We start from the raw sequence: 144,179 nt of genomic DNA on the forward strand, positions 1-144,179 counted from the left end.
ACATAATATTTTATTATATATGATCAATTATTTAACAAAATTTAGTAGCTCAACAAGTACGTACGGAGATATTAAACAAATATATCTAATTTTATCTATCTGATGGTACTTATTGGTCGGTATTCTGCAGTCATTTAAATATCTCGAATATTTTAAATGTATTAAATTAACAATTTCTAAACGTTCATAACTTCCCTATAAATATTTAACAGAAGGATTTAAATCAATATTTTATTGTATACTCGATTTGAATTTGTAAGAATTTCCCTCCTTGAAGATACTACATACTTCATTATCTACGTTACTTCTGATGTACAAGAAGCTATCACATCTCTTTGCGTTCTATTTAAATAGATTCTATATATTCAATATCTTATATACGGTAAAGAATTAATCAAATTAAATAAAGTAAAATGTCTGCATTTGTCGGTTCATAAATAGATTTTCAGTTCAACGTAAACTCGAGTTCTTTCGAAATACGTCTACACGAGAATTAAATCATCTTAAAAATATTTGTTGTATGACATCATTGGCATGAATTGATGCGAATTAAGGTCCTTTATTGTAAGAATGATCCACATTTTGTTTGAGTTTGACTGTGGTTTAAAAATAGATATGAAGCGCTTTGTTGAGGAACGAATCATCGCCATGACTCAATGTTTTATAATTTATAAGAAAACCGAGCTATTAGTTAAATCGAATTTAGACTGTGTGAAACAGTGAGTGGAATACAAACTTATTTGAAGCCTAACTCGTTTTACTTCTGTAACTAGAATTGATTCGACAGACGCTATTGGAATGTAGTAATTTTATTCATGAAGGAAACATTTACAGTTTTCCTTATTAAATTGGAGTTGCACAAGGGGAACGCTTATTGGTTGGGTTGGATTCGTTTACGGAATATTATAATTAATATCAAAGCATTCGTATTTATGTAAATGACATCCAGACATCCGGTCAATGTGTACGCGCGGGCGATGTGTCATTGTCGCCTTATCTTGCAATTATAAACGGTTATATTTATACTGAGTAATCGAGTTTGTTTGCTGCCACACTGCCAAGTGCAGTTTCGCTTTCACTTTGTTTGGGAGTGGTCTTATCTCATGCGGTACTTATCGAAATTAATTAATACGGTTCATTATTAAATAAACTGGTTATAAACCAAAGCGTAAAAGTTTTGTAAAATGGGCAATATTAAATGTAAAAGAGTTAAAATAACTCAAAGTGAGCCTGTGGCTGAGGAGACGAATAATGAAAGGATTAGAACACTAAAAACTGACGTTTCTGATGTGAATTCAAGCAAGGTTGCTCAGGATGAATCTCGAAATAGTATAGACGAGAACAAAGAAAAAGACCACGACAATGCAAGCAGCGCCTCTACTGTTGAAGTTCTTGATGATAAGTGAAGTGTTTTAAAAATGTGGATGTGTTCAAAAAATCTATTCAGCAATTTTAAAGACCCAAAGATTATTTTAATTAATTTTTTTGCACACATTTTCGAACGCAATCTATTTTGTTAGTGCAAATTTGTTATTTCCAAAAATAAAACATATTTCGTTTTTCCAAAGTAACCAAAATCTTCTGTTTGTTCTGATTAGTGCATATCAATTTGAATGTATTATTTAATGCCGATATTGTTGACCTTGCATGCAGTAAATGTGTGTTATTTTACAAAGGCAGAGTGCCATATCAGTTGATAACCTCTTGTAAGCTTGTAATTGTTATAAATAACATGTCATTGTTAAATATGCATACACAAATACAGTATGAGTTTCATTTGGATCTATGAATTTTAATTAAAACAAAAAAAATATTTGTATTATTTATCATTGAAGGACCGCATTCTAATTAGCGCAAGTTATTTCTTAAATGTGAAATGTTAATTGCATCTGTTGTGCATTTTTCATGATAAAAAAAAGCAAAGGGTTTTATTTAATCCAAATTCCAAATTATTAACAGAATAAGTAATTTAAATCACATTTTTAAAAGATTCATACTTAACCTCGACTTAACTTACATGAACGTTAAAAAATAATTACTCTTATTTTCGCTGTTCTGGACCAATTTGCAAAAAAGAAATGAAAAATTATATAGAAATGTAAAATTATATAGTCTGTATTTGTTCATAATATGTAAACCTAACACTAATTTTAATTGGGCAATAATTGCTATTATCATAATTATGTATTATGGATGAAATGTAACGACGAAACTTTAAAAAAAAAATATTCAAACTGAAGTGCATGGAAAATGTGCATGTGCATGTTTTGTCATTAAGGAATAATTTCGGTTAGACACTTTATTTGAAGGGAAAGTCATTTTGATAAAAAAAAAATACTTTTTTTAATTTGAAGTTTTTAAGTCGTTCAAAAACTTTACTACTTTAGTTTTATGACTCGACGTAAACATTTTACTTTTAATACTACTTCGAAAAAAAAAAAAGAATAAAACTTATTTATGATCTAGATCATTCCAAAGCTTCCATTTACAATATGTAATTTAAAATGTAACCGTTAAGACAGTTTGCCAGTTTGACAAAACGCCATTGAATTGAAACTGGTCGAATTTTCAACATAGTCTATACAATGAATTTACGACCATTGTATATGCTAAAAATACATTAAAAGTACGAACCGTCTATAAATTATTACGTAGGTTTATATTAAAAGTACATTATAACATAACTATGTACTTTATAAATACATGTTATGAACACTGATATAAGTACATAAACACACAAAGTTAATTGGAATATTTCCTAGTTATAAATAGCTTAGTCTGAAAACGTATTAAGCCAAAATAGCAATTCGTTTGAATGGCGATCACGGACCTAACTATTAACATAATTTCCTGTTCTATTTTGTGAAAATGTTACAGCGAAACTTGAAATTTGCATTTATATTCACTCACGTATTGTAAGCTAGTTCTAGTAAGCATGTATAAGAAATTATAATTTGCATTATGAAATATGTAAGGAAATAGCTAAGGAATATATGGAAACCGTAAAATTTTATCAAATAAACAGAATGTAAATATGTGCTTAGTATTTTATTTGTTTAAAGATTCTGCGCCGTTAGTTTTCCAATGTACCTACATATGTAATAATAATTAATAATGTTTATTTTTGTGTTTAATAATGTTTATGTTTAGTAGTTTATGAAGTAAATTCACGTCTTTTGATAATCTATGAATCCTCTGCACCTGATTAACCCCTAGATGACCGCTTCCTTAGTATTCTGGTTTGAGAAAAACAATAGTATTGTGAGTTCTACTTCAGCACAACCATTATACGTGATCGTCTTCGGCAAATCCGTGACTTAGTACTTTTTCTCTAGCTCCGGAACAATCCAGGCGAGTCCCGGCAGGTAGCCAGGTGGCAGCCCTGACAAGGACACAATATCTGCATTAAATATAATTGTGCAGTAGGTACCTATTTACTAGTACCGATTGATTATCCCTCGATCAATAACCAATATTTTTGAAGTACGATTTGGATAAAAAACATAATTAATTATATAAAAAATCTATACTAATATTATAAGTTTGAAGAGTTTGTTTGTTTAAACGCGCTAATCTCAGGAACTACTGGTCCGATTTGAAAAGTCTTTCAGTGTTAGATAGCCCTTTTATTGAGGAAGACACATCACGGTAAGACCAAAACGAGTGGTGCACCAATAAATAATGTTTCAAAATTGGTGTTTAAATAGCTCCTTAATATTCTATAATTCAAAAATATTTTCGCTTTCTACGTAAATGTAGTGGGGGTAGCGTTATGCCAAAGTAACTATTCCACGCGGACGAAGTCGCGAGCAAAAGCTAGTAAATAAATAAAATTGGAGTGTCTGTTTGTAATAATAAAATAACCACTTTTTACTAAATGCGTAAGTACCTATACACAGTACATAATATACCAAAATAACTTTATTTTTTATTTTTGTCTGTCTGTCTGTTTGTTCCGGCTAATCTCTGGAACGGCTGGACCGATTTTAAAGGGACTTTCATTGATAGGTATCTGATGATATAAGGAGTAACTTAAGCTTTTACTTTTTTAGACTGGCTTCGCCCCGCGGCGTCTCCCGCGGTACGACAATAACTGCGGGTAACATCGCGGAACTCGGCTAGTAAATACTAAGAAATGTTCTGCGAGATGTTTATTATTTCCTTAGTCTTTAATGACGTCACTGAAGTTCTTTCCGTGTAGATGTGTCATGCCCGGTTGGTTCATGGCATTATAATAATCTAAAATATAATACATTTATGAGACATTTAATGTACGTAATAATACATTAAATGTATCATAAATGTTTTGAAGTCGTCGTGGCCTATCGGATAAGACGTCCGGTGCATTCGTGTTGAGCGATGCACCGGTGTTCGAATCTCAGGCGGATACCAATTTTTCTAATGAAACACGTACTCAATAAATGTTCACGATTGATTTCCACGGTGAAGGAATAACATCTATACTAATAATATTATAAAGAGGAAAGATTTGTTTGTTTATTTGTATTGAATAGGCTCCGAAACTACTGAATCGATTTGAAAAATTCTTTCACTGTTTGAAAGCTACACTATTCCCGAGTGACATAGGCTATAATATTATTTGAAGAAAAATTAGGGATCCTTAGTAAAACTCCAATAATGTAACCCAAGGTGTAAAAAAAATAACCTAAAATATTCTTTACATCGCGTACCCTGCGAAAACTATCGATGATAGAATAAAATACTGTACTACGACTTTGTAGAACACATTATTATTTACAAAAAGTATCGCGACAGCATATTATTATGTCTAACTATTATAGTTATGCCGCAATAAGTAGTTTTTATTTTATTTTAAAAAATAAAACAACGTCAAATATCGTTGAAATTTTTGTTAAAAACCCAAGTGAAGCCGAAGCGGGCCGCTAGTCGTGTAATAAATATGAAACCCGCAAAATTATAATTTGCGTAATTATTGCCACCCCCTGTCTATTTCTGCCATGAAGCAGTAATGCGTTTCGGTTTGAAGGGTGGGGCAGCCGTTGTAACTATACTTGAGACCTTAGAACTTATGTCTCAAAGGTGGGTGACGCATTTACGTTGTGGATGTCTATGGTCTCCAGTAACCACTTAACACCGGATGGGCTGTGAGCTCGTCCACCCATCTAAGCTATAAAATAATAATAATAATAATAAAAAGTGATTTTACGATTTCACGACTAATTTTATTTGAAAAGATCGAATAAATAATTTGATTTGGACTTCGATAATGGCAGCCGCATAGGACTTGGCTACCAATTCAGTAGTACAGAAACTCGCCTAATATTGCGCTTCCAACAACATAATAATATTTCAATTAGAACGCAATAATAACGTACTTAGTACTAGAACAAAGAATATTTTCAATTTTATTATTCATTGCATTAATGTCACAAAGAAAGTGTGTCAACTTCGCTATATTATTATGTACACAGGTGTTCAATGTCTAATGATAATAATTTTGTATTCAACTATAAGAAGTTTAAGAAAGTATGTTGTTCTAGATATGTCAAGAAGTTTGCTCAAATAGCAAGCAATAGTATTTTGTGTAAAAATATTTTCTATTTCAGCAATGAATACAAAATTGATCAACAGTAACTAATATTATCATGTTTTTAGATAAAAATAATAATAACTGCGAACAAATCACGCACCGTCATCCGGTCCCAAATTAGAATTCCCTGTGTTACACGTACCAGAGACTTACATATACCTATACTTATATACGTTTAAATATATACAGATAATCCCTTTTTCCTACCTATTCTATTAACCTCGAGGGGTTATTCTAGATTCAACCGAAATAGTAGGCGAGCTCGCGGGGCTCAAACCGGGACTGTTCCTAATACTGGCCTTAGCAAGAGCAGTGCTTCGCGGAATCTACCACCGGATCGGAAACGCGACCCACTGAGAAGATCCGGCGAGAAACTCAGTAGGCTGTCTATGGGTTAATTTACTCGTCGAACTCTTCGTTGCGAGCGGCAGGTTCGGCGGGATGGTCACCGGTACAGATAATAACCACCTAGACAAGAAGCAAAAAATCTGGTCACACAAATGTTTGCCTGATGAGGGATTCGAACCCACGACCCTTGGCGCAACAGTCAGGGGTGCTAAGTATTGCACCACCGAGTCAGTCAAATGTTTTCAGTGTGCCTATCTCGTTTTATTGGGGACTTTTAATTATTATTTTAATATTTTATTTATTAATGAGGCTCGGTTACGATTTTCTAATAATCTTCAATGTTAACTATTTTAATTTGCAGAAATTCCACGTGACGTTTTATACTATTAAGAGCTGTTTATCCCTCTTTATCGGGTAGCAATGTGTCTTTTGTTTCAAAGAGTGGCACTGGCGGTGATGTAATTGAGAAATTTTGGATTCACTTTAAATGCCTTTGGGCTGGGCGTCGTTAAGGTTCAGCTAACTGTTATGCTTGCCAGCGAAATAGAACTTTTTTTTTAATTTTTATTGTTTAGATGGGTGAACGAGCTCACGGCTCACCTAGTGTTAAGTGGTTACCAACTATAAGTGGCAAACCAACTTGTAGATCGCTTTGTGTTACCGTTATTCGAAGGCATCACAACCTAAGTGTCGCTGCAGACTTTGAGTTGTGAGGTTTAATTGTACTCTATTGTAATAACCACTGTAGTGACTCAAACTGGAAGCGTATTAATGCTTTAGTGTTGATATAGACTTTGTTGGAACGTATGACTGATTCGTAACAGAAATAAGCGGTAATATAATCTATTTATGCGGCCTCAAAATAATATATTCTATTGCTAACAAATTAAACACACCACAATACTTTAATTATTTTCTTTTTTTTATTGCTTATATGTGTGGCAGAGCTCACAGCCCCCCTGGTTGTTAAGTGGTTTCTGGAGCCCATAGACATCTAAAACGTAAATGCGCCACCCACTTTGATATATAAGTTCTAAGGTCTCAAATATAGTTACAACGGCTGCCCCACCCTTCAAACCGAAACGCATTACTGCTTCACGGCTGAAATAGGCGGGGTGGTGATACCTATCCGTGCGGATTCACAAGACGCCTTACCACCAGTAAAAACTAACAATAAAAATTTAAACGGCCATTCTAGATTCTATGCGAACAGCTCGTAGTTCTGGTAAAGCTGCAACATTAATCGATATAATTTTCCATAGAAAACTCGTAGTTTCATTATATTACAGTGACTCTGCAGTTACTATATTACCGACCAAGCCAAGCGTTGCCGTGTGTTACCATAGCGCTGGCGATCAAACAACGCTTATATTATTTAACCTCCATCACTTTGTTCATAACCAATGTTTTGCTGCACACTGGTGGACGACAACTCGCTTTAGTGGTTCTTTAACTGAGGTGCTAGCTAATTTGAGCCTTTTGTTTTCGAGTCAGGGCTGATTTTAGGTGTCAGACGTATCTTGTGCCGCGTTTTTGTTTCTGTAAAACCGCCAGCGTTTCGATTTTCAAACTGGGCCAATGTATGGACAAAACTATTGCGGAGAAAATTCAGAAGTGAGTTGGACATGGGATAGTTAGAAAATTATGGAATTAAAAAAAAAAGAGACGAAATATTTTTATGAAAATTATTTTTTTATAATAGTGTAATAATTATTTGATTATAAATTAATATTATTTACTCCCTTAGTTTTAGGTGGTTTTACCTAATTTTCTTGAAAAAATTCATGAAATATATGATTTTGATTATAGAACAAAGGAAACAGGAAAATGAATTTCAAATCAAGATTTTTTATTTTATTTCTTTTCATTAACATTTTTGGGTAAGTTCAAATTTTATGCGACGGTGGCAGGTTAGCTTAAATGACATTGATTAACATTGGTGTTTTGGATACGAAACATTACGCTACGTTACGAACCTAGCCAGACAAGTGTAATAGTGTCATACTAACTACTAATATTTATTATCTTACTTAAGAAACACTATTTTCTAATTATAACTTAAACCTATACAATGGGAAATCATTGAAAAATGTTATAATGCTTACTAAAGTTGAGAGAACTAAAAAGCGCCTTACGTCATGTTTGCAGCAACGCGGCAGCTCGGTCCAAGAGCGGAAAAATGCCCGTGCAGCCGATAAAGCTGTACTACTTGCCTCCGTCTCCGCCTTGTCGTGCTGTTATGATGACGGCCAGAGTATTGGGATTAGACCTGCACCTTATCACCACTAATATCATGAACGGGGAGCACATGACACCGGAATACCTCAAGGTAATATTTGTGACCATGTTTGACGCAGCCGAATCCCGTAAAACTACAAAAGAAAAACAACAAAAGTACCTTAACAATAAGACAGTATTTTATAGTACACTTCTTCAATGCACGATAGTACTTTTGAGGATAACAAATGGAATATCTTCCCCCGAGGACTTTTTAGTGGGAGCGCAAGGAGTGAAGTTGTGTGATTTGTTTTATATTGTTTAATTAGTGTTTCTTCAGGTTTAAATGTGTAATAACGGTGGTTTATTATCTAAATATACAGGGATCCTACAAAAAGTCCACTGAAAAAAATTCTGTAAATGTAGTGCAAAAAGGCCGAGTGGCATACCCAAATTTATCTTTTGATAATTGCCAAATAGACTATTGTTGTTATAATAAGGTCGATTGGTCTTCAAGGTATCTTACAGATAGGAATAGGTCTACAGTCAATGCCTTACCAAATAGTCTTTAGAAAGTATTAATTGTATTTCCTTAGTGTAACTTTTGTAATAAAATTTTTTTTTTCAATTTCAGATGAATCCTCAGCACACAATCCCGACTATGGATGACAACGGATTCATTCTTTGGGAAAGGTATTTATTTCATCATGAACATCATGTGCGTGTTTTTTACTGATGGTAGGACGTATTGTGAGTCCGCAAGGGTTGGTACCACCACCCTGGCTATTTCTGCCGTGAAACAGTAATGCGTTCCAGTTTGAAGGGTGGGGCAGCCGTTGCTCTGTAAAAACGGAGACCTTAGAACTCATGTCTCAAGGTAGGTGGCGGTATTTACTTTGCAGATGTCTATGGGCTCCGGTAGCCGCTTAACTTAACTAACTTAACTTTCTTAATTGAGCAACTTAAATGGCATTAATACATTCTAATTTTGAAATTATTATTGTTTTCAGTCGAGCTATTCAAACCTATCTGGTCAATGCATACGGTAAAGACGATTCTCTTTATCCCAAGAATCCTCGCCAACGTGCCATTATCGACCAGCGGTTGAATTTTGATCTTGGCACCTTGTACCTGAGATATCTTAATTTATACGTAAGTTATAATAACATTACAATAAGTAATAATTTAGTATTTAGCAATACATAGTCATAAGTCAATTTATAGATAACATACCACTTTATCCCGACTTACCTTCAACAATCGTTGATCCATATCTTCAGTAAAATCAAATTTACGAAGGCAAAGGGGCCAATTCCATACAAATTTGAGTTAACTTTTACGCTATCGAGAACGTTAAAAAACTCTCATTAAGTACATAGGGGTTTTTTTTTAATAGTCATAAATGTATGTATTAAATCTATCTCCATTTTCGTAGTCATGTAAAGTAATTTTTATTTAAAGACACCTATCCTGTTTCGAGGGGAAGCTTACGATCAGGAGAAAGCCGACAAATTCGACGAAGCACTAGGTTGGTTGAACACGTTCCTGGACGGTCGTCCCTTCGTAGCCGGAGAAAACATGACTGTGGCGGATATCACTATTGTTGTCACAATCACTAATATTGATGTAAGTCTAACGATTACTTTGACCTTGAAGGTGCATGCGTTTCAGATGTATGGTTTTGTTCTTAGAAAAGAGACAAACCTGATACATGATTTACATCAATAGACATCAGTAATGGTAGGGGCAGAGGTACGTCAATGCCTTACTATAAATAGTATAGGATACGACAAAGACCTGGTTCGTAAAAGTTAATACGAAACAAACTGTATTAGAATTGAACGGAACCTTTTGATGTTCGACTGTCATATAAGCCCAAACACCATAGACACAACCCGGATTTCTCGCCGGATCTTTTGAGTGGATCGCGAACAAGATCTGGCGGTAGATTTCGCGAAGAACTGCTCTTGCTAGGACTAGTGTTAGCATCTTCTCTCAGGTTGAGTCCGCGAGCTCACCCACCCGTCCGCGCGAATCTGGAATAGCCCCTTAGGCTCCCAGTGAATTGGTTAAAAATAACACCAAGCACCCTACGTTTTTTTTACAATAAAATATATACATTTTTTCACTATTTTCAATTTAAAATTATTAAAATTTATTTTCTATTTTTTAGTTGAATTTTATATAAAGCGTGTTTTTTAGTTTTTTTAAACTATTATTTATTTTCCATTTTTTTGTTGAATTTCAATTTTTTCAATTTTTGTATTCAATTTTTTTTTAATATTGATTTGTCACCGATAAATCTACAGAGTTTTAATGAAATCTGGCCGTTTAAAGTGGGTCAAAATCGCGTCTAAAGGAGTCAGTTACAAACATACAAACATACATACAAGTGAAGTTAATATAAATCGTGTAAACACAAACAATATAGCCAAGGAGAAATGGGGTCTGATGATTTTGATTCGAACGAAAAAAATCGAAAATTCGAACGAAAATGGCTGGACCGATTTGGCTAATTTTGGTCTTGAATTGTTTGTGGAAGTCCAGAGAAGGTTTAAACGGTGGATGAATGTGAAAACGCTTGGAATTAAATAAAAATAACAATTTTGTTTTTCCTTTGATGTGTCCCCCGTCGGACGGATTCCTTTTGTTTGTTTTAAGTTTATTGTATACAAAAGCTTTATGTCTTTTATTTATCGATTGAGGCACTACGAAGTCTGCCGGGTCAGCTAGTATTTGATATATTTAATTTACGATAAATTTAATGCAGTTTAAAAAATATGTTTAATATTAATTGTTAAATAATATATAATTATTGTCAATGCAGGCATTTGGTTACGACTTCAGCACCCACGAAAATATTGCCGAATGGTTCGAGAGAACAAAGAAAATGCTGGAGCCCTACGGCTATGAAGAAATCGACGTGACCGGAGCAAAAATGCTGGCTTCTTTCTTAAAGAAGGAATAATAAAAAAAAAATTAAATATCAGACAAAAGCACATTTATGTATCATTATAAATATAAAAAAAAATATCAAGCTTTAGTTGTCTTATTCGTTTAATACAGACATTTTGTTTCTAATAATATTTTACTTACACCTCAATACGATTATAAACACTTTCGTTATTTTAAGAAAACCAGCTTCCACTGCGTTAGTAAAAAACAAACTGAAGTGTTTAATTCTGGAAAATAGTTCATAATTGCTGTGAAGTGCTTCATCAATTATTAATTAAAGCAAGCACGATGATATGATATTTTTTCAGAACACTGTAATGAAAATAAAACGACAATTATTGCATTATATCTTACGTGAATTTAACTGCGTTCAGAGGCGAGTTTTATATGGAGTTGCACTGTTTGCTATTAAATATCCATCTCTACTATTTTGAATCTCTGGTTTTGTTTGCGTTCCCAAAGCTGGATTTGCAATATACCATCAGGCTCTGAAACTTCCACAGTTTTTTAGTACTAGACTATGCTCAAATATGTTAATTGCCCAAAACACGTCATTACGGATCCTCCCGATCCATTATCGATGCTTTTAGGTACCACAAGCACCGGTCACCGTCCTCGTCGAACCCGTAGCTTGCGACGAAGGGCTCGACGAGCGAATTAACCGATAGTCACAGCCTACTGAGTTTCTCATGTATCTCTTTACATGTATTTTTTGTCATCTTATAAATTAGTGAACGAGCCTACAACTCAACCAGTGTGTAATGGTTTCCGGAGTCCATAGACAGAAGCGCGAATGGAGTCATCCCACATTAGGACACATGAGATCGAGGCCTCAATTCAATAGTGTGAACGGTTGTTTCACTAATCAGATCAGATAATATAAGAAGGGGACATCGTGCTCCTTTGCTAGGGCATGGAGTGGGCCTCGGGGCAATCCCCACAATCCCCATTGCTCGGACATGAACTCCAGGCCTAGGCAGGGATGACACGATGCAGGGGTGAGATAGGGGGAGGTCTGTTCGCAGCGTGCTATCAGTAGCAATTTACATTTATATATACTTATACAACGTATTAGTTGGCTTGAGCCAGGAGTGACCCCCGGCGGCAATAAGCCCCTGGGCCATGCTGTCGCCTGTTGTTTTATTTTTTTCTACATGCTAAACTAACTACTAATCTACAACTACTGAAAACTAACTATAAACTATATAGATCAAGTGGAATGGTCCACCCACGGGTGTGGTGCAATTGGTCTCCATAGGGGGGCAGCCCAACAAGTGGGGGAACGATGACTATGGACAGCTCAGTCCCATGGGGGCACTCATTATGAGCACTCCCATATCACTCCGGTTAAGCCATCTTTCCATAGCAGAGGGTTCCAGTAGCTCCCTTGGTAGCGCCCGACTTCAGGTGGTCTGGCGTACAAGGGAGCTGTATTCTGGAGATGCTCGAGGGGTTCACGTCAGCCCGCTCGTAAAGATTACAAGTACAAAGAGTACAACTCCTCGAGCGACTCCACATCCAGATCCCGGGAGATTAACGTCATTTCTGACGTAACGGCCTGCTCCTACTATTCTGTGAAGAGCCAAATTTTGCTGGACCTGCAACTTCTCCCGCATAATTCGCGGGATGAGGTGACACCAGGCCGCAAATGCGTACGTGATAGGGGAACGGACGTACGTCTTATATATGCCGAACTTAGTCCAGAACCCAGAAGCAAACACCGGCCGGAGGAGGAACCTCGCGTAGCAGCCACCGACCACCAACGCACCAACGCCGAATTGGCGTAGGCGGTCATCCTCAAACTTTGGTCGATATTGACCCGAAGTACCGGACGCTAGATCTAAGCTCGACATTAGCGTCTAGGTGACTGAGCTGTCCCGGGACGACTGTTGTGCGGACCGGACTGAAGAAAATAGCCGCGGTCTTCCCCACGTTGACCGTGACCCTCCATCGGTCCAACCACTGGGGCAGTAAGTCCAATAGTCTCTGCATCCTCGAGGGCCGCAGAAGGGAAGTTAGATGACGCAAAGTAGGCGCTGCCGTCGGCAAACAGCGAAGGCATGGCTGATTAGCTGCCGAAATAGGCATTTTTTTGTATTGGTTAGATAGGTGGACGAGCTCACAGCCCACCTGGAGTTAAATGTTTACTGGAGCCCATAGACATCTACAACGTAAATGCGCCACCCAACTTGAGATATGAGTTCTAAGGCATAGTTAAAACGGCTGCCCCACCCTTCATAGCAAAACGCATTACTGCTTCACGGCAGAAATAGGCAGGGCGGTGGTACCTACCCGGGCAGACTCAAGAGGGCCTATCATCAGTAATTACGAAAATTATAATTTTGTGGGTTTGATTTTTACACATTACACGATGTTATTCCTCCACCGTGGAAGTCAATCGTGAGCATTTGTTAAGTACATATTTTATTAGAAAAATTTGTCCCCGCTTGTGGGATTCGAACACCGATGCATCGCTAGATACGAGTGCAGTGCAGTCTTATCCTTTAGGCCACGAAGACTTCAACGTCGACTATTCTTGAGTAAATCCATCTGTTGCCTTTAGGATTCGAAGGACAGAAAGAGATGGGCTATTGTCTTTCTCCCGGGCCAAAACCTATAATGAATTGCTCATCGTGTATATCGTGTTCGTAATTTCAAATTAGACCATACTCTGTGGCTTTTCAATTAAATTAATTGTATGTTACTTACCTGATAGTTACCTGATAGTTAAGTAGTTTATTCAAGAAAACTTAGATATAAAACTGCTATAATTTTTAATTAGTGTTTAATGATTCCCAAGAGTCTTCGCGCGTGTTGTTGAAGCACGTTCATAGCTTATTATCTTTTTAAAATATACCTGATTCCATTTAAATATGAACGATTTCATGGTCGTAACATCTATATTGTTATTTATTAACAGCTTAGGGTGAGGTTCTTATGGTTCTACTTTTTTTAGTTAAACATTTGAAGTATCTTTAATTTAAAATACTAATGCATTGTTTTACACTAGTTTGACTTTTACACTAGACGTGCAGCCTAACCTAAATATCAGCCCGCTAAGTTTCTCACCGGATCTTCCCAGCGGGTCGCGATTCCGATTTGGTAGTAGACTAATTCGCGAAGTAGCTGCTCTTGAGTTGTTAGGTCTCCCTTGGAGGCGCTCGGGTAGCTATTAGCAAATCCCAACCCCGCTGGCTGAGTCCTTGCTCGCCCACCTGTCCTTGTGAAACTAAAAGGCCTCCAGGCGACCAGTAATTACTCAATCATAAAAAAAACGAATTTAACAACCTATACGGTAATATAGACGTATTTTAAGATTACTCACTGTTTTTTATATTTACCAGTGAATCGGCAGCAGGCCCCAAAAAGCTAGTGGCGCCTATAAAACTGTATTTTCTTCCACCGTCGCCACCATGCAGGGCTGTCATGCTGACAGCGAGTGTCTTGGGAGTTGAACTTGAGTTAATAGCTGTGAACATTTTAGACAATGAACATAAAACACCGGAATACCTTAAGGTAAAGCTGATTAAGTTTAGATTTCCCAAGTCTCTGTACTAAACTTAAGTAGTTTAATGTAATTCATGTCTAATGTAATAACAATAAACGTCATCTTTTTTAGATGAATCCTCAACATACCATACCGACTATGGACGACAATGGATTTATTCTATGGGAAAGGTGAATATGACTTAATAATACGATGAATGATGGATTAACGATGCGATTAAGCGATTCTTTTTTTCTCTGTTTTTCTAAATTTTAAATGAGTTCATGTTTTGAATGAGAAACCAAACCTTAAAATTATAATTTGCGTAATCACTGGTGGTAGGACCTCTTGGGAGTCCGCACGGGTAGGTACCATCACCCCGCCTATTTCCGCCGTGAAGCAGTAATGCGTTTCGGTTCGAAGGGTGGGGTAGCCGTTGTAACTATACTGAGACCTTAGAACTTATATCTTGAGATGGGTGGCGCATTTACGTTGTAGATGTCTATGGGCTCCAGTAACCACTTAACATCAGGTGGGCTGTGAGCTCGTCCATCCATCTAAGCAATAAAAAATAAAAAAACTTGAAGCGAACCTACTTAATAATGTAGCCGCTTAATAATGCAATTTAACTACTGCGTTGAATGAGTTAAAATTTGTGATAAGCCCAAACGAACAGATGTCAGTGCTCGCTGTTTTTGCGGCGAAACAATCATGGGTTTTATTTTAAAGAGTAAAACAAGGATTTTGTAGCACATATGAGATCTCAACCTGTAAAATGGGAGGTGTTATTAAGGCTTTAAGGTCTAACAGCCCCTTAAGGGCATAAACTTGTCTAACCATCTGTAATAGGGTTGAATAAAATTGGCGTATGAATCATTTAAAAATATACTACTACTATTCTTGTTTTTTGCGATTATGAGTAGAACGGCAATTTTTTAGTGACAAAAACAAAATTTGTGTCCACCTTGATTTTCAGTCGAGCCATTCAAGCTTATTTGGTAAATGCGTATGGAAAGAACGATGCGTTGTACCCTAAGAACCCGCGCTTAAGAGCGATAATCGATCAAAGGCTTAACTTTGATCTTGGTACCTTATCAAGAAGATGGATAGATCTATATGTAAGTTTAACTTTACTTTATTTCAATACTAATAGGTTATCTTCTTGTGTGCCAGGAGTATAGTCAAGCCGCCGACTATTTTAAACCTGCAATCGATGACAAAATAAAGTAGTATTAAAAGTAGAATTTAAAAGGTAAGGATTAAAATTATTAGTTAAGGAGAAAAGATCCTGTGGTTGTTAATTGGAAGTCCAAAGAAATAGCAATACGAGTACACCAGCTCATAACACACTAGGTTATGGTGGTATGGTCTCGCCATTCGACGCAGATAACCATTTTCGAAACCGTTAACAACAATCACTGGAAAAGATCTGAAAATTTTGTAACTCACCTGCTTTTGTTCTGTCATACAGTTCTGATACACGGCGAAAATGTTTTATTACTACCGAACAATTATTTTATAGATGCCAATGTTGATAAAAGGGGAACCATTTGACGACGAAAAAGGAGAAAAATTAAATGAGGCCCTGGAATTGCTCAATGTTTTCCTTGAAGGTCATGCTTTCGTGGCAGGAGAGAATATGTCCATTGCTGATCTATCAATTGTCGTTACCATATCTAATTTAGATGTAAGTATTCTAAACAGACAGAAATTAACTATATTTTGTTAGTAAATAACAATGGTAATAACCACATCCAAATAACCTCAGATTCATTCAATCATTGACTGTTTCTTTCATTGTAGGCAGTTGAATATGACCTTAGCTCTTATGATAATGTGAGAAAATGGTTCGAGAGGATGAAGATTGCTCTAAAACCTTACGATTATGAGGACATCGACCAGACCGGCGCCGAGATACTTGCCTCGTTTATAAATAAAGATGATGAATGATCACAAAAACATATCACCACTAATACAAATTTGTCATGTGTGTATCATGGAATAACGAGAATCATCTACTTTGGACTATTTAATTATATCTCAATCATATTATATGCACATTGAAACATTATGTAATGAACATGACTTATTTGAAAATAAAAATACCATTACATCATCATTCAGGCTTTGTTTTTTTTTAATTTATACCTATCCTATTAGGTTTGGGCACTGAAGCGCCTGAATAAGGAGCTCCTGATGGAGGCCTCTATGGTGGCGGCGTGGGCGCCCATGCGTCCACACCCGGTCGAGGTCGAGGGTGAGGCAGGGTGGTTCCGGGATACGATACGTCGCATTTGTGATGCGTCGATGCCCCGGATCGGCCCTCGACTTCCTAATCGCCAGGCGTACTGGTGGTCGCCCGAAATTGCGCAACTCCGCGTGGAGTGCGTTCGGGCGAGGCGCGAGTGCGCCAGGCATCGCCGCCGCCGCCTGCCGCGGCGCAACGATCCGATTGCGTTCGCGGCAGCAGAGGCCCGGCTGCACGGCGCATTCCGCGTCGCGCAGAGGGCATTGCAGCTGGCCATCAGAAGAGCCAAGAACCAACACATGGAGGGTCTCTTGGAGACGCTGGATGAAGATCCGTGGGGGCGGCCCTATCATATGGTACGCAATAAAATGCGCCCATGGGCCCCCCCGATCACGGAGCGTCTCCAGCCTCAGCAGCTGCGGGACATCGTCTCGGTGCTTTTCCCGCAGGAGCGGGAGGGATTTGTCGCTCCCGCTATGGACGCGCCGCCGGACTACGACGGCGAAGTCCCTGCTGAGGTGCCCCATATAACGGGGGCGGAGCTCCGTGTGGCCGTTCGCAAAATGTGCGCGAAGGACACTGCACCCGGCCCGGATGGCGTCCATGGCCGGGTTTGGGCCTTGGCTCTTGGTGCCCTAGGGGACCGACTCTTGATACTTTACAACTCCTGCCTCGAGTCGGGACGGTTTCCTTCATCGTGGAGGACGGGCAGACTCGTGCTGTTGAGAAAAGAGGGGCGCCCGGCGGATACTGCCGCCGGGTACCGTCCCATCGTGTTGCTGGATGAGGTGGGCAAGCTGCTGGAACGCATTCTGGCAGCCCGCATCATCCAGCATCTGGTCGGGGTGGGACCCGATCTGTCGGCGGAGCAGTATGGCTTCCGAGAGGGCCGCTCAACGGTAGACGCGATCATTCGCGTGCGGGCCCTCTCGGAGGAGGCCGTCTCCAGGGGTGGGGTGGCTTTGGCGGTGTCGCTCGATATCGCCAATGCGTTTAACACCCTGCCCTGGTCCGTGATAGGGGGGGCGCTGGAACGACATAGAGTGCCCCCCTACCTTCGCCGGCTGGTGGGTTCCTACTTAGAGGACAGATCGGTCACGTGTACTGGACACGGTGGGATCCTGCACCGGTTCCCGGTCGTGCGCGGTGTTCCACAGGGGTCAGTGCTCGGCCCCCTTTTGTGGAATATCGGGTATGACTGGGTGCTGAGAGGTGCCCTCCTCCCGGGCCTGAGCGTAATCTGTTACGCGGACGACACGTTGGTCGTGGCCCGGGGGGGAGTTTTGCTGAGTCTGCCCGTCTTGCTACGGCTGGGGTGGCGCATGTCGTCGGCAAAGTTAGGAGATTGGGCCTCGACGTGGCGCTCAGTAAATCCGAGGCCATGTGGTTCCACAGGCCCCGGAGAGTGCCACCTGTCGATGCCCATATCGTGGTTGGAGGCGTCCGTATCGGGGTCGGGGTGCAGTTGAAGTACCTCGGCCTCATTCTGGACAGTCGTTGGACCTTCCGTGCTCACTTTCAGAACCTGGTCCCTCGTTTGTTGGGGGTGGCCGGCGCGCTAAGCCGGCTTCTGCCCAACGTCAGGGGGCCTGACCAGGTGACGCGCCGTCTCTATACGGGGGTGGTGCGATCAATGGCCCTATACGGGGCGCCCGTGTGGGGCCAGTCCCTGGCCGTGGGGGTGGCGAAGCTGCTGCAACGGCCGCAACGCACCATCGCGGTCAGGGTCATCCGTGGTTATCGCACCATCTCCTTTGAGGCGGCGTGTGTACTGGCTGGGACGCCGCCTTGGGTTCTGGAAGCGGAGGCGCTCGCCGCTGACTATAAGTGGCGGGCTGAACTTCGTGCCCGGGGCGTGGTGCGTCCCAGCCCCAGTGTGGTCAGAGCGCGGAGGGCCCAATCTCGGCGGTCCGTGCTGGAGTCATGGTCCAGACGGCTGGCTGATCCTTCGGCTGGTCGTAGGACCGTCGAGGCGATTCGCCCGGTCCTTGTGGATTGGGTGAATCGTCACAGAGGACGCCTCACTTTCCGGCTCACGCAGGTGCTCACTGGGCATGGTTGTTTCGGTGAGTTCCTGCACCGAATCACAGCCGAGCCGACGGCAGAGTGCCACCATTGTGGTTGCGACTTGGACACGGCAGAGCATACGCTCGTCGCCTGCCCCGCATGGGAGGGGTGGCGCCGTGTCCTCGTCGCAAAAATAGGAACCGACTTGTCGTTGCCGAGTGTTGTGGCATCGATGCTCGGCGACGACGAGTCGTGGAAGGCGATGCTCGACTTCTGCGAGTGCACCATCTCGCAGAAGGAGGCGGCGGGGCGCGTGAGAGACGCACAATCCCGCCGCCGTCGAGCGGGGGCCAGGGAGGCGGATGTCGCCCAAGCCCTGGCCCTCTAAGTGTTTCGGGTCCCCCTCACATGTCGGTCTGGGGACCGGCGAGGGGGGCCTAAGAAGATGACGTGCAAGCTGCTCTGCACGCGTTTTACGCAAGAGCATCCGGGTGATAGAAGGCTGGCTATCCTCGACCCACGCTGGTTCTGGCCCAGCGGGGTATTCCGTAGGGTAACCCACTCTAACCGGCGCCATCTAGGCGGGCTTCGGACAGTATGTAGACCGAGAGGGCTGGTGGTCGTGGCGCCGACGACCGCCAGTCCGGCGTCCCGAGGGGGAGGGTGATGGGAGAGATGTGCTCCGCACTAAACGCTTCACTTTCCCCCCTTTGCCTTGTCATGAGTTCTGTCTCATGCGAGGTTTGGACGTTGGTTGTTGAGCGACAGGAGGTTTTAGTCAGTTCGACTCTGACATACCCCGCCCAGTATCCCCAGAAAAGGGCGGAAGTCCTGCGATTTCCTCCTGACCAAAAAAAAAAAAAAAAAATCCTATTAGGTTGACATCACAAAGCCTTTTCTGTTTTTGCTTTGGCTAGACAGACGAACTTACCGCTCTTTTGGCTTAAAATGTGGCTACAGATGTTCATTGCCACCACAACCTGAATACAACCCACATTGAGATATAAGGTCAAAGTCCCAATTTACTTTTTTTCCTACCTATGCTGATAGGCTTGAGAGGCTATTTCAGCTTCACGTTGACGTGTAGGTGAGCTCACGGGGCTAAAACCGGGAGTGTTTCTAACATTGGCCCTAGCAAGAGCAGTGCTTCGCAGAATTTACCACCGGAAGGGAAACGCGTCCCACTGAGAAGATCCGACGAGAAACTCAATGGGCTGCCAAATTGACTAACAACTATTTCACGCATCAAAGCGAAGCTATTAAAATAGACAGTATAGTGGAACCCGAGCGTGCACATAATACCACATTACGCATCTAATACCCGATAATTTTATGTCATGTCCTTTGACAACTACATTAAAACACCATTCAGTAATATTTCAAGCAATATATCATGTAAATTTTAATAAAATACTGCAAGTTTATAAAATTTTAACAATACGAAGTGCGTACGAATGATGTCGATCAAATATGGTTTAGTTTAAACAAACAACGTCCGGTCTCACGAGAATCGAACGCGTACATTAAGACATTTCTATAGGACAAAATGCATACAAAGTGCAAGCCAGCCAGCTCAGTTACCAAAACAACACACAACACGATTGTTGCAATCTAGAAAATCCAACAAAACGATCAAACACTTAACGATATTCATAAACAAAAGGGGAACGAAACAGCAATAGTAGAATAGTGGGTCGCTTTGTCGCGTCCCACTAGTTGCTTCTTGGGCTTCGATAGGTATATCACGTAGCGATTGCGAGGAAAATGTGTTTGCTTCTGTGAAGTGTTACGGCTGATGTGTTTTAAATTGAAAATTAACACAGGTGTGGATTTCCGTTCATCAAAATGATCGTCGCTGTTGGTATTTTTATTTTATTTTATATATTTATTTACTGTAACTTTATTTAGTTAGTCGTGTTAGTCGTCCAATGTTTGTTTTAAGGTATCGATGCTTGATTTAAATAGCTTGTTTGAAATTAAATAACGTCTAAACATCTAATTGTTTCTAAAATAATAATTTGATTGAGCTTGGGGCTACACCAAATAATCATCATTATACAATAATTGTACATTTCCCTTGTTACTGGACTGTTTCCTCTGTAATTACAAAAGTATAACAATATTTAAACAATTGTTATGTGAAATTTTATACGCCTTATATGAGCTACGTCTAAAACGCATCATTCATACGTGAATATGCAGGATGTGTTCATTGTTCGATTAAAAACGTTTATATTTTTCCAAGCGAACTCTAGATATCTTGGAAGTAATTTTAAATTATTATTTCGGATTGGTATTGATCAATCTACTCTTCGTGGGTTAGTTGTTTTTCTGTAAAATTCGTTGTAACTTTACCTTCATGTATCCATCCATTTAATCTTGCATCCTCTTTGCAACGAGTGGGACAATGTTGGTCTGCCATCAAAGCAGCCGTAATGATTAAGGGGCTAGTGGAGTTGTTGCTATCACCTGTGAGGAACGTCTGAAGACATCAGTGCCTTCCATGGTACTCTCAACTTAAGCTTGGTGGCCACTACACCAAAATCTGTTGACTCTTGTTGTGATAATTTAATCAGGGTACGACAAAGCTAATGCATCAGAAGCAGCAGTAGCAGAAAAAGTGTAGAACACTGGTACTGGCCATTATAGAAGAGAAGAAATCTGTCCAAAAACCTGAATCACCATCGACATTTCCAAGATATATTTTTTTTGCTTAGATGGGTGGACGAGCTCACAGCCCACCTGGTATTAAGTGGTTACTGGAGCCCATAGACATCTACGACGTAAATGCGCCACCCACCTTGAGATATAAGTTCTAAGGTCTCAAGTATAGTTACAACGGCTGCCCCACCCTTCAAACCGAAACGCATTACTGCTTCGCGGCAGAAATAGGTGGGGTGGTGGTACCTACCCGCGCGTGGATTTTACATACAAACAAGCTCCGAACTTAATTAGATTTGAGTTATAGGTCAACCGAGAAAAAACAGGTGCTAGTGGTTCAATAGTATGTAATGTTCGATAATCTTATCACTATCGAACCTCTAGTTCAAAATCCAAAATGACATCTTGAGCTATGCATATGTTATAATGAGACTCAATGAAACAATGAAATGAAGCATCGTAATTATTTTAACAAAAATTAAATTGTCGTAACACCTAAAGTGTTTTACTGATTTACAGAGGTTCATTTGCCTAGTTGGAATAATTTCAACGGCAGTGTCAGTTCAGTTTCAAACAAATCCTTCATCAGATATGTCAGCAGACGAGACGAGCACACCGAAAAATAATAAAACTTTAGATGTCTCCGATGAAAGTGGACATGAATTAGAAACGGACGTGGATGACATCAAAGAGAAAAAGTTCCTAGACGAAGCCATGAAAGCGATATTAGATCCTCATGCTTTTATTCCAAAAAACCAAGATGAACTCGAAAGTTACAAACTCCAATTAGATGAATTAAACAAATCTAATATAAGTTTAGATTCATTCTTAAGCGAAATGGATAATTTAAGTCTTGAAGTATGCAAAACATCCCAAAAAGCATTGTGGTCTTATGTATCTGATATCAACAATGAAACTAAAAAGAACAAAATGGTGAGAAACGAATGTTGTAATATTGGCCTCGATGGAGAAACTCTCAATTAGTAGTGCTCCGTAATTTATGGTTTCATTAACGTAACTGCGCAAATTACATTTTTAGGTTAGAATAACTGCAGAGGAAGACGAAATTAAGAAACAGTACTGGAATATTTTGAAGACAAAATATTTAAGCGACGATACAATTAAGAATGATCGTAATTACCAGCGTAAAATTAGAATTATAAAAGAACGTGGAACTAACGTACAGATGCCACAAAGCAAGGTGAGCTAATAATAACATTTTATTATTAATGTAACTCGTTAAAAATAAATGTTTATTTACTGCCATAGATTTGCAGACGGAGTCCGACTGGTGTTTAGTAGTTAGTGGAACACACATCACAACGTGAATATCACCCCAAGATATTAATTAGGCCTAAGTCTCAATTATTATTCTAAAACGGCTGTCTCATCTTTCAAACCGCATGACCGCTTCACGGCACAGTATTTAAAGGACTTAAAATTACATTCTGACCAAACGAAGTGTACTGCAAATATATTCATGAAATAAAAATATGTAAAATATTGTACATATTTAAAAATTATTGGCAACCACCCTTTTTGGTGCTAAATTCGTGTGGCAGCCACTTCTGCTTTCCTTTTTTAAATAAAAATAAAAATCGGTTCTCTGTAAAGTCGGTTTACTGACGGTAGTTGAACGTGACAACGTCATAAGAAAATACTGATGGAATGGTTTAATTTTTCAATTATCGTAATTATCGTTGCTATAAACAATTGACACCACATTCACTTTTCACTGAACTTCATACTTGACGAAAACATGTACGTCTCAGAGCGAGGTAACGCTTCATACTTGACGAAAACATGTACGTCTCAGAGCGAGGTAACGCCGCATGAGTACTGTTTTTTCGTGCGTGCAGCCGACTCCATCGAATTATAAGAGATTGTCACGTCAATAAAAATTATATAGTTAATTCGTCATACACTTAGACACAACGGCTAGCTAGTTAGCACGATATACCTACGCATTTATTATACAGTTAAAAATAATCAAACGAGGAATTCTTCATCTTTCACTTCATCTTACAAAATAATAAAATAATACTCATGAATTTAAGGCTAACTTTGATATTTTAGCAAAGAGAAGAAATAGACTTAATGCAAAGAATATGGAGTCGCGTGTCGTTATGTGCTTACAATACTTCATGTAACAATGAAGATTCCATTCGATCCATGAGCGGTTAGTATTGTTCTTCATTTTATTTGTAGTTTCTGTTTGTTCTTTACTGTATTCTGATAATACAAAAAAAAAAAAATATTGTGCATTAGCCAATGATATTTTATATGTAAAAAGAAGCAGCTATGTTTCAAGCGCACGTCAAGTGAAGACTCGAAAACAGGCCAATTGGGACGTTTCGTCTTTAGTCGCGTCTAAACAAATGCAATAATAATATTACAAGTGCAATCGTTCCAATTATAGCTATCTTTTTTACTCACGCGCTTATCCCATATTTTGTACTTTTCATTAATGCTACTTGTCAACATGTGTGTGCACTATATCGGTAGGTATGTAGATATATATGGCGCGATCAGATTTGAAGAGTCAGTTACTATGAAGATAACATATCTGTTGTATAAAAAATCATTGGCCATAACATACATATAATTAAATTTCAGTAAAGGTACCGGAGACGGGGTGTACATTGCATTAATTTTATACGTTTAAATTGTAAAAATAATTTTTCTTTCTTAGCTTCTCTTGCCTAAAAGGGTGAACTTTGGATAGATTTGTATTTATTTTCACATTTTGACTCGATAGGTGGCGCGTTTTATATACTAGACGCTTTTAACATTTTATCGTAGTCTTAGTTGCATTAGATCAGCAGCTACATTTCTTTTCAATCCAGAGTAAAGGACTGAGTAAAAACTTTAAAAGCTAGATTCTTAACAGATAGATAACGGCACGCAACGTAATCATATTAACAAAGTACATACTTAGTGCGAATTTTTTAACTTCTAGATCACGTAAAAGTAGCGTAATGCCTAGAGGCAAACGTAGGGGCGCTGTTCCAACTCCATACAAATTTGAGTTAATGTTTACGTGATCGAGAAATTAAAAAACTCGCAATAAGCATACAGGTAATTCACAAACTTGTACCCACTTACATTTCTATTAAAGTATGTAGTATGTTTGATTGTCTTGTATGAAAATAAAAAAAATATATTTTAGTAGTTGTGGATTAAAGTACCTTTCCAGTTTAATCTCGGAGGTGTTTTGTTCATTTTGCGATCTTTCGAATCTCACACCATCGCGTACTAAGTAATCAAATATTTTTTGTTATGATTTAGAAAGAGTTTAGATAGCATTTTGAAATCATCGTAGCCTATAGGATACGACACCCGGTGCATTCGTATCAAGCGATGCAGCGGTGTTCGAATCCCGCAAGCAGGTGCCAATTTTTGTAATGAAATACGTATTTAACTTGCAAATTATAATTTGCGTAATTACTGGTGGCTGGGCGTCTTGTAAGTCAATCCTAGTAGATACCGTAACTCTGCCTATTTCTACCATGAAGGAGTATGAGTTTCGGTGTGAAGATTGGGGCAGCTGTTATACCGCTAAAACTGAACTTAGAACTGTCTCAAGATGGGTGACGGCATTTACGTTGTGAATTTCAATGGGGCTGTTTACCGATCTGAGTAATGAAAAAATAAATAAAATTTTATTTTTTACGTTTCAGATGTCATTGCAATATTCAAAACGAGTAATGATTCCAAAGAATTGGCATATTACTGGAAAGCTTTTCGCGACATGACAGGCCGAAAGATTCGTCCAATATTTAAAGACTACGTTACGAGAATGAATGCAGTAGCGAAATCTGAGAATTTCAGTGACGCAGGTGAAATGTGGCGACTTTCTTACGATGACGATGATTTCGTTGAAACTGTGAAAAGGATTTGGAATGAAATGAAACCGTTGTATAACCTCATACGCGACTATGTGAGATTAAAGCTGAAATCTTATTATCCTGAGGACATTAAAAGTGATACTAATTGTATACCGGCACATCTATTAGGTATGTTTCGATTTCAATATACATTTCATTGTGCCTGATCAAATTGAATAGCATTTCTCTCGTTTAGTAATAAGCACAAGACAGATATTATTTCTTAGCACCTCCTACCCCGACGTTACCGTGACCGCTACCGTAGACGGGAATAGCGGGGCCGCCGGGGACTAGGGGCCTGGTCTCTCTGTTTAGTAACAGAGAGACCAGGCCAAACATGAATAGTTTCATGGAGGTATTTAGCCTACTGTACCACGCCGGCTAGACGGGTTGGTACAGGGTTTAATTTCGAGTTTTCCTTCTCTTGCACTGATGTCTTGTGCATATTCCTATAGTCGGTTCTTACGACTCCCTGGGACGGATAGTATAGGGGTGGTAACACATTGTATTCTTACTCCGTCACCACACGGACGCGAAGATCGGACGGCCGATGGGGCAGAAAGATCCTCGAGTGGAGACCACGTACTGGCAAAGGCAGTGTGGGACGGCCACCTACTAGATGAACCGATGACCTAGTGAAAATTGCTGGGTCACGTTGGATGCAGGTGGCAACGGACCGGCCGCACTGGACATCAGTTGGCCTATGTTCAGCAGTGGACAGTAGACAGGCTGAGATGATGATGATGGTGATGAGATATTATTTCAATATACAGCATATAAAAAGAACGTGAATATTTTAAGCTTTTTTGCTGATACCCTAGAGATGCTATATCAGCGTTACCCTAGCTTGTAGGTTAACTCTCGGTGCTCCAACCGGCGAGAAACTCAGTGGGCTGAGTCTGTGGGTTAATTTTTTTTTAAGCTATCAGCCTGTTTTAGGAAACCTATGGGCACAAGAATGGCAGGCGATTTATCCAAAAGTCATAGCGTATCCGAAACACTATCGACACAAAACGTTCACTCAAGGTTTGAAATCTAAAGATTTGTTCGACGCCGTTGATTTATTTCATCAATCATTGGGCTTTGACTCCGCAAATGACTCTTATAAGGATATCAGTGATGGCGTTCCTTCAGCCAATTGCCTGCCTTCGAGTCACGACATGTGCGACGGTGTTAATTACAAGTGAGTTGCATTTTGATGTTTTAAGTAAATAGTTACAGTAATAGTAATAGTAACTATTTACTTATTTGATAGCAATCGATCCTAAGACATGGTTACGGATCTACGATGTGACTGATATCCCATGTCGAATGAGATGGAAATCGCAATGGCAATTAAGGCAGAATAACAAAGAAAAGATAGATATTGTGGATAAAGTTAGGTAATTAACGTGAAGATATTTGAAATACTGACGGTAGATAGGTAGGTAGTAAAAGAACAAGGAGTCGTATTACTGAAGCCGAACAGCTTGTTGGCTATATTTCAATGATATAGGTACATAACTCTATATATCAATGAGAAATTGACAATGGGCTGCAATAATGATAATAATAAGCAAAATGTTGTCTTTGTTTGTCAACCCATTTAGATGTGTATACATTTATGGGTTAATACATATATTTTTAGGTTCATTTTATTTTCCAAATGTAATCCCGACAAAGCCACAAAATATGTATTCATAAAGAATCTAGATCTTGAGTTTGTTACTAGTGATTATTGTTGAATTTTGATCATTCGGCGAAAAATAAATCTATAAAATCCTCCAGCTTGTATCACATTTAACATTAAATAAAAAGAGAGTTAATTTATTTCTTAAGTACCTCAATAACATAAAAGTGTTAATTAGAAATGAACATAATATAATTTGTATTGAGTAATTTGGTTATAAGAACGAGCACAAGATTAAACCGTAAATATAGAATCGTATCAACGACGATACGACAATAAAATATTTGTTAGAAGTAATAGAGCTTCTTGTAAAAAAAAAATACATGTAAATGATATTTAAATTGGCAAGGTTATCCTTTTTGAGGAATTTTCATCCAAACTAAATATGTACTGGTCAGTGAGAATAGTAAATGAGGAGAAATGTATTCAATGTGAAAATATTCAGGCTACATAATTAATATAAACTTAGTTTATAGTAAACTAATGTATTCTAATGTATAAAAATGAACTGAAATTTAAAAGAAAAATAATAATTCAAGCGAATTAATTTCTATCAGGCATATCGGCCTTTAACTAAATCGTAAATTCTAGATCTAAAAGTACACAATTGTATTGTATTTTTCGGAAAGCTATTGTCTTTCTCCGACCCCAAAAACTGAGCATTTGCTATCGTACATAAGTCGCTTAACACGTCCCGTGGAGTATTTTTAAGTATTAACTAGGGCGACTAAATACTCGATCCTTTGTTTGAGATCACACGATGCTAATATGTCATGTTCAAAGTCCGCAGGCTGGTACCAATTCTTTAAATATAATGGCGCTTTACATGTAACTGTACTTGAGACCTTAGAACTTGTATCTCAAGGTGGGTGGCGCATTTACGTTGTGAATGTCTACGGGCTCCAGTAACCAGACCAGGTGGGCTGTGAGCTCGTCCACTCATCTAAGCAATAAAAAAAAAAGTGCTTAACGGTAGGCAGCGGCTTGGCTCTGCCCCTGGCATTGCTGAAGTCCATGGGCGACGGTAATCACTTACCATCAGGTGGGCCGTACGCTCGTCGGCTTACAAGGGCAATAAAAAAAAAAGTGCTGCGACTTCCGACTGAGGTCCGAGACGAAAGAATAAGATCCTGTTTACCTTATGTAAAGACAGTTGAGTAGGATAATAAGTTATTCGTTTTTCAAATATCTTACACGTGTCCCAATGTAATATAAGAATTAGGACGTTTTGAATTAGTATAAACTTTGTCCTTTTAAACTTGCAGGATTAAATGGTGCGGTGATAAAATCACAGATGTAGAGGTGGCCTTATCGCAAGCGGCAAGACTTCTGGGTCATGTTCAGTACTTTAAGCATTACAAGGATTTATCGCCTTTGTATAGAGACGGACCGAATCCAGGTATCGATATTTAAGGATTTTAATTCATTTCACTATTGGAATAGAAAGTATTTTGATATCTAAAATAAATGTGGATACTTGCTGGTTTCCCAGCCAATTAAATATGTAATTTGAACCTCGAATGTAGACATTATCTAACCAACCGTTTTAAAAATCATGTTTATTCAAAGAGTCATGCTAAATTTAGTTTTATAATAGCGTTTCACGATGCAATCTCGGACATCGTTGCGGTGCAGTTAACCTTGCCGGACCATCTAAAGACCTTGAACTTAGTGAAGGCATCAACTGGCCGAGAGGTTACAATAAACCATCTTCTCTGGCTGGCTCTAGAGAAAATACCTCTAATGGCGTACGCGTATGTTTTGGATACATGGAGGTGGGATATATTCGGGAATAGTAGTTTGGAAAACTGGAATGCACACTGGTGGGATCTACGGTAATTTTATTTTGCTTTTATTTATTTATTAATACGTTTAACGTTCCTAGTGATTCCGATACTTTTTTTATTGCTTAGAGGGGTGAACGATCTCACAGCCCACCTGGTGTTAAGTGGTTACTGGAGCCCATAGACATCTACAACGTAAATGCGCCACCCACCTTGAGATATGCTCTAAGGTGTCAGTATAGTTACAACGGCTGCCCCATCCTTTAAACCGAAACGCATTGCTGCTTCACGGCAGAAATAGGCAGGGTGGTGGTACCTACCCGTGCGGACTCACAAGAGGTCCTACCATCAGTAATATTAATATTAAGCGATACTAAGCTACGTTTGAAGTTTCAATCCTAAGAAAACCCTAGGAAGGAAGCGGGGATACTTTTTAGAATTATTGAGAATGTACAGGTTACCCTATTTATTTCTGATATGAAATATTCTTGCATTCATGCGAGACGTCGGGCTCAAGTCTTATGACTTAAGTCTCAGACTCAAGTTTTAACTCGTGGTATTTTTTTGTTTCCTGTAATTCTTACTGCCGTATTAATTGATGTAGAATCTCTTTTATAGCGGTATTTACAACAAATTTGTTACGTTGTGACAAAATTTGTCTCAAATTTTGTTATTTTTGTATTTAACATAAAAATTTTATATACACAATAAGTAGTTTTTATGGTTTCTGCGAGTCGTGGACATAATTAATACTACTAGAGGTCCCGCAGTAGTCGAAATTCGACTATAATTAATTGGAATTGTAAGTTTGTACACTATTATGATTGTATTTTATATTTCTATAATCACAAATTTCGCCAAGACTACACTATAAAAAATATTATCAAAGACAAACAATATTCTATTCTTAATTTGACAACAGACGTCAAGAACAAAAGTTTGACAATAAATAGTTTGCATGCGTGTGTGCGTCAAATAAACGGTATGTAGTGTGTGTAATGTTTTCTTTATTGATTTAATGTATCTTTTATGCATTATTTTAAAAATATATTGACATTGTGCACTTCTTCTCTATACTCTCTATAAGTGTGGAAAATTTCATACTCCTCCGTAGGCGCAATTTTTGTAAAAAGGGATGCAAAGTTTTTGCTTCACGTATTAATATATAGATTTTACATCTGGCCACGATCCACTTGTACTTTAACGATAATATAGATTTCATAGTGATATAGTGCGAACGAAAAGCACTTATTTCATGAAAATTGGATTGAAAGCTACAATGATAAAAATATGCATAGATCACAAATAAGCAAACATACTAAATTGATTTTCAAAATTTGTAAGATAAAAACTAGCGTACACAATCATTTAAATACATAATCGATATTCTCACTTTTTTTTGGTGTTATATAAATTTATTATCATTATATAGCTGAGTACTGATTTAAGCTCCATGAACTGTTATTGTTGTTTTTGAACCTTGTGATATTCTTCAACTATGACTGCCATTGCGTTTACATACGTTTTTAATCAATTTAGTTTTTATAAGCGTGTTAACATTACGTTTCTACGCGATGGTGCTCCGTATTATGGATAGAATAGTTGTGGATATTAAAATTTATATCTTTTAAGTTACAAAGACGAGTCAAATTTTTTTTTTTTTAATTATTCTAGTCAAACTATTATTGCTAAATTAAATGTAATTACTTTGATGAATTAAGCCTCTATTGCAATGAAATAACGGCTAAAACGAATCTTTCAAAAGGCTTTAAAACTGTATCCAAATATTGTAATTTTCCTAGTTAATATTTATAACAAGATGACATTTCTTCACCGTGAAAACGTGTTTGCTACAAGTACAAATAGTTAAATTAGCCAATCTACACCAGCTGTTTTATTCATAAGGTCACGAATACTTAAAAATGTAGGTGAAGAGGACATTAGTAAAGTTAATGTTGTGAATACGAATTCAGCATAATCTTGCTTCACGACACAGTTACAAAAAATACAAAGCTCGTTAGATTCTTTGTCATTGACAGAGCCTTTATTTATTACAATGTATCAAAGATCCAAATCGGCCGTCTGGTGTAGTGGTAAGTGACATGGTCACTACACAAGGGGGTCGCGGGTTCGAATCCCGCCAAGGGAAGATATTTGTATGATAAATATAAGTGTCTTTTCCAGGGTTATGGATGTATATTAAATATATGTATGTGTATAATAAAAATCTTACATACGAACTTATCACGGGACCAGTTAACGTGGCGTGATTGTTAGTAAATATTTATTTATTTATTTGTTATTATTAAAAAATCGGTCTTTGTAAAAATATGTATATACATCATAAAAACTTATACCACATTTCAGGACAAAAGAGACAGGCGTGTCACCTCCGGTGTTGAGGAACGAAAGCGATTTGGACCCTGCCGCCAAATATCACGTTGTGTCACATGTTCAATACATCACGTGAGTAAAAAATTTAAGCTTTACATTAGGCGATTCAATGACTTTATGGCGGAGGAAGGTATAATATTGTTTTTATTAAATTTTATTAACTGTGTACCTATATATGATCTGTGTGTTTAGTGCGAGTTTTTTAACGTTCTCGATAGCGTAAAAGTTAACTCGAACTTGTATGCAGTTGGAACAGCGCCCCTAGCGGCACACGTAGGCAAACAAATTTTTAGTAAACTTTTACGCTATCAAGCACGTAAAAAAACTCGCACTAAGTACACTGTTGAAAACATTTGTATTTTATTACCAGTGCCTGTCTTTCGTTTTTGAGGATTTTATGTAATGACAGACCGGTTAATTCAAAACTCATCTGATTTCAAGCAGTTACTGGAACACATAGATTTCAACATCTTGGATTTAGGATCCACACTGTGATGTCTTTTCCTTCCTAAATTCGTGTGGACCTGGTCCCTAAGTAGCCATACTTTGGCGATGGAAAGGCATACCGAAAGCCCGCACGGAAGGCCGCATTACCCTACTAATTTCTGCCTCGCCGCATTCGTGTGATTTTGTACGGGGACCAGAATTGGGGTCTTTTTGGAGTTTACTCCTTTAGAATCGATTTACATATATAGGCCCGGGGTATGAAAATTATGGGGACCAAAATCGTACTAGCATGTCACACGAAATGCGTTATGCGCATGTCACACGAAATGCGCGCCGGGCTGCTGCGCCGGCAGTCCGCCACAAAGCCTCGTACTGATCGCGCGTTTCTCTCATTATTGTATTTTCATATATTTGTTAGTCGTTTGTTTTGTGTCTCGTTAATTTGTTAATAATCTGTAGTGTATCGTGTTGTCGTAATATAGAACTATTTCTCGTATTGTTTCGTTTAATTTTTTATATCCAGTAAACTCCAGTCGTGCGTCGGAGCGGACACACACACTTTTTTTTTTTTTATTGCTTAGATGGGTGGACGAGCTCACAGCCCACCTGGTGTTAAGTGGCTACTGGAGCCCATAGATATCTACAACGTAAATGCGCCACCCACCTTGAGATATAAGTTCTAAGGTCTCAGTATAGTTCCAACGGCTGCCCCGTCCTTAAAACCGAAACGTATTACTGCTTCACGGCAGAAATAAAGCCTTTTTACAATTGGTACGGATTACTGTGAGCGAGGGTAGGAATTATTATTATGTTTACTGCCATGAAACATTCATGCGTTCCGATTTTAAGGCCCCCTATTTAATACAGTTGAGAATTCGACATAAAATCTCGAAAAGTGCGGAGGCACTAACGTTATAGAAATAGAAGCTTCATATTATGTCTCCGACAGCCTTTCCCAATCATATACCATAGGTATCGGTTAGTAACAATCAGTAATATGTTACTAACCGATACCTATGGTGTATCGATTAGTAACATATTACTCGTTAGAGTATTACTATGAACTCTCAGTTGGTTTTCTTTACACGTGGTTTTGTTAATTTTACACAGGTACCTAATATCTCACGTTCTGGAATTTCAAATTTTGTTCTCTCTCTGCAAAAAAGTGAACCACACGGGACCACTCCATGAATGCTCTTTGTACGGACATAAGGAAGTAGGAAAATTGTTAAGGTGAGGACACAGGAAATATGAAAACACTCTTTTGAATCTTAATAAGAGCCATGAATAATTGTTCATCCAATTTGGTTCGTATAGTACCTACTTAAATTTATGAATAAATTCTGTATTTAAATCATATCATATATTTATATCCCGTGACATTAAAGGAAAGGTAAAATTAAGTAAATTGTTATTTTGTTCTCAATGTCTTAGTGTATCGCCAGATAATTTTAAGGGAAAACGTCTATGTAAGTAGTGTAGCATTGAATTTCTGCTGTGTATGGACATCAATTAACACAGGATTCTGACCCTATATGGATAAGATTATAAAACAATCGTCACTAACATGTTTAAATACCTTAAACAGTAAAGTCAAACTTTACAAAAATTAGGTAATCAAGGACTGAAATTCGTGAAATGTTATTTAAAAGCTTAGATTTAAACTTTAGTTGTTGGGATTGTAGTTCAATACCTGTGCAAATCATTTAGTAATACAGCTTCTTGTTGATAGTAGACGTCTGTGAAGACAAAAAATATTGCAATCGACGCGAATGCTATTTAACAAAGTGATATTTGTTTTGTACTGTTGTATAAACAAGCTGTATTTGATTTACTCTTGTTTTTTGTTATGATTTCCTTTAGTGTAAAAGATAATGTCATTATGACTTTAACGTCAACCTTTTTGCAGTGTATTGCAATAGCAATCTACTTGTTCACATTCGTGAGTTAATTACTAAAGATATTTAAAAATTAAAATGACTCAGATTATTACTATATAACAAAACCCTGAAATAAGTGACAATCACATTCTGTAAATGTTAGACCTCTAAATCAATACAGCAGTACTGAGTTTTAGTGCATTAATTTAACTTATTAAGGACACAAGGCCAGAAGTAATAGTAAAATAATGTTTCCTACCAGCAATGGCATGGCACTGGGCGCAAGTGAAGATTGGAAAACTGTGCTCGAAACAATGACCGGGGAAAGACAATTATCGACCGAAGGAATCCTAGAATACTTTTCGATTCTTGAAGATTTTTTAAGAAAAGAAAACTTACGTTTAGCTGCAGTAGTAGAAGATATGGATAAAAGTGCTCCGATAGTAGTGGGAGCTATAGTTGTGTTTCTAACAGTGCTTATTATTGTATTGTACTGTGCTAAGAAACATGATCTTGGAAGAAAAATGCGTTCATTTTGTGGTCTAACTAAGAACGGTTCTCTTGATATAGTTACCAATGAGGTACCTCAAAGTAAAACAAATGATATAGAAGGTATTGTCGAAGATAAAGTTTGACGCGGATCTATTAGCCACGAATAATGTTAAAATTAAATAGATATATTGTTATTGAGTATATTAATGATTTAGTACTGCAAAAGTTCGATAGTGATTGACTGATATTGTAATTATGTTAAAATAAATGTTATTAATTTTGAAATGTTGTTCTTAATTTGAAAACACTTCCCGTTTCTTAGTTTGCTGTTTTTTTTACTAGACTTTTGTGTGATTATAGATTAATAATTTTGATGAAAATTTTGGATATTTTATATTGTGCAGACATAATGCACGTGGATGCCATAGTTATTTATAATTTTTTTTAGCCATATAAGCAGACGATCATATGGTCCACCTGATGGTGAGTGGTTACGGCGCTTATGGACGTCAGCAATGCCAGGGGCAGAGCCAAGCCGCTGCCTACCGTTAAAATAACTGCATACCGTCATAGACATTGTGTTATTAATATAACGCCCATATTCAGATATATCGTTCGGATCCCAATTTGAAAATAGATATTTCGCGGGAATAATAGGCTGTATACTCCCTCCTGGCTGTGCCTGTAGGGACACAGCTGAGTAGCGCATGCGGTTTTGTACATCGCTTGATATAGTCAGACCCGACACGTCAGACACTTGTGACAATATACGGAGTAAAATTGGAACTAATTTGTTTTATTTATAAAGGGCAGTTAACACCCTTTACATCGCATTACAAATCGTACACCGTTTGCTTACCGTTTGCTTTGTACCGTTTGCTCGCCCACCTGTCCTTTATAAGCTGCATTTCAGTGAAATTACTCTAATCTAGATTCTTCAATTATTAAGGAACTGTCGCAGAGGAAAATTCTCATGCCTATTCCATGCCTGTCCTATCCAATCACTCCATTATGCGGCATTCCACCTGTCCTAGACGGCGTGCTGATTCATTCTGTTTGTTATTTTTTGATGTATTTAGCTACATTCTGTTGGCGCAGGCATATCGACCTAACGCGATAAGAAAGGGTCATGGCTCGCGCTAATATTGCCAGTTATCTTGACACATGTGATCGAAGCGTAATTCGTATTGTATAACCTACCCTTAGAACTGAAAAGCATGACGATTCACGGCAGAACTATATAGGTAGAATTGTGCATGTAGTCTATTGTGGACGTATATGGACCCAGTGAGACACACGAAGCTCATAATACGCCCAATCAGGACCGATTTCGCAAATTTATAAATTTTGCGTGAATTTTTATTAATACACGATGTTATTTCTTCATGGGAGAAGTTGTTCGTGAACATATATTTTTTTTTTTTTATTGCTTAGATTGGTGGACGAGCTCACAGCCCACCTGGTGTTAAGTGGTTACTGGAGCCCATAGACATCTACAACGTAAATGCGCCACCCACCTTGAGATATAAGTTGTAAGGTCTCAGAATAGTTACAACGGCTGCCCCACCCTTTGTTGTTAGATATGTAATTGCTTCGAAAGATTGATACTTGCATGCAGTTTTTTAATTTCAGTATGATTGCATTATAAGCTCGACCAGAGCACATCAGATTACCACCACTTACCCATTAAGCCGTTTAATTTCACATATTTTCCGAAGTAAATTTTTTTTATAGTTCCAAACGATATTTAGATGACAAAATCGCGTTTGTTGTCGACGATCTGAATAGATAATAGTACTATGTGATGTTAGATATTATTATTGCGGTTAATCCATTAGCCTGTACACGCCGGTTACGCGAGGTTCGCATTAATGGTTCGACACTTCCTCGAAGATCATTGACAAAATCACGACAATTGTGTGTTTAGATAAATAGATTATGTTTCAATGTCGTATTGGCGTATGTTAATATTATTTAATTGTCGTTTTATGTATATTTGATAATTGCTATTAGGTCTTCTCTTTAAATTTCTTACTGGAAGTCGGAGGTTTATTTAAACATCTTGTTTAGTCAGTATCTACGATAAACTCGAAACCTGGACTGGTTTCTCTGTGATATTTCGGAGCCATGACTTGTCGAATCTTCCTACCTTATGCTTTCCAGCTAACACCATAAGATAAAGGCTATTCAATTTTATTTTAAGCTAGCTGACCCGGCAGACTTGGTAGTGCCTCAATCGATAAATAAAAGACCTAAACTTTTGTATAAAATAAACTTAAAACAAACAAAAGGAATCTATCCGACGGGGGACACATCAAAGGAAAAACAAAATTGTTATTTTTATTTAATTCCGAGCATTATCATATTTATCTACCTTTTAAACCTTCTCTGGACTTCCACAAGTAATTCAAACCCAAAATTAGCCAAATTGGTCCAGCCGTTCTCGAGTTTTAGCGAGACTAACGAACAGCAATTCATTGCTATGACATGTCCTTCTTCAAACGAGGCTTGTGGAGAGTATTAAACGGTAGGCAGCGGCTTGGCTCTGCCCCTGGCATTGCTGAAGTCCATGGGCGACGGTAACCACTCACCATCAGGTGGGCCGTATGCTCGACTGCCTACAAGGGCAATAAATATATAAGAAGATAGATAGATATAGATATACTTACTTTATTTCAAGAAAAAAAAAACGGGTAGTAATTGTTAGTTGTTGTAGTTAATTGTAAAAAATACAAGGTTCATTTAAACTGACACTCCGATAATATATCCTTCGTAAGTTTTGTTTTTCAAAGCGTAAGTGATTTTGTGCATTACTGAAATGCAGACAGATCCGTCAATTGAAGGTTAGTCTTCAAGGCTCATTTAAGATTGCTACCAATCAACACAAGTAAACAGTCGCTGTACTATTAAAGTCATTTCACGCAAAATAATTATAATTATTCTTTCAACAAATTCAAAAAGGTCCTTGTTACCAATCACTTGTGTTTTTTGTTATAGCGACTTGTATTACTTCATAAACGTCATAAATTTTGTTTACTTGTATTGTAACTGGTTTTGTGGGCTCGACGAGTAAATTAACCCTCAGACACAGCCCACTGAGTTTCTCACCGGATCTTCTCAGTTGGTCGCGTTTCCGATCCGGTGGTAGATTCTGCGAAGCACGGCTCTTGCTAGGGTTCGTGTTAGCAACGTCGTCAGGTTTGAGCCCCATGAGCTCACCTACTAGTTAAGGTTAAGATGAAATAGCATCTCAAGGCTCAAAGCTTAGGTAGAAAAAAAATGTTAAAAAGAAGCTTAGTAATAATAATCGGAGATAAAAAAATTCGTAAAAATAAAACTGTTCAGTTTATCAACTTACCTTGCACTGACATTCATTAGTAAAATTGCAGCACAAAGCACATGTGATCTGAATGTAACTAAAACACGACTTCGCGTATATGTCACGGCCTACAAGTCAAGCTCACTAGAGAACTCCGTTCAATGGTTACATTCATTTCAATTAACGGATCACGATTTCATTTTAAAAAAAAAGCATCTTCACGTTTTGTTGCGAAACACTTCCTCGATCGAAATATTCCGTTCGCAGATTACGATTTGTGAAACGGAGTCCCGTTTCAAGTTGCATCCACAGTCCGATCCGATGTACGTGCTCTCCAGCCGTACCTAGGATTTTACTGGTGGTAGGACCTCTTGAGAGTCCGCTCGGGTAGGTATCACCACCCTGCCTATTTCTGCCGTGAAGCAGTAATGCATTTCGGTTTGAAGGGCGGGGCAGCCGTTGTAACTATACTTGAGACCTTAGAACTTATATCTCAAGGTGGGTGGCGCATTTACGTTGTAGATGTCTATGGGCTCCAGTGACCACTTAACACCAGGTGGGCTGTGAGTTCGTCCACCCATCTAAGCAATAAAAAAACTAGTCGAAAGCTTAGGCGTCGTTTCCTAGTCCCTGAGGACTGGGCGAATAGCTTCGACAGTCCGGATGCCGACTAAAAGATTAGCTGGACTATAGAATAGGTAGTTCAGACCAAAGTCAGGCCTGGGCAGCTCCATAGATGCTAGTGCACAGACCAGATACACCAGGCGCGGAGGTTTACACGCAACTAGTCATCAGCAGCGAGTGCCTTCGCCTCCAGGATCCAGAGTAAAACATGCAGCAATTACTAACATTGCATGCATGTTAACGGGGATTATAGTAAGCAACATATATAATCTGACCATACGTCCCGATTTGGGCGGGACAGACCCGCTTTCGGGCATTCTGTCCCGCTGTCCCCAGTGAGGCCGACGTAGTTCCGCTTTTGCAAACAGACCAAACGATAAATTTATTTTTCAATTCAACATAGAGCTAGAATTGTTTAAATGAGCTAATTTAACAAAAGAGGAGAGACTATTACAGAGTACTAACTATTTTGTTTAGTGCTATTCTATTTCTATAAGAAAATACTTTGACACTACATACTTGCGGTAGGCAGCGGCTTGGCTCTGCCCCTGGCATTGCTGAAGTCCATGGGCGACGGTAACCACTCACCATCAGGTGGGCCGTATGCTCGTATGCCTACAAGGGCAATAAAAAAAAAAAACTTGACACTAAATACTTTTTTTTATTATATAATTCCGCAGATGTCCCACTTTGACAAAAATAATCAATGGTCACGTTAAGCATATAGCTTCGGATGGCGACAGAAACCAGAGACATCATAATATAAATACTACCGGAGTTCTTCTAGTAGTACTTAAAAAAAAGTTGGGGGATTTTTTTTTGCTATGTACCCTTCGGCTTCGCAATTTAATACACTCGTCGATTTTTCCAGAGTGGTATGACATGACTTTCTTTAAACGAGGTTTGAAAACGGCTCCAAGATGTAGGCGTTGTCTGTGACACTAATATTTCTGAAGTCTATGAATGATCGTCGTAAGGAATAAAAACTTCACGATTATGTTCACGATTGACTTCCACGGTGAAGGAAAAACATTGTGTAATAAAAATGAAACCCGCAAAATTATAATTTGGGTAATTACTGGTGGTAGGACCTCTTGTGAGTCCGCGCGGGTGGGTACCACCACCCTGCTTATTTCTGTCGTGAAGCAGTAATGCGTTTTCGGTTTGAAGGGTGGGGCAGCTGTTGTAACTATATATGACCTTAGAACTTATATCTCAAGGTGGGTGGCGCATTTACGTCGTAAACATCTATGGGCTCTAGTAACCACTTAACAACAGGTGGGCTGTGAGCTCGTCCACCCCTCAACCAAAAAAAAAAAACAATTTTGCGTCGAACTGAGTTTTTTAATCACATCTTATCTAATGTCGGAAGACTGCGTTCGTTCGTCCAATTATAGATAGAATCAGGTCATACTACGATAGAAGTACACATTGTACGATTATGAATTTATGGGTTTTGAACTTCCGTTACTTTCACTATACAAAAGGCGAGCGCACACAATGAAACTATGCTTTGATGAGGTCAAGTACAAGGATATCAAAATAATAAGTTGTGTCATTATACAGTGGATACGTAATACGTATTTGCAATTCAATGTTTAAGATTCAATGAGTATCTATAAATGCACGAATCTGGTCCGAATACTCGGCTAGGTACCAACTTTCTCAATTAAATATAATTGTAATTAATTGTGTACGTACCTTATTTCATAAATATGACCAACAACGGGTCTTGTTCTGCAAAACCAACGCTTATAAAGTATAATTACGTGTATTAGAATGTATTGTATTCTCTACCCTAGTAGATACTAACATTTCGCTTTGAAAAATTAGACATCTGAAGAAAAAAAATTTTTTTATTGCTTAGATGGGTAGACGAGTTCACAGCCCACCTGGTGCTAAGTGGTTACTGGAACCCATAGACATCTACGACGTAAATGCGCCACCCACCTTAAGATATCAGTTTTAAGGTCTCAAGTATAGTTACAACGGCTGCCCCGCCTTTCAAACCGAAACGTAGTACTGCTTCAGAGCAGAAATAGGCAGGGTGGTGGTACCTGCCCGCGCGGACTCACAAGAGGTCCTACCACCAGTAATTCGACCATATGTCATTGTCTCAAGGTAGGCGACATATTGTTCTGTCTATGTTTATCGTTACAGACATGGCGCGAATTTGTCTGCCGATCTCAGTAGTAATTAAAAAAAAAAATTGTGGAATTCACGTACCTCTTTCAACCTATGAACGAATATGACTTACATGAAACGAAATATTAATGTAATGTAATATACATATAATGATAAAGAGCTCGGTTTTTTTTTATTGCCCTTGCAGGCAGACGAGCATACGACCCACCTGATGGTGAGTGGTGGTTACCGTCGCCCATGGACTTCAGCAGTGCCAGGGGAGGAGCCAAGCCGCTGCCTACCGCTTAATACTCTCCACAAGCCACTTTTAAAGAAGGACATGTCATAGCGCTCGGGAAACACCGTGGAGGGGAGCTCATTCAGTTAATACGGCTTAGATTGTTTTTTATGTAACTTGTTTTTTTTTAGCCATATAGGTATTTGCATTAGTAATTCTCGCGAGACAGCTAAGCAGCTGTATGCCGTTGAGGATTCTGCTCAAACTTGGTTTGAAGAAGGGGTGCAGAAGGGGGGAGAAGCGTAATGCTTCTCAAATATGTAAAGGCATATTAACTATTTAATTTTTGTATGCGATTTATATGTGATATTTCTCTGCCATTGCCAATACGTGTAACATCGAGTAAATTTTTGATTTCTGAGGAGCCTTTGTTATCTGGTGTTTGGGTAAGCAATATTCTTAGTAATTAATGAAATAATTCGTTTTTATATTTCTGCAGTTTCAATCAATCATCAATCCCGTTTAACGTTCTTTTTTGGATTTATATTAAATTACGTACCACTAACGAAATTTTTGTATTGTACAAAACGTGTATTTGCGACGTATTGTTGAAAAAAACGTGGCTTACATTTAAATTAAGCTTATCTAAGTGAACAAAATGTGGAATTAAATTTAAGATACACACAAAAAAATACATAATTCAAAAATGTGTTAAGTTTCACAGTTGTTGTTAATTTAACTTTCAGAATATATAATTTCTCTCAATCTTATTACCTTCCTGAATACCTATGCTACTAGATATAACGGTTAGTATGCTAATATTTTAACGAAAGAAAAGAGTTTTCTTGTTGTTTTTTATCTATTTCACTGTTAACCTCTTTACATCACCTGGACTATTATAAACTCGGCTGTCCACTGCAGCTAATTAAAAGGCAGTAGAAAAATTACGAAACGAATGAGATAAGAAAAAATGTTTACTGCACGATTGCGTCATTACTACTGTCACTAAAGTATCGAAAGCGCTTAACTTCGATTTCAAAAACATTCTTCTGTTGACAATAATAATTAATTAGTCTATAATATTTTTTTTAAACCTAGAAATGTAATTTTTCGTAAACAAAGTGACGAAACAAGTTTTTTTACGGTGACTTTCCCGATTGATTGATGTCATGCAAAGCGGATACATGCGGACAAGCGCTGTTGCTGTTTCGCTTGAAAACGATTTATTTTCATTCGTTTTCATATCACGTAACTAGATCATTGGCAATTTCCATCTGTGATAATCGTAATAACAATAGTCATTAATTAGTGTCAATCCCTTTGTTAGGATTAAAAAAAGAATATATATGTATATTTGCTCCGAAGAACAATCGCTCAGAGCTATGCACTTTAGATTACGAGAATAATGAAGTGGTAATGTGGTGTACATTAAATTATGTCCAAAGATAAGTGACGCTTTAGTTAAACAATTTTTTTACGATAATACTTACTGTGTTTGGTTCGGAGGATATTTGATGGTTGTCTTAATTATTTTTATTTTTTGTTGCCCTTGTAGGGAGACGAGCAAACGGCCCACCATCAGTGAGTGGTTACCGTCGCCCGTGGACGTCAGCAATGCCAGAGGCAGAGCTAAGTCGTTGCCAACGTTAAAACTGTGTGTGTAGTTAACTTGAGACTCTATTGTAGTACTTAAAATCGCTTCTTTCGTTTATTTTCTGTCTCACTTGATACCAGGACGCGGGGCACGGAAATTTTGCGGTAGGGAATTTTAGTAATGCTGGACTTCACTCAAACTTCAAACTCCGCTTTCCTTCTCCTTTCTTTCGTGTATACGGAAGTTCAATAGTTTCCTGTCGATCCTAAACAAAACACTGACCCCTCAGTGTCCATCTGTAATAGTGATCTAACCTGATCTTCCCATCTAACATGACTTAATACATATTTGAGTATTGGTAGTGAATATGAATGAGTTTCGAATTGAGAACCTAAAAAACAAATACATTTTTTTTATATTCTTGGTATTCAAAATTTAAATTTTAGGTTATATAATAATAAAATGCAAATCAAAGAACCAAAAACGATTGAAGTAAAAGAAACATCAAAAGAAGGAACAGAGTAATTCTCTACTGATATCACGAATGTACTGAAGATATACCCCAAGAAGATTTGACGTCAGGCACGCGGCAGGTTGAAAAACTCATGCCAAATCCCTATACTGCATGATTAGAGGATATGCAGCGAAATGTGGACTAAGTGCAAGAAGAAAAAATATTTACCATTTTTATAATCAACTAGCTGACCCCGCAGACTTCGTAGTGCCTCAATCGATAAATAAAAGACCTAAGCTTTTGTATAAAATAAACTTAAAACAAACAAAAGGAATCCGTCCGACGGAGTACACATCAAAGGGAAAACAACATTTTCATTTTTATTTAATTTCGAGCATTTTATATTTATTTACCTTTTAAGCCTTCTCTGGACTTCCACAAATAATTCAAGACCAAAATTAGCCAAATCGGTCAAGCCGTTCTCGAGTTTTAGCGAGACTAACGAACAGGAATTCGTTTTTATATATATAGAAGATTCATCGAATTAATTTTTAATACTGAAATTTGTGGAACATAAAAATCAGCGACCTCACTTACTCAGTTCATAATGCTACATTAACTCTCTAGTGTGGTCGAGTTCATGCGATGAGCTATTGACACGACGACGTCCGCGTCTCTGGACATCCGCTAGTAACCGACTTGTCGAAATAGTTATGAATGTGAGCCAGTGCGAACTAACTGCAATCACCTAGCCGTGAGCGTTTGCAACGAACGCGTAGTCAGGACAGCGGCCGCGAGATAGATCGAAACGAATTTGCATACAAAAGAGATACAAAAAAAAAAAGCAACACTTCTAAAAATTCCTTGATGGATTATAAATTTGTTAATCAAAACTACGATCTTTAAAAATTACGTAAACGCATTATCAATGATCTAATGAAGCAGTAGTGAAGTGAAAAAAGCCGATTGTGAAAGTTTATTTATTAGCTTAAACGGTAAGTTTAGCGATTTTTAATGTATTTAAAAAAAAACAAGATACTAGATAAACTTATTTTTGCAGTTATATTTCATTACGAGAGCTCTATTATTAGCCGACATCAGAAGCGCATTGTTTTACAAAAAATACTTTTTTTTACGAATTTACAGATCTAGTTTGTATTTTTGGCGAGCAGAATTAATTTAAATCTGTAATTATATCTCTGTATCTGTAATAATTTTACTGTAATCAATTATAGAAATTAATTTTATAATTGTGAGGTCGTCTAGTTCTTTTAAATTAACACACAGTTAACAGGTGTAATTAAAAATAAAAAAAACTTTTACTTTTAATGACGAAAAATTCATGTTATAACGTCTTGCTCTCAGTGTAACAAATCAATTACTTATAGTTACTTGTAATATTATGGTAATAGCAAAGTTGTCTGAACTTTCAAGAAAGTGAACATTTTACGAATGTAACGGGTACAAATATTGATGCTTGTAATAATTTACAGGAAATACACAACAGACATACACACACACGCACACACACACACGCGCACACACACATACACAACCATATGCTAAAATAAATATTTTCACTTGGTGGTCGAAGAGTGAACATTTTAACATCAAGTAATTGTGGTTAAAAGTACTTTTTAATCTCGCTATTATTTCGCGTAAAATCGTGATAACTGGTAATGAAATTGACTTTTTAATCGAGTGATTCGCAAAAGCCAACGAAATGGCCAAACAACATTTCCGCTACCAGGCTTACTAGGTGCAGAAAGAGAGTAGTCCTATCTTTCACGCTCCGAGATATATTACGAGCGTAGAAGCTTAGTAATGGAAGAAAAACCAAGTCCTACTTGAGCGAAAAATGTACGGCGTTGCTCTCCTTGAGCGAGGCTAACAGCAAGCGCCATGTCAGATATTAGATATCGGAGCAACTTTGCTTTGTGAAAGCATCTGCTGAATAGTAACTATACTTGAGACCTTAGAACTCAAGGTGGGTGGTGCATTTACGTTGTAGATGTCTATGGGCTCCACTAACCACTTAACACCAGGTGGGTTGTGAGCTCGTCCACCCATCTAAGCAATAAAAAAAGTAAAGCGTCTTCCATCATAATACACCTATCTCGTTGGACGGAGCGGATTCCCTTATTGGTCAGACTACGGAAACAGAAATTGAAAATATACAACGCAGATTGCTTCTGCCTTGTCGTAATGACACACAAACGGTGCCTCGAAAAGTTACGGCCTCCGACTTGACTGTGAATAGCCACAGAACCGCAAAACAAAGATAGGTGAAAGTGTATTTATTACCATTCAAAGACTTCGTTCAACACAAGTGACAAACACTAATATGGAACCCTAAATCCCACTGAGTTTCTCGCCGGATCTTCTCAGTGGGTCGTGATTCCGATCCGGCATTAGATTCTGCGAAGCAATGCTCTTGCTAGGGCTAGTGTTGGCAAATTCTCTCAGGTTGAATCCGGAGCTCACCTAACAGTCCGCGAGAAGCTAGAATAGCCTCTTAGGCTACCAGCGATATAGATGAAAAAGATACCCCTCAAATCGCCGAGTAGAGACAACCGAAGAATTGCATATTTCGATTGCCGAATTGTCGATTGGTAATATCGGGATCGGGAATATAAAATCGATTCAACCTGTATAATATTTACACAAACGTTGTATGCACATATTTGTTCCATTGAAAATTATCTCAACGTAAAATTGTTAGGCAAACATGGATTTATTTTGAAAACAAACACGACAGTTGTCGCGGAACAATGTCCTTAATGACAATACAATTACGATTCACACAATCGCAGGCGGACGTTCGGTTGCAGGAAAAAAATTGAGCATTTAACTTAATTAAAGTTCTTGGATACAATGAATACGGAATACATACATATTGTGGAAAACACTTTTTTTATTATCCTACCTAAGCTGATAGCCTTGAGAGGCTATATCAGCGTCGCCTTAACTAGTAGGTGAGCTCACGGGGCTCAAACCTGATGCCAGAAAACACTAAAGAACTTTTTCATTGAAATTGTTCATCACGGGTGTGGTACTTGTTGCTGAAAAATCAATGTCTATTCGAATATTTTAATTGGTTCATTATGTTATCTATTACTTTTGCATATCATAATAAGTTCTAAGGTCTCAGTTTTTACAGTACAATGGCTGCCCATCCTTCAAACCAAAACGCATTACTGCTTCACCGCAGAAATACGCAGGCTGGTGGTAACTACCCGTGCGGACTCACAAGATGTCCTACCACCAGTCATTATGCAAATTATAATTTTGCGGGTTAGATTTATTTATTATACTATATTATTCCTTCACCGTGGAAATCAATCGTGAACATTTTTTGAGTACATACGTATTTCATTAGACAAATTGGTACCTGCCTGCGGGATTCAATCACAGGTGCATCGCAATTTACAAATGCACTGGACGTCTTTTATCCTTTAAGTCACGACGATATATTGATGACGTATACTGAAAATATGATAATGTGTTTGACCAATGTGTTTGATTATAATCAAACACATTGGTCGACCCTGTCTTTGTTTACATAGTAAGTAGGTTCAAATAAAATAGTAATACATACTTTGTGATTATAATATAATCTATACTAATATATAAATCTACAGCAATTTTTATGGATGTTCCGTTATAACTACTGAGCCATGTATCCGATTGACTTGAAACATGGTATCCATGTAGAAAATACATGTACTTAATGGATAGGCTAATATTTATATGAGTGTTGGACTCCCTACACTAGTTGCGGGGGCGTTAATGATTGCCCAACGAAGCGAACGGGTACAGCTAGTTGTATATAATGTTCATATTTTCCTGGGTGAATTTGCTACATCTCTATCGTTATAGCCCGACTATGACTCTTCTGACTTCTAAATACATATTTTTCGCACTTCTGTGGATCATACCTGCATTACCGCGTAGGCTTTATAATTTTGTTGATTTGGTAATTACTTTTTAATTAGGGGGCAGAGGGTTATGAAAATTAAGTTTATATTTACAGCTCACAGAAATGCTCGATAGATAGCGGTATAATATGTATCTTAAATGGCGATGTTGTTTCTTTGGAACGGCTCAGTTTGATATGAAACTATCCTGACGATTTTGTTTTCTGTGTGGAAAACGAGAAAAGCAACTGGAAAGAGTTAGTTAAATATTAAAACCGTAAAATCGAATTAAACGAATGAATTTAAATGGATTTTATTGTATCATTAATTGATAAGTATCAAGACAAACAGGCCGGGGTTTTTTTGTCGAGTTTTAATCAACATTGCTCTTCTTTCGAAACTTGAACTTATTCAAGATTCTTTTTCAAGCAGCCTTTAAAACAAACCCCATAAAACGAGGTCCCTGCAGCCGACAATAACAATAATACCTACATATTATTGTTTCTGATGTATTTTATGGTTTTTCACGATTTATAGACATGACTAGAACAATTTACGTTTTGACCTCGCAACTTATAATTAAATTATATTATAACTTATAATATATTTGTAAACTTCTAACTCGAACAAAATACTCAAACCTCAAGATTGTTAATAACATTATATAAAATTGCATTGGTTTAATCTGTGTTCGAAGAAGTTTATACATCCCAAAACTTTATTTTTCATATTGGGAGCCCGTATAGGTGAACCAACCATGACACAACATTTTACTTGTTTCCGCAGCAAAATAGTCATGCGACCCGGCTTAAATGATGCGATACTTAGCTGTTGTATTGATATACTTGAGACATCGACATTGCGTCTCGAGGTAGACATTCACATAGTAATGTTTATGGGCCACGGTAACCACTTACGCCATATCGGCGATGTTTGTTCATTGTAGGTATGCTTTAAACAAATCTCATAGACACAGTCCATAGAATTTCTCGCCGGATCCTCTTAGTGGGTAGCAATTCCGATCCGACAGTAAATTCTGCAAGCACTGCTCTTGCTAGGGCTAGTGTTCGCAAATTCTCTCAGGTTGAGCCCGTGAGCTCACATACCCGTGCGGGTGTAGCTGGTATAGTCTCTTAGGCTACCGGCGAATACATAGGGGAAAAAATAATTTATGTTTTTATTTTTATTTTATTGCTTAGATGTGGACGAGCTCACAGCCCACCTGGTGTTAAGTGGTTACTGGAGCCCATAGAAATCTACAACGTAAATGCGCCACCCACCTTGAGATATAAGTTCTAAGGTCACAGTATAGTTACAACGGCTGCCCCACCCTTCAAACCGAAACGCATTACTGCTTCACGGCAGAAATAAGCAGGGTGGTGGTACCTACCCGTGCGGACTCATAAGAGGTCCTACCACCAGTAATTATGCAAATTATAATTTTGCGGGTTTGATTTTTATTACACGATGTCATTCCTTCGCCGTGGAAGTCAATTGTGAACATTTGTTGAGTACGTATTTCATTAGAAAAATTGGTACCCGCCTAGGATTCGAATACCGGTACATCGCTCAACACGAATACGCCGGACGTCTTTATCCTTTAGGCCACGACGACTTAATACGGAATTAATTTGGACTGCACCTACTGAGTGTTAAGTCAAACAAACTATTATCACGTAAGGTACTGTGTCTTCTAGAGGACGTAAGCTAGCAAAACCCTGGACAATCGATTAACCAAACAAACTATTCTCCAATTAAAACTTGGACGAGTTTTAACAAAACATGAACAACTGATAACACTAATATGATAAGCCACGTATTCGGATAGGATTATCATTCTGTTTAAAAGTAAATCAAAGCATAAGTTTATATTATTTTGTTGTATATAGCCAGAAACCGTTTTCACCGGCTTATCTGATGCTCAGTGGTTACTGGTACTCAGTGATAGTTACCGCTCGTCTAGAGAAACGAAATTTTATAATAGTTGGAGAATTCAATAATTTGCATAGCAAGTATTCTCTGGACGTTTTTGCTGGCACTGTTGACAGTTTTAGACGAGAAGTCTACAACCTTGCTCAATGAGCTTTTTCAATTAAGTAATAGCGTATTTGGTAGTAAATGTGAAATAATGTAACGTTTTCATGTAATGTTACATATAGGTTTTTTTTTATACAACGAACCTTTTTTTTTATCAATGCTGTTGGTACCTGTAATTATGTTAGCATTTAGTGTCAAATCAATGTATATGATATCTGTAATGTTCTGTACTGATGTATATCATGTTGGTACCCAAAAAATAAAATTAAATTAAAATATAATATGGCTCTCTTACCTTTGAAACCTGAATGCTTCGCAATAGGAATCGGTACAGTGATAATATCCATTGCAGGCAGGAGGGCAGAAATAATTGAAGATAAATAATTAAAGACTTTGTTACTACGAATTTCTTGATAAAATGTTCTTTTTTTTTATTGCTTAGATGGGTGGACGACCTCATAGCCCACCTGGTGTTAAGTGGTTACTGGAGCCCATAGACATCTACAACGTAAATGCGCCACCCACCTTGAGATATAAGCTCTAAGGTCTCAAGTATAGTTACATCGGCTACCCCCCCTTCAAACCGAAACGCATTACTGCTTCACGGCAGAAATAGGTGGGGTGGTGGTACCTACCCGCGCGTACTCACAAGAGGTCCTACCACCAGTAAACATCTAATAGCAGTAGCTAAACACGCCTACCTAGGTACAGAAGCCGTAATTACAATAGTTAAACCAAAATTGGTGGTATTTACATAAAATATATTGTCATGTATATGAGCTTCGAAAACCACTTAGTCACGTCATTAGCTCTGCTTTTGTAGATCAACAAAAAAAAGACATTACGTTCGGTTTACTATTAGTAATAGCTTATTAATGTCCAAAAATCATTGACACGGGTGATACCAGCATAACGTAATTGGTGGCGAAGCGGAGTCGGGAGACTAGCCCTGAACCAATTTCAATTTTATCATTTTGCATTAATGTTCAATTTTAATAATTTTGAATCTAATTTGTATTTTTTTTATTGCCTTTATAGGCAGGCGAGCGTACAGCCCACCTGATGGTAAGTGGTTACCGTCGCCCATGGACTTCAGCAATGCCAGGAGCAGAGCCAAGCCGCTGCCTACTGCTTAATACTCTACACAAGCCTCGTTTGAAGAAGGACATGTCATAGCGCTCGGGAAACACCGTGGAGGAGAGCTCATTCCTTAGCCGGATGGTACGTGGCAAAAAGACCTCTGGAAACGCACTGTGGATGACCGCAGTGGCTCCAGGTAGTATGGATGAACTCTACTCCGGTGGCGGGCAGTGCGATGGTAAAAACGAGACGTTGGTATCATCTTGAACAATTCCTCAGAGCACTCCCCATGGAACATGCGGTACAAAATACAGAGGGAACCGAAGTCCCTCCGCAGACCCAGAGGCTCCAAGCAATCCGTGAGAATGGATTATCGACAATCCGAACGGCTCTCTTCTGTATGGAGTCAAATGGAAGAAGCTGGTATTTGGGAGCCCCGGCCCAGAGATGGGAACAGTACTCCACGCGAGGCCGGACTTGTGCTTTATAGAGCAAAAGTCTTTGTCCAGGCGTGAAGTACCGCTTCGCTCTGTTGAGGACTCCCAGCATTTTGGACGCCAACTTGGCTTTGTCTTCTAAATGACTCCGAAATTGGACATCGCTCGACATGTCGACCCCAAGTATCCCGATACTCCCGGAAGTTTGTAGGGATACTCCTTGGAATTGCGGCGCCATGACAAAGGGGTCCTTCTTCGCAGTGAACGCGCAAACTTGTGTCTTTATCGGGTTGAATTGAACCAAGTTCAGTTCACCCCATTCGAAGACTCGCCCCAGAGAGTTCTCCACTTCAGACACAAGTTTTGATCGTTTCTCTTGCACCACGCTCCGAGAGAGACTCTGATGGCCAATATATCGCGCATCCCCCGTGCTGTCATCCGCATAGCAATGCATGCCATCAATAGACAGCATGCCATTGATATACAGGATGAAAAGCGTGGGGGAGAGCACCGAACCTTGTGGAACGCCAGCGTTAATGGTCATTGTATCAGAACAGTCACCGTCTACAACGACCGTGATGTTCCGCCCATCCAGAAAGCTAGCGATCCACTTGCAGAGACCCTCGGGGATTCCGTAAGATGGTAGCTTCGACAGTAGTGCCCTATGCCAGACCCTGTCGAAGGCCTTCGCGATATCAAGGCTCACAGCAAGAGCCTCGTCCTTGCTCTCCAAGGCTTCAGCCCACCTGTGAGTAAGGTATACAAGAAGATCGCCAGCTGAGCGACCGTGACGGAAACCGTACTGTCGGTCACTGATCAGCTGGCGATCCTCCAGATACTTCAGGAGTTGTAAAATACGGCTTTATGAAATAATCTTGTATATTTCTTCAACTTCTGTAAACGATTTCGTTCTTGATTTGTTTAACTGGATAAAAGTCGCGTTTGAACTAAGATTACCTAAGTTACATGATTTCTATCTTATTTTCCATAGCATCAGCAAACCATAAAACTAAAGTATCTAATGGTTATATGAAATCTGATGTACTTCTAATTACTTTTTCTATGTACGTTAAACGTCAATACTTCAATAGATGTCCATCAGATCCAATAACTCTTGCATTAGACATCTCAGCTCTAATATTGGGAGAAGGCTCAGGGATCCCGGTAACCGTACTCGTCGAGCTCGGCAAAGAGTTCGACGTGCAACCTAACCCATTAATCAGCCCGCTGAGTTTCTCGCCAGGTCTTCTCAGCGGGTCGCGATTCCGATCCGATAGTAGATTCTTTCGCGAAGCAGCTGCTCTTGAGTTGTTAGGTCTTCTTCGGCGGCGCTCGGGCAGCTATTAGCAAATCCCACCCCTCCTGGCTGAGCCTTGCTCGCCCACCTGTCCTGGTGAAACTGGAAAGGCCTCCGGGCCACCAGTAATACTTCAATCATTAAAAAAAAACTTCAATAGATAGGTCATTTACCACAAAAACTTTAGTAATCTACTAAGAAAAAACAAAAATGTTCGAAATAATAAAATACACAAAATAAATGCACGATCAAAAATCTAATCTGTCTAGCTTTGTTTGCGGTTCGCGAAAAACATAGAAATTACAAAAAAAGAACAAAAAGTTTTGTTCATTGCTGTCACTATAAGCCGCATTACGTGATTCATTGTCAAAGCGTTTAAAATATCATCACCATTTAACTACAATTCTTTATTTACGTGTTAAATTTATTGCATGAATTTATATTTTTCAAATGCTACTAACCCCTGGCTGTGATGATGTTTAAATATGGTACGAAACTCACTCAAATTTTTTTTTAGTTTTTTTTTTTTAAACTACTATTTGAAAATCGTGTAGTATCTGCAAAAAGTTTATCAAGTCAGTCAATGAAACGACGCTAGAATTAATACGAAGAACCAGTTAGATATGCAGCATAGTACAGCTATGCCTTGATGCTCACGAATATCGGTAATCAATATGACCATCAAGAACCATCAAACGATGCTCAAATTAACTGCCTTTAGCGGCAATTAAAAAAACTTTTGTGAATAATATTTACATTAAATTTTTCGTTATTGATGTTAAATTTTGGACTACGTTGTTCTGACAAAGGACGATCTCTTCGCTTCAAACACGATTTTTTTTAAAATCTATACTCATGTTAAATAGCATTACATTTTCCGACCTTGTCTAAAATTGTTCCGTTTTTTTAGGAATCTTATCTATCTTATCTAATCTAACGATTATGGAACGTAACTACACTGAGAAAGTTAACCAACGAGTATAAACCAATATATACACTACTAAAGGTGTCATAGTACATATGTAGACGCCCTGCTTACCACATACCACTCATGCTTTAGATTAATATTCGATTACGCCTTCCCTAACCAATTAACATAACTATAGATATGGTTAAAAAAAACGTAGCTTTAATAATTTTTTAATCTGCTCTATTACATACTGCGTCTGCTTTAAAAAGTTTTGTGCTTCTGCGTAATTCATTGTAACAACGCTTTTTAAGTTTTCATAGGCAACGGATATTTACCGTGTATCGTAAAATGACCACAGATTTCAGGTTAGTTTATAGAAGAATCGCTATTTAAATGCAGTCATCGTGGCCTAAATGATAAGACGTCCGGTACAATCGTGTTGAGCGATGCACCGGTGTTCGAATCCCAGGCGGGTACCAATTTTTCTGATTAAATACGTACTCAACAAATGTTCACGATTGACTTCCACGGTGAAGGAATAACATCGTGTAATAAATAAATCAAACTGGCAAAATTATAATTTGCGTAATTACTGGTGGTAGGGCCTCTTGTGAGTCCGGGTAGGTACCACCACCCCGCCTATTTCTGCCGTGAAGCGGTAATGGGTTTCGGTTTGAAGGGTGGGGCAGACGTTGTAACTATACTGAGACCTTAGAATTATATCTCAAGGTGGGTGGCGCATTTAGGTTATAGATGTCTATGGGCTCCAGTAATCATTTAACACCAGGCTGTGAGCTCGTCCACCCACCTAAGCAATAAAAAAAATAGAAATTTCGACCTCAAGGTAGGCCATAAATTCACTTGCTCTACTTGTAAGAAAAATAGGTATAATACAATATTACAGCTAGGCTTTGTCAATCATTAAAACGCAACAAATAAACAGTTTATACTATTTCAGTCGTCCAACATAATTATACCTTATGTACAAACATGTGGTGATGATATTGTGTCCTCATATTATTCTGGAATACCATGGTGTAATTAGAAGTCTTTGTCGAATAACAATAGAATGATACACGCCACAAGGTCACTAGTTACTATTAAAGAAGATACCATCGGTTCGAGGTTTGTTGGGTTATTAAAACTATGAGGTTACAGGAAATTGTTCATGGCTGTAACTAGTTAAGATGCATTTTTTTAGGACTTATTAATATTGTCAAATACTATTAGTGAAACTAATTAATCTAAATACCTCGTTTATAAGTGAACTAAAAGTATTGAATTAGTCAAATTAGTAATATGTTATGCAGTGGAATTAACTGACTATTCATTTGATTTACTTATAAATGAAAAACACTGATTTCTGAATATTTTCATTGATAGATCACATGTTCTTCGTTTTATATTTATTGTATTATAATAGTATATTGACTTAAAGAGTTCTGGTTACTGCTGATAGGACCTCTTGTGAGTCCGCGCGAATAGGTACCACCGCCCTGCCTATTTCTGTCGTGAAGCAGTAATGCGTTTCGGTTTGAAGGGTGGGGCAGCCGTTATAACTATACTGAGACCTTAGAACTTATATCTCAAGGTAGGTGGCGCATTTACGTTGTAGATGTCTATGGGCTCCAGCAACCACTTAACATCAGGTGGACTGTGAGATCGTCCACACGACTAAGCAATAAAAAAAAAATCGCTGATTTGGATGAGAAAAACAATGGTAACCTGTCAAGGGTTAAATATTATCGGAACGCTAGAAAATTTATTGCTATCGTTGTTTTATTTAAAACTAGCTTTTGCCCACGACTTCGTCCGCGTGGAATAGTTCACAAATAAATATGCAAAATTAAATGTATATTTTTCAATATTTCTGAGAGATTTTCTTAATATTTGTTTCCGTAAGAACCTTGTACAGAGTATTAGAAAACTACAAAAAAAAAAAAAGCCAAATCGGTCAAGCCGTTTTCATGTTATGTCGTGACAACGGAAAACGGGTTTCAGTTTTATATATATAGATTACTCACAAAAGACTATTGATTTGATTTTGTTTAATAAGCCACGCATAAAAGCAATACACTGTAGAGTAAGTAGCACGTAGTAAATTTCAATGACGTCACTTTACTGGTGGTAGGATCTAGGATCTCTTGTGAGTCCGCACGGATAGGTACCAACACCCTGCCTATTTCTGTCGTGAAGCAGTAATGCGTTTCGGTTGGAAGGGTGGGGCAGCCGTTGTAACTATACTCAATGGCGGATCCAGGGGGAGGGTCATGGGGGTCATAACCACCCCCTGAGCTGGGTCCAGGACTTAGGTGGATCACTAATTGAATATAATGATTTTATTTATATATTTTGTCACCATACAGATTTTATGTAACTACATGCCTTCAATATTTAATAAATTGAATATACATAGTCAGGTCATAAATTCTGTCACATGTTTAATGTAAAATAATTGAAACAAGGTTATTCATTATGTAACCATTCATATACCAAAATGTACTTAACAAAACATAGATTCTTATGACACTAAAGTTTATTCAAAATGACCTCCGTGATTTTGAATACAGGCCTTCAATCTGCGCGGCCAGTCGTCTATCGCAGCACGAACGAGGTCCATGTCAATATCGGCGGCTGCCTTAATCAAGGATGTCTTGAGTGACTCCAAATTGGGATGAGGCTTTGAGCACGCCTTTTCCTCCAAGTGTTGCCATATCTTGTAATCTAACGGATTCAAATCTGGACTGGAGGAGGGCCAGTCTTCGTGCCGGATGAAGTCGATTTCACGCGCCGCCAGCCAGTCTTGTGTGCTCTTCGCTCTATGAGCTGGCGCCGAATCTTGTTGGAATACCCAGTGCCTATTATTGAACATGATATGAGAAACAGGTACCACAAGGTTCGTCAGGACTGTATTTTGATACACAACTGCATTAGTTTTTACACCTTTCTCACAAAAATGTACCTCTGTTAAGCCCCAATAAGAAACTCCCAACCATACCATGAGCGAGGATGGAAAATGACCTCGTTGGATACGCGGAATACGGTTGCTCGCTTCTTCATTACTGTGTGCGTACACCCTATCATTTTTTTTATTGTAGCTCCCTTCTACGGTAAAATTTTTTTCATCCGAAAAAAGAATTTCCCGATATTTTTTTCCCGCGTACCGCTTCAACAAAGCGCGGCATCTCTTCAGTCTCAGGTCCGTTAGACGAGCATTCAAACGATTTCCTGTTTTTCTTCGAAATGCCCGAAGCCCTAAGTCTTCATTTAACACCCCTTTCACCGTGGTTCTGCTTAACCCCATCTAGAGGGCCAACAGTTTCTGCTTACGTTTGGGATTTCTTTGAATTCGCGCCTTCACAGCTTTTATCACTGCTGGAATCCTAACAGACCGAGGGCGACCACTTCTTGACCTGTCATCTACACTAGAGTCTTCATTGTATCGTTTGATGGTACGATAAACGAATCTTTTGGTTATATTCAAATTTTTCAGTATGTTAAAAATTTGAATTGGCGCGTAACCGCAACGATGCAACGCAATAACTGCAACACGGTCTTCTTTAAGCGTCCACTCCATATTTAAAAATGAGTAAAATTCTAAATGTATACTATTTTTATTTTCATGAACAATTCGAAATTCGAATTCAATAAACTTTTTTGTGGCCAGCATTCTAAAAGAAAAGTTTTTACTGTGTGACAATACTTATGACCTGACTAGGTAATATAATTTTGTATAATGGCAAACGTTTGGGAACGAACGCATCTTAATTTGACTATGTGACCCCCTCCTGGCGCCAAAGCTGGATCCGCTCTTGACTATACTTGAGACCTTAGGACTTATATCTCAAGGTGGGTGGCGCATTTACGTGGTAGATGTCTATGGGCTCCAGTAACTACTTATGACCAGGTGCCCTGTGAGCTCGTCCATCCATTTAAGCAATAAAAAAAAATTAAAATGGCAGATTCGAGTAATTTATTCTATAGTAATTAGACATGATTTTTCAATGGTACTCGCTGAAGATCATATCTCAAAACTATTTCGAGTAAATAGATATTTTACTGTATCCTCATCATCGATGAGTATTCGCGTATAAATAACAGGTACATACCTACTTCATTTTTTTGTCTGTCATGTTTATATGCACAAACAAAGCAATGAATACAAAGTGATGTTTTTTTTTTCACTTTGCGTGACATTTTTTGTTCCGTAGACAAAATTGTTGTTCAGGTCGTTAAGCATGTTCATTTTATGAAAATAATTGCGGTGTTATAATTTTGATGATAACAACGATTTTCTCACTTTACATAGAAATATATTTTATGGATGAGTAGATGAGCTCTGATTAAGCAGAAATCACTTTTTTTTTTATTGCCCTTGTAGGCAGACGAGCATACGGCCCACCTGATGGTGAGTGGTTACCGTTGCCCATGGACTTCAGCAATGCCAGGGGCAGAGCCAAGCCGCTGCCTACCGCTTAATACTCTGCTTAATAATACATTGCGAATACTGTGCACATTAAAATTTGAGTTAAAATATGTCGAAATCTGAGTTATATTTTAACATAGAATACCCTACGAATCGCATATTTGTGTACACCAAGAAGTAGTAGAATATCAGTATGAAAATTTCGGGCGGTATAGGCAGTTCGGCGATTCCAAAGTCACTTGCAAGAAAAGTTAATCTGGCGCATAAAGCTGTTTTGAATCCACATCCTAGACTTATCCGCAAAATAGACTTATGTTTCACAAAGGAAAGGTTTGGCCTTGCGTGAAAAACTCTCCTGTTATATCTGGGCGGAGCTGCAGCCGACTTCCAATGATCCACGCAAGTAGGATAGATGGAGCTTGCTAATGATAGGTACTGATCTCATGAAGTGTGTCAAGCTTTGGAGTTTAAGAAAAAACCTGTAATCGATGTTTTCTGTATATTTTCTCCTTTAAAAAAGAAAACCTAAACGTGTGAGACTGACAAATTTTCCGTAAATTTTCATTAAAGAAGACATCGCAATAAAACCACGCTATCTCCGATTTGTGCTGAGGAAGATCCGAAAGCATTCTTTTGGAATAAAAACAGGGGTTTCCCCTGCCATTGGCAACAACTCTTGATAAGTATGTGTGAACACGTAAAAACATTTGCGGTTGCTTTTTGTGAACACTGTTAAGAACGTGAAATCTTACAAAAATACTCCATCCATTGTTTATGTTTTTATTTAAACCACGCGACCATTTAGCGATGGTCGCGATTCGGACGTCATTTTTTTTTTTTTATGAAGGAAGGATTTCTGGTTGCTCGAAGGCCTTTTTCAGTGTCACCAGGACACGAGGGCGAGCACGGCGGCTCAGTCAGGAGGGGTGGGATTTGCTAACAGATGTCCGATCGCTTCCAAAGGAGATCTTACAACTCAAGGGCAGCTGCTTTGCGGATTAATGTTATTGTAACACATTATATTGATCGAGAAATCAGAATAAAATATTAACGTTGCTTATGATCGATTGTCGCTTCAAATAAAATTTCTTTATTTATTTATAGATATACATAAAATTTACGACGTATTCTAGACATTAAACGCATGCAATAGTCTATATATTATATAAAAATGAATTGCTGTTCGTTAGTCTCGCTAAAACTCGAGAGCGGCTGGACCGATTTGGCTAATTTTGATCTTGAATTACTCGTGGAAGTCCAGAGAAGGTTTAAAAGGTCGATAAATATGAAAATGCTAGGAATTAAATAAAAATAACAACTTTGTTTTTCCTTTGATGTGTCCCCTGTCGGATGGATTCCTTTTGTTTGTTTTAAGTTTATTTTATACAAAATTTTAGGTCGTTTATTTATTGATTGAGGCACTATGGAGTCTGCCGGGTCAGCTAGTATAATATAAATAAGACTATAAAGAAAAGTAAATGATTGTTGAATTAAACGGAAAACTTTTGGTATTTACCATAAAAAATCATCCTATGTATTCAGATTAGTCGGACATCAGCGAAGGTTTATAGTCGCACGTACATACCTCTATATACATACATATGTGTTGTTTGGCAAAGCAATTATCATTTATACGAATACTTTATTTGGTTGTGAATACATTATTATGTCGACATCAATGGTATGATCAAATATGATGAACGATGTTTCTGAACGAAAACAACCTATACAGAAGGATACGAATTAAAACGAACTTAATAAAAGAAAACGTCAAAGAAGTCCGTAAGGAAAACATTAAAGTAAATGATGAAATACTCCAATTTAAAACTGAGACCTTAGAGCTCATGTCTCAAGGTGGGTGGCGGCATTTATGTTGCAGATGGCCGGGAGCTCGTCCACGCATTTAAGCGATAAAAACATTTAAAAAATTCAGAGTAATTATCACCAACTTGAAGATGTCGAATTAACTTGAAAGTTTTAAGACTTATATGTATTTTGAGCAGGATTTCCGCGTAGAAAAACGATTATTTAAAAATGTTTTCGCTATTAAACAAACTTTTTAAACTGCAATCAATGTGACGCAGCTAAAAACCTTGCGGATTGACGAATATTTGCTTTAAAAAATTTCGTTATAAATATTACATTGCAAAATTCTTAGATTACCAAATTATCAGCCTTTTTCACTTAAGATAAGGTTTATTATTAGTAATATTAATTATCATGATTTGCGCTTGTAGACAAGATATTATTTCATATGGTTCTTTTAATGTATAACAGATACATTAAAGTTGTTTTAGAGTTTGTTGATGCAACTTCTTGCATTATTTGCTGTATTTCATAGTATTTTTTATCGTAAATTCCGGCATATCTTTAATAAGTCTTCTGAACAATGTAGAGTCTTCTGTAAGATTAAAAGATTCCGTCCAAAAATAAACAATAACTATATAATTACGACTAAAAAAAGGTTTTGCGTGACAGCAAAGAATCAAAAAGTGTTTTGTTCAGAATCTCATAATTTCATTGTATTATGTATCCATATCCTGTGAATCCTATGAATAAAGCATTCTATCTTACAAATATTCAATATTAATAATCGTCGTACACTAGTCTAATTGATTTTATTTTATTTATTTAAAAAAGAGTGATTTATTCAATAAATCAATATTTGAATAGCAATTTCAACAACTTTGAATAAATAATTTAATTCAAATGTTGCTTTAAATCTACAAACAATGCATCTTTTTAATGAATAAAATTTTAATCCTTAATATTATCGACACGAAGAATGGTTTGAAATTTAAAAATAATTATAGACTTAGGAAATCAATGTTTAATTAATTTCTAACCATAAAGGAATATCAATGCTATAGATAGTTTTAAGGGCCATAATCATTCCTTCTTTTATTATACCCATCGGGAAAATTGTTACGGTTGTATATTCTTACTTTCATGTTAGGCCAATGTCCGAGTTATCAACTGGCCCTTATAAATGGAAAGTACTTTTAACGGAGAAAAAAAGACGTTATCGGCGCTCCTATTACGAGTATACGTCTATTTTTTGATAAGGTCTTCCTTTTTATATAAAACCCATAACCACCCAACCACTGGCCGACGCAGTGGGTGTCAAGTAACTCATGAACAAACGTAAACTTCATCGGCTTTTATTGTGGTCGCGCACCGGGTCAGGGACGGGCTTGAGAAGCTGATAGTCACACAAAATGTATGGAAGTTCAAATATTCGAACATGTTTCCCACTGCACTCTCTGACCCAACGTCCGGTCTCCACCTGAGATCAGAACCCGGGCAGAATAGGGGGTTCCCGTGGTCAATACTACAACCAGACTCGTGACGTCACCCCGAGTACGCCCAACTGACGGGTAGTCGAGATACATAATTAAATATGTCGCTACAACTCTAATTTACTCCGCTCGAATAAGATATATCTTTTGCTTCAATTGTCAAATTTATTACATCTGTATAATGGATGAAGACATAGTTTCGCTTTCCAAGTCGCTTACCTTTCGCGATATGTTACCAAATAATGTGGCCCACACCTACTGGTGGTAGGTCCTCTTGTGAGTCCGCACGGGTAGGTACCACCACTCAGCCTATTTCTGCCGTGAAGCAGTAATGCGTTTCGGCTTGAAGGGTAGAGCAGCCGCTGTAACTATACAGAGAACTTAGAACTTACATCTCAAGGTGGTGGCGCATTTACGCTGTAGATGTATATGGGCTCCAGTGACCACTTAACACCAGGTGGGCTGTGAGCTCGTGCACCCATAGAAGCAAAAAAAAAATAATTTATATACGTGTTCGAAATTTCATTTTAATCCTTTAAATTATCGTATTTAGAATCGTAGAGTTGTCCAACATGCGTATCCACCATACGAATCATATATCAATAGACTAATAATCCAAGACGTGGGCAGATGCTTCGTAACACTCTTCGTCAGGGCCCTGTCGTTCTATCAGAGCTAATCTCGCTCAGCGTACGAATTTTAAAAAGATATGGATATGTTTGATCCCTAAGAACTCTAATTGTCTACAAAATATGTAGCTGAAAAATCCCAAAGTTCAAAAATGAAGACGTAGATTATAAGTATAATTAATACGTGAAGCAAAAACTTTGTATCCCTTTTTACGAAAATTGCGCGGACGGAGGAGTATGAAATTTTCCACACTTATACAGAATATAGAGAAGAAGTGCACAATGCTAATATTTTTTTAAAATAATGCATAAAAGATACATTAAATCAATAAAGAAAACATTACACACACTACATACCATGTATTTGACGCACACACGTATGTATACTATTTATTGTCAAACTTTTGTTCTTGACGTCTGTGGTCAAATTGAGAATAAATTAAATATTGTTTGTCTGTATTAATATATTTTTATAGTGTAGCCTTGGCGAAATTTGTGATTATAGAAGTATAAAATACAATCATAATAGTGTACAAACTTACAATTCCAATTAGTTATAGTCGAATTTTGACTACTGTGGGACCTCTACTATAGTAAGTATAATTGCGTAATTTTTGTGTAAGCGTTGTATCGTATGACGGAAATAACCGTTGACATACTGTCTGGCAATTTCGATTATTGATTATAATGATATGTAATCTGTGAAATATAAATCAAACCAGCATTCAGACTTTTAAAAAAATGGACAATGTTTTTATGTACCTTTAGAGTCTGCTACCTGAAAATTGACCGACGGCCCAAGCTAGATATGTCTATCAAAGTGAATATTAAAACATGTTAGATACATGTCATTGAGAACTTGGATTATAACCTAGTGGCCTCCCGATCTCATCATGCCTTTGCCATGCCAACGCCGTGTCAAGGCTGCAATATTTAGATTAAAAAATAAAAGTATTGTATTGAATCAAGTGCTATTAAATTTGTCTATTCCGTAATCATAATTCTGTATAATTATTCACCGTATTGAGATATTCGTGACAAGGTCGCGGTTTGTTTACGTCCGACGAGTGAAAGTACTTCACAACGTTCTCCGCGGATGTCTTTATTTATAGATAACTCTTAATTTAGATTCTGTGTAGACGGAACGAAATCGAAAACTAGTATTTGGGGGCTATTTTTCTAATATAAGTCGCTTTTTTTTAATTACATCTACTTCAAATAGTTGTTAGAGTATTTTTTTATTGCTCTAGATTAGTCTAAATCAACAATTCTCAACTTGTAGTTAGTGTATTCCCAGAGGTATACGGGGTTCTATTAGGGATACGTGAAAATGGTATTGATAAGATATATTGGTGTAAGATTTAGTAAGTGTGTGTTAAGGAATAGGTATGTAGTTATCAAAAGGGGCACTATTTACTAGTGGTATGACGTCTTGTGAGGCCGCACGGTTAGCCACCACCACTCTTCCTATTTCTGCCGTGAAGCAGTAATGCGTTTCGGTTTGAAGGGTGGGGCAGCCGTTATACTGAGACCTTATACTACTAGTATACTATATTGGGACCTTAGAACTCTTTTCATATCTCAAGGTGGGTGGCGGCATTTACGTTGTAGATGTCTATGGGCTCCGTAACCACTTAACACCAGGTGGGCTGTGAGCTCGTCCACCCATCTAAGCAATAAAAAAAAACATTGGGAAGCACTTCTCTAGATGTTGAGCCAAACTTGCGTCTGCTATTTATGTCGTAGTAATTAAGCCAAAGTCCGTAGACGTTGAGATCGAAGCCTATATTTTATAAACAGCTATCCCATTAATCCAATTGGAACGCACGGTTACTTTGCGGTAGAAATGTACCACCATTTCTGGTCTCGTGCGTGGTCAGTGTACCACCATTTCTGGTCTCGTGCGTGGTCAGACTGCCTCCTATCATAATTGAAGAAGAACTTGAAGGATCGAAATAAATATATTGCAAAAACGACCACTAAAGCTACTAAAAGCGAATAGTTGTAAAGTGTTTAGTTCAATTTATTAAATTAAAATAGCGTACCTGCACATTATTCTTACAAGTCTATACTAATACTAATACTAATACTAATAATATTATAAAGAGGAAAGATTTGTTTGTTTGTTTGTTTCGAATAGGCTCCGAAACTACTGGACCGATTTGAAAAATTCTTTTTCCATTAGAAGCCGACATTGTCCCTGATGAACATAGGCTACTTTTTTTTATTTTCTTTTTATTTTATTTTTTTGGTTTCATGTGTGTTTTAATGTTTCCGAAGCGAAGCGAGGGCGGGTCGCTAGTATTGAATAATTTTAAAACATAGTTCAATAGAATAGCTATTTTTTTTACTCATAATTCTTTTTAGTAATAAAAGTCAATCAAATTGTCTACAGTAAATTAATACTAATTTACATTTATAAAAGTTTTTTTTTTGTTAGAGGAAAATATTGCTCGGACATTTTTTATATGAACTTAATTTCAATGTATTCAAAGACTCCAATTTTAATTAATTTATGTCTAATAAAATAAATTTTAATTTTAATTTAAACGTAATATAAGTTTAATTAATTTGCTACCAAATAACATTACCGACTCGCTTAAAATATAAATCAAAAAAATATAAGTAATTAAAAAGGTAACCTTTGAACTTTAACAGGTATTAAGTGAAATACTCATTTATCGAATAACAACTTAATTATTTAAATCAGTATCTATAATGTAACTAGCGGGATATTTCAATATTTTTTTGAATAATATGTTTTAATAATCTGGACCAATTTGATGAATATTTCTATAAAAAAGCTTTTACAATGCCGACTTGCGAATCTAAACGATTTTCGTATCCATTTGAACACACAAAAAAAAAATCCTCAAAATCGGCGCAGACTTACAGGAGGAAATCAGTCACATCCACCCGCACATATATATCGTATGTCTAAAGCTATAATAATATTTGCAACTGCTATTGAATTTTAATGACAATACCCGAAAATGTGCTTTGAAAAAAAATGCGACAATAAAAGATGAACTATAAAAACAATTTTGTGAATAATCAGTGTCGGCCTTCATTGACAATATGTAATCGCTGGAGCGAGGTCAAAATGACATGAATTCATCGAGTTTTCGCCACACATGAACTCAGTCAACACGTTAACATTACTCGTAGAAGCGTGAAATAATAGGTATCGTAACTACTGCACTGTCATTGGAACACGCAATCGTCAAATTTCAAAACAATCCACTATTAGGAGTAGTTGCAATTTTTTTTATTGCTTATATGGGTGGACGAGCTCACAGCCCACCTGGTGTTGAGTGGTTACTGGAGCCCATAGACATCTACAACGTAAATGCGCCACCCATCTTGAGATACAAGTTCTAAGGTCTCAGTATAGTTACAACGGGTACCTCACCCTTCAGACCGAAACGCACTGCTTCACGGCAGAAATAGGCGGGGTGCTGGTACCTACCCCTGCAGACTCACCAGAGGTCCTACTACCAGTAATTACGCAAATTATAATTTTGCGGGTTTGATTTTTATTACACGATGTTATTCCTTCACCGTGTAAGTCCATCGTAAACATTTGTCAAGTATATATTTCATTAAAAAAATTGGTACCCTCATGCGAGATTCGAATGCCGTTGCATCGCATAATTATGAATGCACCGGATGTGGCCTAAAGGATAAGCCTTTAGGCCTTCAACTTCGAATTTGATTTTGCCAAGCCTCCGAAAACGCGTATCTTATTTTAGGTACACAAGACATCGGTAAAGCAAGACTATACTGGTTTTTAGTATTTATATTATGCCAACAACCTTAAAGTTCCATTAATATTACTTTGAATAAACCTCCAAAATTTATTACAATTACAATGCTAGATTTCGGATCGTCTGTCTACTGAGATAAGAAGGTGTCTTTCTGATAGTTCGGTGGAAGTTCTTGAGATTTATCGTGTACATCGATTTCCACAAACGCATTGTATAAAAATCACTCGAATAGTCATCTTCTGCAAAATGAAAATTGATTAAATATGCCCTTTGACAGGACACCATAGGATATTTAAAAGTAGCTAAAGTTTACCAAACGTGTTCTATCTTCGTTAGACTTCTTTGTTTTTTTTTACATACTTTAAATTAGAAACGATGCAGAATTCTTCTCACTAAATTAATTATGTCAACCTCCTAATTTCTGTCTCAAGTACTGGTCGGCCTCACATTAAGAGCGGTGAGCGGGATATGCTCAAGTTCATAACAGGGATGGGTTCTTATCACAATACAATTAAGTGTCATTCGATGAACTTTAAATTCCTAAAGCTCCTTTAGTCTGCCTAGTTATTTCATAGCTCAGTTGTATGTTTTCATAACCGACTGTAATATAGTTTTTGCATCATTACCTTTCAAAATGACTTACAATAAATTATGTTCGTAAAACGACTACATCTAATTGTTAATGTTTTTCTTAGAAGTGACAATTGAAACAGTCAACTAACTTAGATGATTATGAATTTATCACGATTCGTTGAGCCAGAAGACAAGTGTTCGCGCAATTTGCTATAACTATTATGTACGCAAATGCCGTCAATTTTAAATAAAGCTTTGATTGTTGGGTCGCTTGTTCAAATTAGAGAGGTGTATACGATCCTTTATTTTAAAAATTTTCGTATTCACACCTTTCAACTCATCAACATAAAGCCTATTTTCTCGTCACGCTTTATTGGTTAGTTCACAAACTTCAAATAATTAATCGATTATGCCAACATCGAAAACCAGAAATCGCGAAGCCGGAAAATGTATTTCCGCGATACAATCAACCGGTAGCCGAACCGTTAAATTAAATTTCATTGTGAGATCTTACAGACGTCACGAAAAATGCGTGTTGTATCACAAACAAAATAAATGTCACGTATAGAGAATGATAGTCCGAACTCTTTGTTGCGAAGTAGCATATTACAATGACTGACTTCTTAATGTTAATCCATTGTGTCTAGGTAAAACTAATTCCGAATGACGGCGGCGATTAGGTTAAGTACGTCAACAGTAATAGGATGATTACAGTATCCGGTGCTAGTTCATTTACTAATCAAAGGTACAAAAGCCTAGCATGTGATCCACGTAAAACCACGTACGCTCAGCTTCAATATAAAATGAATATAATGTAACAATTTTGATAGTTCTTCTTTTATTAAATTAAAATTTGTTTCAGAAAGACGCGACCCAGTTATGGCGATCGATAGCAAAATTTTGGAAAACAACAAGTCTGCAGATAAAATACTTAATAGCAGTGACTTAAATGGAAGTAACATAATTAGTCATAGTATTAAGAACAACAAAAAAGACGGGGAAAATGAACCCAAAGATGATTCCGAGAACTGGGAAGGGCTCGGGATTTTGCAAAAAACAAGGCGAATGATTTCTCTAATTACTGTTGAACCTATTTTGGCTTGTTACGTAATGCCATCGGTATTAGCCGCATTAGCCACACAAAATCTATATTTAGAAAAAGCTTGTCGAGTCAACCTGAGGTTTGAACATCACGTGTGTGATGCACTTACGAGACGAGAAACAACAAATTACACTTTCGAAGAAGAAGCCGTCCAAACATTAGTGGCTTCTGTAACAGGCTGGAAGACTGTTCTACAATCGTTCTTGCCTTGCTTCATATTAATATTCCTCGGAGCGTACAGTGACCGAGTTGGGCAAAGGAAATTTTGCATGCTCCTTCCAATCGTAGGGGAGTTCCTCACAAGCATCGGTCTCATTGTGAACACATACTTCTTCTACGAGTTGCCCGTTGAGGTTGCGGCCGTGACAGAAGCAATATTCCCCGCACTAACCGGAGGCTGGTTCACGATGTTTATGGGGGTGTTTAGTTACATTGGTGACGTTACGACCGAAGAACAACGGACTTTAAGGATAGGAATTGTGAATTTGTTTCATTCCGTGGGAGTACCTGTGGGAGCTGCGCTCAGCGGGATTTTAGTGAGGAAAATTGGATTATACGGTGTGTTTTCCGTTAGTGCTACTTTATACATACTGAGCTTTATGTATGGATTCTTCAGGATCAAGGAGGTTAAAAAAATTGATCCATCTGTGGTGAGTGTCAGAATTTATTCAAAGTATCATATATTTCTCTTCAATTTAATGAAGTTAGGTAATATTGTAATTGACTATCTCAAGAAGGGTATTTGACTGTTTAATATTTAATTACTATTTACATATTCCCAATATCATAATAAATATTTTCTTTGGTATTCGAGTTTCGTTTGGCGAGTCGTTGACATAAATCGTCCATAACCATGACCACGAAACTGTAAAATATTTGAAAGGTCAGAATCGTACAGTTTTTTTTCTGAAGTACCTACTTCTCTTCTTTTTCTCTACCTTATCCTACTAGGTGGGGTCGGCACAGCTAATTTTTCTCTTCCATTCTCTTTTATCAGCCGCCATCTCAACACTTACTCCTCTCTCTCTAATATCGTCATTCACAAATTCCTTCCATGTCTTCTTCAGTCGACCTCTTCCCCTTCTACCTTGCATTATCATTTCCATACATCTCCTAGTCACATGCATCTTCTCTCTACGCATCTCATGTCCATACCACGCTAAACTGAATTACCTACATAATATTATCTATCGTGATATGTAATTGTCTATACTTGTATACGTGACCAAGGCGCCCAGATTGATTAACCAGAATTAAATATTAGTTAGTAAGAGTAACTAATTCATAGTAAGATTATCTTGGGTGGTGTTGCTCGTTTCTAAAAGTATAAAAATCATGAATGAGAAATAAATTATATGAAGCTCGAACACAGCGCCACAGATGGGAATTGAAAAAGATTACCACAATTTCATTCAGTAAAAAATGATGGCAACATTTGGAATACTGAAAAAATATTTTTTGTTTTTAGTAAATTTTTATTATATCTACTGTTATTGACTTATATTTAAGATCACTTCGTAGCGCCAACGCCGCCAATTTGAATCATGAGGTCAAAATTTCAATTACATTTGAATGACCCTACACACCAAAAAATATTAATGTTTCTCAGCAGAAGAAGGCATGGTGGATATCGCTATTTATACCACCAGCACATCACATCTACGAGGTGATTCGGAATTAATTACTTCAATAAATAAAGCGACACTCATTACCAATGATTACAATAATTATTGAATCAACAGATTTTCACGGTACATTTTTCAGTGTATAAAAATATTATAATTTATATGAATTATCATTATTTTTGAATGCTATTGTGGGAGATTATTTAAGTTCTCGTAGTAGAGCAAGCAGAAATAAAAATCGGTAAAAAAACTTTTAAGTTAAACGGTTTTATTTTATGTGCACTGAAAACTACAAAATAAATAAATAGTTACTTACCTATCAACCTACGTAGGTGATCTCGGTCATTAATATCTCTGATGGTAGTGGTTGTCATAACATGAACCATGTCAGCGGTCGAAAGGCAGTTCATGAAAGAACTCTAACACCAGGGTTTGCTTGGTAGGTAAACTAAGCAGCCCACACTATAACAAGTAGGTATTTTGACCTTTTAGTTCAGAAATATTTTAGTACTAGGCAAAATAGCTTTTAGGCATATTAGACTAAAATAAAAACGTGAAAATTCGTATATGAGAAGGAACATTTCGACGACGGTTTTTGTGAATATTTACGATCTGACTTGTTGAGTAAGCCTGTCGTGTCTTCGCGAGCACGAAAATGATCATCGATGTCACTTCTAATAGTAAATGTAGTCATTGCTACATCTTGCCAATGCAATCACTAGTCCAATCACATAATAAGGGAGTAATGCGCTTTAAAATTTATGGTTAGAAATATATCGCCTCTGCTACGAACATTTTTAGGATTTAAGCAAATTCATGTTGTTTTGTTTACCTTGTGGTATTTCTCAGTTGTACTTAGCCTGGTGGTTAATTAATAGTTAACGTAGCTCATGGACACCGGAGATTCCAAGGGCACAGGTCAGCCGCTGCCCACCAAACAAATGAGCTACTAATAACAATGTTTTGTTGAAAGGCAGATCTTCTGAACTATATAAATGCGAGATAACCTTTCAGTTAAAGGTTCGATAAGGTTTTCGAATATTTCTTTTATAATGATAATAATAATGCCAATGAAATGACATTAAAACGGCAAGCCATGCTTACGATGTATTAAAAAATAAGTCGTTTCTGCTCAATAATCCGTGGTAACGTAATTGAAGCAAGACAGACCTTCCGTTTATCTTGTAATCTGCATATTTTTTAGGTTATTAACAAAAAAAAAAAAATCTAAAATAATTGCCGACTAATAAGGCGACCGTGAAATTATAATGATTATATAACACGTTTTCAAGTTCAATGACTAAAATAGATTATTCGTGCGTTACAAACTTACAAAACAAATATTCTGTCAACTTGACCTAGTTTGGTGTCACAGTCGGTCGACTGAAGTGAACCTTCGGCTCTAGTAAGTTCTATCGTTCGAGGAGAATTAGCATACTGCGTTTACTTAAAAAAAATTATCATCCACATTTGTTTTCTGATTAATCCTTTAATTATTTTTCTATCACATAAAACTCCAAAAATTGATTCAATTAAAAATCACGTAGTACTTTTCGTACAAGCTTCATGCCTTCATCAAATAAAATTGTTTATATTTCTATAATTAAAACTCAGTCAACAAAAGTTCCATTCATCATCAACATTTTTCTATCTACATTCAGCTCCCAGTAAGGTCACTAAATTAATCTAGGTTCAGAGTGCCACCCAACAATCATCATCTTTCTGACAGGTTTTTCGTACAACTAGCGCCCAAACTCAAAATCGGTAGTCACGCAGCGTACTAAGTAACATCGATTGCATTCAAATCATTTGCGTAATTATTGGTGATAGGACGTATTGTGAGTTCTCAGGCATGTCCACTATCCTGCCTATTTCTATCTTTTTATTTATTGCTTAGATGAGTGGTCAAGTCAGACCAGGTCTTCAGTAACCTGATGAACCCATTGACATCAACAATGGAAATTCCGCTACCCACCTTAAGACATTTCTAAGTCCCAGTTTTACAACGGCTGCCATATGGAGTGATTTTTCTGTTTCTTCTTTTCGTAGTCATTTTTTAATTCCTTCCTTTCTTCATTCGTTTTTGCTTTTATGATTTACGTTTTATTATTGTAAACATTTACACTAAAATTTAGATTTTCAAATACCAAAAGATATAAATATCGAATTTTATTGGTTTTTCTTTGCATCCCAAATTTGGAGCTGCTTAATTATAAATTAACTAAAAAAACGTTTTAACACACAGAAACCACCAAAGAACTGCTGCCATTGGCTTCGTGACTTCTTCGATACAAAGTATGTCAAGGAAACATTGATGGTGGCGTTCAAGAAAGGTCCTAATAATAGAAGACTACGAGTCATAATGCTGGTCGTGGTGCTCTGTGTTATCATTGGACCCATATATGGTGAGTGTAATGTTTTAATTTGAGGGGGCAGACTTTTTCTTTCTCAGGGTTCATTGTTACCAATGTAGTTGCTGTTAGTAAGCCCCATAGACATAACAACTTAAATACCGTAAAGTCTTCATTTCGTTGCTACTTCGGCCATCTTACTATTTAATCCAAAAGTTATAATTATTTACTTCACAGCTGATTGAGGCTAAGCTAAAAGTCAGTGTGGCTAAAAGCCCAGAATCTGTATTTTTCAGAAAATTGTGGTAGAGCAGGCTTTACAACGAATTATCTTCATATTAAATCATTGTAACTTTTATTAGGTGTTTCCTAGCAATTTGCCAGTCAATAATTATAACGTTATTGTTTCCATGTGCAAATTTGTTGTTGTACATTATATTTTTTATTACAATTATGTTCATATAAATAAAATTGGCAATTTGTTAAGAAAGTACGGATATTTCACTAAGCTTTATTTTAAGAATTAAATTAAGTTTTTTTATTGGTTAGATGGGTGGACGAGCTCACAACCTACCTAGTGTTAAGTGGTTACTGGAGCCCATAGACATCTACAACGTAAATGCGCCACCCACCTTGAGATATAAGTTCTAACATCTTAGTAAAGTCAGCTACAACGGCTGCCCCACCCTTCAAACCGAAACGCATTACTGCTTCACGGCAGAAATAGGCAGGGTGGTGGTACCTACCCGCGCGAACTCACAAGAGGCCCTACCACCAGTAAAAGTAATTTAATTTAATTTTGCTAATATGCTTTTTATGTTACTTTTTCTGTTTCACGTAAGTTACAAGACTTGCAGAATTGAGTGCATTTTTAATAATTAAAAACTGCTGTTAATTAAATTTAAATAAGTCAAAGTTTACTCAAGGCGATAAGATAAGAGCTTGTTAATTATTATTGATCAAGGTAAAAATTGTTATGAATCAAAAGGTTGTACTAGATAGATAAATGTAATTATAATTTAATTATACTAATAGTACTGAGTCGATAGATCCGTGCTTAGTGAGAAAACTCGTCCAGAGTCAATGACCTGTGTTAGCATCACACAGCTGTAAGACAGAGTCCGAAAACTCTTGAGTATCGTGGGCTCAAAAAATTCTTATCTATAATCTTATTAAAAGCTTAATGAACTTATTTTTAACGCTCATCACCTCCTTGAGATTTGATATCGAATTTTTAAGTTTCTTCAAGCCGGAATGCATGACTACTTCGCGGTACCTACCCGTGTGGGTTTATAATACGCCCTATCTACGTTTATAAATTTTGATTATTACATAATGTTTTTCATTGTTGAAGATAAGCGTGACTATGTGATACCTAAGGACATCGACGCCTTCAGCTCTAACACTAGGAGCAGGCTTAGGGATCCCGCTAACCGTATTCGTCGACGTGCAACCTAACCCATGAATCAGCTCGCTGAGTTTTTCACCGGATCTTCTCAGCGGGTCGCGATTCCGATCCGGTAATGGATTCATTCGCGAAGCAGCTGCTCTTGAGTTGTTAGGTCTCCTTCGGAGGCGCTCGGGCAGCTGTTAGCAACCCCTCCTGACTGAACCTTTGCTCGCCCACCTGTCCTGGTGAAACTGGAAAGGCCACCGGGCCACCAGGAATCCTTCAGTCCTAAAAAAAAACCCTAAGTACATCTTTCCTTGATAAAATCGATGTGCGAGATGTTAAGCACCGGCACAGTGGTACCGGGCGTCTTATACTGTAGTCCTCGACTTCTAAAGCTTAATATTACTAATTTCTATAGAATCTCTAAATAGTGTGGTAATCTACGTTACACGGAAACTTTTAATCTCACATCAGGCCGTACAGGAAAATTACCATACCTTAAATTACTCACATAAAAATGATTACGGTAATAAGTTTAATAACATTAAATAGTCGTCAAGGTACACTTGTAGGCAGACGCCGCAACGTATGGGCAGTTGCAAGGGCAACGACAGTCTTTATCATAGGTCATCATTATCCTGCCCTTCTCTCGGTCACCTGGGGTCGGCGCAACATCTTTTTTATCCTACCTATGCCGAAAGTTCGGTTTTCCTCCCGCTGTACAGGGAAGAAAGTGTAACTTTTTATCCCTGGGTACTGACAAGTGTACATGCGGGTTAGTGTCTACGTCTGCTCTCACGCATCCAAAATTTTCCGCCATTGTTGAGCTCGGGTAATTTGCAATATTGTGTTTAGTGTAAAAGGGAAATAAACAAAAGGCAATAAAATTTAATAGTGAAGTATTAACAACAAAGATGAGTTCATCAGACAGTTCGTATTCAATTAGTAGTAGTTTATTTAAAAATTAAAAAACAGTTAAATTGTTTTTATTAGTATGGGGGGCTCTGCCCCTCCTACCTCCGGCCAGGGCTTCGCGCCAGGACCCGGGCTCGGTACTCCACGAACTTTCGGCCTGGTAGGAGAAAAAATTGTATGTACACCGCGGGTAAAAAGTAGGACATCTCATCCCGCGTCAATTTTACACGCGGGAGGAAATGTCCTACTTTTCTCCCTTGGTGCACAATGCACCTACTATTCTCTTTTTTCCCCTCATAGGTATGGTAAATTTTTTGGAATATTAAATTAGTAGTAAACGATTAAAATTTGATGTATTCACTAATACAGATTTTGACATTTAGTGATTATAGCTGATTTATTTGTTTGTAGTGGATTGCGTCGTAAAGTCCAGGCAACTCGAAACTAGATTCTACATATGACATAAACACTTAAATAACTTGTTAATATTTATGTAGCTTTCATTTAACCATAGGTTTCGCTTTCTATTCTAAGCAGTTGGGTCGGTAGGATTAATGATGAAGGGCAGAGTTGGATCACCTGATTAGGTTATCAATACGATTTTATTTAAAGTACTTACTGTGGAAGATATGTTTACATTCAAATCGTTTACTGAATTCATCTCTGTGCCTTCATTTTTTGGTCAGGGATTGTTAGTTCAACGCGTATTCTCACAGCACTAGCAGGAACTGGGAGCAACAATATGTAAAATACAATTCGGTACATACCAATAGCTAAGCTATCTACTTAAATTATTTTTAATACAACGCACTCAAATTTTCTAAGTTTTATTTCAATCGTAGGAAAGAATCACGTTGTTTAGAAGTATTAATTGTGAATTTAGACAATTTTTTAGAGTTTGAACAGAAGCATTTGTTCGGAATTCATTCCGTGATGTACGAACCACAAAATGTTTGGAGTATATAGTTTCTTTGAATTAATTTCGGTATTTACAATACCTATGCACAAATATATTTTTTGCAACGCGGAACTTGTAATTCAATGTCATGTGAACATTGAATGTTAAGAGATAGTTAATCAGCACTTGCAGAAACATTATATTAGAATCATCATGCATAAAAGTAATTGCTAAAGATCTGTGAGCAATTCGGTTTGTTTACTTTTTGTTTTAAAACATATAATACTATTGCTCTACCACCGCAGCTTAATGAACAATAACAAAGTGCTTCCTCACTAATGGATGTTTAGCATTGCATTTCCTGAATCGATTCGGCAATTTTTTGAGTACAATTCGGTAATTAATGTGCTTAATCAGCGTACGTCCTGTGATAAATTGATTGACATGCTCGCGTCAATGTAGTTCTTGAAAACCGCATGTTGTTGGCAATATAATGCCTTTTTTGTTGGGTCGGTTTTAAGAATCATCCATGTGAACTTTTTGCGTGACGGACGCATTTTTATTTCATTGTTTGCTCTGGGTAAATACCTCTATTTGAATATCTATAAATACATACTTCCTTAATTAAACGTAGATTTTTATAAAATGTTGCAAAGGAATGACGTCAAAATTAATAATACCTATCAATCTCGTGAAGAATTTTATTATCTATTGTGAAGATTATGTTAGTTATTCATATTATTTATAAATCTTTGTTTTTTTTTAAACTGGAGCAAGAAATCGTTCTTGTGACATTACATATTAGTATTACTTACCCAGTAAAAATATATGCATGTATTCTTTACGACTTTTTTACTTTTTTTGGGCATATTGTGAGCGTCTTTGTTTCCTTCCAGATTGCCTAATTCAAGGGAATAATAGCTATTCGTTTGTTTGTATGTTCGTGTGTACGCATTTTGCGTTGCGAATTAAAAAAAAAACCGAGATTCGAAAAGGTGATAATTCGAATCTTTAAATTTGGCAACAGTGTTAAGTGGTGTAATTAGAGGCTTTTTTAAATTTGATTCACTTTTGGATTTCAGGGGAGATGTCCGTTGTGTATCTTTACACTCGATTCAGGTTTAATTGGAATGAGGTTGACTTCAGTATGTTCTCAACGTACGCTATGTGCACTTCATTACTAGGTGAGTCTTATAATTTTATTTATAACTAGCTGACCCGGCAGACTTCGTAGTGCCTCAATCGATAAATAAAAGACCTAAACTTTTGTATAAAATAAACTTAAAACAAACAAAATGTATCCGTCCAACGGGGGACGAATCAAAGGAAAAACAAATTGTTATTTTTATTTAATTCTGAGCATTTTCATATTTATTTACCTTTTAAACCTTCTCTGGACTTCCACAAATAATTCAAGACCAAAATTAGCCAAATCGGTCAAGTCGTTCTCGAGTTTTAGCGAGACTAACGAACAGCAATTAATTTTGATATATATATAAGTATAGATAGATAAGACCCGCAAATTTGTAAATTAGACTATTTGTTCCCTTTTTACCTAACATTTTTGATGTGACTAGTTAAAATAAAAATTAACGTTATAAATTGAGTACAACGGCCACGCAAAAAACACACAGCTGATTACTTTTAATTTCGCGGTATTCCGAACTTTAGTTATCACAACAATCTTTGTTTCCCATAGGTTCTTTTTTATTTATTTTAATAAATAGTATTTTGGAGTTCATTAATAAAATAATTCGCATATGATATTTCAAGGAACATTCTTTATAATTAACGTTCAGTACTCATTAATTTACTTTAACAAACTATTTTAATGTTTTAGGAACCCTATTTTCGGTCGGAGTCTTCAGTCACGTTATGAAGTTAGACGATGCTATAATTGGAGTGATTTCCTGCACAAGCAAAATACTAGCTGGATTCATGTACGCTTTTGCAACGAAAACATGGCATATTTACTTAGGTTTGTTTATTATCTAATTATATGTAGGCCTTCGTGTAAATATAATGTGACGAGACCAATCTAAATGTTCGATCTGTGCTATTTTTTATTTTATTCTTCAACTTATGTTTTCTCTAATTGGAGCTTGAGATTGTGCCATCTCAAATCCCAAATCGCCGTCATGGACAGTTCCCGACGCATTTCGCGATACCAAGCCACGGAACGATTTTTTAGAGCTCAGCTTTTTGGCGACCCACTGAAAAAATCAGATGAGAAACTCAGTGAGCTGTGTCTATGGGCTAGTTCGCTCGTCGAACTCTTCGTCGTAATCGACGAGTTCGATGAGGACGGTGACCGGTGTTTGAGGGTCCTAAATGTACTAGTTCGGAGGGTACGACAAGACATGTTTAGGACGACGGCGGCTTTGCGTTGTCCCGTCGCAGTCGGATAAGTAATTAGCGGCGGCTACGTTATTGGGGTTTTCATGTCGCGCCGCTTTGTCAAAGTAGCGTTCTGACGCTTCCTTATGATGCTTATGTATCGATATTAGATTTACGTCGTCGTGAAGATCTACATTCCATCAATACCACGAGCTCAGCGTCCCAAGCCCCGTATATAAAACGGCATGTTAAACATGGTGTAATTAGCAATTATAATAGTACGAAAATTAAGTTAAAAAATAAGGTGAGGACTGAAAATAGCTGCTATTTTGGACGGTTATTGTGACTCGAGGACACCGAGGCGGCAGGCATGTCTTGGGAATTAAATTTCTTTTATTTAACGAAGAAATCTTTTAACTTATATTTGTTTAATTTTATATTTTTCAGCACCTTTAATTGAAATATTTAATGGAACATCGTTCATAGCTATGAGATCAATGATCTCGAAGTTGGTGGAAAGGGATGAGTTAGGTAAGTTTTTAAATGGACGTACCTTATTAATTAAGCTTCTATGCGGATATTTTTTAGTTGTGATCTTTGGGTACCGAAACTCATAGGCATCACGACTTGAGGCATTAGGGCAAACCGGAACTCGTAAATCCTTCCTCGCGAAAGTCGTTCGTGAATACTTGGTACGTATTAACTTAATAAAATTGGGATCTGCCATAGTTTTCGAAACCTGACGTACTTATGTGTAATAATAATATCTCGATACGAATGCACTGGGCGTTTTATCCACTAGGCAACGGATGCTTCATTTTCCTTTTTTTTATTTAGGAAAAGTGAACTCCTTCTTCGGTCTCGCCGAAGCGATGATGCCACTCATTTATGCTCCAATGTATACGACGGTCTACACGGCTACGATTAAATCTTTCCCGGGAGCTTTCTTCTTACTCGGAGGAGGTCTCACGACGCCAGCCGTTCTCATTTTTATGTAAGTTTTATCTTAACACGCCTGTATTAATTTTACATTGCAAGTTACATTGAATCATCTTGAAAAAATGTAGGCTGCTATTACTTCATTAAGATAATGTTGTTCATACTAATGAATAATCTATTTAATATGTATTGAATATGAGGTATTTTATTTATTGGATTATTTATAGATATTTTTTTGACTTATAAAAATAATTATCTATACCAATATATAAATCTAGTGGTTTGTACGGATGTTCCGTTATAACTACTGAAGTCTGAACCATGCATCCGACTTGAAACATGGTATCCATGTAGAAAATACATGTACTTAATGGATAGGCTAATATTTATATGAGTGTTGGACTCCTTACACCAGTTGCGGGGGCGTTAATGATGAGAATCTTTGTGGGGGTGAGAAATAATGATGTTAATTTTAAATGCCCAGCGAAGCGGACGTGTACAGCCAGTTCTTTTATAAAACAATATACCTACACTATTCTAAACTGCATTATGTTTTCTGAGGCATACTAAAACGATTTGCTATTGATAAATTACAAGTAAAGCTTAATTCAAAGTGTTTTTATTGAATTTTTTGCATTTGTAAATGACCCATCTGACGGTGAGTAGACATCTCATAGACGTCGACATTCCCAGATGTACGTACGGCCAAGTCGCAAATTATTTAGAATTTTTGGTTTTGGGTTTTCTAACCGTTAATAACTTAGAGTTTGAAAGATTTTCTCGCTTACAGGTGGCTCTACCTAGCGAACAAGAAGTACAGTAAACGACAAGACCCCAAGATCGAGAAGCCAATCGATATTAAAGCCTCCGAAATGTTAGAGAAATCTGGCGTCGACAACAAAGCATACGTGGCGGACAGTGAAACAAACAAACAGGAAAACATGGAAAAGCAACTAAATGTTCCCGAAACTTCTATAGAAAACGTCAACCAATCTCAAATCGAAATGGGATTTACTGAGAGTATGCTCTGCAACAGTAAAATACAGCATTAACAAATGACGAATTTTCTTAATTTCTTTTGCCATCAGTTTTTTATGACAAGTTAAAATGTGTTCGTTTAACCTACTTTCGCGTAGTAATGACACAACGGATCCACATAATTTTTGCTGTTTTTTTCTGAGAGCACAGCGTATTGGAATATCGGATTAATAGGTACCATTAACTTAAGTATTACTCGAAGTAATCTTTGTAAAATAGAATTGAAATTTCGATCTCAAAACTCAGGATAGGTGGCGGCATCACGTTCTCATATCTATGGGCTCCGGTATCCACTTTACACCAGACGAGTCAGGGAATACGTGGCCGTCTACAGAATAATAATACAAAAAAATTCGATTCTGAGTGACAGCAGCACATGACTTAAATTAATTCAGATAATATGTAATCATTTTGCAATTACAAAAAAAGCGGGTGAAACCGCGGAGGGCACCGATTTTTCTATTAATAAACAATATTTTGTTAAAGTTTTGTGCGTATTGTGTACTATTTTCTGCGTTAGTGATATTTGATTTAATTAGTATTTTAAATGCAAAGGTATGGGGATGGTACATGTTTATATTAGTAAGTACGGTACATACGTACTACCTACCTACCCACCCATCTTTGCTATTTTAACGTAGTGTTTGACATTAGAAGAAAGCCATCGGAGATTCAGTATAGTTTGATTTTTGCATATACTTCAGTGGATTTTTGCACCTTGAAAGACGAAGGTATCAAACAATACAGCCTAATCTTATGTATATTCTGTGTTATGAAAAAAAATTGGAGCGAAATGAAATGAGGGTAATTAATTTGAGATATTAATTGGGATGAAATTAAATAAAACGAGATGATAAAGGATTAAATCTAATTACAGTAAAATGGCGGTTACTTTGCTGAGATCTTTTCAGAGGATTTTTTGGAAGATCCCGACCAGCTACGTCCTGCGGCTTTGTTTCATTTTCCTACAATTGTGCACTTTAAAAATACTAAATAGTTAATAAACCACTTTCGTTAAACGCTAAAGCCAAATTAAAAAAAAAAACAAAACAATTCATAATTCGCTCCTCACATACCCGCCAAAAAGACTCATTGAAATTTATGTGTAATTTTACAAATCAAATGTTTTATTGTAAATTGAAAATATTTTCAATACTTGTTTTATTAATTTTGTGATCAAACAACATTCCTATTTTATTTTTTAGATTTAATTTGTAAATATGCAGCTATGTAACAAGTGATATAATAATAATTTACAGAATGATCACCACACTATGAATGTGATCAAAATTGGAACCATCTGTCCTATTTCTAAGCATATTTTTAACAATTTTCAGACAACAAAAAGTATATCGAAAATAGTAGATATTTAAAAACTTATACATTTTCTTACTCACATGAACAAGTCGATACTTTAGTAAGTAAACAATGCGATTACATACTTTAAGTAAACATCGATTCATTGATTGTAAAATAGGTTAGAAGAATATTATAACAATAATTTAAACCGATAATTTAATAAATTTGTTTTTCCTTGTTATACTGTTGGCTTAATACCGCCTCTTGTTTAATCGTTTACAATCTATGCTATTGTCTTCACATTAATTTAAATGTGCGTTACTCACATTATAAAAGAATTCTTTTGTAATCAGAGGCGGTATACAAGTGCCCTACAAGTTTTTTTTTCTGTAAGACTGAAATGTTTAAATTTCTACGCATAAAAATAATTCAAATTGGGATCTTTTTTTTTTCTAAAATTCCCGACATATGATCAGTGTTTCGACCTTTAAGTAGTTTTAAGTCTTCGGTTGTATACGAGCTCGTAGAAAAACTGAATTGTAACATTAGGCAACAGATTTGTGTACTTAGGTTGAAATGTATCTATAGTTAAGTTTTATAAATAATACTTACCTCATAGTGATGCTATATTATGTACCAAGTGTGAATAAACAAACTTTTTTAAATCTGATGTAAATAACTCTTCTTTCTTTAGTGCAGCAGTATTAGTTTATGTTTTTTTATTGCTTACATGCTTGGGTGAACTCACGGCTCACCTGGTGTTAAGTGGTAACCGGAGCCCATAGGTCTGTTTTAACAGTACAACGGCTACCCCACCTTTTAAGCCAAAACGTATTACTGCTTCACGACAAAAATAGGTGGGACTACCCGTGCGGACTCACAAGATGTCCAACCACCAGTAATCACGCAAATTATAAGTGAACCATTGTTAAGTACGTATTAAATTAGAAAAATTAGTAACTATTTACGAGATTCGAAAACCATTGCATCGCTCGACACGAATGCACCGGGCGTCTTATCTTTTAGGGTACCTACGACTTAAACTATGAGATAGATACTAGATGATACTAATGCTCTATTTAATAATCTATGATACTAAAGTAATCTCAGATCGCAATATAGCCTTCATACGTATTGTTAGGGAATTATTCATTGAAAAGTACAGGCTATTACATTAAATTTTCATATATGCAGCGTGCGCTTGAAGTATAAGGAACTACGTCTTTTAAACTCTCAAGAAACGCGAGAAAAAGGGCACGGGATCCTTGTAGCTTTAATGTTGTTTGCATAAACACGTATATCGCTGTTAATGGAGTCCATAATTGTTTATATCTATATCATACCTGTATACTATGTATTACCAATCGTATTAAAACAGTTATTTTTTCTAACCTTTATTAAAAAGTTATAAAATTACACATTCACCATATATACTGTATTATATCTGTATAAAAGATTTTAGAAAACCTTATATTCACCTGTTTACAAATTACATTAGCATTGCACAATAAAATATAGTACATATAAAATATTATAATTAAACATCATAGTAAAATTAAAGGCCTATTAATAACAATTTATATGCTACCAACGATAAAAATGCACAAAATACAACTCATTTATTTGTTTATTATGTTAGCCACAGATTATATCTAATTAAGATTATTGTTACTTTGCACCACTCTTTACGCTGGCAAAATATTAATGTTCTAGGTTTTTTTTTTTTTTTTTTAATACACGTTCGTAACGTATCAAAATATACTTATTACATTCTATAAACTGATGTTCAAAAATATTACAGATCTCTTTTAAGAAATTAAAGAATAATAAAAATAAAGACATTAATAAAACTGTAAAAAAGTAATTAAGGTTTACACTGTGCAAAGTATTTCGTAAGCCTTATGAGGTAGTTCTTGGCCGGCGAACGATATGTACAACACTTTGTGACTCGGGTGCACCTGTAACACAAAAATGATTAGAGTAATGATTTAATAATTTTAATATCAAATCATTACCTAAGTGACGCTTGAAAGGCAAAATTGACTAAGCGACAATGCGTGAACTTTACAGTAGACCAATTTAAACTAATTTGAAATTAATTAAAAAACTAATTTTAAAAATTTTAAAAATAATTAATTTAAAAATTTAAAGTTGAAATACCTGAAAAAAAAATCTATTTTAACGAATCTAACTGTAGGATTGAAATGATTTTAATAGACCTAGATAAATATTTTTTATGCGCATCGAATATGGTTATTGCCTATCATTTATGTATAAAGCAGTTATTGTCCCTTAGTCACGTTTGCCTTTCAAGCGTCGTAATGAATCCAAACGTTTCGTCACTCGAAAGCACAGTGTTACCACCAGCCCATTTGATTATCGCTTGATAATTAGTAACTATCGTATAAATGTCAGTAATGTATTAACGACAAGAGCAATTTCATAGACTTGTGATATAAGGTGAGACCAGGTCACGGTAAGGGTTGCCAATGCGACCAAATGACCAGACAAAGTCTGCTTTAGATCCAATTCACGAATTTAGCCAGAAAATCTCAGCACATAGCAGGATTGTGCAATAATCGATTTTTTTTCCTACCTAAGCTGATAGCCTTGAGAGACTATTTCAGCGGAACCTTAACTAGTAGGTGAGCTCACAGGGCTCAAACCTGACGACGTTGCTAACACGAACCCTAGCAAGAGCCGTGTTTCGCAGAATCTACCACCGGATCGGAAACGCGACCCACTGAGAAGATCCGGCGAGAAACTCAGTGGGCTGTCTGAGGGTTACTTTACTTGTCGAGCCCTTCGTCGCAAGCGATGGGTTCGACGAGAACGGTGACCGGTGCTTGAGGTACCTAAAAGCACTGTTAGTGGATCGGGAGGATCCGAAATGACGTGTTTGGGGCAACGTCGACTGCTTTCCATTCTGTCGCAGGATATGGAATGTAGTTACCGGCGGCCACGATGAGAGGGTTCTCGTGTCGTGCCGCTTTATCGAAGTGGATGCAATAAACGAATGAAGTGCATAAAACTACTAAAATGACAATGAATGCTTTAAAGAATTTTGAAACAATGCAAGGCAGTATTTGTACTGTGATAGATTTTCATGGAGTACTTAAAATGTGGGGTGACAGAATATAAGATGGGAATATGTCAATTAAATTAAGAAATATGTAATTGATTGTATATACCATACACAAAAGGAGACCACAAAACATACAAATAACACATTCTATTGTTTTAGAAAAAATATTTGACAAGAAAACTATAATATAATATTATGGTTATACCTTTCCAGGGGTCAATGATCCCTGTTCCCTAGCCCTGCCAATATACAGAGGTTCACCAGCTGCAGTGTTGCCACCCATTACAGCATTAGGAGGAATCACACCATCACGGCTTTCCAACCACCTGACCCTTTCAGGACGGGCACAGCACACCTATAGAAAATGAAATATTTAAACCTTAAAGGAATTAACTTCCATATAATTAATTGGATCTTAACAACTTATATTATTTCAATACAATTGAGACTTCAATCTTATGTCTGGGGTATGAGCAGCATTCTCATTGTTTTATGTGGAGTCAGATTACAACTCAACTCTAGATGGGTCAACAGCTCTGCTGCCCAACTACAGATAGGTAATTAACATTTTTAGGAAGCAATATTTTTATATTATATGTATATTATTATATATTTAAGATTAAATATGGAAGAATTGTTCATGAATAAGAAAAGAAAATGTTTTAGCACAAGATCACCTTAAATCTGTGAATATACATGACACAAGCATGTGTGTTTAAGAAAGAAATTAACCACCACCACCCTCCCTATTTCTACCGTGAGGCAGTAACGCGTTTCAGTTTGAAGGAAGGCAGCCATTATAACAATACTGAGACCTTAAAACTCATATCTCAAGATGGGTAGCGACATTTACGTTGTAGATGTCTATGTGCTCCAGTAACCACTTAACAACAGGTGGGCTGTGAGCTCGTCCACCCATTGATGCAATAAAAAAATAAAAAAACTTAGTACAGTACACTATTTCAATATTTAGTGTATAAATTATTAGTGGTTGCTTTATTAAGCTCACCAAAACAGTTGGACTGGAATTTTAATGTTAAAATACTTTTGAGATAAGATATATTCAACTTTTTTTTTTTACATAAAGAATTTGGCTTCAACGTCTTTGGCATTGATTTTGCCAATGTCAAAGTATTTACAAAAATGACCAGTACTTAGAGAGGAAAAAAAATTACTAAATCTATTAAATTAATTATTTTATTAATTATATTATTAATATTAAAATAAATTTGGTCGGTTTTTCCATACGCGAATCTGTGCTTTTAAGAGCAGCACAAACAAATATATGTTAGACTAACTACTTTAGAGATATATATTATTTCTATATATAAAAATATATAAAACATAACGGCCGTCTGGTGTAGTGGTAACATGGTCACTACACAAGGGGGTCGCGGGTTCGAATCCCGCCAAAGGAAGATATTTGTATGATAAATATAAATGTCTTTTCCAGGGTTATGGATGTCTATTAAATATATGTATGTGTATAATAAAAATCTTACATTTATATCCGTTATCTGGTACCTGTAACACAAGTTCTTTACGAACTTATCACGGGACCAATTAACGTCGCGTGATAAAAAAAAATTAAAAATGAATTGCTGTTCGTTAGAGAACGGCTGGACCGATTTGGCTAATTTTGGTCTTGAATTATTTGTGGAAGTCCAGAGAAGGTTTAAAAGGTAGATAAATATGAAAATGCTCGGAATTAAATAAAAATAACAATTTTGTTTTTCCTTTAATGGTTCCCCGTCGGGCGGATTCATTTTATTTGTTTTACGTTTATTTTATACAAAAGCTTAGGTCTTTTATTTATCGATTGAGGCACTACGAAGCCTGCCAGGTCAGCTAGTTAGTAGATAAAAATTTACACAATATTTACATATTTAGAATAGACTAAAGTTAATAAACAATTAATATTAATAGGCTGGGGAATGCCATTTGGAAGTATATCATAAAGAGGGGATACGATATTGGGGCAGTCGAAGAAAATGTGATCCAGGGTATCCTCATTTAATCCACACTCACAAAGAGAATGGTCACGGACTCTAATTTTGGCAAGAAAAACAGGGGAGCAAGCATGGTCAAGTCTAAGACAGATTATAGCTGAGACAATTTTTTTAGGAAGATGGCAGTGGGAGGAAAACCAAGGCTATATTAAAGTTTGTGAGAAGCACCTGTGAAAATTATTTTTTATTAATTTTTCAGACTCCATAATTTTTATGCATTTTTTTAAAAATTATTAATCATTATATTATAAAAGAAAACTTACCTCAATGTTTTGAACGGCATTTTCTTTTCCTCCCCACGGAACATATGCAGAGAAATGTTTCACGCATAACTTGCCTGGGATTAGATCTCCTTGGAACTGAGACCTGATCACCCAAAGGGGACTACCATCGTGACCTTCATAACCAGCCACCACTGCCTTCTCGCTAAGTATCGAAGCATTTTGAGGAGTTGTAGGAACCCATTCAATTGTTGCTGAAAATTAGCATATAATAATTATATCGAAACCCTAAATTATTTATCACACCCATGCAAATTTTTGATATCAAATATAAAACTTAATCAATGAACTCACTATCATAGCTCTGGGTTGGTGTCACATAAGGATAGCTTTGATAACCAAATGCACCATGTGGTGTCACATGGCCGGGAGGTGCAGTTGGTGCTGGCGTGATTCCTGGGTAAGACATTGCTGCAGGTTGTTGTCCGAGACCATACCCGGGTTGGTATGAATGTTGAACATTATAACCAGGCACAGGATAATTTGGTGGTACATTAGGCTGGCCAGGAGGTGGAGCATTTGCAGGATTGTAGAGCGATGGGTAAATTGGTCCTTGGGGTGGGGGATAATTTGGGTTTCCGTATGGATCTGAAATTTAAGTAAAAAGTTTTGTTTAAAGGTAAATTTATAGAACTGATTAATAAGTATTTTTAGGAAGTGTCAGAATGCTATGTTGACAAAGTAACGCGACAGATAGCTCTCTTGTCGTGGCTGCCACTAATTTTATATTCAACCCCGGCTACAGGGCAACAAAAAACTGCTGTTACCCTGAACATGTTTTATTGGATCTCCCGAATCCACTCTCAGTACTTTTAGGCTTTTCAAACACCAGTCACAGTCCCCCACAAACTTGGCGGTTACGATAATGAGTTTGATGTGTGAAGCAGATTCTGTCAAGCCCTACTCTTCCTAAGACCAGTGTTGACACACTCTCTCAAGTTGAGCCCCATGATCTCACCTAGCAGTTATAGTCCCTTACGCTACCAGCCAATAGGTAGAAAAATAAAATTTAATTTATCAAGGATTCAAAATACATTTCAGAAGCATCCTGTATTTCAAAGACAATATTTTTCCCTAAAGAAAACGAAATATTTTTTGGACGTATGATAAACTATTTAATTTAGGTAATTATAATTCTAAATGTATTCTTAACTTTTTTTGCAAATCGGGCTAAACTAAAACTATCGTTTGTTTTATACTTTGATGTTCAAGTAAACAAATAAATCAGAAAATAATTTTAGTAAGATTTGGGATTAATTACACCTAGTATGTAAGATTATTTTATATATTTTTTTAGTAAAATCGCCTGTTACGATTTTGTTTTCTTAACACAGACATGATACAATTTAACTTAGTTTCTTGATAAATTAAAAATGACAACAGAATATTGCATTAGACTATGTAGGTAATTCCAAAACTTTGTTAATATATTGTTGTTATATTGTTCTCTAGAATATAATTTTAATATAAAAATTTAGGATTTTGGAAATATAAAATTCGTGAAAACAGTGGTTTTTTTGTAACGAATGTGCGCTTCTGATGAGTCAAGCTAATAATTATTATTATGACATATTGTGTAACCTTACTTTAACAATTATTTGTAATTCGATTAAACTTACATAACGTGAATATAGTACCTTTAATCTCTAGGACTTTGAAAATCTAACGAAAATACAATGTTTTCTCGAAACAACGTGAAATACAAAGTCTTTTTTCATCGTAAATGTGACCGGCACCATCAATGATTCAACGATGCTTAAAGAACAGACATTCTACACTTTCTATTTAGAGAGGCGTTAATATAGTTTTTCTGTAGGTATCTAAATAAACATTCTTCAGTGACGACAAATATAAAAATTTTAGTACCTCAGTACCTAAACACTTGCATCTTAGAAGGTAAAAAAGAGGCTATAGTTAATTAGGGAAGTATGTGGGTACTTACATCTAGACATTTTCTATTTCGGTAAATTAAATACTAAAATTTCAAAACACTCGAAATACTTATTTGATCACGGCCCAGAATAGTGAATTTAGAGATCCGACTTTCCGAGTAGGTAGGTATCGAAGCGAGATACTACGTCACTTGTTTAGATAGATTACGCCACTGCCACAGATATACATTACACATAGCAATACTATAAACTGGATTCCAAAGTATATACCTATATGTCTATTTTTTTAATATCGTTCGTTAAACCAGTAATAATACCAAGTATACCATACAGAAATTAATGTGGAATGGACATTTTTACAATTTTTATTAAATTTAATAAAAACTATAATATTTAGGTAAAGTTATTGGGAATTTATGGAGTTTGTTAATGTCTTACAACCAACAGAACTACACATTAACGTCACGTAACTTGTTCATAGTTTAATACGATAATAATAATAATAATGTCATAGATGGGAAAAATTGAAACCTGTTGAATCAAATATTTTTCTTGATATAGCCAGGAATTATTACCTACAAAGGGATCTTTACGTTAGCGATTACGTTCTCAGGTAAACCAATCAATCTAGTAGCAATTGTTATTCTTATCGGTTTACTGAGATGTATAATTTATTTCATCCAAAAGTTACGGTGTTGGCGTTCATCATCATGAAATGTGATTTCATTTCATTTCCATAGTCAATTTCACTTTTTATACAATAGACATAGCTTTGATTTTTGTTACAAAATTGTTGGTACCTATCTCTCTCCTGTTCTATGGACGAAACAAACACAAAAACATATTTGTTCACCTTCTGGAGGATAAAGATAAGGAGAACTCTCTTACTATTATAGTAGACAAAACAAAAAGCATCAAGCTGTAGTAATGTAAGCAGCAACATCCAACTCACACCCCATCAAAATAGCGCAATCGTGTTATGATATTTTATTCTGAATGTAGCATTTGTAGAGAAGATGCATTTTTTCCACTGAAAGGTCTATGATTTTTTCACTCAAGGCACACACATTTCACTTTTTTTGGTATTCCTTAAGATAAAAAAAAAAGTACTATTTTGGTCTAATTATTATGTCTATTATTATTTATTATATTATTATCTATTTTGAAATGTGCGTCATAAGCGGAAATCTTTCTTTTTTTAATTCACCAACTTTAATACTTTTGGTCACTTGTAGTGACCGTAGCCACCGTAATACGTGCAATTCTTTGGCGGGAATGCAGGTATTTTGTGAAATAATTTATTTTGTTATTAAAATTTTATTGTTTTTTTTTAAGGTTTAAATAAGTGTTTAGTGGTGGCTTATTTCTTTTAATCGGGAAGGTTTACAATTGTGTTAACAGCAAACAAAATCGCTGGACGTGGTTTCTTGGACACTTTTAAAACAGGAAGGATTTTTTTTCATTCATATAATTTTATTGAAATCTTTTATTAATAAATTCATGTTACCCAACATTTACGGCGTGGACTTGTATTATCTCTTATTTCTTATTTCATTTTATTCAATTTTCCATGTGCTAGTTCACTAGCGTACTTTTTTTTTTTTTTATGATTGAAGCATTACTGGTGGCCCGGAGGCCTTTCCAGTTTCACCAGGACAGGCACTAGCGTACTCAACTCCCGTGGTGCTTAAATAGTCTTTTAAATTAGTTGCCTTGCTTAACGTCTCGCTAATTGGTTGTCTAGTTGCCATCCTCAAAAAAATCCAAACTGGTTAATATTTGCAATATGGACTGAAAGTGTGTTTTATTTAGATAATTAAACAAAGTAAATGCTAATCGGTTAGTGATCTAAAATGTAAGGAGCCTAAAAAATTTTGAAATCGAATTGTTTGTTATCAAGCATTATAGGAATGGGAACTCCTTCGACAATACTGAGCATGAAGTACACATATGATTCAATAGATGGCAGTAATACCTGCATAATCAGACGATAGTTTATTAAAATGAAATTAAATATCGTCGTTGTCAAATCAAAATCTGCGATGTGTGCTTTTTGAGATTTTTACTTTTTGACCTTTTCGTATAGTTCACAGCCCTATCTACTGTATAAAGAAAACTAATATGTGCCTATAGCTTAAATATTTATCTATAGCTTTCATTTGATATAGGTACCTAGTTCTTAAAAATTCTTTATACGAAAATATTTTTACTCGTTATTTCAAAATAGAATTTTTGCACATAGCAGACTTTGGTTGGCAGCGACGATATGTAATGTATTAAGGTATGTCAACAACCTATGTTTATATAGTAGATTTTTGCGTATTATAAAACAAATAAAATTTTCTGTGAGACGTTAGTGAACGCGTCTTGAAAATATCTTACATAATGCCACGTTTATAATTTATGATATTACAATACAAATATTACCTAGTATTTTGTGCAGAACACCTCATAGATGATACACTTAGAAGATATGTGACACACGTGATAGCACAGAGAACAGAGGTAAACAATCACTGAATCTAATTGAAATTAGTTGCTAGTTTATAATAATAATTTCGCGAACAATGGACCAAATATTAGGTGTATGGTACATATTTACGCTAGTGCGAAAAAAAAACTCCATTTTTGGAACGCTTTGAAGCAATCAAGTAATTTCTGAGCAGACCTTAGGGCTCAGACCAGAAATGTACCTGTTATTAAGACGATGTGTGAAGAAAATGTTATTTAACGGACAAGATTTTTATGACGTACTTGTATTGTGATTGATATTTTGCAACTAAAGCTAGTGTAATCTACTATATAATCTACATAACTATTTACCTATACAAATTTTGTTATTGAGTTTAAATAAAAAGTGCGCTGTGTTCTTAAAAATTACAGAATACCTACACCAATCATAACACGATGCAATCTCGTTGTGGGGTGTTATATTCAACAGGGGAGAGGAAGCCATATTTTTGCGCTGGATTTTATATCTCTCAGAGGAAATACAACACTACATCGTTGCACACGTCACTGCGCGACAAATTTAAATTCAAAATATTGGCGATTAAGTAATGTTATTAATTAATAAAGCACAGACTAATTTTATTTTTATGTTTATAAACAAATTGACGTTTTTTCATATTTAAACGGTCAATTATGGTAATATTCAACTTGTGGCTTAATACATAATTTGAAGAAATTGAATAAAATTAATTTATCGTCTGGATTTGAAAATTGACAAAGCAACGATTTCATGATGATGATGATGATTAATTTGTTTTAAATTTAGGTACAGGTTTATGATGCTAGAGACACAATTTACATCTATGTGATCTTAAAAGTAAATACGAAACCTTATGTACTCACTTCACATCATTGACTTGACGACTGTTACAATCCCTACAGCAATTAGGGCCGCCAGCAATATTGTAGCGAGCAGTGTTATTAGCTGACACGTCAAACCAATTAAACAGCTGAAAAAATAAAAACTATTTGGTCAAGTCATAGGTTCCAAGCAGCTAAAAACTACCAATTCGTGAACGCATTCGATATAGGTAAGATTCATATTTACTGGTGGTAGGACCACTTGTGAATCCGCGCGGGTGGGTACCACCACCCTGCCTGTTTCTGCCGTGAAGCAGTAATGCGTTTCGGTTTGAAGGGTGGGGCAGCCGTTGTGACAATACTGAGACCTTAAAACTATATCTCAAGGTGTGTGGCGCATCTAGATGTCTATGGGCTCCAGTAACCACTTAACACCAGGTGGGCTGTGAGCTCGTCCACACATCTAAGCAATAAAAAATAAATAAAAAAATATACGATTTTCTATTTAAATTTGCTTCACTATGGTCAGTTTAGCATTATTAGTTATTATATTCATATTGAATACTTACCACATTTAACTAACTAAAATCGATCAAAATAAAACAGTAACCGTCCGTGTTTTCAAATATAGTACCATAGTTTTAAAAGTTTTTTTTGTTGTTGTTGAATAATATTGTTGTTGAATGCTAATAATGCGAATAAAATTAAATACTCAATAAACTTATCAAGCATAAGACATTATTTCTGAATGCTGTTCTGTCAAAAGAGATTACGTCCGAAATTATAAAATATTAAATAAATTCTGATTGAGTAGGAAACTCTTTTGACAAATTAATATTATTTATATCTGACCACTTCTATTTTTTCAGTTATCCTTAATAATTTACAAATAAACTGACTGTAAACATTGATGATATTCTCATTTTATTTGGTTAAAATCGTGTTTTTTTTGCTTAATTCTTTTTAATATATACTTGAATTTGTTTCTAGGTTACTTATCCAACGCACATTTACAAGTGTCGGCTACTAGAAATTATTAAACAGCACAAATTAAATTAGTTTAAATTATTAAGGTCGGAGGGTCCAAAAAAGTAAGAACATAATTTTATTGAACTCAAGAGGAGAATGTGAATGTAATTGCAATTTCAATCTTATATTTAAGAGGGTTATTCATTCAGTTTCCGATGTTCTATTAAATGACAGCTACATTGTAAAATGTCTGTCTATCCTTTTCAGTAAAATTTCCGTTTTGACTAAATTTACCTCATAGTACTATGAATCGTTCCAAGAAAAACTAACTGCAAATCCAAACGTCATAGTACAAGGTATTGAATGCACCAAAATTACTGCATTATGATACGCCTGTGATACTTACCTAGGTATTAAGTAAAAACTTTGGACAATCCTATGGCCTATTGTAAGTGTACTTATCGCCACCTGGCAGCGTTATCTACACATATTGATATAGTCTGTGGTGGAGACAGAAAGCCCGCCGTAAAATCACACTCCTAATAATCTAATTGTAAATGTTGTTTAAAATATTGAAATTCTACGTTAAATTTATGTTGCTTAATAATTGCGTTGTTTAACTAAGCATCGGCATGTACCTACGTGGTACGTCGACAAACCTGTTTAATCGTAATCAAATTAAACGGATTGTGATTTAAAGTATAGCTATTAATTGTGAACTGTCTTTTCCAAAAGGTCTAATTCGACCAAACTTTAAGAAACGACTCATTTCAAAAAAAATACAACATCTAACTGATGTGTTAATAAATCAAGATTCCGTATAATAGACTTGTTGATTTCTCTTGAAATACGACTTTAAAAGTTTTGTTTCCTGTGTGTTATTACCAGAAATCAATACCTAGTCAGGTCATAAGTATTGTCACACAGTAAAAACTTTTCTTTTAGAATGCTGGCCACAAAAAAGTTTATTGAATTCTTTTTTTTATTTTTTTATTGCTTAGATGGGTGGACGAGCTCACAGCCCACCTGGTGTTAAGTGGTAACTGGAGCCCATAGACATCCACAACGTAAATGCGCCACCCACCTTGAGATACAAGTTCTAAGGTCTCATTTATAGTAACGACGGCTGCCCCACCCTTCAAACCGAAACGCATTACTGCTTCACGGCAGAAATAGGCAGGGTGGTGGTACCCACCCGCGCGGACTCACAAGAGGTCCTACCACCAGTAATTACGAAAATTATAATTTTGCGGGTTTGATTTTTATTACACGATGTTATTCCTTCACCGTGGAAGTCAATCGTGAACATTTGTTGAGTACGTATTCGAATTTCATATTGTTCATGAAAATAAAAAAGTATACTTTTAGAGTTTTACTCATTTTTAAATATGGAGTGGACGCTTAAAGAAGGCCGTGTTGCAGTTATTGCGCTGCATCGTTGCGGTTACGCGCCAATTCAAAATTTTAACATACTGAAAAATTTGAATATAACCAAAAGATTCGTTTATCGTACCATCAAACCATACAATGAAGACTCTAGTGTAGATGACAGGTCAAGAAGTGGTCGCCCTCGGTCTGCTAGGACTCCAGAAGTGATAAAAGCTGTGAAGGCGCGAATTCAAAGAAATCCCAAACGTAAGCAGAAACTGTTGGCCCTTCAGATGGGGTTAAGGAGAACCACGGTGAAAAGGGTGTTAAATGAAGACTAAGGGCTTCGGGCATATCGAAGAAAAACAGGACATCGTTTGAATGCTCGTCTAATGGACCTGAGACTAAAGAGATGCCGCGCTTTGTTGAAGCGGTACGCGGGAAAAAAATATCGGGAAATTCTTTTTTCGGATGAAAAATTTTTTACCTTAGAAGAGAGCTACAACAAACAAAATGATAAGGTGTACGCACACAGTAGTGAAGAAGCAAGCAACCGTATTCCGCGTGTCCAACGAGGTCATTTTCCATCCTCGCTCATGGTATGGTTGGGAGTTTCTTATTGGGGCTTAACAGAGGTACATTTTTGTGAGAAAGGTGTAAAAACGAATGCAGTTGTGTATCAAAATACAGTCCTGACGAACCTTGTGGAACCTCTTTCTCATACCATGTTCAATAACAGGCACTGGGTATTCCAACAAGATTTGGCGTCAGCTCATAGAGCGAAGAGCACACAAGACTGGCTGGCGGCGCGTGAAATCGACTTCATCCGGCACGAAGACTGGCCCTCCTCCAGTCCAGATTTGAATCCGTTAGATTACAAGATATGGCAACACTTGGAGGAAAAGGCGTGCTCAAAGCCTCATCCCAATTTGGAATCACTCAAGACATCCTTGATTAAGGCAGCCGCCGATATTGACATGGACCTCGTTCGTGCTGCGATAGACGACTGGCCGCGCAGATTGAAGGCCTGTATTCAAAATCACGGAGGTCATTTTGAATAAACTTTAGTGTCATAAGAATCTATGTTTTGTTAAGTTCATTTTGGTATATGAATGGTTACATAATGAATAAACTTGTTTCAATTATTTTACATTAAACATGTGACAGAATTTATGACCTGACTAGGTAATAGCACTATACTTGTATACATTGTAACTATACTGAGACCTTAGAACTTATATCTCAAGGTGGGTGGCGCATTTATGTTGTAGATGTCTATGGGCTCAAGTAACCACTTAACGCCAGGTGCGCTGTGACCTCGTCCACCAATCTAAGCAATAAAAAAAAAGCGTGCCGTAAAATTTGGCTTCAAAGTCGCGGACTGAAATTTTTAGAACCCTGTTAATAGGTAAGGAACAATGAAATGGACTTCAAAGCAATAAAAGGAATAGGTAAAAAATACACATTTCGTTGCTTCCTTTTATTAATTAGAAAATATAATAGTCTAGAATCTAGAAAAAAATAATTTAAATTACAATGTTACAGTTATTAACAGTTACAGTTTATTTTGTTTTTCACTCATTACTATAATTTAGTCATTTTTAGTCATTAAGGGTATTTATATAGTGCTTGAATTTCATTAAAAAATATTATTAACAAAATAAAACACTATTCATAATCGATTTTCAATTCAATAAACCAGTAAGAGAGACATGCTCCTCGAGTTTTTTTTTTTAACTTGAGGGATTCAATTTGACTGGTAAAGCTATATTATAAATTTTTACCATCATATTTTGTCTTAACATTCTATAGTCTCATAACAGATTAATGTTCATCATTTATTATGTTATTGATGACAGCTAAATTATCAAAAATAATCTTTGTGCATTACTATTATTTACATATTAAATTTAATTGACATTCTTATTCTAATTATTCCAATGACTCATTGCAGTCTCCAATCGATGTCGCTCTGTAAAAAAACAATTATTCATTAATTACAGGCACAAGCTGGTATAAGAATGTCGTTTTTGTATTTTCGGATACATTTGGATTTGGAATTTGAAAATTAACTTTTAATGTTAAATTAAAATTACATTATTTCTAGTAAGTTTTAAGGCAATCCTGCATTCAATCAAATTTAATAATCTTATACCTTTAAACGAGCAATTCTTGTATATTAATATATATATATAATCTGAATCTCGGAAACGGCTCCAACGGTTTTCATAAAATTTAGTATACAGGGGATTTCGGGGGCGATAAATCGATCTAGCTATGATTTATTTTCAGAAAATGTTATTTTATTCGTGTTTTCAATAATGAACTTTATCGATAATCAACTTCATGACTCTTCCCGACATCTATTGTCGAATAATAATACTATTTTACTACTTTAAAGACACAACACGATGGCGTTATAAAAAAAAACAACGAGCAAAGCTCGGTCATCATCTAGTTCATCGTTAACTGCATCTCGTTATAAAAGAAAACACTTTTTTTGTTTATTTATTACTTTCAACATGCTATGTTTTTTAATTTGTTTTACTTTATTATGCTAAGTTAAGTAATGAATTTGGAATTTATAGTATAAAGTATGGAGATAAAATATTTCTTACATGTCACAAAAATAACTCCGACCAGCCACAGCACGAGGAGCACGATCGCAATAAAGAATAACACTGAGATTATCGCACTGATGATCTTGCAAATGAGAGAACAAACGCACCCGCAACTGAAACCAATCAATAATAACCAGTCTTTTAATATTGTTCTTATGTTTGCTTTTGGGGGAAATGACAAAGAGAAAATTAGCGGGAGAAATTGCTCTTTTTTTTCCCTACCTTTGCTGATAGCCTTGAGAGGCTATTTCAGCTTCTCTGATGTGTAGGTGAGCTCACGGGGCTCAAACTGAGAGCGTTGCTAACACTGGCCCTAACAAGAGTACCTAGTGCTTCGCAGAATCTACCACTGGATCGGAAACGCGACCCACTTAGAAGATCCGGCGAGAAACTCAGTGGGCTGAGCTGTTGTTGTTCCGAAATTTTATGTATATATGCAATTTTATCTTGAAAACGTCGTTAGCGCCATTCAGGCATCAATCATACAAATTGTTCTATTTTAGCTACCGCTACTATTCTTGATATCGTAAATTAATATTTGGTACTTTATTTACGTAATCATACTAGTGGGCAATGTATTTTGTACCTTGGTTGGATAAGCTTCACCCAGAATTTGTAAGTGGAACACTCGTTATGAATCATATGGATTAATGAGATTATTAAATGAGCGGAGTCGGTTACTCAGTATCCGTTAAATTGAGGATAAGGAACCTAAGCTAAGTCATTCTTGTAATATTCGCGGGACAAATGTATCCATTCCCAAATCTGCGAAAGTTAGACAGAGAGAATATGATTATGACCTATAAGTTGGAAAGAGAAAGACACATATGACGCATGCCGATATGCATGATCAACATCTGATTGTGTATAGATGCAGATCATGCAATAACCTAGCTGGTTTCAACTGAATGTCATAATGCTATGTATGTAAATGCTTAACAAATGCCTATGCATTTCTTGAAAGATAATAGAGGCACGTTGTTCGGGGTTTATAAAAAAAAAAGAAATCCGTTTCCAAGTCACTTTTGTTGTAGAGTACGTATTTAGAATGCATATAGTTAAAGACTGTAATGGAAAAAGGTACTGTGACTTATTTATAGGGTTTGAATATCTTGGAAACGTAAACGAAAGGATAACAGATGTCGAAACCAAAAAGACAAGTAAATAAGAAATCACATTTTATTTTATAGTCTAAATTATGCACAGTCTATTTAGCTAAATACTATGTCGAATCTCTAAATCTGGATGTCGGATCTCTAAATCCTCTTTAACGATGAACTGAATGTATCTACCACCGCTTTAATTGGACATCGTGAATAGATAAGCACTTCGACTAACAATTTTGTACCAAAAGAACCTTCTATAATCCTTGACGTTGTTTTATGAAGCTTGTGACTTTTTTGGTAATCTGTATATATAAAAATGAATTGCTGTTCGTTAGTCTCGCTACAACTCGAGAACGGCTGGACCGATTTGGCTAATTTTGGTCTTGATTTATTTGTGGAAGTCCAGAGAAGGTTTAAAAGGTAGATCAATATGAAAATGCTGGGAATTAAATAAGCAAATAGCAATTTTGTTTTTCCTTTGATGTGTCCCCCGTCAGACGGATTCATTTTGTTTGTTTTAAGTTTATATTATACAAAAGTTTAGGTCTTTTATTTGTCGATTGAAGCACTACGAAGTCTACCGGGTCAGCTAGTGTAAAACAATTATTAGTATGGAATACCTTTGCTCTACATAGAGAGACGATGCCGACGGTACATTTAGTGGTTATTGAAGCCTATAAACATACTAACGTGACCACCGCTCTAAGAACCTAGACTACCTAGAGGCATAAGGTGTACTTTTTCGCATAATACGCCCTATGGAAAGTAATTACGTAAATCCTATTTTTACCAAAAAAAATTCAGATCGCGGGAGCCATTCGTGTACACGATTAGATACGTATTTCCGTAAAAACGTATTTAGTTGGTGGATTCGAGCTCCGATACGGTCGCGTCATTCCGTACAAGTACACCGGCCGCCTTATCCGTTAGGCTGCGACTTGTATTGTATTAAATTTCGAAAGGATTAGCGTTCGTTATCATTTCGAAATTCTGATTCACTGTTCCTATATTTTACAATTATTAGGGTTTTTTTATCTTTTGAGGTAGTAAAGATTATATTATATCATATACTATGTAGGTATTTAAAAATTGGAAAAACCTACAACGTATCGCAAGTATGATACATATAATAACACTTGTATGACTAGTAATAATAAGCTACCTATTAAAAAATAATTTAACTGGTGGGAGAGGAGGGCGTCTTGTATGCCCGCACGGGTAGGTACCACCACTCTGCTTATTTCTGCTGCGAAACACTAATGCGGTTGGAAGGGTGGGGCGGCTGTTCTACTGTAGAATTGAGATTTAGAACTTAAGTATGTCTCGGGGTGGGTGGAGACGGTTATGTTGATGATCGGCTCCGGTCCATTTAACCAAGCCCTGACACGCGACTACGTGGCGGCGTTGCGACGTCTGCAACGCGTGATTGCGGTCAGGGCGTGACCAGGTACGAAAAAAAGGTATTTTATGTATATTAAAAATTCAATTGCCATACAATAGTTTATTCGCAAGCACATTATTTTTAGCTTTACTTTATTGAGAATTCGGAATATTATCCCGATTTAAGTAACCATGCACATGGAAACTTATAGGTTGGGGAAAAGTCTTTTCGCATTATATAATAGTATGTATAAACTTGTAATAAAATCTCGTCGGCTATACTATTTGTATCTGGCTGGTTTTGGTATCATAAAAAGTTTAAATTTTAAAGAAGGTAATTCCAAATTCAAATTGTGATTGTGAAAATGTGTGATTTTTATTTATTTTTCGTACTGTCAAGATGAGTGAACCTAATGAAGAAATTCGATACATTTTAAAATTTTACTACAAAAAAGGTAAAAATACAACGCAAACCGCGAAAAAAAATTGCGTTATTTATGGACCTAGTGCAGTGTCTGTGAGAGTAGCACAAATTTGTTTTAAGCGTTTTCAATCCGGAAATTTTGATGTCAAAGATGCACGTCGCTCTGGTCGCCCTATTACGGATAAAATGGATGCCATTTTTGAAAAAGTGGAGCAAGATCGGCATATCAGTAATTACGACGTAGCTGAAGAACTGGGAATCGACCACAAAACAGTTTTGGCGCATTTGAAAAAACTGGGTACAAAAAAAAGCTCGATATTTGGGTACCTCACGAGCTCAATGAAAGAAACCTAATGAACCGTGTACTCATTTGTGATTCTTTATTACGATGTAATGAAGCCGAACCATTTTTAAAGAAGCTGATAACTGGTGATAAAAAGTGAATCATGTACGACAAGAACGTGCGAAAAAGGTCGTGGTCAAAGGCCGGTCAGGCTTCACATACTGTGGCGAAACCCGAGTTAACTCGGAACAAGGTGATGGATGCTGTGTGTGTGGTGGGATTGGAAGGGCATTATTCATTATGAGCTGTTACCACCAGGCAGCACCGTCGATTCTGAACTCTACTGCGAACAAGTGATGAGATTAAAGCAAGTGGAGAGAAAGCGGCCGGAATTAATCAGAAGGGGACGTGGTTTTTCATCATAGCGCTAGACTTCACACATATTTAGCGACTCAGCAAAAATTAAGAGAGCTGGGTTGAGAGGTGTTAATGCATCCGCCATATAGTCCTGACCTTGCACCTTCAGATTTTCACCTATTTCGGTCTCTTCAGAATTCTTTAGGCAGTGTCAGGTTAACATCACGAGAGGACTGCCAAAACCAATTGTCGCGGTATTTTGATCAGAAGCCCCAAAATTTCTATAGCAATCGGATCATGTCCCTACCTACAAGATGGCAAAAAGTTATCGAATAAAATGGTACCTACATATTAGTTAAATGTAAATAAACGATATTAAAAGATGTTGTGAATTTTCTAAAAAAATGCGAAGAAACTTTTCCCCCAACCTATTATAAAGTTTTTTGCCTATGGATTAGCTGTGGGTTAACCACGTTTCTAGTTAACCAATCTAGATTTTGCTGGTATTTATGCTAAGAAAACGAATACTTTACCTACAAATTGATGGATATCGTAATCAAAATTCATTATTTTAAAACGTAGTACAACGGTAATCGACAAAATGACGGACAAACTAATGACATAAGGGCGTTTTACGATATATCTAAAATCTATCCGACGCATTGTACACGCCCGTTTACGTGAGATATTTGATGGTTTTCCTGACCATACATATATTTATTTATTTATTCCATTCAATACAAAGTCAGGCTTACAGTTTGCGCCAAAACGCCTGACTCGTTAACACAAAAAACATTAATTAGTTTCAACTTAACTATCTGCTTACACTACTTATTTATTTCGATAGCGAATATTTCCATGGACGCTAGAATATGAAATAAAGATATGTACGCTTATTCAGATGAATATATGGTAAGGCCGTGGTCAAAGACGTGAAATAAAGATCGTTTTCAAAATCTCAATGTGATGAGTCATCCTGAATTGAAAATGCTACGTTGGCTGCAATTTCAGATAAGAACAAAGGTTTTTTTTTTGTTCTAATGAACCGATGATCAGTGTAACATCGCGCTCTTCAAAATGGAGTCCGTACTGTCTACCCTCCCGAGAAGTATCATAGTAAGCACGTCTCTAAACAACTAGTCGATTGCTAAAACACTCACCACATTTCGTAATTTTGTAATAACACCGAAAAATAAACTTGTATCCAATGTCGTTCACCGTAGAACTAAGACTAAACACACATTGTCAAAGCGAGTGCTTAAAAATCGCCATATTTTATCAACGTTTATCTAAAATTATCTTTTCCGATCAATAGTTTGTCGTGCAAAATCACCAGCGGACCGGTTCTGTACAATAAATGAATACTACTAACACGAACAGCTCATGACTTTCTAGTAATCTAATTAAGTTTAATTAGTCAATAGTATATTTTACGATGAATTCTAAATGCTTCATAGTCAATTATATTTGGTTCTATGTATTCGTAGCGGTTCATTTCAGAATTTGTTTTTGAATATCTATGAGGTCTTTGTATTATGCAGTTTTTTTTATTACATGGATAGGTATCACCGCCCTGCCTATTTCTGTAGTGACACAGCAATGCGTTTGGGTTCGAAGGGTGGAGAAGCCGCTGTACTATACTGAGACCTTAAATCTCAAGGTGAGTGGCGGCATTTATGTTGTAAATTTCTATGGGCTTCGGTAACTCCAGAGCTCGTCCACATATTTAAGCAATATAAACAAAAGAAATATATATATGCAGGATGTCCCAAAGTTCAACGATAAGCCGGTACTGGTGTATGGTCGGGTCAATAAAAAAATATCCAGCTCTTTTTTTTTTCAAAATCACATTAACTTTTTTGAAAAATGTTGTAATTTGATACCGTACACCCTATGATTAGATACTGTGGTTACGAATGTGAACATATCCCCACATTTTTTTTGTATTAGCTACATAAGTAACATAACTATTAATTGCAATAAAATGCAATAAAAATTTATGAAATGTATTATGGCATGTTATAAAAAAAGTTAGCGCAGCTCATCATAATTCTAAAATGGTGCAATACCATGACAACACTTGTAAAAATTGTAAGAATTCTCTTATCAAGACACAAAAAGAATTATTTAGCTTAGTTTTTGAAAACATTACCTACTGTTCAAAAAGGGTCTTGAAACTGTTTCAATGAAAGTCATAATGAGAAATTAAGATATTTATTGCGTACTTAAATTAAATGTTTAAATTGTTGACCATCTACGTCAACACACGCGTGACAACGCCTTAAAAATGATAATTTAATGAGTCTCGCATATTCCCGTCTGTTCATATCTTCTGCAGCCTCCAAGATTCTTTGACGCAGTTCATCAATTGTTGCAATTGGTTTGACCCTATTTTCTTTATTTTCCCGATGATAGCTCCCGTGGAAACTCGAACGAGCGTCTTTTTTACATTATGTATATAATCTATACATATAAATAAAATTGGAGTGTTTGTTTGTAATATTGAAATAGCCTCTTTTTACTACATGCATATAAATATATATACACCAAAATAGCATTTTTTACAATTTTTGTCTGTCTGTCCGTCTGTTTGTTCCGGCTAATCTCTGGAATGGCTGGACCGATTTTGACGGGACTTTCACTGATAGGTAGCTGATGATACAAGGAGTAACTTAGGCTACTTTTTTAAGACTCGTTTCGCCCCGCGGCTTCGCCCGCGGCACGACAATAAACGCGGGTAACATCGCGGGACTCAGCTATCAATAATAAAATTTAATGTTTCCGAAGCGAAGCGGGGGCGGGTCGCTAGTATTTAATAAAAATATGACGCTTACGCACGTACAAGGTCTTTACAGATTCGAAGACACTGATAGAAAGATTACTTTAAATATGTAGAAGCCTTTGCCTACTATCTTTTTTATTGCCATATAGGCAAACGAGCATATGGCCCACCTTATGGTGAGTGGTTACCGTCGCTCATGAACGTCAGCAGGGGTTGAGCCAAGCCGCTGCCTACCGTTTAATACTCTCCATAAGCCTCGTTTGAAGAAGGACATGTCATAGCGCATGCTTAATCATAGCATACTTGCGTGAATAGCGTCATAGCATGCTTAATCTACTCTGAATAGTGATAGACGCATTTTGAGCATTTAAAAGATATCGGCTACCTTATCTTTTCAAAGTCGACAGTTTAGTTGCGTGACTAATCTGTGGACCGAACCCAAATTTTTCTAGTACTATACGAAAGTTTAACAATTAAGTACCGGGAGTGTTTTAACTAATACACGAAAAGTTTGCTGCTTGCAGTTAGGATGCATTGCTCATAAATTTACAGACTATAACGTTGAGTGCTATGCGAACAGATAAGCTAAGCCAGATAAACGTAAATTACGTCCTTGTCCTCTTTTCTCTACCGGTTACGGTTTCAAAAACGTAGATATTTTATTTATTTTTGAATTATTGAACTCAAATAAATGGACGTTCTAAAGTTTGGGAATATGGTTTTTCGTTGTCAGAGTACATGAATGGAGATATGAATATTAATGGTAATTAAATTAAATAAAGCAGTGCAGAAGAGGGGGATCTCTTTCAGACATTAAGCGCGAGGTCAATAAAAGAAAAAAATATATAAAGCAACTAAGTTCGATCGTTATCTATTTTATAAATCGATGTTTATGTTCTTTCTTTATTTTAATAGACATACATATCCTATTTTAATCTAATTTATTTGTTTTTTTTTCTTATCGTTTTCTTGGTAGATATCACCATCCTGGTGATAAGTAATCACCGTCGCTCATGGGCGCCAGCCGTCAATGCCAGCGGCGCAGCCAAACCGCTGCTTACGGCTTAATACTCTCCCACAAACCTCAAAATACAATAGGTAATAATTGTATTTTAGCAATATTTGTACTCATATTATTTTTTAATCATCTTCATTTCATTTCACTCCATATTATCATTTTTCATAAATATAAGAATATAAATAAAAATAAGATATGACTTAAAGGTCTTAGTTGCCAGGTCACAAAATCCCATAAAAAAAAGTACTCATATTATTTCATAAAATCATTGAAACGCAAAGGCTGTATTACAAGAGCTCGTAGGAGAAGACAACGAGGGGAATACAACTAAAACTAATATCCAACAAGGTCGTTTAATACCGCAACAGTTCCTTCGTGGTTAGCACTATCTGCTGTCTAGCGTAAGTCGGCCGGCTGCAATAAAAAAAGTTTTGTATATTTTGTAACTTTTTCCATTAGAGCGGATTCCCGTGGGAGGCGGAGGTTCGCGTGAGAATGAGCAATTTCCTCCCGACCGCCGCGATTTCGATCTGACTTCCTGTCTGTGCAGCGATTTTAAAATTTATAGAATCTTCTTATACATGAAATTGAAAATAAGAACAAGCCCTCGTATGGGATGAAACAAGCCATTTTTTATGCTTATGTCGTTGGATTTCGCTTGCAATTATGAAACACTGGAATTTTACGGTAGCGATTCGTTTGGCTTTGAAGCAAGCTTTATAGTACAACTAGCGACCTAACCTAGCTTCGCTTCGGGAACTGTAATTTATTATTGATCTTATTGAATATCTATATTATATAAAAATGAATTGCTGTTCGTTAGTCTCGCTAAAACTCGAGAACGGCCGGACCGATTTGGCTAATTTTGGTCTCGAATTATTTGTGGAAGTCCAGAGAAGGTTTAAAAGGTAGATAAATATGAAAACCGGTCGGAATTAAATAAAAATAACAATTTTGTTTTTCCTTTGATGTGTCCTCCGTCGGACAGATTCCTTTTGTTTGTGTTAAGTTTATTTTATACAAAAGTTTAGGTCTTTTCTTTATCGATTGAGGCACTATGAAGTCTGCCGGGTCAGCTAGTTCTTTTATACAAATCTGGTTCTTACAGTAACAAACACAATAAAAAAAAAGTTACAAAAAATCTAAATTTTCCTCTTCTTTTAATATGGTTCACTATTTTGGTGATTATGCCTTACAAATAAAATATAGATATATGCCGTCACGGGCATTTTGTAGGACTATTTGAGATAATCATTTCCATTTTACATTATATACCTATTACGTGTAATTCCAACGGTTTTTGCAGCGCACACAAAAGTATTTCGCAGAATGCAGATTTTTTCTTTCTTACACTTACACTTATATTCACACTTATGGTTATATTCTAGGTAATTTACACTATATTGTGATAAATTATAGCCTATGTGTTATTCTGGTATCTAAGCTTAGCGCCATATTTTTTTATATCGAATCCACAGCCTAAAAAATAAGTTTCAAGCTTTTAGCTCTAAAAATTACAAACTTCTACAAACTTTTCATCCGCTTCTTTAACCCTTTTTTCACATTAGAAAGTAGTCTATTTCCTTTCTCAGGCTATATATATTATACTAGCGACCCGCCCTCGCTTCGCTTCGGAAATATTAAAACAAACATGAAACCAAAAAAAAAAAAAAATTAAAAAAAGTAGCCTATGTTCATCAGGGACAATGTCGGCTTCTAATGGAAAAAGAATTTTTCAAATCGGTCCAGTAGTTTCGGAGCCTATTCGAAACAAACAAACAAACAAATCTTTCCTCTTTATAATATTAGTATAGATATATATATATATTCCTAGACTATCTGTGTACGAATTATAATTAAATTGGTTCAGTGGTTTTGGTATGAAAGCGAGAGAGACAGACAGAGTTACTATAATATTAGTATTGATTTCACGGTTTCCATTTCTTTGGATACTTTATTTTTGCTTAGATCTGTCGCCCCGCTTTGTGTATCCACCCAGGACCCCACTGGCATTACCACGTGAATACTACCAATTAGCCACCCTTCAATCCGGGATATGGCGGTACCCATATTTATGGCGAACTTATAAAATAATTCTAACAAAAACAAAAAAAAACTAATTCGCCTTTTTTAATTTAAAGTTCGAAACTGATAGTGAATAATGCGAAATCAGTACCTAACGTTGAGTAGTTTCAAAATTTCATCAAAAGTCTCGATGAAGGAAAAGATTCTCCACGGGTCAGAAGTTTGATTTGGATTCGAAGTTTCATCTTGCACCGAACAGTTCCCGATTGCAGTCCACTTGGAAATTTCTTGTAGATCTGCAGAAAATTGTATATACTATATATATATGTATGTATATTATCTAGCGAGTGGATTCGAGCAATTTTATTGATTCTGACGATAAGCGACCTGCGATTGAAACAGTGATTCAAATCTAGATAAATAAATTTAAAGATTGTAACATAATCGTTTTAATAAACTAACATTCAGTATTGACTGTTATACAGATTACTGACGTACGATAAAAAATCTATGATCATTATCAACTACAATCATGATTAAATAAATATGACACAATGTGCCTAAAAGGTTCATTAAAAAATTAGTACATATCAAGATAGAAGCACGTGGTAAGGAACTGGGCAACGGCTATTCAGAGAACAGTCTTCACGCTAAGCACGAACACATTTATGTAAAGATTTCTATGGACATTATTAGTCTATAAAATTTGTGAATAGTGATTAGATACTCTCAAATAATTCAGATTTGATTTCCATAACATAAAATTTTGAGGAAATTCTGAGCTATCGAGTACATGTGATTGAAACAATGCGTTCGAATACCAATGTAAAACGTCCAGTATATTCCTTTTGAATAGAATAATGCTACTATGCCACGGTTCAAATAATACAAGCAGGTACTAACTTTTTTCACTAAATATACCAGTGCCACGTGTTCACGAATGAATATAGCGGTAGGCAGCGGCTTGGCTCTGCCCCTGGCATTGCTGAAGTCCATGGGCGACGGTAACCACTCACCATTGGGTGGGACGTATGCTCGTCCGCCTACAAGGGCAATAAAAAAAACGGGAATTTCGTAATGAATGTTTTAACACACCCTTATAAGATTTATTATTTTCTTCGGATTTCTCGAATAGTAGACAAAATCAAATAATCATGAGTTTTTTTATTTTTAAACTACAAAATATCCGACATTTCGAATAATTTACAGTTTCCGTAAATGATAATAATGGACGACTAAGGTTTTAGCGTCGTGTTATTTTGTCTACTTTTTTATTTCTATACTTTTAAGTTTCAATTCACACAGAAGAAATTAATAGTATCCTGAGGTTTCGCAGTTTGTTTGACTTGGGTTTTTATCTTCACGATAAGAGGATCCCAGACTTTTAGGTGGGAACTCGACGAGCGAAGCTGTGTGAATAGTTTTATTAGTGTTATTTTAGTGTTTCTTCAGGTGTTAATGTTTATTAACCGTGATTTATTATGGTTCATGCTGTTATTAATTTTATTTACACAAATATAGGGTTACCGTCTATTCAATGATCTCCTGCCGATATCGAGTGATAAAATTAAAGGCTTTATTACGAATTAGGTTAATATTCAAGTTCATCGACCATAAAGAGTCTGATTGTTAATATTCTGATTAAGTAGAATTTACTGTTATCGATCGACCTTTATACGGGTACTCATATATCGTTTACTCGGTCATAACATTTATTGTTGGTCGGTAAGATTATAATCGATAAGATAATTTTATTATTCGTTTTTGGAATAATATATTAGATTTTATTCTAATTGCTATTAGGTATATACTACACAAATATGAGAAAATATATTATAAATATATTATATGTCGGCGCAAATATGACTATTTACCTACTGATCATCAACTAATTACTCTGTGATAAGAAATTGATGTTAAACAGTCCCTTTTATTGTAATTTCAATACTTTAAAATCTTGTAAACACGCTCACGTGTTTAATACTTGTCAACACGCTGACGTGTAAAGTCCTATAAATACGGCCGTGCTGTCTAGCGTTGATTCATTCGTGTCCGAGCCGTAGTACAGTACGGATCTCTCTGAACGTTGTCACGCTTCTCGTGAAATATACGCAGTTATTGTGAAGTTCTGGTGAAGTTTTGTTTTGGAAGCCCAAACATGAGTCATCGTCGAGAACTTAATGACCGTGACGTCAGCAATGGTGACGTCACACTTTTTAAAAACATTCCTTCGGCGTTTCTCCTCCGACATCAGAAGTGGGATCACATGCCGCCTCCGCTCAGCAACATGGAGACCATTTAACCATATCGGCGGATAATGACCACCCTCCAGCATCAGCCGATAAGCCTGTACAGTCTGCTTCACAAACCAGCATGGTCGAGCGACGGAATCAACAATCAACTGATCAATGAATACAAAAGATAAGTTTTTATTTTTGATTACTAAAATTCCACTACATAAGTACCACAGTGTACGCCCACTACATAAGTACCACAGTGTACGCCCACTACATAAGTACCACAGTGTACGCCCACTACATAAGTACCACAGTGTACGCCACAACATCACACTACACAACATCCTTATCCGAACACCTTAAATAAATCTACGAGAACCGCCGAGAACTCTACGAGAACCGCCGAGAACTCTACGAGAACCGCCGAGAATTCTACGAGAACCCTACTATACCCTCCGAGAACCCTACGATACCCTCCGAGAACCCTACAATCAAATCGCATTAATAAGTCTCAAACCTACATAGTTACAAGTAACGCAAGTATAACAGATGCGCTACTCAGAGAAACTTTTTATTCCTGCAGGTCAATGAGAATCAAAGAAAAACCTACGAGAATCAACGAGGCCGGTGCAGAGCACGCACCACCTGTCAGTATGGCCGTGTCGGCGCAAATATGACTATTTACCTACTGATCATCAACTAATTACTCTGTGATAAGAAATTGATGTTTAACAGTCCCTTTTATTGTAATTTCAATACTTTAAAATCTTGTAAACACGCTCACGTGTTTAATACTTGTCAACACGCTGACGTGTAAAGTCCTATAAATACGGCCGTGCTGTCTAGCGTTGATTCATTCGTGTCCGAGCCGTAGTACAGTACGGATCTCTCTGAACGTTGTCACGCTTCTCGTGAAATATACGCAGTTATTGTGAAGTTCTGGTGAAGTTTTGTTTTGGAAGCCCAAACATGAGTCATCGTCGAGAACTTAATGACCGTGACGTCAGCAATGGTGACGTCACACTTTTTAAAAACATTCCTTCGGCGTTTCTCCTCCGACATATATTATAAATATTATAAATATGTTCTTTGTTTGCGTAGATGGTTGAACGAGCTATATATATATTTTTATTGCTTAGATGGGTGGACGAGCTCACAGCCCACCTGGTGTTAAGTGGTTACTGGAGCCCATAGACATCCACGACGTAAATGCGCCACTCACCTTGAGATATAAGTTCTAAGGTCTCAAGTATAGTTACAACGGCTGCCCCGCCCTTCAAACCGAAACGCATTACTGCTTCACGGCAGAAATAGGCAAGGTGGTGGTACCCACCCGCGTGGACTCACAAGAGGTCCTACCACCAGTAATTACGCAAATTATAATTTTGCGGGTTTCATTTTTATTACACGATGTTATTCCTTCACCGTGGAAATCAATCGTGAACGTTTGTTGAGTCCATATTTCATTAAAAAAATTGGTACCCGCCTGAGATTCGAACACCGGTGCATCACTCAACACGAATGCACCGGACGTCTTATACGTTAGGCCACGACGACTTCATTAATCCATCTTGTGTTAAGTACTGGCGCCCCCAGCTTACGGATCTATCAGATCCAATAATCTTTGCATTAGACGTTTTCAGCTCTAACACGAGGAGCAGGCTTAGGGACCCCGGTAATCGTAATCGTCGAACTCGACAAAGAGGTCGACGTGCAAAATCTAACCCATACATCAGCCCGTTGAGTTTCTCGTCGGATCTTCTCAGCGGGTCGCGATTCCGATCCGGTAGTAGATTCATTCGTGAAGCAGCTGCTCTTGAGTTGTTAGGTCTCATTCAGAGGCGCTCGGGCATTGTGAGCAAATCTCACCCCTCCTGACTGAGACTTCGCTCGCCCACCTATCCTGGTGAAACTGAAAAGGCCTCCGGGTCACCAATAAAATCAAAAAAAAACTACCACGCAATTCCACCACATTCCTTGAGAATCTAGGTAAAAGCCTCAATTATATCATATAACGTATGATTTGTGACGCGAAGTAGAAGCTTCATTTGCATCGACGTAAACATTATCATAAACTTTCCTAGTTAAAACTTTCTCCTATGTTACCGGTATTATATACCTACAACAATAAGAAGTTCACCTAGATCGGAAAAACCAAATTTATATAAAACAATGTAACTAATTCGTTGAAATAAACGGCCATTTTAAAAGGGGACGAATTGTGTCAGAAATAAAAATGAAAGTAAAATTGATGCAGTATCGTGTAATATTGATTTCGTCTAATGCAATGCAAAATTTTAATGCATATTTTGAGTTTTTATGATTGTGAACTCGTCCCAACTTTCCAGTTTGTTGAGATACGCTCTTATTTTCCAATAACTTATAATAATAATAATAACATAGAATTATCATAATTTTGAATTAATTCAAAATCATCTAAAATTAGAGCTCTCAATTTTATTTTCAGTATTATTTTGCAAGCAAACTTTGTTTTAATAAAGCGATTTATCATTTTAATACCAAATTATTCTACAGTCATTTTCCACATGATTTGTCACCCTAATCCTACTAATAATCTTTTTCTCAGGTACTTTTTTTTATTAAATAACATAATTTACAATTATTATACTATGTATATATTATTATATTATGTATAATAAGCATTGGAAAATAAAAGTGTAAATTTTAAAAATGTAAACATGAAAATTTTTCGTATTCTTTATTAAGGTAAATCTCCATAACTTTTAAATATGTTACAAAGGTGTCATCCATATTAAAAAATAACAATGAGTCTACAAGTGCGTGGTATAATAATAGCAAAGTGTCTTTGCCCAGTATTCCATTTCACTTATGCAGCCCTTTTAATAAGTTTCATGCAATTTCATGAAATAGTTTTAACTCAAAGCACTCTAGGTTAAACAAAAGGCGTTTCACTCAATAAAATATCAAAACAATTTCATGCACCTTTGATTGAATTCTTGCTTAAAGAGATTGACTGCATTTTTATTAGTTTTGGATGTCAGCTTTGAACTCTGTATATGAACTCCAACAACGATTCGTGACACAAGTACGTATTTATCTTAGTGAAACATACACTCTAAGCTCACTGCAAATATTAGTAGAAGATCTGTGAAACTTAGATGCAGTTCTAAATCGGAGTTCGGAACTAACGGGACTGGAAAGTTCTGATCGCAATGCTAGGATCGGAATAGATTTACTGGAACTATTTAAAATTAAACCTTAGTTCATTTGGAATATAATCTGAAAAACATTAATTTAGTACAACTGCTGGTAGCGACGTGTAAGTCTGTTCGGGCCTTGTAATGATACTGCCAATTTTTATCACACGTTTCAATTTTAAAGACAATAATGATTATTCCTTTTCCAATTGGGATATCATGTCCTGAAGTGGACAGCTGCATTCTCCGCTAGACACGTCCTTACGGATCCATCAGATCCAGTGACTCTTGCATTAGACGCCTTTAACTCTAACACTAGGAGCCGGGTTAGCAACCTCGGTAGCAGTATTTGTCAAACTCGACAAAGAGTTCGACGTGCTACCTATCCCATGCCATCAGTCCACTGAGCTTCTCGCCGGATGTTCTCAGTGGGTCGCAATTCCGATCCGGTAGTAGACTCATTCGCGAAGCAGGTGCTCTGGAATTGTTAGGTCTCCTTTGGAAGCGCTCGGGCAGCTCCCACCCCACCCCCCCTTGTCGAGCAAAAGCTCAGGTGGGGTGGGAGCTGCTCGAGCGCTTCGCCTGCCCTGGTGAAACTGGAAAGGCCTCTGAGTCACTAGTAATCTCTCATACATAAAAAAGGCTGTATTCTCATCTAGGATTGGCAGACAGTTAGAATTCATCGTAGCCTAAAAGGATAAGAAGCCTGATGCATTCGTATTAAACTTTATAAATCTACCAGTGTTTAAATCCCCCAGACGGGTACTTATTTTTCTACCGAGTTAACGCTTATGTTGTCGAATGAACTCCACGATTAAGTAGTAACATTGTTTGGAGCCTCTGGGTCTGCGGAGGGACTTCGGTTCCCTCTGTATTTTGTACCGTATGTTCCATGGGGAATGCTCTGAGGAATTGTTTGAGATGATCCCTTCATCTCCTTTTTATCATCGCACCTCCCGCCATCGGAGCAGAGTTCATCCATATTATGTGGAACCGCTGCGTTCATCGACAGTGCGTTTCCAGAGGTATTTTTTGCCACGTACCATCCGGCTATAGAATGAGCTCCCCTCCACGGTGTTTCCCGGGCGCTATGACATGTGCTTCTTCAAACGAGGCTTGTGGAGAGTATTAAACGGTAGGCAGCGGCTTGGCTCTGCCCCTGGCATTGCTGAAGTCCATGGGCGACGGTAACCACTCACCTTCAGGTGGGCCGTATGCTCGTCTGCCTACAAGGGCAATAAAAAAAAAACAACGCCGCAATTTTTTTTAACAGCATTCACATTGTAATATCCATGAGCTCCGGTATCTACTTTACAACATGTAGATCGTGAGCACGTTCACCCGAAACCAATAAAAAACTATTTATTAGCGGACGGCTTAAAAATTAATCTGCGTCAACAAAGAATGATAACATAGTTTTTATATAACAGAGATAAACGATTGATTCGCTTCAAACATATAATAAATATATTATCTATTACAATCGATCCATCTATCATCATTATATAATTGTGAAAAGACATCAGCTGATTCACCTGGGATCAATTTTGAGTTTAATTTAGATGTAGGGTATTTTAAATTAGGTATAATATGAAATCGCCATCCTTGGCCACGGGTGCTCAATGGATAGTGTGGGAGTGAGTGTTGTCTGAGCATTGTCTCGTTACGTTGTTACGTCTCTTTCATTGACGCTCACTTTCGAATACGACCGACAGGGAGAGATGATGTAAGGTGGGTTTGGTTTCATCGCCTTTATTAATGTTAAAATTAATGTTAGGCTGTTAGGTGTCTTTCATTCGAATCGGTTGACGGTGTGTCAGGTGCGTGGCGGCATGCATGTACTGATGTTTATGGGCTCCAGTAACTACTTATACCAGCTAGGCCGAGAGGTCATTGACCCGTTTAAGCAAAGCTTAATTGATAACGCAAAAACTTCTGGTCAGATCTTGATAAAATTCAAACATCAAAATAGGTTCATATATAACAAAGTTCTGAGGCAAGACAAATTATAAAAAATACAGTTGAATTGATAAACACCTCATTTTTTTAAATCGGTTAAAAACGATTCGTTAAAATTTAATGGTATTTACTCGAGAAGATGTGACGAAGTTAGTTATTGAAATCGTCAGCAAGTACGAGGTCTCGGGAGTTCAAACTCTACGCTGCTACTCCGATGTTTAAGTTCGAGAGTTAATGCGAAACTTGCAAACAGCGACTCATATAACATTTATAATAGATCGCTAGTTACTTCACGCACCTGTCTTGTCATTGACAAACTTCTAAACACGTAACGTATCGCATATATGGTGCTATAAAGTCTCTTGTGCAATTTTTGTTAACACTGAACTTAGTATGAGAAAATTCATTTTTTAATAGTTATTAGTGAGACGAGAGAGATGTTTGCTTTTACTAATGGAGTTTAAAGTTGTAGTTTAAATATTAGTAGATGATGACCGAGCTTTGTTCGGTTTTTTTTTGATAACGCCATCTTGTTGTGTCTTTAAAGTGGTTAGTTGCCCTCAATTAAGAAAAATAGTATTATTATTCGCCAATAGATGTCGGGAAGAATTGATTATTGAAAACACGAATAAAACAACATTTTCTGAAAATAAATCGTAGCTAGATCGATTTATCGCCCCCGAAATCCCCTGTATACTAAATTTTATGGAAATCGTTGGAGCCGTTTCCGAGATTCAGATTATATATATACAAGAATTGCTCGTTTAAAGGTATAAGATCATTTTATTTCTATAGCCTAGCAAATCTATATAAGATTTATATAATGTTGAAATGTTGAATTTTCCAATGTTTCTCCTGAAAAATTACATAATTTGGATAAGTGACGTTATCGCACCGTATGTGCGATATATATAACTTTGCTTTTACTAGTCTGAATTCGTGTTATCAGAAACGAATTATCAGTATAATGGTCGACCTAATGTGCATGTTAAAGGGTAACACAAAACCGTTTTCTATGCGAGGAATTGATTGAGGAAATAATACAAAGGAGAGTATTTTATTACTGGTTGTAGGACCTCTTGTGTTCCCGCACGGGTAGGTACCACCACCCCGCCTATTTCTGCCATGAAGCAGTAATGCGTTTCGGTTTGAAGGGTGGGGCAGCCCTTGTAACTATACTGAGACCTTAGAACTTATATCTCAAGGTGGGTGGCGCATTTACATTGTAGATGTCTATGGGCTCCGGCAACCACTTAACACCAGGTGGGCTGTGAGCTTAACCACCCATAAAAACAATAAAAAAAAATTAAACATAATCTTCTTCATCTTCTTCCTAGCGTTTTCCCGGTCTAGTGCCAGGGTCCGCTTTTCTACTTAAACTCATCCACTTTGCCCGGTTTTATTGTTTTATATAACACAGACGATAGTTAGCGCAAGATTCAAATCCCGACGAATAACACGTTCATCGTCCACGACCGTGAAAACTGTGATGTATTGGAAAAGTCAGAAATAATATTGTACCTATAATTACAATAAAAAAATGTGAGAGGCAAATAGTATAAGTAGTCTTAATTATGTCTATAATTCGCGACAAACAGAAGAAAAAACTACAGTGGGAAGTTTTTTTATCAGCTTCGTAATGTACAGTGGAAGTGTAGTCTACACTATGATTTTTTTAAACCACCTACTCATTGGCAGCCTAAGTGGCTACGTCCAGCTACTTCCGGACCGGTACGTGAGCTCAGGGGCTCAACCTGATTTGCTAACATAAGCTCTAATAAGAGCAGTGATTCGCAGAATCTGTGTATATGGGTTAGTTCGCGTCGATTACGACGGTGACCAGCGCTTGAGGGGAACATCCTGAATGAATCCTACGCCAGTCTAAACATCATCTACTGTTTTTAATTCGTAATAGAATTCAGCGAGATTCCCTTACAAACGAAAAGTCTACATATTCCAGTTTCGCAAAGGATTTCAGTGCTGCTTTGTGAATTTATTTAGAACATTCTGCGCTTGTTGAAACGAAACGTGCTCCAGCATTTAATTCAGACGTTAAGCCGGTGTCTGAAATTGGTGCTCGCCCGACGGGCCCAGTTCATTTGACTAGTCACTTCACTGTCCAAGTTGTCTAAGACAAACACGAAAACCGCTCAGCTCGGTACGGTCTGGGCCGTGGTGGATTCGCTACCGCCACCAAGAGCCTTATCTTAATTAATGTCGCGAATTCAAAGTTTGCGGGCAAATTTATCAAAAGTTGTAACTTAGTCAACACCTTCGTCCTATGTGGTGATCCGCTACGTAATGACATTACAGAGTAATGACCTTGGTAGCATACAAAACTTCTATATTATAAGCGAAAACTTAGCTCGAGTAATACACCCGAGAACTAATTTTTACGGGCCGACAAACTGTTAATTTAATAGCTGTGAGGGAATCCATATAGAGTCCCTTCTTTATTTCGCTATAAAAGTGTTTTATGTAATTAACACCACAGTTGAAACAATAGGAGTTTTGTTGTTGTAGCGGCAGAAACAATCCTTAGTTATTATACACATAATATTTTTTTGTCGGTTTTTTTTATTTTCGGCGGTAAAAACGTCCCGTGTCACAGACTATCTTCTTTTTCCCGCCTCTCGTGCGTTCCGGCTTACGCATCATAAAAAGGTGCGTTCTTAAACGCCACAGTTGTATTTGTTAATTAATCTCCATCTATCAGATGGATTTTATTAAATTTACAAAAAAAAAAACAAAAGATTTTTATCCCGCGATAGGAATTAAGGAACGGGTAGAGTGTTTTTATCCTTAGATTAAGCGTTTCACTTCGAGAAAATAAGTAATGAACGTTTTCCTCTGATCTCTTTGTTGTGGCAGCCTTTCATTAATTTCGAAGCTTCAGGCCGTGTTGTCTTTAAGCCAGTTCTTCATTCGGATGAATAACGAATTTATAATTGGGGATGGAAGGGAGACGCGTGTTCGTACTACTAAAATTACGCACCGAAATACAATTTATCTCGTCGAAAAACGTTTGCGACGCGATATAACAGAATCTGTTTGTTGTATGTATACCTAGTCAGGTCATAAATTCTGTCACATGTTTAATGTAAAATAATTGAAACAAGTTTATTCATTATGTAACCATTCATATACCAAAATGAACTTAACAAAACATAGATTCTTATGACACTAAAGTTTATTCAAAATGACCTCCGTGATTTTGAATACAGGCCTTCAATCTGCGCGGCCAGTCGTCTATCGCAGCACGAACGAGGTCCATGTCAATATCGGCGGCTGCCTTAATCAAGGATGTCTTGAGTGACTCCAAATTGGGATGAGGCTTTGAGCACGCCTTTTCCTCCAAGTGTTGCCATATCTTGTAATCTAACGGATTCAAATCTGGACTGGAGGAGGGCCAGTCTTCGTGCCGGATGAAGTCGATTTCACGCGCCGCCAGCCAGTCTTGTGTGCTCTTCGCTCTATGAGCTGGCGCCGAATCTTGTTGGAATACCCAGTGCCTGTTATTGAACATGGTATGAGAAACAGGTTCCACAAGGTTCGTCAGGACTGTATTTTGATACACAACTGCATTCGTTTTTACACCTTTCTCACAAAAATGTACCTCTGTTAAGCCCCAACAAGAAACTCCCAACCATACCATGAGCGAGGATGGAAAATGACCTCGTTGGACACGCGGAATACGGTTGCTCGCTTCTTCACTACTGTGTGCGTACACCTTATCATTTTGTTTGTTGTAGCTCTCTTCTACGGTAAAATTTTTTTCATCCGAAAAAAGAATTTCCCGATATTTTTTTCCCGCGTACCGCTTCAACAAAGCGCGGCATCTCTTCAGTCTCAGGTCCATTAGACGAGCATTCAAACGATGTCCTGTTTTTCTTCGATATGCCCGAAGCCTTAAGTCTTCATTTAACACCCATTTCACCGTGGTTCTGCTTAACCCCATCTGAAGGGCCAACAGTTTCTGCTTACGTTTGGGATTTCTTTGAATTTGCGCCTTCACAGCTTTTATCACTGCTGGAGTCCTAACAGACCGAGGGCGACCACTTCTTGACCTGTCATCTACACTAGAGTCTTCAATGTATCGTTTGATGGTACGATAAACGAATCTTTTGGTTATATTAAAATTTTTCAGTGTGTTAAAAATTTGAATTGGAGCGTAACCGCAACGATGCAACGCAATAACTGCAACACGGTCTTCTTTAAGCGTCCACTCCATATTTAAAAATGAGTAAAATTCTAAAAGTATACATTTTTATTTTCATGAACAATTCGATATTCGAATTCAATAAACTTTTTTGTGGCCAGCATTCTAAAAGAAAAGTTTTTACTGTGTGACAATACTTATGACCTGACTAGGTATATTTTCTATAATAATGTATTGTCTATGGTACACCGCAACTTACCTGCAATATTTTTATATTTTCTAGAATTTCTGTAAATTAAACGGTTGTCTGTCTGGAAAAGTGTATTCTCTCTCTCTCTCTCTCTCTCTCTCTCTCTCTCTCTCTCTCTCTCTCTCTCTCTCTCTCTAACCTACCATGTTTAATTAAAACTACATTTACGTATTATTATTCGGTTGTCCGTGATTACGAAAGTGCTACTATAAAGTATTCTAAGCGGTAGAAATAATAAAGTCTTATTAATTAACGCGAGAATAAACCGTAAACGTGCCTTTAATACGCTTTGCTAAAGCCGTAGCAAATATTATCCTACCTGTTATCTGTAAATTGACTGTTACTATTTACGTTGTCAGCACTATTTCATCATAAGCTAGAAGTTAATGTTTGACTAAACAGTGTTATGTAAACTTGTATCGATTCGTTTGCTTTCGGTTGCGTAATTAATTTGTTTACGTACTTTCCATGTAATTGCTTTCTAATAAATTTCGTATCATATTTTGATACACAAAATTGTGATTACAATCTTATGTTTAAATTATAGGTAAGTCAAAAGTATATGACGTATTCGCGGCTTAACGCATAAGAAGCCCGGTGCATTCATATCGAGCGAAACGACTGAACTGGTGTTCGATTCTGGCTTGACCCTTCACTTGACTTCACCCTGACTGGTGAGCACGCTCACGAGGCCCACTCTGAAAGAGTTTGCATATTGCTATTAATTATATCTGCCCTAGCAAGAGCAATGGTTCGTTTGAATCTAGTACCGGATCGTAAATGCGATCCACTGAGAAGATGTGGCGAGAAACTCCGTGGGCTCTCTACTCTAGGTGAGCCGTGAGCTCAAACATCCTGCTGTACAATAAAAATTAAAGAAAGATGAGAGTTTTCATTTCTAAAATAAAATCCATTAAAAATTATAAGATTAAATATACATAGAACGATTTACTTATCGGAAAAAGATAATAATGAGTAATCATGATAATTAATGTTGAATTGTCACAATGAGTGTGCAAATTGTAATAACAATCTAATGTAATAAAAATTCAAATACCTAGTAAAGTGCTTATTTTTGGAAAAGGATGATGTCATATTTTGTTTTGGTTAGATGGTTAGGTGAGCTCAATGCTTTTTTGGTGTTAAGTGATTACTGGAGCACATAGACATTAGCAACGTAAACGGTGCCACCCACCTTGAGATGTGAGTTCTAAGTCTCAGCCTTACAGTACAACGGATGCGCCACCCTTCAAACCGAAACACAATACTCCTTCACGGCAGAAATAGGCAGGGTGGTGGTCTATACCCATGCTGGCTCATAAGGTACCCTGCCACCAGGACTTATTATCATTATATTATCCCGGGGAAAATTTATAATAGTTCAGTGAAATATTTATACATTTACGATTATTCTATGAGCTTTATCATAAATATCCAAAACCATATTTTCTGCGGTTTTCGCGAGTCTTAGTCATAATTAAAATTATTAATATCCCTTTTATTAAACATATTGTATCGGAAAATTTTGAAAATTATAAAATTAAAAGTTCGGCAAATAAAACCTTTTTTTTTTTTTTTTTTTCCTACCTAAGCTGAGAGCCTTGAGAAGCTATTTCAGCGTAACCCTAACGTTTGTAGGTGAGCTCACGGGGCTCAAACCTGACGACGATGCTAACACGAACCCTAGCAAGAGCCGTGCTTCGCAGAATCTACCACCGGATCGGAAACGCGACCCACTGAGAAGATCCGGCGAGAAACTCAGTGGGCTGTGTCTGGGAGTTAATTTACTCGTCGAGCCCTTCGTCGCAAGCGACGGGTTCAACGAGAACGGTGACCGGTGCTTGAAGTACCTAGAAGCACCGTTAGTGGATCGGGAGGATCCGAGATGACGTGATTTGGGCGACGTCGACTGCTTTCCATTCTGTCCGCAGGATCGGGAATGTAGTTACCGGCGGCCACGATGAGAGGGTTCTCGTGTCGTGCCGCTTTATCGAAGTGGCGCATCGACGCCGACTGGAGATACTTACTGATGGACTCTAAGTCCAGGTCGTCATGGAGGTCGACGTTCCTGACGAACCACGGGGCTCCGACGGCTATCCTGCAAAAACGGGATTGAATAATTTGGAAGGATTTTAAGTGAGTGCGGGCCGCGTGAGCGAACACTACACTTGCATAGGTCATGACGGGGCGTATGCAAGTTTTGTAGAGTGTCACCTTATTTCTAAGGGACATTTTACTTCGCCTACATATCATCGGGTAGAGACGTCCTAGAATGAAGACGGCACGGTCGCGTACCGTCATGATGTGGGGGCGGAATGTCATCCTACTGTCGAGGGTGACGCCCATAAAACCTTAATCGTCCGTGCCCATGAAAACTGTAATGTATGTAAAATTGTACTTAGGTATTTGAAACTTTGAAAATAATAACATCAAAATAATCAGATCGAAAATGAAGCGTAAAACCAATAATTTTTAAATATATTTAGAACATCCAAAAAAATTATAGTATAACAAAATGCAGGTAAAATTCGTGGATCGAACTATAAAAACTTTCTCAATAACCTTCCTTACTAGCTCCGTAGCTCTGAAGGCTAGGCTAGATGTTAGGAAACTTATTACTTTCCAGTAAATATTCGACGTCCGTCTAAAGACTCAGTTCTGATAGACGTCTAAAGACTCAATTCTGATAGACGATTTTTCGTTTTATCAGCAATATTCAAATAGGGAGCCACCGCAAGGAAATATTGCCCCGTTGCCTATATGCAAATTCTATTTGAAATGTGAAAGTTTCCACAAGAGCTGTGCTTTCAATCGGGAAAGCAAACAGTTTCTATAAGATTAGTCGCGGGATGCTCCTTGCTTGAGTCAATATTGACGAAGTACAGACGTGAACCGACATCTCTTTCCCGAAAGCTTTCTTTCTGATAAATAAGTTTCGCGGTCGGTTTCCGGCATTTTTGTATATACCATCTATATATTATATAAAAATGAATTGCTGTTTCTTAGTCTCTCTAAAACTCGAGAACGGCTGGACCGATTTGACTAATTTTGGTCTTAAATTATTTGTGAAAGTCCAGAGAAAGTTTAAAAGGTAGATAAATATGAAAATACTCGGAATTGAATAAAAATGACAATTTTGTTTTCCCTTTGATGTGTCCCCCATCGGACGGATTCCTTTTGTTTGTTTTAAGTTTATTTTATACAAAAGTTTAGTTCTTTTATTTATCGATTGAGGCACTACAAAGTTTGCTAGGTCAGCTAGTTTGAAATAAATGTTCGACACTAAGCATACAAGTATAAGATTAGGTTTACTGCTTTGTACATGCCCAGACTCAATTTTTCTGGTAGATAGATAGATATATGCAGATTATACGACAATTATTATTAAAACAGACAAAACAGGTAATAAATTTAGTTCTGCATTTTTAAGCGTTTTTTTTTAAATTATATAATACTAGCGACCCGCCCTCGCTTCGCTTCGGAAACATTAAAACACACATGAAACAAAAAAAAAAAAATAAAAAAAAATAAAAAAAAGTAGCCTATGTTCATCAGGGACAATGTCGGCTTCTAATGGAAAAATAATTTTTCAATTCGGTCGAGTAGTTTCGGAGCCTATTCGAAACAAACAAACAAACAAATCTTTCCTCTTTATAATATTAGTATAGAAGTATAGATATAGATAATTTGAACACGATCGAATAAAATAGAGATATTTTCGAACATATGATATTATCTTAAAAATACAGCAAGGTAAATTCTTTTTTCATCTTTGTGTTGGAAGTTATGGATAGGTTAATCGTGAATAATGAAAAATACGATCAGTTTATTTTTAATCAAGCATATATAGGATATGCATTCTTTATTGAAAAGGATTACGTTTTGAGAAACGTCCTAGCGCCCAAGAGAGTCGTCAATAACTAATGATCTTAAGGAAACAATATTTATTTTATAATGAGGCCTGTGCTTCTTTTCCCACGCATGAAATTAGTTTTTTTTGTAGGCATGACCGTGGTGTTCGAGAAATTCTAATAAATACGCTGAGTTATGACTGCAATCTACTTCAAAGCCATTAGAGCCAAATGTTAAAGTGACAAAATTATAAAATAAGCTAATCTTACAAACTACAATTCAATTTTGTACAGACAATTCAACATTTTGTATATTGCTTAAATTAATTCTCTATGATTTAAAAGATGTCATAGATAATTCGAGTTTATAAAGCATAAGCCCTTTGTATAACTGGAGTATACAATTAGCATCGTCCTGCTATCGTACCTCGATAACGAAGCGCGACTCGGCTCTTCACATGCAACTTGACTACAACGTTTATTAAAAAACTACTTCTACTAGTAACTAATCTACATTTGAATATCAACCATACGTGTGAGACCTAAAGCTTAAATTATTATAGTGACTAATAGAGTTAAGGGTGATTTTCGTTGATACGAAAACCCTTGAATGTTGCACTTGCTTGACGATGGTGGATATAGTGGAGTGCTATTCAGTGGAGTAGGCGGGCACACCAAATTATAATTTGGTCCAACCAAGATATGCAAGTACCAGAAACTTTGAATTTCCGATTAATAAATTTATGATACCTTCGGGAACACAACAATGTCTTTTAAAATATTTATGGTATGCCATTGTGTCAATAACTAATAAATTATTAAAATATTATGAATTAATTATGTAGCGTATTTTAAGTACACATAGAGCCATTAGCGGCGCTCACTACACACGGGTTTTTAGTCTGTGGTAAACAGAAAGCCCGCCAAAATTGAAATATGGAAATAATTGTAAATTGCATGTTTGATTGTTAATTCACTTAAAAACTTGTATAATAATTGCATTGTATAATAAAGCATAAACATACATACACGTGATACGTAATGTAAACTGAAAATTTAAATTTTAAAAGACCATGTTAAAATAAATAATTATTATTATGTGAACGTGCCACTAAAGTTGTTTTCATTTGCTGTGTGCGGAAAGTTGAGGTCGAACAAACAGTAATAGTTAACATAATTTGTTTGTGTAAACACACGCTTTACAAAATGAAACAATGTTGTATCTGCTAGATAATGTTTCCCGGGGACTCGGGGTGAGCCAACGTTTGCTTCTCATTAATATTTGATGTCGTTTTTAGGTACAAAAAACATTCAAAAAACCATGGATGCTTTTATACGTCGAGAAATATTTGGAAATCATGAAATATACCAGGCACGACTCTGGTAATTTTAAACTTAAACATAATTAAACCTATTGAAGTTTTGTATCGAAATTAGTTACGCATTTTATTCCCATTGATTCCCTGGTATCGTTCTGTTGATGACCACGGAAAATATTGGATGTTGTTTTATATAATATTATTTTTACATCGTATCATCAGAGCTGCAGATATAACTACATAGATGAATAATGAAGATAATGAATATTATTGATGTATTCAAGTTTTGTTTAAAACTGGATAAGGAAGAATTGAAATAAATACTAGAAGTGAAAATTTTCATAAAATCACGGACGTGCTTCTTCGTCTTTTTTAATACTTAGAAAGCTAATTTAATAAGTTCCAAAACGAAATAATGTAAATAAAAAAGGAACAATGTGTTTTTAATTATGAAACATTTATCTTTGTGCGTGACGTTTGAGTAATAAAAGCGTGTAAGGTTCATTGAAAGATCTGTCTTTTTGTTCTTCCTACATATCCTAATAGCCTTGCGAGGTTACGTCAGCTTCGCCTTGACGTGTAGGTGAGCTCACGGGGCTCAAACCGGGAGTGTTGCTAACACTGGCCCTAACAAGAGCAGTGTTTCGCATAATCTACCGCCGGATCGAAAACGCGACCCACTGAGAAGATTCGGCGAGAAACTCAGTGGGCTGTGGAATCTGTCTATTCACTATTGTAATTATGGGAACCGCGGGGTGGTTCCAAGTTGGGTCGCATTTAAGTCACGCAGAGATCGACGCTCTATAATTATAGTCTACAATACAGCCAGTCTTACCTACCATCTGCGATAGATTTCATGAATTCCGAGATCAAACGTCAAATCGCCGTCAACCATAATATACTAACTTGTGTGGGTACAATACTATTTTAGTTTTCTTAAGCAATTCTAACTTCGGCTATCTATATATACTAGAGGTCCCGCAGTAGTCGAAATTCGACTATAATTAATTGGAATTGTTTAATAAGTTTGTAAACTATTATGATTGTATTTTATACTTCTATAATCACAAATTCGCCAAGGCTACACTATAAAAAAATATTAATAAAGACAAACAATATATTTAATCTATTCTTAATTTGACCACAGACGTCAAGAACAAAAGTTTGACAATAAATAGTATGCATGCGTGTGTGCGTCAAATACATGGCATGTAGTGTGGAAGTCCAAAGAAGGTATAAAAGGTAGATAAATATGAAAATGCTCGGAATTAAATAAAAATAACAATTTTGTTTTTCCTTTGATGTGTCCCCGTCGGACTGATTCCTCTTGTTTGTTTTAAGTTTATTTTATGCAAAGGCTTAGGACTTTTATTTATCGATTGAGGCACTACGAAGTCTGCCGGGTCAGCTAGTTAATAATAAAGTTTTATGTCTCTGTTTTGTATCAGAGAATAAATAAAAAAGTGCGTTCTTATGTCACACTGAAATCCATGACTAAAAGGTGTGGTTGATGGTGTAGCCAAGATTACATTTCGGGTTCTTTTTTTTAATTGCGTGACACACGGATAAGCCCTATTGACATTATGTTGAAATCCTCTGGCCTAATTCAACCCAAATTTTATGACTGCGAATAGCACAATTAAATATTAATTTATTATTAACGTTGACACTTATAATACTTATCTATTTACTGGTGGTAGGACCTCTTGTGAGTCCGCACAGGTAGGTACCACCACTCCGCCTATTTCTGCTGTGAAGCAGTAATTCGTTTCGGTTTGAAGGGTGGGGCAGCCATACTTGAGACCTTAGAACTTATATCTCAAGATGGGTGGCGCGTTTACGCTGTGGATGTCTATGGGCTACAGTAACCACTTAACACCAGGTGGGCTGTGAGCTCGTCCACCCATCTAAGAAATAAAAAATAAAAAAAATAAAAAATTTATATGCTACTTTACTCTCTCGGGAATAGACTTTAGTTTTCTGGTTGAAAATAAACCTAAAATCAATTAAATAAGCATCATTATCAAGTAATCTTTGGATTTCCGTGATAATTATACATAAAGAAACAGAAGGTGAAATGATACATACATACTTAATAACGTTACATAATAACGATACATACATACTTAATAACGTTGAATTAATTTTCCGTAGAAGGAGCTTGTCATTGCTTTTTTTTATAAATTCTACTTCTGCGGAAGGCACGTAGATTCATCACAAAGGATTCATTGCAGTGCTCCTCGCATTCTTATGCAAATTTCATTGAAATGCGCTCCTATTGTTATCATTTGCAGTTTCTGTGAAAACGCTTTCATAATACATAGATCTGTTTTCTAAAGCCGTCCCGAAATGTACATCAAAACTTAATCGTGTGAATCGTGGAGAGTGCTCTGAGGAATTGTTTGAAATGATTCCATCACCTCGTTTTTACCATCGCACCGCCCGCTACCGGAGTAGAGTTCATCCGTACTACCTGGAGCCACTGCGTTCATCCACAATGTGCTTTCAGAGATATTTTTTGCTACGTTCCATCCGGCTTTGGAATGAGCTCTCCTCCACGTTGTTTCCTGAGCGCTATGATATGTCTTTCTTTAAATGAGGCTTGGGGAGAACACTTAACGGTAGGCAGCGGCTTGGCTCTGCCCCTGGCATTGTTGAAGTCCATGAGCGACGGTAACCACTCACCATCAGGTGAACCGTATGCTCATCTGCCTAAAAGGGCAATAAAAAAAATGCTGTTTAGATCTGCGTAAAATAGCTTAATGCGATGTATTGGAGTGACACTAATCACGTAGTGATTTCTACTGGCGGCTATAACCAAATATGTGCCAATTATGTAGAGATATAAAAACAGGCTAGTTCTCTGATTAATGGAGTTTCAGACTGCACATAACTTTTGAAGGATGCTCCGGCTAATTCGATACGTGCCCGGATTTCAGTATTGCTAAATCTCATGTTTCAGTGAGTCACGAACCCAATTATTTATTTTGTGGAAATTCCAATAACTTGTTGGTAAGCCGTTGGTTGGGTGATAGCGATTTGAAATGTGTTTTATTGAGCACAAAGTCGTGGCCTAAAAGATAAGATACACTGGGTATCAAGCGATGCGACTTTACCGATGTTAAAATTTCGCATTAACCCACTGAGTATCTCTTTTTTTTTTTCTTCCTATTCTAGTAACCTCGAGGGGTTATTCTACATTCACCGAGCTAGTAGTTGCGTTCACAGGGCTTAAGCCGGGAGTGGTGCTTCACAGAATCTACCACCGGATCGGAAACGCGAACCACTGAGAAGATCCGGCGAGAAAATCAGTGGGCTATGTTTATGCGTTAATTTACTCGTCGAGCCCTTAGTCGAAGGCGATGGGTTCGACGAGGACGGCGACCGGTGCTTGTGGTGCCTAAAAGCACCGTTAATGGATCGGGAGAATCCGTAATGCCGTGTTTTTTTTATTGCCCTTGTAGGCGGACGAGCACACGAGCCACCTGATGGTGAGTGGTCACCGTCGCCCATAGATTTCAGCAATGCCAGGGGCAGAGGCAAGCCGTTGCCTATCGCTTAATACTCTCCACAAGCCTCGTTTGAAGAAGGACATGTCATAGCGCTCGGGAAACACCGTGGAGGGAAGTTCATTCTATAGCTGGATGGTATGTGGCAAAAAAAGTCCTCTGGAAACGCACTGTCGATGAACGCAGCGGTTACGGAACGATGATAACAAGGAAATGAGGGGATCATCTTAAACAAGGGTGTTTAGGGCGACGTCGACCGTTTACCATGGGGTCCACAGGATCGGTATGTAATTCCCGGCGGCCACGACAAGAGGGCTTTCAAATCGTGCCGCCTTCTCAAAGTGGCGCCATGATACAGACTGTAGATACTTACTGACTAAATCAAGCTCCAGGTTATCATGGAGATCTACGTTTCTTAGGAACCATGGTGCTCCGACGGATATCTTGCAATATATTTTCTCGCCGTACCTTTTCAGTGGGATGCGACTCCGCGCATAGCTGGAATTAGGCTAAAAGCGAATATGTATGGAAAAAAAACACGTGTGGCACTCGGAGACTGCCGCGGTAAAGCTATTGCATAGCATTTTTTATCAACTTATGCAATTATAAATCGACAATAATAATTTAATATTAAAACAACAATAAAATAAGACTACGCTATATTTATAAACATTAATAAAAGCAAAACATTAACTGTTCCCATCACACTCATAACCTAGACCGCGCGAGGGAGAGATAGGCATTCCGATAGAGGCACCCGTCACGTGCGGACGTGCCCATCGACCACTCGATCGCCCGGCCTTTGTTCGCCCGGCTTTTATTAGCCCGGCCATTGTTCGCGCGGCCTGTGTTCGTGGTACATCTGCCGACCAAGTGTTTTTCCTGGAAGTTTTTATTTGTTTTGTTTCCTTTCGTTATTTCTGTGTTCGTGGTACATCTGCCGACAAACTGCTTTCCTGGAAGTGTTTAATTGTTTTGTTTCTTTTTGTTATTTCCGTTTTGTTGTGTTTTTTCTTTGTCCTGTAGTAATCGTGCCGCATCGCCACCTGTGTTCAATAGAACCGCTCAGGTCCGAGAAGTTGGGGCCTCGCCGCAAGGCGAGTGTTTTCAAGACCCAGGGCCGCCCCACCTGGGCACTCAGCGATCATGGACGCTGTATTCGCGGAATTCCTCCGACTTCGTTATCCACAGCTCGCCTCAGAGTTTCTGGCTTTCAAGGCCAATCACACTACGAGCTCTCTCGAAGACTCCGCCGTGCTCGCTGCTCCTGCGTCGCCTGTACCTGCGTGCAAAGCTTCTACATCGAGCACCGCAGCCTCCGTCGTGCCTGCCGTTCCCGCGTCGCCTATACTGGCGAGTAAAACTGCTGCGTCGTCCGCCGTGGCCACCGTTCCAGCTGTGCGATCATCTGCGGCCTCCGTCGCGCCCTCCAAAACACCTGCTCGTAAGTCACCTGCGCCCGCCTCCTCGTCCTCCGACTCTGACTCGGAGATGGAGGTCGACCTCGCCCCCGCCTCATCGACGGATGGATTTACCCTGGTACAAAAGGGTAAGAAGCGTGCCGCGGAGTCTCGAGCTCCCGCGGCCGCTAAAATTAGCAAAGCCGCGAACGCGTCGCGCCCCCGCCCCCAGACTTCCGTTGCGCCTCCAGCCCATGCCAGTCCGTCGCCGCGTCCGGTGGCACAAAATAAAACCCAGTCCCCTCCTCCGGTAATCCTTCAAGAGAAGGCAGCTTGGGATCGAGTTTCCCTGGCCCTTAAGGCCAAAAATATCAATTTCACGAATGCCCGTAACCTCGCGAACGGCATCCAAATAAAGGTGCATTCATCTGATGACCATAGGGCCCTCACCTCTTACCTCCGTAAGGAGCGTATAAGCTTCCACACTTATACGCTTCAGGAGGAGCGCGAACTCCGCGTTGTAATACGCGGAATCCCTAAAGAGTTAGATGTAGAGCTCGTAAAAGTCGACCTGTTAGAACAAGGCCTACCAGTGAATTCTGTGCACCGTATGCACACCGGTCGCGGTAGGGAGCCATATAATATGGTTCTAGTCGCTCTCCAGCCTACCCCCGAGGGTAAGAAAATCTTTAACACACAGACCGTCTGTAGGCTCTCTGGTATCGCTGTCGAAGCCCCCCATAAAAAAGGCACTCCTAGCCAGTGCCATAACTGTCAATTGTATGGTCACTCTTCCCGTAACTGTCACGCGCGCCCCCGATGCGTCAAATGTTTAGGCGATCACGCCACGGCCCTATGCACTCGCGATCAAAAAACCGCGACGGAACCGCCTAGCTGCGTCTTGTGTCGAACACAGGGTCACCCCGCAAATTACCGCGGATGCCCCCGAGCCCCGAAAATAAATCGCCGCGTCGCCCGCCGAAACCGCCTCCGAGCTTCCGGTCCAGACATCAAAGCCTCGGCACCCTCTGCGTCGCAGGCTAAGCCAGTGTTCGTTCCGGCGGCGGTGCCCAGTGTCTCGGCCTGGGCGAAACCGCTGCCGTACACGAACACGGCTACAACTCCCTCCTCCGCGATTCGTCCCGCCCCCGCGACTCGTCCCTCTCCCGCGACTTGCCCTCCGACCGCGTCCGAAAATCTCGCTTTAGCGATCGACTTTTTTCAGTCGATCAACTTTGAGCGCGTTAACGCTTTGGGCGACGCCATTCGCGCTGCCTCCACTGCAAAACACTTTATCGCCGTTGTGCAGGAATACGCCGACGTATACGCGTCATTAAATACGTACGTCCTCCCCTCACTCCGCCGGTAATCAATGGCGTATATAAGTAGAATAAAGCCCCTATCCGTGACGATAGGATTTTTTAACGCTTACGGTCTCGCAAATCAACGTGATCAGGTTTCTGACTTTTTGCGTGACCATCAAATTGATATCTTTTTAGTGCAGGAGACCCTACTTAAGCCCGCGCGCCGTGACCCTAAAATCGCGAACTATAACATGGTCAGGAACGACAGGCTCTCTGCCCGTGGTGGTGGTACCGTCATTTACTATAGAAGAGCCCTGCATTGCGTCCCGCTCGATCCTCCCGCGCTCGCTAATATCGAAGCATCAGTGTGCCGAATCTCACTGACGGGACACGCGCCGATCGTTATCGCGTCCGTTTATCTTCCACCGGATAAGATCGTTCTAAGCAGTGATATCGAGGCGCTGCTCGGTATGGGGAGCTCTGTCATTCTGGCGGGAGACCTAAACTGTAAACACATCAGGTGGAACTCACACACCACAACCCCGAATGGCAGGCGGCTTGACGCGTTAGTCGATGATCTCGCCTTCGATATCGTCGCTCCGTTAACCCCGACTCACTACCCGCTAAATATCGCGCATCGCCCGGATATACTCGACATAGCCTTATTAAAAAACGTAACTCTGCGCTTACACTCGATCGAAGTAGTTTCAGAGTTAGATTCAGACCACCGTCCCGTCGTTATGAAGCTCGGTCGCGCTTCCGATTCCGTTCCCGTCACGAGGACTGTGGTGGATTGGCACACGCTGGGCATCAGCCTGGCTGAATCTGATCCACCATCGCTCCCGTTTAACCCGGACTCTACCCCGTCTCCTCAGGATACCGCTGAAGCCATAGACATCTTAACATCACACATCACCTCGACATTAGATAGGTCATCGAAACAAGTTGTAGCGGAGGACTTCCTTCACCGCTTCAAATTGTCCGACGATATTAGGGAACTCCTTAGAGCTAAGAACGCCTCGATACGCGCCTACGGCAGGTATCCTACTAAAATCCTAGGAAAATCGTATTCGAATGCGTGCCCTACAACGCGACGTAAAGTCTCGCATCGCCGAAGTCCGGGATGCCAGATGGTCTGATTTCTTAGAAGGACTCGCGCCCTCCCAAAGGTCTTACTACCGCTTAGCTCGTACTCTCAAATCGGATACGGTAGTAACTATGCCCCCCCTCGTAGGCCCCTCAGGCCGACTCGCGGCCTTTGATGATGACGAAAAAGCAGAGCTGCTGGCCGATACATTTCAAACCCAGTGCACGCGCAGCACTCAATCCGTGGACCCTGTTCATGTAGAATTAGTAGACAGTGAGGTAGAACGCAGAGCCTCCTTGCCACCCTCGGATGCGTTACCACCCGTCACCCCGATGGAAGTTAAAGACTTGATCAAAGACCTACGTCCTCGAAAGGCTCCCGGTTCCGACGGTATATCTAACCGCGTTATTAAACTTCTACCCGTCCAACTCATCGTGATGTTGGCATCTATTTTCAATGCCGCTATGGCGAACTGTATCTTTCCCGCGGTGTGGAAAGAAGCGGACGTTATCGGCATACATAAACCCGGTAAACCGAAAAATCATCCGACGAGCTACCGCCCGATTAGCCTCCTCATGTCTCTAGGCAAGCTGTATGAGCGTCTGCTCTACAAGCGCCTCAGAGATTTCGTCTCATCCAAGGGCATTCTCATCGATGAACAATTCGGATTCCGTACAAATCACTCATGCGTTCAACAGGTGCACCGCCTCACGGAGCACATTCTTGTGGGGCTTAATCGACCAAAACCGTTATACACGGGAGCTCTCTTCTTCGACGTCGCAAAAGCGTTCGACAAAGTCTGGCACAATGGTTTGTTTTTCAAACTATTCAACATGGGCGTGCCGGATAGTCTCGTGCTCATCATACGGGACTTCTTGTCGAACCGCTCTTTTCGATATCGAGTCGAGGGAACCCGCTCCTCCCCACGACCTCTCACAGCTGGAGTCCCTCAAGGCTCTGTCCTCTCACCCTTCCTATTTAGCTTATTCGTCAACGATATTCCCCGGTCGCCGCCGACCCATTTAGCTTTATTCGCCGACGACACGACTGTTTACTATTCTAGTAGAAATAAGTCCCTAATCGCGAAGAAGCTTCAGAGCGCAGCCCTAGCCCTAGGACAGTGGTTCCGAAAATGGCGCGTAGACATCAACCCAGCGAAAAGTACTGCGGTGCTATTTCAGAGGGGAAGCTCCACACGGATTTCCTCCCGGATTAGGAGGAGGAATCTCACACCCCCGATTACTCTCTTTAGACAACCCATACCCTGGGCCAGGAAGGTCAAGTACCTGGGCGTTACCCTGGATGCATCGATGACATTCCGCCCGCATATAAAATCAGTCCGTGACCGTGCCGCGTTTATTCTCGGTAGACTCTACCCCATGATCTGTAAGCGGAGTAACATGTCCCTTCGGAACAAGGTGACACTTTACAAAACTTGCATAAGGTCCGTCATGACTTACGCGAGTGTGGTGTTCGCTCACGCGGCCCGCACACACATAGACACCCTCCAATCCCTACAATCCCGCTTTTGTAGGTTAGCTGTCGGGGCTCCGTGGTTCGTGAGGAACGTTGACCTACACGACGACCTGGGCCTCGAATCAATTCGGAAATACATGAAGTCAGCGTCGGAACGATACTTCGATAAGGCTATGCGTCATGATAATCGCCTTATCGTTGCCGCCGCTGACTACTCTCCGAATCCTGATCATGCAGGAGCCAGTCACCGTCGACGCCCTAGACACGTCCTTACGGATCCATCAGATCCAATAACCTTTGCATTAGATGCCTTCAGCTCTAATACTAGGGGCAGGCTTAGGGACCCCGGTAACCGTACTCGTCGAACTCGACAAAGAGGTCGACGTGCAACCTAACCCATGCATCAGCCCGCTGAGTTTCTCGCCGGATCTTCTCAGCGGGTCGCGATTCCGATCCGGTAGTAGATTCATTCGCGAAACAATTGCTCTTGAGTTGTTAGGTCTCCTTCGGAGGCGCTCGGGCAGTTGTTAGCAAATCCCACCCCTCTTGGCTGAGCCTTTGCTCGCCCACCTGTCCTGGTGAAACTGAAAAGGCCTTCGGGCCACCAGTAAACTTTCAATCATAAAAAAAAAAAAAAAAAAGGAGAGATAGGCAGACTTTTCATGATGTGCATGCGGCAGTGTGTGTGAATGTGTTAAGCGCGAGCTACATAGTAGGCGTAGTGGGGGATGTCAGGTTATTTTCGTTACGGAATTTCTTGATTCAGTCGCCGCGCTCAAGGCCCGCGATAGAAGCTGTTCAATAACTTTAAAACAACTAAATCCCGCGTATACATTTTCCTATGGAAATTCTAATTTAACAGGTGCTCACGAACGACTTCCAAGTCTAAGGAATAATGTAATGTAATGAAATTCTGGTTTGACGGATGGAAGACTTTGATTTGTTTTTCCAAGGTGTGTGTCGGAATACACGTAGTTACGTTAATGATTTCCGAAAACTGCTTAACGCCAGGTTAGCTCGTTTACCCATCAAAGCAAAAATATTTAAATTTAGAAAACATTTATTAAGAAATCGAATTACCTACCCGAATTACATAGTCAAATTTGTGTCCGGTGCGTTTAAAAATTAAGCATACTGTCCGAAATGCCATATCTTGATATTGTTTATTAGTTTCTATACCTGATATTTTTGATATGTTTCTGTATTTTAGTTACGCAGGTCCAAGTAATAAATAGCAGCATATCTTTCATGTTATGATTGTCTAAGCGGTACAATATGGCGCTTTTATGTTTTAAAAAACCTTAAATTAAACAAAATTGAATATTTTTTTAGTTTTCAAACTAATCTACTCTACTACTACTAAACTAGCGAAGTCGTCGTGGCCTAAAGGATAAGGCTTCCGGTGTATTCGTATCTATTGATGCAACGATGATTCGAACATCGAACCCAAGCGGGTACCAAATTTTCTAATGAAATATGTACTTAACAAGTACTTACGATTGCCACAGTGAAGGAATAACATCGTGTAATAAAAATCAAACCCGCAAAATTATAATTTGCGTAATTACTGGTGGTAGGACCTCTTGTGAGTCCACGGGTGGGTACCACCACCCCGCCTATTTCTGCCGTGAAGCAGTAATGAGTTGGTTTGAAGGGTGGCACAGCCGTTGTAACTATACTGAGACCTTAGCACTCATATCACAAGGTGGGTGGGTGGCAGCATTTACGTTGTAGATGTTTATGGGCTCCAGTAACCACTTAACATCAGGTGGGCCGTAAACTCGTCCACTAATCTAAGCAACAAAAAAAAGATCTAAAATTTACTCGCCTTGACGGTCATTGTCAACGGTGGCTGACTTTATTGAAGCACAACTTCATCTTCATTGTTCCCTCAATGTTGAGGATCGTGATTCTTCTGTAGCCTTCTCACTGCTCTCTCGACCTATTTCTATCTATTGCCTAGATTCGTTGACTGGTATTTCCAGCTGCAGAGTCATCTGGTCAAACCACCGGTTGTGGCTTCAGCTTCTAGACGTTTTTTCTTCTATTTTGACTAAAATGTCGTAATCTTATGAAAATATACGGTTGACAGTCGTCTATCATTGGCACTCTTGAGTTTTCTAAACACTACGTATAAGTTTAATAAAAAAACAAAAATATCGGTGCCCAAGAGCGAACGCCCGTAGCAACGCAAGGTGGCTATCATATTCGAGCATAATGAGGTCAGATGATGCAATTAGGTCACTGGATTCCATTATCTGACAGGATGTTATTATAGTCTGGTAATTACACGACCTAACCTAACGAAATGTCATATTAAATTATAATAATTATAATGGTGTTCCATTACATTTGCCCGATGCCTAAATTATAAAATCGAATTTATGGTCCATTTGCTATGAAGTGGGTACCGGTGAAAGAGGATGTCGTGAACGACGAGCTTGTAGTTTCTATTGTGTTGTGTGTGGCTTTTCAATTGCTTTGCGACAAATATATTATGTAAGTGGGATGCTACCACATAGCTATCGCATAGTTCACTTTACGTCTTAACGTCAGGAATCATGCATTTTATTGCATAACGATTTTCTTCATTAGGTATATCAGGTTTCCCCTACTAATTTCCGGCAAAAATAAATTAATCTATTTATTATATTTCACTGTTGTATATTTTTGTATTTATGCCTTCATATGTATGCCGTATTATGTGTTGTTAATAACTTAATCTTAAATGCCCACAAGGATGCTTTTCAGGTGGACCATTTTGAAAACGAACAAGATTTAGTAATTCGATTATGTGGACCAATCGCTTTGAATTCTATACCAATAATAAAATAATGAACTCGTTATGCATAATAAACGTATTTGTTTAAAAAAAACCACCTCTGTAGTCTAAATATTGTTTATACTACAAAAGGAACGTAAAAAAAAGTGATAGTTTCCGTTTGTTCGTTTTTGCTACTATTAATTACTAATTCATTTCATTTCTATTTTATTGGAGTTTACTCCTTTAGAATCGATTTACATATATAGGCCCGGGGTATGAAAATTATGGGGACCAAAATCGTACTAGCATGTCACACGAAATGCGTTATGCGCATTTCGTGTGACATGCTAGTACATGCGCCGGCAGTCCGCCACAAAGCCTCGTACTGATCGCGCGTTTCTCTCATTATTGTATTTTCATATATTTGTTAGTCGTTTGTTTTGTGTCTCGTTAATTTGTTAATAATCTGTAGTGTATCGTGTTGTCGTAATATAGAACTATTTCTCGTATTGTTTCGTTTAATTTTTTATATCCAGTAAACTCCAGTCGTGCGTCGGAGCGGACACACACACTTTTTTTTATTTCTATTATATTACGCGTTTTGTGCATGAGCATTCGGGTGATGGAAGGCCGGCTATCCTCAACCCCTGACCCAGCGGGGTATTCCGTAGGATAGACCATTCTAACCGGCGCTATCTAGGCGTGCTTCAGACAGCTTGCCGACCGAGAGGGCTGGTGGTCGTGGCGCCGAAGACCGCCAGTCCGGCGTCCCGAGGGGGAGGGTGATGGGAGAGATGTGCTTCGCACTAAACGCTTCACTTTCTCCCCTTTGCCTTTTCGTGAGCTCTGTCTCATGCGAGGTTTGGATGCTGGTTGTTGAGCGACAGGAGGTTTTAGTCGTATCGACTCCGACATGCCCCGCCCTCCATCTCCAGTGAAGGGCGGACGTCCGGCGATTTCCTCCTGACAAAAAAAAAGTAATATTCATTAAGAATTACAATCAAAAATTACGCAACGAATTCGAATGTTTTAATTACTCCCGTTTGAAATTAAATACAGGAAATTTAACATTGAGTTCTGCTGTCTAAGTTTATTCACAAGTTCGACCAAGTTATATACGTGTTGTTAGGGGTTGTTTCCACTCACGAATATTCCGTGTAATCGGCATCGCTGGCGTCTGTATAAACGGAAAATTATGTCGAGCTTCATTACGATTTCGTATGAATTGTGACGGCTGAGAATACGGTAGCGATAAACTTGCCCGTGGATACGGTCCTTTATGCTCAGCACGATCTTACATGAACAAAATAAATACAAGTCGGAGCCAACAAGTTCGTTTCGCCGAGCACTCGTAATTTTCTCTATCCACGCTTTGATCTTGTTTCGTTCAGTAAATTTTAATTCCACTCATTTTAAAGATAAACTACGCTTGCAAGTTGGTTTTTATACCTTAACACTGTAATCCAAACAAAAAATAATTACTTAACCTTTTGTTCGCAATCGCATTGATTGAACTGATCGTATAAAGTTTTAAGTTTTATTTCAGTTTAATATTCGTTTTTTTTTAAATAATTTATTCTACTATCGACAAAAGCTTCTTTCAGATTTATACATTTAATTGTTAGTATTGTGTAGTGTAGTGTAGTGTAGTGTTTTGTGTTTTGTTGTGTTGTGTTGTGTTGTGCAGTGCAGTGCAGTGCAGTGTAGTGTAGTGTAGTGTAGTGTAGTGTTGTGTTGTGTTGTGTTGTGTTGTGTTGCTACGATTTGAGGCCATCATCTATATATTCAAGTCGCCAAGCAGTCTGATTTAAAAGGTGGGATAGGAAACTCTACTTGTGTAACTATACTTGAGCCTTTAGAACTTATGTCTCAAGATGGATGGTGTATTTACATTGTAGATGTCTATGGGCTCCAGTAACTGCTTTACACCAGGTGGGCTGTGGGCTCGTCCACCCATCTAAGCAATAAAAAAAACATTTCTAAGTCGTCTTGGCCTTATTAATTCGAAAATTTGTTCAGGCATCAGACACTGACGATAATACCATAATTATACCTACCCATAATTTTTACTTCCCTTTGCTATTTAAAAGATTTTTTTTTTAAACTATATATACTGTTTAATCTTGAAGAGTATTTCATCTAATAAAATAGTATTATTTTCAATTTAAAAAAAAAATAGTATTACGTGCAGATGAAAATACATCTTATAAGTCAGGTATTTAAAATAATTTGTAGACCCGCAATCTCTTCCAAATCAATAGCGGGGGTCAATGAACTCTGAGGTCGATGAAACGGCTCAAGATAATGAGCTGTATTTTTGTTTTGTAAAAATATGATTAATGCACATCGGGCTTCGATTGCAGGTAACGTAACCACGCCCGCGGGAATAGAGACAAATGTCGTATTGGTCGTAGATATACAGCGCGGCCGGCGCCATCTGGCGTGCGAATTTATGAGTTTAATCAACGGGTCGACAACGGTCTGGGCTGTAAAATAGCTTGCACTGCGAAAGGTGGGGTAGATTTAGGTAAGCCAATGAATTGTTATAGAGATACTATAGATAATTTTGGATTCTGAATATTGATAAAACAAATAAGTACCATATATTTTTTTAGCTTATATTATTAACAGTGATAACCTTTTGTTATCGATGCTTATTACAAATCAAACCATAAACGTGAATACCGCCGCCATTTTTACTGGTGGTATGACTTCTTGCGAGTCGGCACGGGGAGGTGCCACCACCCTGTTTCTGCCGTGAAGCAGTAATGCATTTCAGTTTGAAGAGCGGGGCAGCCGTTGTAACTATACTGAGACCTTAGAACTTATTTATCAAGGTGAGTGGCGGCCTTTACGTTGTACATGTCTATGGTCTCCGGTAGCCACTTAGCACCAGGTGGGCCGTGAACTCGTCCATCCATCTAAGCAATAAAAAATGCCCACTTTGAGACATGAATTCTAAGTCTCAGTTTCACAGTAAAACGGTTGCTCCACGCTTCAAACCGAAACGCATTACTGCTTCGCGGCATAAATAGGCAAAGTGGCGATTTCCACTTCTGAGGGCTCACAAAACACCGTACCACCAGTATAAATACAGGTTATAAAGCATATTTATAAAAGAATCAACCAAATTCATTGATCCTTTTTGTGAAATTCAGTCACAAGTGCCCAGACATACAAACTTTCGCATTTAATACACAGTAGTACAGCTTGGATGAAATCCTTGTCAGTGACATTTAACTTCATTATCCGGCATCCATGCTCCACCCGTCTTCAGCGTTTAAGGCATATTTGCAAGTACAATAGCCATCACAGAAAGCGAGCCGCAAATTGGTTCATGTAAGAGCCAGTTACGATTTCCATCTAGTGCATGCGCCAGCAAATCGATATGTAATCCAATCTCAACTGACTAATTAGAGTCGGCTGAAGTGTTTGAGCAATGGCGTTCGGGCACTCGTGATACTAATCATAATGTATGCCAAAGTAATGTGTATTGTAACCTATGATATAATCTATCTAGGTATATGTATAAAAATGAATTGCTGTTCGTTAGTTTCGCTAAAACTCGGGAACGGCTGGACCGATTTGGCTAATTTTGGTCTTGAATTATTTGTGGAAGTCCAGGGAAGGTTTAAAAGGTGAGAAAATATAAAAAAAACTCGGAATTATATAAAAACAAACAATTTTGTTTTTCCTTTGATATGTCCCTTGATGGACATTTTATTTATCGATTGAGGCACTACGAAGTCTGCCGGGTCAGCTAGTTAATTAATAAAATGTACATTTGCTATTAATTATAATGTAATTAGTCTTAGCAGAATCCTAGTATAGAGAAAGAGTGGACCAAATTGAAATTCGAAATTATATCACTCTGTTGTCGATAAGGGTAATAACATAATCTTCGTAAATTCTTGCACTAACTTAATTAAACAATAACTTCTTTAAAGCGATTTGTGTTTTTAATTATCTTAAGAATTGATGTGAAAAATTAATCGTTGTGCAAATTATGGGGTGATCACGAAAATAAGATTATGAATTAGATGATACAAAAAAGGGGAAATAATAATATTATAATAATAACGCTATACCGGTACAAGTAATACCATATGTCATCGAATAGCAGAAGCGGATATCAAAACGTCTAGAACTATTGGAAAGGTTCTGGAAAACTGTACACATGTCGTGCTGACTATTAAAACGTTGCAAAAACTTCATGAAGGCAGTTAGTAATCAGTTCTATTCGAAGCGAAACAACGATCGGATCATCTGGAGCGTAGTGAAGGAAGTGAATCGTGATAATATTGAAGTATTCTTTAAGCGTCGTGTTTTTTTTTATTTATTGCTTAATAATAATAAATAGAGTTAATTAAATAGAGTTTTAATTTGTGTTTCGGTGGTGAGTTCTTATTTATCCTGAGCCTCAGCGCGTAATAACAGCAATGACTCTCGTCTCAGCAATATAATCTCTCGTCTTTGGAGAGACTTAAGTTCAGAGGTTTTGAAGTCGTCGTGGCTAAGGATAAGACGTCCGGTGCATTCGTGTTGAGCGATGCACCGGTGTTCGAATCTCAGGCGGGTACCAATTTTTATAATGAAATACGTACCCAACAAATGTTCACGACTGACTTCCACGGTGAAGGAATAACATCGTGTAATAAAACTTCAGAGGTGTCAAGGGACACCCGGATGGAACGAAGTTTCTTTCGATTAATTAGTGAAGGAATTGTAATTTTTTTTTTAAGTTATAATAATAAATTACGGCATTATGAAGAAAAAAAAAACAATACTATGAACTAAATTACTATTGTTGAAACGATATCTCGAGAAACTGTACTCATTACGCGGACTAATCGGATACGAGCAATGTCACGCGATAAGCGCCTACACGTTGATTGGTCAGAATGACGGATCTAAAAAGTGTCGTGACAACTTTTCGTAAGAATTTTTTCCGTCTAGCCCCCTTTCACGACGCGCGATAAGGAACTTCGTTCCAAAAAATCAAACCCGCCAAATTATAATTTGCGTAATTACTGGTGATAGGACCTCTTGTGAGTCCGCACGGGTAGGTATCACCACCCTGCCTATTTCTGCCGTGAAGCAGTAATGCGTTTCGGTCTGAAGGGTAGGGCAGCCGTTGTAACTATACTGAGACCTTAGAACTTATATCTCAAAGGTGGGTGGCGCATTTACGTTGTAGATGTCTATGGGCTTCAGTAACCACTTAACACCAGGTGGGCTGTGAGCTCGTCCACCCAACTAAGCAATAAAAAACAATTGTTAATTGAAAAATATCAATTTTCAACATTTCAACATAAAATGTTGTTTTATTGACCAATCGTCCGAAGTTTGGTCCGGTAATTTAGCGGCCCAAAAAGGATCTTAAAGACTAACTAGAGAAACCTATATTCATATCTCCTCTCGGTTGGTGCATACCCTCTTAGACTCGAAGGGTCCCGATATTTTTTGTAACTTCATCGATCCAGCGGTATCTTATCTGTGCGACCGAACGTTTTACGTTCGGACGAAACAGATGTACTTTATCACCCATTAGATTCAGTTCTGACAAAATTTCCTCAATTTCCGTATTATTTCTTTGTCTCCAACTTTCGTTTTCCTCCTTGATCGGTGGTACCAAAATCATCCGACGCGTTTTACCTAAATGTTATTTGTTTTATTGTATTATACCTATTTATGTAGTTATTTCAGGGTATGAAAGATTTCTTGACATACTACTTGAACAAAGAATTGAGTCCACAGAAAAAGAAAAGAGAAAAAAGGGAAAATTAAACAAGACTATTCTTTTTTTTTATTGCCCTTGTAGGCAGACGAGCACACGACCCACCTGATGGTGAGTGGTTACCGGCGCCCATGGACTTCAGCAATGCCAGGAGCAGAGCCAAGCCGCTGCCTACCGCTTAATACTCTCCACAAGCCTCGTTTGAAGAAGGACATGTCATAGCGCTCGGGAAACACCGTGGAGGGGAGCTCATTCCATAGCCGGATGGTACGTGGCAAAAAAGATATCTGGAAAGGCACTGTGGATGACCGCAGTGGCTCCAGGTAGTATGGATGAACTCTACTCCGGTAGCGGGCGGTGCGATGGTAAAAACGAGATGCCGGTATCATCTCGAACAATTCCTCAGAGCACTCCCCATGGAACATACGGTACAAAATACAGAGGGAACCAAAGTCTCTCCGCAGACCCAGAGGTTCCTAACCACATTGTACCACGCGCATTTAAAATTCCCAGGATATGGTTAAGTGAAAATAATCAAACAGAGCGTTTTATTTTTGTAGTTATAAAGAAAAATACAAAACAAATTTAGCATACAAAAGTCACGATTCGAAGATAAAATTATCAAACATGATGCCGACTTACACATGAGATAAAACATACCACTTTTTTCAACTTACTATATATTTTACAATCTAAAAATGAATGTGAATATGATATGTAACGATTTGTTAAAAATTTTGGTGGTTTATAAAATCTTCTACGCATTAAGTATCAACAAAGCACGATTGTAATAAATAAAGATCTTTTATATTGAAGAGGAAATACTTTAACTGTTTGCTGAATGGCCGATAAACACACAAAAGCCGTTAGGCATAAATATTCCTTAAGTTATCGCCTAAGAGATCTATAGAGGTAGGTGAGGGTAGTACCCTCGTGACAGTTATTGCACATTTTACGCGAGACCTCCGTGAAAATTCTATTTACTGGCAACATTGTCGACAACGACATACAAAATTCTATGTACATAAAGAAAGGATTTTGTCTTTTGCTTTTATAAATGTCTTCACAGTTCAATTTGACTTTACGTTATGAAATGTACTAGAAACAGATAGATCAAACTAAGCTCTGTTAATATTCAAAATCTTTAGGGAAGTAAAACAAACTATGGTACCTTTATTGGGTAGTTTACTTAAAAAGGACTGCTACGAATTGTGTCTAATTTGTGTTTAGGTAAACAAAGTTGTGAAATGAAAACATTCAAGCCATCCGTTCATAATAAAGTACGCACGATCCTTCCAATATATTTAGGCCATTATGTGGTCAATAACTCACAACATAAACAACCCTAAACAAGCAAAGTCTGAAACTGTAGAAACAACGAAACTTTCCTCGTATACGTCACACCTAAAGCCCTTTAACCGATCAAATGTCTAACTAATATTCGAATTAGTGACGTCATAGGATTATGTTTGGCGGTACTCAATATCCGCCGATTACGGCGACCTAATTCGAGAATAACGTTGTAGCAAGTTTCTGGTGAAATGATTATATTACAAATTTATAGCCCGATTTATTTTCGAATATTCGTTATATTCAGTTTTTCAACAGAGAAACCAATTTTTTTTCAATAATACGATGGAATTTAATGCTAGAAATATATTTATGAAACTCTATAAAAACATTTGTTGTTTTTATGCGTGGGTACTGTTGTATTTATATTATAATTAGCACAAATTGAATTTATAAACTGTCGCATGAACAGACGTAAGCATCGGATTAAATCTTTACGCGTAACTAATGCAAGCTTGAGCATTCATTTTACACGGAAACACATAAATTCTGATTTTCATTGGTTAAGTAATAAACCATGAAGTTTCAGCCGGAAATGGCTAGCGGTATGTTAGGGTTAGCGCGTTTTAAAACTAATGCTATTAATGATTTAATTGATAACACACTCTGTAAATTTGAAGCTTTGAATTATAAAGTCAATGAGCGATTTTATAATGTAGATTCAATGTTAGTTAGGTATCCGATTTTTTATTTATGCTATATTAGCTTAAGATGTTGAGCATTTCTCAAAATCAAATAACGAAGGTCATTAAGAAAATAAGGAAATGGGGCCGAAAAGGTTACATTTAAATTAAACATACAGTGTTTAAATAGTTCTAGAAATCGGATCTTCTCTGATGGTTTATTTGATTTAAAAAGCACTACTAAATCATTGGAGAAATTTTAATTTCCTCCTCCTGGTATATCTCTCTAATTACTGTTTTTTTTGCCTACCTAGTACGACTCACTGAGAAGAGCCGGCGAGACACTAGCGGTTCGGTCTATGGGTTAAGTTGCGTATCGCAGTGTCTGGAACGACTAAACGCACCGAAAGCGGATCCGGAGGAAAGATCTTGTTGTTGTTACAAGCTATATAAATATATTGCTATAGATATCATAGGGATCATATAATATAAATCGACTATGTACAATTCATTTCATAAATCAATTCATTTACTGGTGGTAGGACCTCTTGTGAGTCCGCACGGGTAGGTACCACCGCCCCGCCTATTTCTGCCGTGAAGCAGTAATGCGTTTCGGTTTGAAGGGTAGGGCAGCCGTTGTAACTATACTTGAGACCTTAGAACTTATCTCGTTATACCACTTAACACCAGGTGGGCTGTGAGCTCGTCCACCCATCTAAGCAATAAAAAAAAAATCGAATACGCCACACCCCTATTCATATTCGTTACGGTTCCGTGAATCACAACGTACTATAATTTAGTTGTCTGACTTGTGTTTCGAACCGAATTAACTAGCAGTAGATAAGGTAACGTTAATAATTTAGATGGCTATAGCTCAAAAGTGCCGACAGAAACCGTTTGGATACAGTTACTTCTCTTATCAATTAGTGAAACACGCTCAGGCTCCGTTATCACTATAAGTACATCATACATTCATTCGAATAACAATTTGTTAAAATTCCTCGCGTGTCATCTTTTCTTTATCTTAGACTAGCGGCACGCTATGGCTCCGCTCGGGTCTTTAACAAAAATTTTAAACGGTATTTGACGTTGTTTTATTTTTTTAAATCAAACAACACTTATTGTGGCATAACCATAATAGTTAGACATATGCTGTAGCGACATTTTTTGTAAATAATAATGTGTTCTACAAAGTCGTAGAACATTATTTTATTCTATCATCAATAGTTTTGCGCAGGGCAGGCGATGTAACGAATATTTTTAGGTAATTTTTTTACACCTCGGGTTACATTATTGGAGTTTTAGTAAGGATTTCTAATTTTATTTAAAAAAAAAAATTGCCTACGTCACTCGGGAATAGTGTAGCTTCCAAACAGTGAAATAATTTTTCAAATCGGTTCAGTAGTTTCAGAGCCTATTCAATACAAACAAACAAACAAATCTTTCCTCGTTATAACACTCAACATGCGATATATGTGGATGATACGATGACAAAAACTTGCCCTGAACTGCCCACAATAACTGCACAAAGTTTCAAGAAACGTTTAAGGGCACGCGAGCACATAGATCACACACACACACACTAAGGAAGGGTCGTGGCCTAAAAGATAAGACACTATGTATCTATTCGTATCGAGCGATGCAGTTATACCGGTGTTCAAATACTACATGCAGGTACAACGCTGAAATCATAAATGATTTCTATGGTGAAGAAATAAGATCGTAAATTGTTTGTCGAATTAATGGTACGGTATCTTGTATTCAGCACAGATAGATACCAAGACTTGATCTGATTATATCTGTCACGAAACAGCTAGGCGTTCAGATATGAAGCATGGGATCAGTAGTTATGTTATACTGTATAAAGTTACATGTCCCGAGTAGGGTGAAGGCATTGTTGGCTGCGGCTTAGCTGTGCGCCTGGCATGGCTGAAGTCAATGAGAAACGATAGCCATTGCCATAAAGACAATAAAATAATAAAGATCACGTAGCATATCTATGGCTTCCGGTAAGCGTTAAACTTCACTTCTAAGCTGTTTTCTCTTTTCAATTCTGACGACATGATAATAATATACCTTTAGTTTGAGAGGCTGTCGTCGTTTGCTACAGCATCACTCTGTCAGTTTTTTTTATTAATTTTTTTATTGCTTAGATTTGTGGACGAGCTCACAGCCTACCTGGTGTTAAGTGGTTACTGGAGCCCACAGGTATCTACAACGTAAATGCGCCACCCACCTTGAGATATAAGTTCTTAGGGCTCAGTATAATTATAACGGCTGCCCCACCCTTCAAACCGAAACGCATTACAGCTTCACGGCAGAAATAGGCAGGGTAGTGGAACCTACCCGGGTGGACTCACAAGAGGTCCTGCCACCAGTATTCTCTGTCCTTCTCTTTTTATTCGCTGTCAATCTGTTACACTCATTTATCGGTCTTCTCAAAGCAGACTTGATCTGGGCAGCTCATCGCATTGGCAATCGCATCCGTAACTTGGTTTTTCTCCAACATACCCTCAAAGTGTCTAACATAATTAATCTTAACCAGTCTCGTTTAATTACGTAGTAAACAACGAAAACTCCATACATAATTAGCACCGCTGTAATTGCTCACACAATAATTTGTAGAATTCAACAACACTTCTTAAAACGCTTTTATTAGCTGAGCATGTATGTTTGTATGTAATAGAATTGAGAGAGAGAGAGAGAGAGAGAGAGAGAGAGAGAGAGAGAGAGAGAGAGAATACACTTTATTGCACACCAAAACACAATTTACATTCAAAAACAACCAAAAAAAAGCAGATACATTTGTACAATGAGCAGGTTCAATTAAATAAAAAAATTGCACAAGCATCAAGGGACGATGAAAATACAATAATTTCGTAGCTTCGTTCTAAAATCTTCACCCAGAGAGTAACAACAGGATAAAAAAATATGAAATTAATTACTAGTTCGGTTTACCATTGATCGTAACCTTCCAATGAATCTACAATCTATGTAGTAATCTAGTTCTTTACAAATGCATTCCACTTGAAAGAAATAGATGGCAATACCTAGTTTAAATGGCGACAATAAATCGCAAAGCACTATTAAGTGCGTGCTGGTTCTAAAAGATACCCCTCGCGTTCTAAGGACGAATTTTAATAATGAGAAAACGTTTGTAACAGACGTCCTTGGTACGGTGATCGACAAATTCAATTTTCTTTTCATCTTTTATACCTTGTTTTTATTCAAATATCTACGATGCGTATCAACGTAGTAAATAGAAAAAGTTTTCAATTTGTATCATGAATAAAATTCTGAGATAGGTGACGCTTGCGTGGCAGTTTTTTTTTTTATGAAAGGGTCTCAAAACTGAAACTACAACAGTTTTGAGACTCAAATTGTAATATAAATTAATTTTCTCTATGTTATGTTTAATATATAACTAATTAGTATTTTCTTAATTTTTCGGAATTCATAGACGTAATTAAAGTTGTTTTCGGCGATTTGAATGCTTTAAAGTCTGATTGTTGCATCAAGGGTCGTGGCTTCGATTCACACATTCGCGTGATGAACAGGTCCGCTTGCTCTTTGTCTGGGTGTCTATTATCTATATATTTAAACGTATATAAGTATATACGTCAATCTTTGGTATCCATAATACAGGAAATCCTAATTTAGGACCGGATGACCGTGTGTGATTTGTTTTCAGCTATTTATTATCATTAAAGATTTCATGGTCACAAATACCCTGGAAACCGTATAAATTGTTTTAATTCATACACAAACAATTCGTTTAACGCTTATATAGGATGTTTGGCTCACACTGTTGCTCATGAATAATATAAAAAAAAACACTAATATTCCTGCTTGCCCTAATAAATTACCTGGAATTTTCTTCATGTTGCAATCCTTTCAGGCTCAGTGGCATCAACCCTTTCAGGCTCACAGCATTAACTATACCCTCTTTTGTTGAGCGACTTTACCTAGTATAGTCACACTACTTTCTTTACCTCCTGCCTCACTTTGAACGTTTTTAAACATCCGCAAGTGTAGAAAAGCTTAGATGAAGCTATTTCTTCGGGTTTTGTGAGTTGTAGTTCTATCCACATTTTTTATTGTCTATATTTTATTTACAACGTTTCCAATACTTAACAGCTATCATTATATACAGGGGCTACGAACGGTTCCGTGCCTAACTGTATATTATTAAATGTAAAGTATCACGTTGACGAGATAAAGTTGTAAAATTAGTTTTAATTACCTTAAAACTTTTTTTACATGCTCAACGTTATCCGATCAGTGATTTCATATTATATAAATTTAATAATTGTGATATAAAATCTTAACTCACACTGTGTTTTGTTTCTGTGCTCGCGTTCAAAGCTCATGTGTGTGCTGTAGATTCATTACT

The 144,179-nt window shown here is 37.5% G+C and overlaps 5 protein-coding genes across 10 annotated transcripts; 4 read left to right on the forward strand and 1 right to left on the reverse strand.

Moving 5' to 3' along the window:
• The first annotated feature begins 7,231 nt into the window (after positions 1–7,231).
• On the forward strand, positions 7,232–11,180 carry GSTd1 (glutathione S-transferase delta 1). 4 transcript variants are annotated; one of them, XM_089728367.1, is made up of 7 exons: positions 7,232–7,378; positions 7,730–7,800; positions 8,069–8,249; positions 8,772–8,830; positions 9,148–9,289; positions 9,599–9,763; positions 10,965–11,180. In XM_089728367.1, the coding sequence occupies exons 2-7, from the start codon at positions 7,748–7,750 to the stop codon at positions 11,103–11,105; spliced, it is 741 nt and encodes a 246-aa protein (XP_089584493.1). In that variant the 5' UTR covers positions 7,232–7,378; positions 7,730–7,747; the 3' UTR covers positions 11,106–11,180. The 4 variants fall into 4 exon arrangements, with proteins under 4 accessions (XP_089584493.1, XP_089584495.1, XP_089584494.1 ...); XM_089728369.1 differs by having other exon boundaries at positions 7,239–7,534; positions 7,668–7,800; XM_089728368.1 differs by having other exon boundaries at positions 7,239–7,534.
• Positions 11,181–13,858: 2,678 nt separating this feature from the next.
• LOC149502827 (glutathione S-transferase D7-like) lies at positions 13,859–16,698 on the forward strand. The gene is made up of 6 exons (XM_089728374.1): positions 13,859–14,018; positions 14,437–14,608; positions 14,712–14,770; positions 15,556–15,697; positions 16,102–16,266; positions 16,383–16,698. The coding sequence occupies exons 1-6, from the start codon at positions 13,966–13,968 to the stop codon at positions 16,527–16,529; spliced, it is 738 nt and encodes a 245-aa protein (XP_089584500.1). The 5' UTR covers positions 13,859–13,965; the 3' UTR covers positions 16,530–16,698.
• A 3,073-nt stretch (positions 16,699–19,771) lies between these two features.
• Positions 19,772–34,333, forward strand: LOC114246475 (angiotensin-converting enzyme). Of its 2 annotated transcripts, none has more exons than XM_028179011.2 (11): positions 19,772–20,695; positions 22,015–22,428; positions 22,535–22,696; positions 23,572–23,674; positions 25,176–25,511; positions 26,322–26,565; positions 28,317–28,450; positions 28,649–28,886; positions 31,203–31,301; positions 32,787–32,909; positions 33,819–34,333. In XM_028179011.2, the coding sequence occupies exons 2-11, from the start codon at positions 22,087–22,089 to the stop codon at positions 34,189–34,191; spliced, it is 2,154 nt and encodes a 717-aa protein (XP_028034812.2). In that variant the 5' UTR covers positions 19,772–20,695; positions 22,015–22,086; the 3' UTR covers positions 34,192–34,333. The 2 variants fall into 2 exon arrangements, with proteins under 2 accessions (XP_028034812.2, XP_028034811.2); XM_028179010.2 differs by having other exon boundaries at positions 19,772–20,691.
• Positions 34,334–43,106: 8,773 nt separating this feature from the next.
• On the forward strand, positions 43,107–79,340 carry LOC114246476 (lysosomal proton-coupled steroid conjugate and bile acid symporter SLC46A3). 2 transcript variants are annotated; one of them, XM_028179012.2, is made up of 8 exons: positions 43,107–43,396; positions 65,636–66,525; positions 69,746–69,905; positions 74,140–74,241; positions 74,898–75,035; positions 75,842–75,925; positions 76,232–76,388; positions 77,124–79,340. In XM_028179012.2, exons 2-8 carry the CDS (start codon positions 65,653–65,655, stop codon positions 77,383–77,385), a joined length of 1,776 nt encoding a protein of 591 aa, XP_028034813.2. In that variant the 5' UTR covers positions 43,107–43,396; positions 65,636–65,652; the 3' UTR covers positions 77,386–79,340. The 2 variants fall into 2 exon arrangements, with proteins under 2 accessions (XP_028034813.2, XP_028034814.2); XM_028179013.2 differs by having other exon boundaries at positions 65,640–66,525.
• A 708-nt stretch (positions 79,341–80,048) lies between these two features.
• Positions 80,049–86,150, reverse strand: LOC114246481 (uncharacterized). Its single transcript, XM_028179020.2, has 5 exons — positions 85,988–86,150; positions 84,340–84,633; positions 84,028–84,239; positions 81,961–82,110; positions 80,049–80,628 (listed from the first exon to the last, which is right to left on the reverse strand). Exons 1-5 carry the CDS (start codon positions 85,995–85,997, stop codon positions 80,542–80,544), a joined length of 753 nt encoding a protein of 250 aa, XP_028034821.2. The 5' UTR covers positions 85,998–86,150; the 3' UTR covers positions 80,049–80,541.
• Positions 86,151–144,179: the final 58,029 nt, after the last annotated feature.

This window comes from Bombyx mandarina, chromosome 06 (assembly GCF_030267445.1).
Source record: "Bombyx mandarina strain Sakado chromosome 06, ASM3026744v2".
In the NCBI taxonomy this organism is placed as follows: domain Eukaryota; kingdom Metazoa; phylum Arthropoda; class Insecta; order Lepidoptera; family Bombycidae; genus Bombyx; species Bombyx mandarina.

Excerpts from the sequence above, each read along its gene's own strand:
- LOC114246476 (XM_028179012.2), top strand. The coding sequence starts at position 65,653 with ATGGCGATCGATAGCAAAATTTTGGAAAACAACAAGTCTGCAGATAAA. Across the intron at positions 74,242-74,897 it reads TATGTGCACTTCATTACTAG|GAACCCTATTTTCGGTCGGA; the intron begins GTGAGTCTTATA and ends TTAATGTTTTAG. Across the intron at positions 75,036-75,841 it reads AACATGGCATATTTACTTAG|CACCTTTAATTGAAATATTT; the intron begins GTTTGTTTATTA and ends TATATTTTTCAG.
- LOC114246481 (XM_028179020.2), bottom strand. Across the intron at positions 82,111-84,027 it reads ATGCCGTTCAAAACATTGAG|GTGTGCTGTGCCCGTCCTGA; the intron begins GTAAGTTTTCTT and ends CATTTTCTATAG. Across the intron at positions 80,629-81,960 it reads GATCATTGACCCCTGGAAAG|GTGCACCCGAGTCACAAAGT; the intron begins GTATAACCATAA and ends TTTGTGTTACAG.
- LOC149502827 (XM_089728374.1), top strand. The coding sequence starts at position 13,966 with ATGAACGATTTCATGGTCGTAACATCTATATTGTTATTTATTAACAGC. Across the intron at positions 14,609-14,711 it reads AAACACCGGAATACCTTAAG|ATGAATCCTCAACATACCAT; the intron begins GTAAAGCTGATT and ends CATCTTTTTTAG. Across the intron at positions 15,698-16,101 it reads GAAGATGGATAGATCTATAT|ATGCCAATGTTGATAAAAGG; the intron begins GTAAGTTTAACT and ends ATTATTTTATAG.
- GSTd1 (XM_089728368.1), top strand. The coding sequence starts at position 7,499 with ATGTATGGACAAAACTATTGCGGAGAAAATTCAGAA. Across the intron at positions 7,535-7,729 it reads ATTGCGGAGAAAATTCAGAA|AACAAAGGAAACAGGAAAAT; the intron begins GTGAGTTGGACA and ends TTTTGATTATAG. Across the intron at positions 7,801-8,068 it reads CTTTTCATTAACATTTTTGG|CAACGCGGCAGCTCGGTCCA; the intron begins GTAAGTTCAAAT and ends TCATGTTTGCAG.
- LOC114246475 (XM_028179010.2), top strand. Across the intron at positions 22,429-22,534 it reads AAACTAAAAAGAACAAAATG|GTTAGAATAACTGCAGAGGA; the intron begins GTGAGAAACGAA and ends TTACATTTTTAG. Across the intron at positions 32,910-33,818 it reads GAAGTAGGAAAATTGTTAAG|CAATGGCATGGCACTGGGCG; the intron begins GTGAGGACACAG and ends GTTTCCTACCAG.